Genomic DNA, 119,175 nt, shown 5'->3' on the forward strand with positions numbered 1-119,175 from the left:
ATCCGTATACAGTCATAGAGATGTACAGCATGGAAACAGACCCTTCGGTCCAACCTGTCCATGCCGACCAGATATACCAATCCAATCTAGTCCCACTTGCCAGCACCCGGCTCATATCCCTCCAAACCCTTCCTATTCATATACCCATCCAAATGCCACTTAAATGTTGCAATTGTACCAGCCTCCACCACTTCCTCTGGCAGCTTATTCCATATCACCCTCTGCATGAAATGTTGCCCCTTAGGTCTCTTTTGTATCTTTCCCCTCTCACCCTAAACCTATGCCCTCTAGTTCTGGACTCCCCGACCCCAGGGAAAAGACTTTGTCTATTTATCCTATCCATGCCCCTCATAATTTTGTAAACCTCTATAAGGTCACCCCCTCAGCCTCCGACGCTCCAGGGAAAACAGCCCCAGCCTGTTCAGCCTCTACCTATAGCTCAAATCCCCCAATCCTGGCAACATCCTTGTAAATCTTTTCTGAACCCTTTCAAGTTTCACAACATCTTTCCGATAGGATGTAGATCAGAACTGCATGCAATATTCCAACAGTGGCCTAACCAATGTCCCGTACAGCCGCAACATGACCTCCCAACTCCTGTACTCAATACTCTGACCGATAAAGGAAAGCATACCAAAAGCCTTCTTCACTATCCTATCTACCTGTGACTCCACTTTCAAGGAGCTATGAACCTGCACTCCAAGGTCTCTTTGTTCAGCAACACTCCCTCGGACATTACCATTCAGTGTATATGTCCTGCTGAGATTTGCTTTCCCAAAATGCAACACCTCGCATTTATCTGAATTAGCTTCTCAGCCCATTGGTCCATCTGGTCCAGATCCTGTTGTAATCTGAGGTAACCCTCCTCGCTGTCCACTACACTTCCAATTTTGGTGTCATCTGCAAACTTACTAACATGTACCTGCTTATCCAATCGCCATTTAAATATCCTTAAAGTTGGTGGAATGCAATGCAGGCATTGCATTCCACACCCCTACTACTCTCTGAGTAAAGAAACTATCTCTGATATCTGTCCTATATCTATCACCCTTCAATTTAAAGCCATGTCCCCTCATGCTAGCCATCACCATCTGAGGAAAAAGGCTGTCACGGTCCACCCTATATAACCCTCTGATTATCTTGTATGTCTCAGTTAAGTCATGTCTCAATCTTCTCTTTAATGAAAACAGCCTCAAATCCCTCAGCCTTTTCTCATAAGACCTTCCATCCATACCAGGCAACATCCTAGTAAATCGCCTCTGAACTCTTTCCAAAGTTTCCACATCCTTCCTATAACACGGTGACCAGAACTGTATGCAATATTCCAAGTGCAGCCAAACCAGAGTTTTGTACAGCTGCAGCATGACCTCATGGCTCCGAAACTCAACCCCTCTACCAAAAAAAGCTAACACACCAAATGCCTTCTTAACAAACCTATCAACCTGGGCAGCAACTTTCAGGGATCTATGTACATGGACACCGAGATCTCTCTGCTCTTCTACACCTCCAAAATTCTTACCATTAGCCCAGTACCCTTTATTCCTGTTTATCCTTCCAAAGTGACTCACCTCACACGTTTCCTCATTAAACTCCATTTGCTACCTCTCAGCCCAACTCTGCAGCTTATCCATGTCCCTCTGTAACCTGCAGCATCCTTCAGAACCATCCATAACTCCATTGACCTAAGTGTCACATGCAAATTTACAAACCCATCCTTCTACTCCCATATCCAGGTCATTTATAAAAATGACAAGCAGCAGTGGCCCCAAAACACATCCTTGCACACCACTAGTAACTGAACTCCAGAATGAACATTTCCCATCAACCACCACCCTCTGTTTTCTTTCAGCTAGTCAACTTCTGACACTATTCCTGAAGACAATGACGACATAAAGATCAAAAACAAAGGCTCTGCAATCTCTTTCCTGGCTTCCCAGAGAATCTTAGGATAAATCCCATCTGGCCCAGGATACTTATCTATTTTCACACTTTCCAGAATTGACATCACCTTGTCCTTGCAAACGTCAATCCTGTCCAGTCTAGTAGCCTGTATCTTAGTATTCTCCTTGACAACTGTTACCACCTGATGCCTAGAGGAAGAACGCCTCATATTCTGCCTTGGGACCCTGCAACCACATGGGATAAATGTGGATTTCAACAGCTTCCTTATTTCCCCTCCCCCACATTATCCCAGTTCCAAGCCTCCAACTCAGCACTGCCCTCCTGACCTGTCCATCACCTATCACCTTCTCCCTCACCTTCATCAACCTATCCCTATTCTCAGCTACCTTCCCCTCAACCCCACCCCTCTCCCATTTATCTCTCAGCCCCCGGCCCTGATGAAGGGCTTATGCCCAAAAGTCAACTCTTCTCAGATGCTGTCTGACCTGCTGTCCTTTCCCAGCAACACACTCTTGACTCTGATCTCCAGCATCTGCAGTCCTCACTTTCTCCTCCTTGACAACCTTGTCTTTTTCTCGTGTGAATAGCAACGAAAACATTTGGCGCTTCCCCTATTTCCTTGGATTCCACGCATAACTTCCCACTATTATCCTTGATTGGTCCTAATCTATCTCTAGCCATTCTTTTATTTCTGAGGTACCGATAGAAAGCTTTAGGGTTTTCCTTGATACGACTTGCCAATGACTTCTCATATCCCCTCTTGGCTCGCCTTAGCTCTCTCTTCAGGTCTTTCCTGGCTAACCTGTAACTCTCAAACACCCTAACTGAGCCTTCACATCTCATCCCAACATAAGCCTTCTTCTTTCTCTTGTCAAGAGATTCAGCTTCTTTAGTAAGCCACTGCTCCCTCACTCAACCACTTCCTTCCTGTCTGACAGGTACACACTTATCATACTTGTTAGATTTATGAGAGGTACTCTCATTAATTCCTCCCTGGATCAGAAGGATCTGTACCCATAGATGAGCCCAGGTTTCCCACTAACCCAGTAAATTGTAACTTCTACTTTTTGATTTCTGCTCTGTTCTATTGTTCTTGAATAGTTCAAAATAGTTGAGGGTTGAGCAGATTTTGAAAATGTGAGTTCATAGTTGAAGATGGTGTATTTTTTCCAGTTGATTTAAAACATTAATGCTTTGGATCTGATTTTGATTCTTATGCACGATGTTGCAAAATCTGATAAGGCTGTAACTATAGCAAATGCACAAAGGTGTGATGTTTATGAGCAATAAATTCAGCTAAAAATTGTAGGTGTACTGTTGAATTATTTATCACATTGAAATGTGCTTTGGTACTGAAAAGTTTGGCATCTCTAAGATGCATAGAACATACACAAAGTTATGTTCAGACAATGAAGACATTAAAGATTATCCTGGTAATGACCTACTCTTTAACAACACACATGATACCAACACACATCAATCAAGAACAACCAAGTGTGAAGACGAGATCTCTGGAAATTTTTCCCATCACACAAATCGGAAGGACTGTATACGTTATACAGGTACATAGACTATTAAACTCATAAGTTTTGCAATTTCTTTTGTGCAAATCATTCTACAACTGCCTAGTGTATCAGTTTTTTCACTCAAAGTGCATGTAACTTTATTCTGGAAAGACAGAAGCTGCTGGTTCTTCCTTGAAGAATTGAGTACGGCAGTAACTGACTGTATTAGGTATGTGTGTGTAAGTTGTTCTGTATAATCACAAACTATCAGTTTGTCCATCAAGTAAATATTTGTGATTTTCAAGTAAACTGATCCTATACTACTTACCAATCCCGTATAAGAGTGACAATTCTGCATTAAAGGAAAAGAACACAAGGATATGACAGATGTACGAGACAGAGTGACAAAACTAAGCTCAGCATATAACATGTACCGGAGAAACTTAAAATTCAACCAATTCCCTAGACCTGATGGCCTCCATCCTAGGATTTGAAAAAAAAAGATAGCTTGAGAAACAGTGATGTGTTGGCTACAATTTTCCAAAATGCCACAAATTCTGGAATAGACTAGGACTCAAAAAATATGATACTGCTATTCAAAAAAATAACAATAGGCCAATTAGTCTGATATTAGACATTTGGAAAATCTTGGAATCTATTACGAAGGACGTCATAACAATGCATTTAGAAAATGTTATAGTGAGGCTAGGTCAACTTGGCTTTAGCAATAGGAAAATTGTGTTCTCAAGTTTTTAGAGTTGTTTTGGAGTAGTGTGTTTAAAGATGAACGAGTGGACATCATTTTCCTAAGTTTCTAAATGATACTGAATAAATCACCAAACAAAATGTTAGCAGGCATTATAAAGCTCATGGAATTGGAAATGATATATTAGCATCAATCAAGAATTGGTTAACAGACAGCAATCAAAATAGTAGGTAGAGAAAAGGAATGTTAAATTTGGCTGTCTATGATTACTAGAGATACAAAGATCAGAACTGGGGCCTTAGCTTTATTGCATTTTATATAACGAACAGATAGCATAATTTAAGTCAAGGAGGACCAAAAGCAATGTGCCTAAGTCGGCTGAAAACCTAAACTGGGGGTGAAAATGTAAGTTGTGAAGAAGACATTGAAAGAAGAGTGGAGAACAAGATGGCAGATGGAGCATCATATGGTAAATGTGAAGTCATTTCATGTAAGACGAAAAAGTAGGTTTTATTTTCAAAGGTTTGGAACTTATGAATGTTGATGAGCAGAGAGATATGCAGGTACAGCAAACAATTAGGAATGTAAACGGCATATTGACCTTTATTATAAGGGTATTATAGTGCAAGTATAAACAGCTCTTGCTACAATTGTACAGGATGTTGGTGAAACCACACCTGGAATACTGCATGAAGTTCTGGTCTCCATATTTATATTTGCATTGAAGGCAATACAGAGAAGGTTCACTGGATTGGTCCCTGTGATGACAGGGATGCCCTATGATGAGAGGCTGGGTTAATTAGGTTGACATTTTCTTGAGTTTTTGAGAGGTGTTCGATTAAACCATTTAAGATTATGAAGGGGCCTGTCAGGAGCTTGACACCATCAGGTTGGTTCCCCTGGGTACAGAAACTAACCAAGGGGAGACAGATTTAGGATTACAGACAAATCATTTGGAACTGAGATGAAGAGAAATAGTTTCACTGAAAGGAATATGAATCTATGGAATTCTCTCCTCCAGCTGGTTGTATTTGCCCCAATATTAAATGTCTTTAAGGCTAAGATAGTCAAATGCTTGACATCTAAAGGAATCAAAGAACATGGAGAGCAAGAGTGAAACAGAAATCAAGGTTACCCATCATTGTACTGATTGGTGGAGCAAGCTCAAAGGGTCATATGATTTACGTTTGTCCTTACATATTCTCCAAACCTCTCTGTGCTCTATCCCTTAACTAATGTTGAAACTGGTCTGTTACTGGCCAACCCTCACTATCAGGGCAGCCTACAGGTAACATTGATGTGAAGCACTAGAATTAGAAAAAAAAGGCAAATGGAGGCACACTGAAAACATTTCAAGAGTGGATGTTATTTCTAGAGAGGGTTGTGATGATTGCACCCTGTGTCTTAGAGATATTAGTCATCCTGTAAAACTGAATGACCTGTTCTGATTTTGCCAGCTCTCCTAAAATGTGTGCTTGTCACCCAATACACTGAATTGTAATATTGCAGAGGTCCCAGTGTCTACCTGAAACAAATTTATCATGAAAGGTTAAAAGAAGTCTATATCTTGATAGCCAGAAATTGGACTAATAAGAGAGATAAAGTGGATAAAAACCGATAAACTGTTTGGAATGGGATGTAGGATGGTTTAGCACAGATAGCGCGTGATTACAGAGATCACATACTGTGTAGCAGATAACTGAAAGAGAAATTTTGTAGACAAAGTATTTTGTAGAGAGAGATGTCGCAGACAAAGAGAGCTTTTGCAGAGAGAGTTATTTTGTGGGCAGAGGAATTTTAGAGGGAGTGGGAAAGAAAAATAAAGAGAGGGATTTTGCAAAGCCAGCAAATCTACAAAATGAGGGGTTTTTTTTGGAGAGGGTGTTTACAGAGCTGTGTATTTTTCTGAGATCAGAATTTTGCTGAGAGTAATCTTTAGTATCATTATTGCTTTAACCTTTCATCAGCAAGCTGACTTTACAATTCTGCAGTTTACAAACTGGACATTGCCCAATGGTTTACTGATGTTGAAAATAGACTTCACAACCTGAAATTGACCAGATTATTTGTTTAAAAAAATCAAAGATTAACATTATGGAAATGGAGATGACTTTGCACTCCTGGTGTTTAACAATCCTCCAATGTGAAGCAACAATGTAATATCAAAGGAAATTCACAACAAGTTGTGATAAGACACTTCAATATGATAATGCTTAGAGTTTTACAGCTGTACAGTGTGGAAACAGACCCTTTGGTCAAACTCGACCATGCCAATCCAATATCCAAAATTAATGTAGTCCCATTTGCCAGGATTTGGCCCATATCCCTCTAAACCCTTCCTATTCATATACCTGTCTAGATGCCTTTTAAATGTTGTAATTGTACCAGCCTCCACCACTTCCTCTGGCAGATCTTTCCCCACATGCAACACCCTCTGCGTGAAAACGTTGCCCTTTTGGTCCATTTTAAACCTTTCTCCTCTCATCTTAAACCTATGCCTAGATAATGTATTTGACATTCTTGATGATTGCTTCCTCGAAATATTAATGAGGAGGAATATCTCCTTCATTCACAGTGAAATTTCATTAACAGCAAAACTCGATGCAACGTCTGGTAGTAAAAGCACCAACTTAATGTGAACCCAAGAACATGTATCAAACCCTTATCTGACCAACTGACAATGCAGAACTAGAACAGCTTACCCATTGAGCGTCAATGTATCAGTATGTGTTTCTTTACCTTGATTTAATATCAAGCTGACATCTGTCCATTTAGAACAGACATAATTGTGTTTTTCTTACTATATATCTTCCCAAATGTTTGCTCTTTACAGCTGCTTGAGAAGCATAGGTACTTTTCTCTCCATGGAACTGATTCATCATGCCTGATGTAGGTGCTTTGCAGGTCACTTATTTGAAACCTTATTTTGAATTTTGTTTATTAGCATGCAAAAAGTCTCTCTACCTTTATATCAACATAAAATATTGTCTATCTGAGCAATTTTATTTCAAATCAATAAGCTCTGTGAAAACAATTTCACATGTTAAATCTAGAATTTCTCTGCAAAAGCTAGCAGTAGTTCAAGTATATTAGTGTTACTTTGCAATCATGAGGACACAGACTTCAAAATGTTCAAGGATCAATAATAATCTTAAAATCTCCTTTTCTACTGCAGAGTACCTCTTCTAATATTGGTTTACTTTCTCAGCAAAATACCCCATTGATTCTCTATTCCTGATTTATCATCTTGGCAGTAAGACTGTAGCTGCCGGGTACCTACCAGGGGGCAATGTGATGTTATCACTCGACTGTTATCCAGAAACCCAGGTAATGTTCTGTGTACAAGGATTTGAACCCTGCCACTTACTGACGGTGGAATTTGAATTCAATGAAAAAATGATCTTGAATTAAGAATGGAATACTAATTGTCAGGGCAAGATCCATTTGGTTCACAGATGTCCTTTAAAGAAGGACATCTGCTGTCCTTACCTGCTCTGGCCCACATTTGACTCCAGACTCTCGGCAATATGCTGTGAGCTGCCAGAGGGATGGTGGAAGCTTGGTACAATTACAACATTTGAAAGGCATCTGGATGGAGGATACATGAATAGGAATGTTTTACAGGGACATGGGCAAGCGCTGGCAAATGGGAGTAGATTAATTTAGGATATCTGGTCAGTATGGACAAGTTGGACCGAAAGGTCTGTTTCTAAGCTGTATAGCTCTGTGACTCTATGACCTGATGTAGTTGGTTCTCAATTGTCCTCTGAAATGGCTACCTAATGAAAAAAGTCCAAGCTCAGTCAACTTCTCTTCATAAGATAAGCCCTCCAGTCCAGGCAACATCCTGGTAAACCTCCTCTGAACCCTCTCCAAAGCATCCACATCTTTCCTATAATAGGGTGACCAGAACTGGACGCAGTATTCCAAATGCGGTCTAACCAAAGTTTTATAGAGCTGCAACAAGATCTCACGACTTTTAAACTCAATCCCCCTGTTAATGAAAGCCAACACACCATATGCTTTCTTAACAACCCTGTCCACTTGGGTAACCATTTTAAGGATTCTATGTACCTGCAAACCAAGATCCCTCTGCTCCTCCACGCTGCCAAGAATCCTATCCTTAATCCTGTACTCAGCTTTCAAATTCGACCTTCCAAAATGCATCACCTCACATTTATCCAGGTTGAACTCCATCTGCCACCTCTCAGCCCATCTCTGCATCCTGTCGATGTCCCGCTGCAGCCTACAACAGCCCTCTATACTGTCAACGACACCTCCAACCTTTGTGTCGTCTGCAAACTTGCTGACCCATCCTTCAATCCCATCATACAAGTCATTAATAAAAATTACAAACAGTAGAGGCCCAAGGACAGAGCCCTGTGGAACACCACTCACCACTGATCTCCAGGCAGAATATTTTCCTTCTACTACCACTCGCTGTCTTCTGTTGGCCAGCCAATTCTGTATCCAGAAAGCTATGTTCCCCTGAATCCCATTCCTCCTGACCTTCTGAAAAAGCCTACCGTGGGGAACCTTATCAAATGCCTTGCTGAAGTCCATATACACCACATCCACAGCTCGACCCTCATCAACCTTTCTAGTCACATCCTCAAAGAACTCGTTAAGGTTTGTGAGGCATGACCTGCCCCTCACAAAGCCGTGTTGACTGCATTTAATCAAGCCATGCTCTTCCGGATGGTCATAAATCCTATCCCTCAGAATCCTTTCCAACACCTTGCAGACGACAGACGTGAGACTTACTGGTCTGTAATTGCTGGGGATTTCCCTATTCCCTTTCTTGAAGAGAGGAATTACATTTGCCTCGCTCCAGTCCTCAGGTACGACTCCAGTGGAGAGCGAGGATGCAAAGATCTTCGCAAGTGGCGAAGCAATCGCATTTCTCGTTTCCCAAAGCAGCCGAGGACAAATCTGGCCCGGGCCTGGCGACTTGTCAATCTTAATGTTTGACAAAATTTTCAGCACATCAGCTTCCTCTATCTCTATCCATTCCAGTATGCACACCTGCTCTTCAAAGGTTTCATTCACTACAAAGTTTGTTTCTTTCGTAAAGACAGAAGCAAAAAACTCATTTAGGGCTTCCCCTACCTCCTCAGACTCCACACACAAGTTCCCTATGCTATCCCTGATCGGCCCTACCCTTTCTTTGACCATTCTCTTATTCCTCACAGAAGTGTAAAATGCCTTTGTGTTCTTCCTAATCCGTTCTGCCAAGCCTTTCTCATGTCCCCTCCTGGCTCTCCTCAGACCATTTGTGAGCTCCTTCCTCGCCTGCCTGTAATCCTCTAGAGCTGAGCTTGACCCTGGCTTCCTCCACCTTATGTAAGCTACCTTCTTCCTTTTGACCAGAAGCTCCACTGCTCTCATCATCCAAGGTTCCTTTATCTTACCACTTCTTGCCTGTCTCAGAGGGACATATTTATTCATCACTCGCAACAACTGTTCCTTAAACAGTCTCCACATGTCTATAGTGCCTTTACCATGGAACAATTGCTCCCAGTCCATGCTTCCTAACTCATGTCTAATCGCATCACAGTTTCCTCGCCCCCAATTAAATATCCTCCCATCTTGCCTAATTCTCTCCTTCTCCATAGCTATGTAGAATGTGAGGCAGTTGTGGTCACTATCACTAAAATGCTCTCCCACCACAAGATCTGATACCTGCCCCGGCTCGTTTCTGAGCACCAAGTCTAGAATGGCCTCTCCCCTCGTCAGCCTGTCAACGTACTGAGTTAGGAAACCCTCCCGAACGCACCTTACAAAAACAGCTCCATTCAAATCTTCTGCTCGAAGGAGGTTCCAATCAATATTGGGAAAGTTAAAGTCACCCATTACAACAACCCTACTACGTCCACACTTTTCCAAAATCTGCAGACCTATGCTTTCTTCAATCTCCCTGCTGCTATTGGGGGGCCTGTAGTAAACCCCTAACGAGGTGACTGCTCCCTTGCTGTTCCTAATTTCCACCCATACTGACTCGGTAGGCAGATCTTCCTCGACAATGGAAGCTTCTGTAGCTGTGATACCCTCTCTGATTAGTATATGGATAAACATTTGAAGTGTCATAACTTTAAAGGGTGTGGGCCTAGTGCTGGAAAGTGGGACTGATACAGGTAGTAGCACATTTTTGGTGGGACAGACTTGATAGGCCAATAGACCTCTTCTATACTGTATGATTCCATGGTGCTCTCATCATTCAAAGGTGGGATTTCCAACACTCCCACGTTTTTCTAGGGGTCTCTGGAAATGGCTGCAGAAGTGAGAAACTCAGACTAAGGAAGGATGAAGAGAGAGTAAAATACAAACTCCAAGTGAGAAACATAAACAGTGGAAAGGGAGAAAAACAGGTGAGCAGAATGAGAGCAAGGGAGAGACTAATTGTGTGCAATGTGCAGAGTGAGAAAACCAAAAACCGATGACTGAGAGATAAGTCACAAAATATCATACAGGGGACTATGTCCTAAACAGGGGCCAAATATTTTCAGAAAATGTTTTCACTAATTAAAGCCAGTTTGTATTGTTTAAAATAGAGGGATTTCACTGGAGCTCCTGGTAAATGTCATTCCTCAGTTTATTTTGAGCTGAAAAACAGAAATGAATGGCAGGACACAGCAAAAAAGATTTGGAATAAAAGATTTTCCAAAATCGCCCCTGCGTGGGATTCTATGATGCTAATGACATGAAATGCAATGTTATTAGGGATGTCCCCTGCTTGATACCAAGTTTAATATCATCATTTATTCCATCTAATATATCTCTAACTTGAGAAGTTACTGATTTAATTGAAAAATATTGCACTGATGTCGAAGTCATTATCTGTAAAAACTCCTGCACTGTAAATGCCTGCAGCATCTCCTATCAAAATTCTGAGCTTCTTACTTTTTCTCCTGATTTTGTAACCTTCTTGATTAAACAACACATTTACCAATCACTAATGAATGTTAGGAAAAGATTTTGGACAGGAAATTCCCATCAGCCTGTCCTCTTTAGGTGTACGCTTTTCCAAAAGATTTCTTAACTGACTATGACAAATGATTCAGAGCACCAACAACATCACAAATTTCACAACACTGCATCCACCTTGGCAGTTTATCAAATGTTCCTTAACAAAGACTCCCCCATTCAGATTGACCCTGCCATGATATCACAGCAAAGTTTCAATGTCAAATTCAATAATGCAAAAATGTAAATTGCCCAATTAAATCTGGATTTGATTTGATTTGATTTTTATTGTCACATGTACTCAAGTATTAACCTGCCTATATGAGAAAAGTATCTTACTGAGTAACTTTGCATTTCTTGAAGTGGTATTAATATATCCCGAAAGCTACCTGTTAAACATACTGTACTGAGACAAGTCGGAACGTTTGGTAGAATTATCATTAGACAATATGTAAATATCATCCTCTGTCAAATCTTTAAGTTTCCACATTTCTTTCCAGAATCTTTCCCATAACTGTGGGAATTTCTGTCTGCAGGGACTGTCTGCAATTTTGTGGCACCTTTGTGAGCCTGCAGGCACAAGCTTTTCACAATTCTGACAGCTTCTGTACACTCAGCTGACTTGGTAGTTTTAGAAAACAGGTATGATTTCTTCTGAAGTGACTGGTTCCCCTGAAGTGAACGAGAAAATAACTTCAAAAATCAAAAGAACTGTGGATGTTGGAAACAAGAAACAAAAACAGAAATTACTAGAAATACTCAGCAGCTGTGGAGAGAAACCAGAGTTAACATTTTGGATCCACTGACCCTTCTTCAGAATTCAATGAGTTCAATGAGTTCTTAAATACAGCGAGAAGCAAGAACATTCACACTGCACCTGTGGTCATAGAACAGTAACACACCAGGCGAAAAGCGTACTGATGAGATCAAAGGACGAAGCCACCTCAAAACAGCGCATTTGAAATAAATCAGCTGAGGCTGAGGAAATGTTAACAGCTAAATTACAACACTGCTCCAAAGGTGGACCCAACTAAAGTAAAGTTTCAGGTAGATGGCCACTCCTGGATATGGGGGTAGATACAGGTGCCATGTATTCTGGTCAGCATGGATGAGTTGGATCGAAGGGTCTGTATCCATGCTGAATGACTTCATGAATGAACGTTTAGGAAACTCTAATGGGGCATCTTGCCTTTAAGCCTGCAAGACATCAAAGCTAGACTGGCCACTTACATTGGGGAATCCAGGAACTGTGTCACCACAAGGAGGTGCTGGAAGTATTAAAAAAACAGAAAGGTGGGAAAAGTCCAGAAGACAGAGTAGCAGAAATTCAGCCCATCAAGTCTGCTCCACCATTCAATCATGTTACAACATGGGGTAAACTCCCCTGCTTAATTTAAAACCAGCAACACAGAAAAGATTTATCCCATGCAGTAATCTGTAAAAATTCGAGTGGTTGTGGAACATATAAAGTAAAATTAACAACTTTATTTCTTAAAGTATAACAGAGAATAATTAACGAATGACTATTTACAATTACTTTATCTAACCTATATTTTACTTTCCCTTATATAATACTATAAGGGAATACTATAAGTCTGATAAAACTCCCAACTAAGGTTTACAAAACAACACTTCTTATTTAAGGTGAAGGGTGATGTCAGGGGTGGGTTCTTTACCCAGAGAGTGGTGGGGGGCATGGAATGCGCTGCCTGTGGGAGTGGTAGAGTCAGAATCTTTGGTGACCTTTAAGCGGCAATTGGATAGGTACATGGATGGGTGCTTAAGCTAGGACAAATGTTCGGCACAACATCGTGGGCCGAAGGGCCTGTTCTGTGCTGTATTGTTCTATGTTCTATGTTCGATCTCAGAATCAGGCAGCTGTAGCTTCTTGTCTTCGGATCTTCGTGTGTCTTCTTTTCTCTTTGTTAGGAATTTCTGTGTTACAGTTTACTGGTTGAAAAGGGACTTTTAAGAGAGATATTTTTTCAAGCAGTCTACATGTTAGGACGTGGCAGTTCTCCTACCAACTGTTCAATTTTCCTCCAGTCCTGTACGCCAGAGCTTTGAATTGTGTCATTGGCTTTTAAGATTGTCAATATTATCAATTCAAACTTGATTGGAAATTGGTATTTTTATTGGGGTATAATTTAAACTGATTGGCCAAATTCAAATTTGCTCTTGTCTCCAGGCAACGAACTACTCGAGTTGTTTATAACGCAGTATTACATACATTGTTGCCTTATTGAGAACACTAGGTGCTGTGTCCGGTAGTTCTGCTGTTTTTAACTCTTTTAAATGTACACCCACATCTTCATAACACCTCCCCCCTTAAGAAAAAATGAACCATCATAATGAAAAGATGGCTTAATTTCTTTTAAACACATTATCCTAACATACTGATAACTTTCATATAAGTCCACCATAACTTTTTCCCATATACCTATATATATATATAATACATTAAATAAAGACAAATCTCATCTAAATTCTATCAGTTAAATCCTCAATAATGTGTCTGCGATTACATTCTTCTGACCCACAACATGTATGATTTTTAAATTAAAAGTCTGCAACATAAGAGTCCAACGAAATAGTTTCCTATTCTTATCTTTAAAATGTTCTAAGAATGTAAGTGGATTGTGGTCGGTGTACACAATTGTCTCTGACACATTGTTTGTGACATACACATTAAAATGCTGTAGGGCCAGTGCCAAACTCAATAGTTTCTTTTTGATTGTGGACTATTTCCTCTGGTCGATGTTGATCTTTTTTGAAAATTAACCAACTGCCAGTTCAGTCCTATCCTCATTTTCCTGTCGGAGTACAGCTCCAACTCCAATATTATTAGCATCGATGGCGACTTTAAAAGGTTTTGAAATGTTTGGTGTAGCTAAGACTGGTTTGGTGATTAATATCGATTTCAAATGGTCGAATCTCTCCTGACATGGTTCTGTCCACCAAAACTTTGTGTTCTTCTTGCAAATCGGTTAACAGTGCCACTACACTGCTGAAGTTTGGAACAAACTTCTGATAGAATCCACTGAGTCCTAAGAATCGAAGTACCTCTTTTTTCAAGGCTGGTCGTGGAAATTCCTCAATTGCCTTTGTCTTTGCATTCGGTGGGGTCAACCTTCCATGACCGATGTTATGTCCCAAGAACATCACCTCTGCTTTCACAAATTCCGTTTTATTTAAGTTTATCACCAGTTTTGCTTCTCGTAGTTGTTCAAAGAGCTTTTCCAACTGTACAATGTGATTTTTCCAGGACTCAGTAAAGATCACTACAGCATCCAAATAGACTGCACAGTTTGTTAACCCATCCACAAATCTGTTCATGAGTCTTTGGAATGTGGCGGGCGCATTCTTCATTCCAAAGGGCATCACTTTAATCTGATATAGCCCATCTGGGGTTACAAATGCAGAAAATTCTTTTGCCGTCTCTGGTAAAGGTACCTGCCAGTAACCATGCATTAAATCCAACTTGGTGATGTAACTGGCTTGTTCAACTTTCTTGATACAGTCCTCCAATCTAGGAATTGGATATGAGTCCAAATTTGTAATGGTGTTGACCTTCTGATAATCCACGCAGAATCATTGAGTACTGTCTGGTTGGGAACTAAGACAATCGGTGAATTCCATTCTTTTGGCTTGGTTCGATGATATCCTCCATGAACATGGCCCCCACCTCCATTTGGAACTGCCTGGCTTTGAGAGGATTGAGCCGATGGAGGTGTTGTTTTACTGGAGCAGTATTCCCTACATCTACTTCATGTACAATAGCATTCAACCTCTCCATCTGATTCCCACATATGTCCTTATATTGCAATACCAAATCTTTCAACTCCATTCTATGCTCCTGAGACAGATAGCTTACTAATCTATCCCACTCCTCAAGGACTTCTTCATTTTTTAATCTATTTTGAGGCACCTCAAAATCTATATCATCTGGATGTGATTCCTCACGCTGCAGGGCAGTAACTAACACCTGTTTCTCTTGTTCTTTCTCTCCAGTTTAATATGGTTTCAACATATTCACATGGCATACTCGATACCTTTTTTTCCTATCTAGAATACTTACTAAATACCTATCTGGCATCTTTAACTGACTCAATTTTTTCTCAATTTGATAGGGAACACTAACTTGGCTTTGAAGGGATCTCCTATCACTGGTAACAGTACTAATATGTTATCCCCTCGGGAAAACTCAGAGTCTCAGAGCTTTTATCTACCACCTGCTTCATTCAATAATGTGCCCTTATTAGGTGCTGGTTAGCTAACTCACCTACTTGATTCAGTCTCTCCCTCATCTCCGTTACGTAATCGAAGTGTGAGATCACCGACTTTGGTCTGTCAATTTCTCTTTAATTAATTCCAAAGGACCTCTCACTTCATGACCAAATAGTAACTCAAAGGGAGTAAACTGAATAGGTTTGTTTGGGACATCTCTAATGGCAAACAATATGAATGGGATACCTTTATCCAAATCGTTCAGGTAATCCTGACAGTATGCTCTCAACACGGTCTTCAAGGTCTGATGCCACGTTTCTAAAGCTCCCTGGATTCAGGATGATACAGACTGGATTTAAAGTGCTGTATATCTAAACTATCCATAACCTCCTTAAACAGCCTAGCAGTAAAATGTGATCTTTGGTCTGACTGAGTCTCTCTGGGTAACCCATACTGTGTGGAGAAAGCTAGTACCACCCTTTTTGCCTTGATATTCCGTAATGGAATTGCCTCTGGAAATCTGGTGGACACATGCATTATGGCTAACAGGTACTGGTTCCCACTTTTAGTTCTCAGGAGGGGACCGACATAATCAATTAAAAGGTTCTTCAAATGTGGGAATTGGCAACAAAGGTGCTGGTTTTATTACCGCCTGTGTCTTACCTACCATTTCACATGTATAACATGTATGGCAAAAGTTAACCACATCCTTGTGCATTCTAGGCCAATAAAAATGTTTTGTTCCTTAGCCTGAGTCTTTCGTACCCCTAGGTGACCTCCGACAGGTAGTTCACTTCCTCTCTGTATGCTACCGGCAACACAATCTGGTGCACTTCAGCCATTCCTCCTCTGCACTAACCTGTCGTGGTCTCCATGTCTGTCTCAGGATTCTATCCTTTAGATAATGACCCTATGGAATATTCTCTGCCTCCTTTTCTGAGTACGCATCTTTGTCATCTTGTCTTGCTGTTGCAAGTCTCTTAGCCTTTCAGGACTAAACACTTCTGTCTGAGCCTCTGCTTGTTCAGGTTTTTCTTGCACCATTACATCAAACAGGTTATCTGTTAACTGAACCTCAATTCCTTCATCTTTCTCTTTGCTTTTCACTTCGTGCTGTGACTTATGATAGTGGGAACTGGTTACCACACAGTCTGGGAAATACCAGGATATTTCTGTTTTAACTCCTCGGTTTCTTGGGTTTCCTTGGCTTCTCCACAGCAAGGGGTGTCACTCCCACCTTCCATCCTGCCAAATCATTCCCAAGAACAAACTGAATTCCTGGAACTGACACTCTGTCAATCACTCCCACTGTAACTTTTTCAATCTTAAGTTGGCACTCCAACTTGATCTTATGTGGGGAACGCTAAGTTTCTGTCCATCTATCCCACAAATTACTACACTCTTGGGTAACAGATTAGAAAGAGTGCAAGTTTACTCATCTTTTACTATCAGCAACTGGTTAGATCCTGTATCTCTTAAAATTCTAACTTCTTGTCCTTCTCCCCCTGTTCTTTCTGAGTAAACTTTACCCAGAGAGGCAAATTCTTTGCAGAGATCAGGTATTAACTTCATATCCAACTCCTGCATAGGTTGTGCACTCTCCTGCAGCTCCTTGGCTCTTTGTGGGGTCTCCTTTACTATCTTCGCTAATGCAACTGGCTTAATTTATTTTACCACATCTTTTCCCACAATGCCTTTCTTTAACAACTAGCACTGTGTCTTTACGTGTCCCACTTTACCACAGTGGAATCAGCTGAGGCCTTTCGCCTCCTTTCCATCCTCTTGGGCTTCTTTTTTTATCCTGTGGTAAAATCTTACCCGTGCTCTCTACTCTTGGTTTCGTATGTAGGATCTCCCCTTCTCCCAACTTCCATCCCTCACTAAACAAAATTCTGGTCAGAAACTTGTCTTATGCACCAGCATGTACTCATTTGCTAATTCTCACTTCTTGAACTTTCTGTGATACTTACCATATAGAACATAGAACATAGAACATAGAAGAATACAGCGCAGTACAGGCCCTTTGGCCCTCGATGTTGCGCCGATCCAAGCCCACCTAACCTATACTAACCCACTATCCTCCATATACCTATCCAATGCCCGCTTAAATGCCCATAAAGAGGGAGAGTCCACCACTGCTACTGGCAGGGCATTCCATGAACTTACGACTGGCTGAGTGAAGAACCTACCCCTAACTTCAGTCCTATATCTACCCCCCCTTAATTTAAAGCTATGCCCCCTTGTAATACCCGACTCCATACGCAGGAAAAGGTTCACACTGTCAACCCTATCTAACCCCCTAATCATCTTGTACACCTCAATCAAGTCACCCCTAAACCTTCTTTTCTCTAATGAAAACAGCCCCAAGTGTCTCAGTCTTTCCTCATACGATCTTCCTTCCATACCAGGCAACATCCTGGTAAACCTCCTCTGCACCCGTTCCAGTGCCTCCACATCCTTCCTATAGTATGGCGACCAAAACTGCACACAATATTCCAAATGCGGCCGCACCAGAGTCTTATACAACTGCATCATGACCTCAGGACTCCGGAACTCAATTCCTCTACCAATAAAAGCCAGTACGCCATATGCCTTCCTCACCGCACTATTTACCTGGGTGGCAACTTTCAGAGATCTGTGTACATGGACACCAAGATCCCTCTGCTCATCCACACTACCAAGTATCCGACCATTAGCCCAGTACCCCATCTTTTTGTTATTCTTCCCAAAGTGAATCACCTCACACTTAGCTACATTGAATTCCATTTGCCACCTTTCTGCCCAGCTCTGCAGCTTCTCTATATCCTGCTGTAACCTGCCACATCCTTCCTCACTGTCAACAACTCCTCCGACTTTCGTATCATCCGCAAACTTGCTCACCCAACCTCCTAACCCCTCTTCCAGGTCATTTATAAAAATGACAAACAGCAATGGTCCCAAAACAGATCCTTGCGGAACACCGCTAGTGACGGCACTCCATGAAGAAACTTTGCTATCAACTACTACCCTCTGTCTTCTTCCATCCAGCCAATTCCTAATCCAAACCTCCAACTCACCCTCAATGCCATATCTCCGTATTTTCTGCAGTAGCCTACCATGGGGAACCTTATCAAACGCCTTACTAAAATCCATATATACCACATCTACCGCTTTCCCCTCATCAACCTCCTTCGTCACCTTTTCAAAGAATTCAATAAGGTTTGTGAGGCACGACCTGCCCTTCACAAAACCATGCTGACTATCCTTGATCACATTATTCCTATCCAGATGTGCATAAATCCTATCCCTTACAATTCTCTCTAAGACTTTGCCCACAACAGAAGTGAGACTCACCGGCCTATAGTTACTAGGGTTATCCCTACTCCCCTTTTTGAACAAGGGAACCACATTTGCTATCCTCCAGTCTTCTGGCACTACTCCTGTAGACAAAGAGGACATAAAAATCAAGGCCAATGGCTCTGCAATCTCCTCCCTTGCTTCCCAGAGAATCCTAGGATAAATGCCATCAGGCCCAGGGGACTTATCTATTTTCACCTTTTCCAGGATTTCCAACACCTCTTCTCTACATACCTCAAAGCCATCCATTCTACTTATTTGTGACTCAGTATTCACATCGACGACAATGCCCTGTTCCTGAGTAAATACTGAAGAAAAGTATTCATTCAGTGTCTCCCCAATTTCTTCCGCCTCCACACGCAACTTCCCACTACTATCCTTGACTGGACCTATTCCTACCCTAGTCATTCTTTTATTCCTAACATACCTATAGAAAGCCTTAGGGTTTTCCCTAATCCTACCGACTAAGGACCTTTCATGTCCCCTCCTTGCTGCTCTTAGCTCTCTCTTCAGGTCCTTCCTGGCTACCCTATAACTCTCAATCGCCCCAATTGAACCTTCACGTCTCATCTTGAGATAGGCCGCCCTCTTCCATTTAACAAGGGATTCCAATTCCTTATTAAGCCACGGCTCCCTCGCATGACCCTTTCCTCCCTGCCTGACAGGTACATAATTATCAAGGACACTCAATAGTTGCTCCTTGAACAAGCTCCACATATCATTTACACTCTAGCCTTGGAGTCTACTTTTCCAAGCCACACATCCTAAGTCATGCCTCACCGCATCATAATTTCCCTGACCCCAGCTATAACTCTTGCCCTGTAGTACACACTTATCCCTCTCCATCATGAGAGTAAAAATCACCGAATTATGGTCACTATTCCCAAAGTGCTCACCTACCTCTAATTCTAACACCTGGCCTGGTTCGTTACCCAGAACCAAATCCAGTATGGCCTCACCTCTTGTTGGCCTGTCTACATATTGTGTCAGGAAACTCTCCTGCACACATTGAACAAACACTGACCCATCTAACGAACTTGAGCTATAGCTTTCCCAATCAATATCAGGAAAGTTAAAGTCCCTCATAACAACCACCCTATTACTGTCACTCATCTCCTGAATCACCTTCCCTATCCTTTCTTCAATGATTCTAGGACTATTAGGAGGCCTGTAAAAGACTCCTAACAGGGTGACCTCACCTTTCCTATTCCTAACCTCAGCCCAAACTACCTCAGATGGCAAGTCCTCATCCATCGTCCTTTCCACCACTGTAATATTATCTTTGACAAGCAATGCCACACCTCCCCCTCTTTTACCCCCACCTCTGACCCTACTAAAACATTTAAATCCTGGAACCTGCAACAGCCAATCCTGTCCCTGTTCTAGCCATGTCTCCGTAATAGCCACAACATCGAAGTCCCAGGTACCAACCCACGCTGCAAGTTCACCTACCTTATTTCGTATACTTCTTGCATTGAAGTATACACACTTCAAGCCACTTTCCTGTTTACAGGCACCCTCCTTGGAAATTGATGCCATGTTCCTAACCTCCCTACACTCCAGGCCCTGCACCCTGAAGCTACAATCTGGGTTCCCATGCCCCTGCAGAGTTAGTTTAAACCCCCCCCAAGAGCACTAGCAAACCTCCTCCCAAGGATACTGGTGCCCCTCAGGTTCAGGTGTAGACCATCCTGTTTATAGAGGTCCCACCGTCCCCAGAAAGAACCCCAGTTATCCAAATACCGGAATCCCTCCCTCCTGCACCATCCCTGTAGCCACGCATTTAAGTGTTCTCTTTCCCTATTCCTCGAATCTCTATCACGTGGCACGGATAACAAACCAGAGACAACAACTCTGTTCGTTCTAACTCTGAGCTTCCAACCTAGCTCCCTGAAAGCCTGTCTAACATCCTCGGCACTCCTCCTACCTATGTCGTTGGTGCCAATATGGACCACGACTTCAGGCTGCTCCCCCTCCCCCTCCAGGACCCGGAAAACACGATCAGAGACATCACGTACACTTGCACCTGGGAGGCAACATACCAAACGTGAGTCTCTCTCGTTCCCACAAAACCGCCTATCTGTGCCCCGAACTATCGAGTCCCCAATTACTACTGCTCTGCTCTTCTTCACCCTTCCCTTCTGAGTAACGGGGACAGGCTCCGTGCCAGAGACCTGAGCCCCGTTACTTACCCCTGGTAAGTCATCCCCCCCACAAGTATCCAAAACGGTATACTTGTTCTTGAGGGGAACGGCCGCAGGGGGTCCCTGCACTGGCTGCTTCCTCCCAGTCCCCCTCACTGTCACCCATCTATCTGCCATCTTTGGAGTTACTACTTCCCTATAACTCTGATCTATGACCCCCTCTGCCTCCCGAATGATCCGAAGTTCATCCAACTCCAGCTCCAGTTCCCTAACACGGTCTTGGAGGAGCTGGAGATGGGTGCACTTCCTGCAAGTGTAATCGGCAGGGACGTCGATGGCATCCCTCACCTCATACATGTTGCAGGAGGAACATTGCACTGCCTTCACTGCCATCTCTCTAAAGCTAACTTTTATTTTAAAAAAAAACTGGGTCTAAAGAATACAACAAGCAAAATTCAGCACTTACCTACTTACCACAACAGGTGTTATTGTTAGGTTAGAGGAGGAGGGCGGGTGGGAGGCACTACCCGTGTAGTGCCTCGGGTTCCTCTCCTTCGCGCTTTTAAAGGGGGAAAAAACCTACCCAGGTAAGCTTACACTAACTGCTTCCGGGTCTCGGCTGCCCCTCTGGTCGTCGTCACTTCCCCCTGGTGCTCCTGCTCTTTCTGTGAAGAGAGAGTGAAAGAGAAAAAAAAAACACCGCTGTCCGCTACCAGTAAGTACTTTTAAAACCAAACGGTCTTACCTTCGCTGCTGCTCGCACTGGAACTGAGTTTTTAATCTCTCTGAGAGCGTCAAATGTCCTATCCATTTTCAAAGCACGCATCCATCGATTAAAATGACTATGTTTAATTCTTTCAAACTCAACATAAGTCTGACCTGGTTCCTTCTTTGTGTTTCTGAACTGCTGTCAATATACGTCTGGTACCAATTCATAAGCACTTAACATTGCCTATTTAACCTCTTCATAATCTCTTGACACCTCATCTGACAATGCGGCAAATACCTCACTAGCCCTGCCTACCAATTTAGTCTAAACTAGTATTACCCATAAATCCTCGAACCACTCCATCTGCCGAGCCAATTTTTCAAATGAAATAAAGAAAGCTTCAACATCTTTCTCATCAAAATGTGGCAGATTTTTGGCATATTTATACATATCAAACCTTCTCTTTTAATCTCCATCCTGTTAACTTGACTTTGCTGACTAAGTCGCAACTTCTCAAGTTCAAATTCTCTCTCTCTTTGCTCAGCCAAGAACCTTCTCTGTCTCTTTTTCCTCTCTCTCCCTCTCTTTTCTCTCTCCTTCTCTTTCTACTCTCTCTCTTTCCCTTTCTCTCTCCCTCTTTCTCTTTGTTTATCTTCTAACTCCATTTTCCTCAATTCTAATTTAAGTTTTTCTACATCTACTGCACTTGTCTGTTTCTCTGACACACCTAAGTGTTTGAGTAACCCCTTTACAATTTCAGCTTTACTTTTGTCCTTGGTTAAACCCAAATCTAACTTCTTTGCTAATTCTAAACGTATGGTCTTTTTCTTTCCTTTTAAACTTTCTTGGCAAATGTGAGAATCATCTTCAAATCCCAGAACCTCTTCTGCAATTTTAAGAGCCATTTCTCTCACTTTTAATTTAATCAATCACAAGTCACCAAAATTAAACGAATTGTCTTACCTACATTTTATTTAAAGATCTAGGACACTGACCTGCAAGTGTTTAAATCTGCTGGGATTTTTCGTATCCCCAAATTTATTCAAATCTATATAAAGCAGTTCAAATCATGGATCCAAGCCCCCAAATTGTTAAAACACGGGGTAAACTCTCCTGCTTAATTTAAAACCAGGAACAAAGAAAAGATTTATCCCATGCAGTAATCTATAAACGTTCGAGTGGCCATGAACTATGTAAAAAAATTAACAGCTCTATTTCTAAAAATATAACAGAGAATAATTAAATAACCACTATTTACAATTTCTTTCTCAAACTTATCTTTTATCTTCCTTTTTATAATACTAGTCTGCATGATAAGACTTGGCAGTTCTCCTCCCAACAGTTCAATTTTCCCCTGGTCTTATACCCCAGAGCATTTGTTTGTGTCATTAGTTTTTAAGATTGTCCAAATAATCAATTCAAACTTGAATGGAAAATGGTAGTTTTTTCAGGGTATAATTTAAACTGATTGGCCAAATTCGAATTTGTTTTTGTCTCCAGTCAACAAACTACTCGAGTTGTTCAACACAGTGTTACATACATTGTTGCCTTATTGAGAACACTTGGTGCTATGTCACAATGCCACACCTCCCCATCTTTTACCACCTTCCCAGTTCTTACTGAAACATCTAAATCCCAGAATCTGCAACAACTGTTCCTGTCCCTGCTCTATCCATGTCTCCGATAGTAGACACAGTCCAAACCACCTTCCTGCCTGCCGGTACACCCCTGCGACCTTGAAACCTTATTCATCACCTCACTACTCTCAACCTCCTGTACACTGGAGCTACAATTCAGATTACCATCCCCCTGCTCAATTAGGTTAAACCCTCCCGAAGATAAATCCTATTAAAAATATAGGCAGGTGGGCAGAGGGTTGCCTTATTAGTAAGAGATTAAATTAAATCAATAGTAAGAAATGAAGTTGGGTCAAATGGTGTAGAATCTGTGTGGGTAGAATTGAGGAACCGCAAAGGTAAAAAGAAACCATAGTTGGAGTTATGTACAGGCCTCCAAATAGTAGTCAAGAGGTGGGGTAGGAAAGGCAAAGTTACACTGATCATGGGGGATTTCAATATGCAGATGGACTGGGAAATCAGGTTGGTAGTAGATTGCAAGAAAAGGGATTTGTGGAATGTCTACAAGATGACTTTTTGGAGCAGCTTGTGGTGGAGCCCACTGGGGAGCAGGCAATACTAGATTTAGTGTTCTGCAATGAGGCAGACTTAATAAGGGAACTTAAGGTGAAGAAACCCTTAAGAGGCAGTTATCATAATATGATTCATATTTGATGAGGACTCATCTACTGAAGTAGTATGAGTTGAGGTTAGAGATAGGAAAAGAGAGTTCACACTTTTAGGAGTTTCTGAAAAGTTCCAGATATGTAGAGGAAAGGATTGCAAATATAATTCTGGATAAGAGCGAAAGTAACAGGTTAGTTGTTATGGGGGACTTTAACTTTCCAAATACTGACCGGAAACTCGATAGTTTGAGTACTTTACTTCATAGAATCCTGACAGTGTGGAAACAGGCCCTTCAGCCCAACACGTCCACACCAACTCTCCAAAGAGTAACCCACCCAGACCCATTCCCTGACCCTATTACTCTACATTTACCCTGAACTAGTGCACCTAACCTACACATTCCTGACTACTGTGGGCCAGTTTTTGTCCAATGTGTGTAGGAGGGTTTCCTGACACGGTATGTAGATAGGCCAACAAGAGACAAAGCCACATTGGATGTGGTACTGGGTAATGAACCAGGCCAAGTGTCAGATTTGGAGGTAGATGAGCACTTTGGTGTTAGTGACCACAATTCGGTTACGTTAACTTTACAATGGAAAGGGATAGGTATATACCACAGGGCAAGAGTTATACTGGGGGAAAGGCAATTATGAGGTGATTTAGCAAGATTTAGGATGCATAGGATGGGGAAGGAAACTGCAGGAAATGGGCACAATTGAAATGTGGAGCTTGTTCAAGGAACAGCTACTGCATGTCCTTGATACGTATGTACCTGTCAGGCAGGGAGGAAATAGTCAAGCAAGGGAACCGTAGTTTACTAAAGAAGTTGAATCTCTTGTCAAAAGGAAAAGGGAGGCTTATGTAAAGTAGAGGTGTGAAGGCTCAGCTAGCGTGCTAGAGAGATACAAGTTAGCCAGGAAGGACCGAAAGAGAGAGCTAAGAAGAGCCAGGAGGTAACATAAAAAGTCTTTGACAGGTAAGATCAAGAAAAAACTCCAAACCTTTCTACAGGTATGTCAGGAATAAAAGAATGACAAGACTAAAATTAGGGGCTGTCAAGGACAGTAGTGGGAAGTTGTTTGTGGAGTCTGAAGAGATAGGAGAAGCGCTAAATGAATATTTTTCATCAGTATTCACATAGGAAAAAGACAATGTTGTCAAGGAGAATACTGAGATACAGGCTATTAGGCTAGATGGGTTTGAGATTCATAAGGAGGAGGTGTTAGCAATTCTGGAAGGTGCAAAAATAGATGACTGCCCTGGGTCAGATGGGATTTATCCTAGGATTCTCTGGGAACCGAGGGAGGAGATTGTAGAGACTTTGGCTTTGATCTTTATGTCACATTGTCTACAAAAATAGTGCCAGAAGACTGTTGTCCCCTTGTTCAAGAAGGGGAGTAGAGACAACCCTGGTAATTATAGAGCAGTGAGCCCTACTTTGGTTGTGGGTAAAGTGTTGGAAAGCATTATAAGAGATAGGATTTATAATCATCTAATAATTTGGTTAGGGATAGTCCAAATGGTTTTGTGAAGGGTAGGTCGTGCCTCACAAACTTATTGAGTTCTTTGAGAAGGTGACCAAACAGGCGGATGAGGGTGAAGTGGTTGATGTGATGTATATGGATTTCAGTAAAGATTTTGATAAGGTTCCCCATGGTAGACTATTGCAGAAAATACAGAGGAATGGGATTGAGGGTCATTTATTGGTTTGGATAAGAAATTGGCTAGCTGTAAGACAGAGGCTGGGGGTTAATGGAAAATGTTCATCCTGGAGTTCAGTTACTAGTGGTGTACCGCAAGGATCTGTTTTGGGGGCTCTGCTGTTTGTCATTTTTATAAATGACCTGAATGAGGGCATAGAAGCATGGGTTAGCAAATTTGCAAATGACACTAAAGTCAGTGGAGTTGTGGATAGTGTTGAAGAATGTTGCAGGTTACAGAAAGACATAGATAAGCTGCAGAGCTAAGCTAAGGGACGGCAAATGGAGTGTGAGGTGATTCACTTTGGAAGGAGTAACAGGAATACAGAATACTGGTCTAATGGAAAGATTCTTGGTAGCGTGAATGAACAGAGAGACCTCAGTGTCCATGTGCATAGATCCCTGAAAGTTGCCGCCCAAGTTGATCGTGCTGTTAAGAAGGAGTACGGTGTGTTAGGTTTTATTGGTAGAGGGATTGGGTTTCGGAGTCATGAGATCATGTCGCAGCTGTACAAAACTCTGGTGAAGCCACACTTGGAGTATTGTGTACAGGCCTGGTTACTGCATTATAGGAAGGATATGGAAGCATTGGAAAGGGTGCAAAAGGTGACTTAATAGAGACATACAAGGTTATCAGAGGATTCGATAGGGTGGACAGTGAGAGCCTTTTTCCTCAGATGGGGATGGCTAGCATGAGGGGACATAGCTTGAAATTGAAAGGTGATAGATATAGGATAGATGTCAGAGATAGGTTCTTTACTCAGAGAGTAGTAGGGGTATGGAATTCCCTGCCTGCAACAATAGTTGACTCACCAACTTTAAAGGTATTTAAAGATCATTAAATAAACATATGGATGATAATAGAAGAGTGTAGATTAGATGGGCTTCAGATTGGTTTCACAGGTCGGCACAATATCGAGGGCTGAATGGCCTGCACTGTAATGTTTATGTCTATATCCCTGAATATTCAGCTCCCAACCCTGATCCCCTTGCAGCCACATGTCCGTTTTCTAATTTCCTCTCCAACTGAACTCCAACACCCATGCCATTTTTAATTTAGCTCCTGACTGTTCATACTCCCTTAGCAACACCTCTGCCTTACCTGTGCTGTTTGTACCTATGTGGATCATGACCACCGGATCTTTACCCTCCCACCTCAAGTTCCTTTGTAGCCCAGATGAGATATTCGGACCCAAGCATCAGGCAGGCAACACAACCTTTGGGACTCTTGATCCTGGTCACAGAGAACATACCACAACTATACTATCCCCAATTATAACAATATTTCTCTTCTCTCCCCCCACTTAAATGGCTCCCTGCACTATGGTGCTGCAGTCAGTTGGCTTATCGTCCCTGCAGTCTCCATTCCCGTCCACAGGGGGAGCAAAACTCTTGAACCTATTGGACAAGGACAGGGGCTGAGGCTTCTGCAACTCTACCTGCCTCACTCACATGCCACACCTACTTGTGCCTGACCACTGACTGAATTTGAGTTATTAGTCTAAGGGTTGTGACTGTCTCCTGAAACACACTGTCCGTAACTCTGCCCTCCCTAATGTGTCACAATGTTTGAAGCTCAGATTCCAGCTCATCGACTCTGAGGCAGAGTTCTTCCAGCAACCAATATTTACTACAGACATGGTCACTGGGAACCACAATGGGGTCCACCAGCTCCCACATTACGCAGGATAAACACACCACCTGATCCTCCATCCTCATTTTAATTGATTAGTTTTGAATTTTTTTTATTTTAATTGTTTTTATATCTCTGCTTATTTTATCAATTATTTTCTAAATCACCTAGACCAGATCAGCTGTAGCCTAGAACTCTGTGGGAAGCTAGGTAAGCAATTGGTGGGCCTCTTGCTGAGGTATTTGTATCATCAATAGCCACAGCTGAGGTGCTAGCAGACTGGAGGTTGGCTAATGTGGTGCCACTACTTAAGAAAGTTGGGAAAGAAAAGCCAGGAAATTATTGGCCGGTGACCCTGACATCAATGGTGGGCAAGTTGTTGGAGGGGATCTTGAGGGACAGGAGTTACATGTGTTTGGAAAGGCAAGGACTGATTAGAGATGGTCAACATGGCTTTATGCTGGGAAATCATGTCTCACCAACTTGATTGAGCTTTTTGAAGACGTAAAGAAGAAGGTGGGCGGCACGGCGGCACAGTGGTTAGCACTGCTACCTCACAGCGCCAGAGACCCGGGTGGAGTTTGCACATTCTCTCCGTGTCTGCGTGGGTTTGCTCCGGTTTCCTCCCACAACCCAAAACTGTGCAGGTTAGGTGAATTGACCATGCTAAATTGCCCGTAGTGTTAGGTGAAGGGGTAAATGTAGGGGAATGGGTCTGGGTGGGTTGCGGGTCGGTGTGGACTTGTTGGGCCGAAGGGCCTGTTTCCACACTGTAAGTAATCTAAGAGGACTGATGAAGGCAGAGCAGTGGATATGATCTATTTGGAATTCAGTAGGACATTTGACAAGGGTTCTCATGGTATAATGGTTAGCATGTTGGGTCACAGAGAATACAAGGAGAACTAGCTATTTGGATACAGAACTGGATTGAAGATAGAAGAATAGTGGTGGAGGATTGTTTTTCAGATTGGAGGCCTTTGACCAGCAGTGTGCCACAAGGATTGGTGCTGGGTGCACTGCTTTTTGTCATTTATACAAATGATTTGGATGTTAACATAGGAGGTATGGTTAGTATGTTTGCAGATGTCAATAAAATTGGAGGTGTGGAGGACAGCGAAGAAGGTTGCATCAGAGTACAATGGGATCTTGATCAGATAGGCCAATGGGCTGAGGAGTGGCAGATGGAATTTAATTTAAGGGACCCAATGGGCAACATTTTCATGCAAAGGGTGGTGTATGTATGGAAGCTGCCAGATGAAATAGAGGAGGCTGGTACAATTGCAATATTTAAAAGATATTTTGATGGGTACATGAATAGGAAGGGTTTACACGGATATGGGCCAAGTGCTAGCAAACGGGACTAGATTAGTTTAGGATATGTGGTCGGCATGGATGAGATGAACCGAAGGGTCTGCTTCTGTGCAGTACTTCTCTATGAGCCTCATTTGGATAAATGTGAGGTGATGGACGTATACACTTAATGATAAGATCCTGGGGAGTGTTACTAAATAAAGAGACCTTGGAGTTGCAGGTAGACAAGATAGTGAAAAAGGCATTTATTGGTCGAAGCATTGATTATAGGAGTTGGGAGGTCATGTTGCGGCTATACGGGACATTGGTTAGGTCACTTTTGGAATATTGTGGTTTCTCTGCTCTAGGAAGAATGTTGTGAAACTTGAAAGGGTTCAGAAAAGATTTATAAGGATGATGCCAGAGTTGGAGGGTTTGAACTATTCGCAGAGGCTCAATAGGCTGAGGCTATTTTCCCTGGAGCGTCAGAGGCTGAAGAGTGACCTTATAGAGGTTTATATAATCATGAGGGGCATGGTTAAGGTGAATAGCCAAGATCTTTTTCCTGGGGTGTAGAAGTTTAAGATGAGGGGGGAAACATTTACAAGAAACCTAAGGGGCAACTTTTTCACACAGAGGGTGGTGTGTGTCTGGAGTGAGCTGATGGAGGAAGTGGTGGAGGCTGGTACAATTGCAACATTTAAAAGACATCTGGATGGTATATGACTAGAAGGATTTATGGGTCAAATGCTGGCAAATGGGATATCTGGTTGGAATGGATGAGTTGGACTGAAGGGCGTGTTTTCATGCTGTACAGCTCTGCAACTCTAAATACTCACAAAGGAGTGTATCAATACATTTGCTCGCCTTATGGGGTGTCTTCAGCTTGCACCATCTTTTAAATGTCGATGGAGAACATCCTCCAAGGGGGTGCAGAATGGCAGTCTATCTGAATGATCCTCAGGAGCTACTGCAAAGGAACATTTGGAGAGGCTAGAAGAGGTTTTGTAATGTTTTTCTGTGGCTAATGTCTGGCTAAAAAGGGAAAAATGTTCCAGGTAAATGAGTTGGTGTACCTTGGGGACAGGATTGACAAGGATGAAATGCATACCATTGAAGAGAAAGTAAAGGCCATAAAAAGGACTGTGACTTTAAGGAATATAATAGAGCTGAAGTCTTTTCGAGGTCACATAAGTTACTGTGGGAAATTCATACCCAACCTGGTGACCTCGCTGGAACCCTCCATGTCCCACTGAAAAAAAGCAGAAATGGTTGTTGCAAATGCCACAAGAAAAAGCCTTTACAAGTGTCAAACAACAACTATTATTAACAAACATATCAGTCCATGACAATATCCTGAGACCACTCATTGTAACCTGCAATGCCTCCCCCTAAGGGATAGAGGCAGTATTACCACATTGTTGGGACGACAGGGCAGAATGTCCAATCATGGTGGAGGCAGATAGAATGTGTCCAGATCGAGAAAGCGGTTTCAGCCATGGTATTCATGGTGAAAAACCAGCATGCCTACATTCATCATTGCACAATAGTAACTCATTACAAACCTCTAATGGGCCTCTTCAAGGAAACAAGATGATTCCTCCTATTACATCATCTCAGATCCAGTCCTGGGCACTGCTATTAGGTGTTTATGAAAATATCTTGAAATGCATAGAGTCATACATCCAAAGTGGATGCCTTGAGCTGCCACTACCCAGCAGGCTACCTTTAGCTCCAATGATGGATTAAATTATCATGAAGTTCATGTACACTTCTCCCAGGATCTGCCAAGCAAAAAACAGGCTTAGACCCTAAAGGACCCTATTCGCAAAGCTATGTCATATCATCCTAAATGGTAGATCACAAGGATGTCTGAGGGAAGAGTTGAAACCCAAAATCTCAAAATATCAGGAGTGGAGCAGAGAAGAGACATTATCTTATGGAGAGCCTGGGTGGTTTTCCCACATCCAAGCCAGTGACCAAAACGTCAATAATTGCACAATGACCGTGCAGGAATTTCTAAAATGAAAATGGTCTTGAGGAGCCATGAAAATCTAGTCAACCAGTGCAAACTTTGCCAGGGGAACCAGAAAGCCACACCAGCTGGCTCATTGCTCACATGAGAATGACCAGGAAGACCCTGAGTGTGATCGCGTGCTAATTTTCCAGGCCATTTATATTCTTATTGATGCCACATTCAAAATGGACATACATGTACTGAAGTGGCCTCTGCTACAAATTACAACAGTAATTTGAAAAGCTCTGACAATCCTTTCATACCTGAGGTCTTTGTAACAGACAATGGCATCCCACTACCCTACCATCCATTCTTAAATTGTCTGGCTAGGTGGATATTCAAAAGTACCCTGAGAAAGTTCTTTCAAGATTCTTTGGAAACAAAGCTTGCATGTCTCCTCTTCACCTATAGATCAATGCCACATATGATGATGGGAGTAACTTGGTCAGCAAGAATGAGAATAAAGAGCCCAGAAAACGGTCCCTGATAGAGAATTGCTCGACAGATATATTAAACTGGGAGAAATGGTCGACATAAAGTTCTTTGGTGACAGCTCTTCATGGATTCTGGGAGTTATCCTTAAAAAAGATCAGTATCATACATGGGTAAAACTGGGGAAGAGACTGCAAAAAAATGAATCGATCTCATGAGTCAGCTGGAACTCTCCATAGAAGTGTTTGTTTCGATGGACATGCCACCATCAGCATCATCTGCACCAACCTACGGGTAGGACATTTCACTCACTATATGTTCAAGAGCCAGTCCGGAAGATGATAAAAGGACTCAGGCTGGGAGATGGAGACAGAGGAAGCAAAAACTCATTGGGAGGTTGCCATCGAGGATGAGACTTCTGCAGCGGAAGACACAGCAAAAACATTCACCTCCTTATTGTATGCCTCTCAACCACACCCAAACAGTTTGTTAGTGCTGTAAGGGAGGGTTTGAACTAGATTGGCAGGGGTGTGGGATCCTCAACAGCAGGGAGGCAATTGCGAGACTTTAATGGGATACAGTAATCAGAAACAGTAAGTTGAAGAGACAGGTCAAACTGGAGTACAACAAGAAGTGAGGAATGCTTGTTGGATTAGATTGCATCTATTTACATGAAATAGACCTGACATGATTAGTAAATTTGCAGATGAACTAAAATAGGCGGTACCATGGACAATGAGGAAGGTTATCAGAAGTTGCAGCAGGACCTTGACCAGCTGGCGAAGTGGGCTGAAAAATGACAAATGGAGTTTAATATAGATAAATGTGAGGACTTGCATTTTGGAAGGTCAGATCGAGGCAGGCATTTCATGGTGAATAGTAGGGCCTTAAGGAGTGCAGTGGATCAGAGGAACCTTGGGGTTCAAGTACGCAGTTCTCTGAAAGTGGAGTCAAAGGGATACAGGGCAGTGAAGAAATGTTTTGGCACACTGGCCTTTGTCAGTCAGGGCACTGCATATAGAAGTTATGTTGCAGTCGTACAGGACATTGGTGAGGCCGCACTTGGAGTACAGTGTTCAGTTTTGGTTACCTTGCTATAGGAAGGATATTATTAAACTGGAAAGAGTGCAAAAGAAATTTACAAAGATGTTCCCAGGACTCAGCAGTCTGTGTTATAGGGAAAGGTTGGACAAGCTACAACTCTTTTGCTGAGAGTGTAGGAGACTGAGCAAGAATCTTATACAAGTGTATAAGATCATGAGAGCCATTGATCGGTTGAATGCACTCAGTCTTCTTCCAGGGTTGAGGAATCGAGGACTAGGGGGCATCCGTTTAAGGTCAGAGGGGAAAGAATAAAAGGGCACCTGAGGGGCAACTTTTTTACAGAGGGTGGTACGCATATGGAATGATCTGCCAGCGGAAGTGGTTGATGTGGGTACATTAACAACACTTAAAAGGCATTTAGTCGAATAAATGCATGGGAAAAGTTTAGAACGATATGGGCCAAGTGTAGGGAAATGGGGTTAGAATGGATGGACATTTTGATCGGCGTGGACCAGTTTAGGCTAAAGGGCCTGTCTCCGTGCTGTAGGACTCTATGACTCCTTCTATGACAGTCATGATTTGGAGATGCTGGTGTTGCACTGGGGTGTAAAATCACACAACACCAGGTTATAGTCCAACAGGTTTATTTGGAGGCACCAGCTTTAGAAGCATAGAGTCATAGAGATGTACAACATAGAAACAGACCCTTCGGTCCAACCTGTCCATGCCGATCAGATATCCCAACCCAATCTAGTCCCATCTGCCAGCACCCGGACCATACCCCTCCAAACCATTCCTATACATAAACCCATCCAAATGCCTCTTAAATGTTGCAATTGTACCAGCCTCCACCACATCCTCTGGCAGCTCATTCCATACACATACCACCCTCTATGTGAAAATGTTGCCCCTTAGGTCTCTTTTATATCTTTCCCCTCTCACCCTAAAGCTATGCCCTCTAGTTCTGGACTCCCTGACCCCAGGGAAAAGACGTTGCCTATTTACCCAATCCATGCCCCTCATAATTTTGTAAACCTCTATAATGTCACCCCTCAGCCTCCGATGCTCCAGGGAAACAGCCCCAGCCTGTTCAGCCTCTCCCTATAGCTCAAATCCTCCAACCTTGGCAACATGCTTGTAAATCTTTTCTGAACCCTTTCAAGTTTCACAACATTTTTCCGATAGGAAGGAGACCAGAATTGCACGCAATATTCCAACAATGGCCTAACCAATGTCCTGTACAGCTGCAACATGACCTTCCAACCCCTGTACTCAATACTCTGACCAATGCGACACCACTTTCAAGGAGCTATGAACCTGCACTCCAAGGTCCCTTTGTTCAGCAACACTCCCTAGGACCTTACCATTAAGTGTATAAGTCCTGCTAAGATTTGTTTTCCCAAAATGCAGCGCCTTGCATTTATCTGAATTAAACTCCATCTGCCACTTCTCAGCCCAATGGCCCATCTGGTCCAGATCCTGTTGTAATCTGAGGTAACCCTCCTCGCTGTCCACTACATTTCCAATTTTGGTGTCATCTGCAAACTTGGTAACTATACCTCCTATGTTCATATCCAAATCATTTACAATAAATGACAAAAAGTAGAGGATCCAGCACCGATCCATGCGGCATTCCACATGGCCTCTAGTCTAAAAACTCCTCCGCGACACCCTTCTGTCTTCTACCTTTGAGCCAGTTCTGTATCCAAATAGCTAGTTCTCCCTGCATTCCATGAGATCTAACCTTGCTAACCAGTCTCCCATGGGGAACCTCATCAAACGCCTTACTGAAGTCCATATAGATCACGTACACCGCTCTGCCCTCATCAATCCTCTGTGCTTCTTTTTCAAAAAAACTCAAGTTTGTGAGACATGATTTCCCACGCACAAAGTCATGTTGACTATCCTTAGTCAGCCCTTGCCTATCCAAATATATGTACATCCTGTCCCTCAGGATTCCCTCCAACAACTTGCCCACTACCGACGTCAGGCTCACCGATCTATAGTGCCCTGGCTTGTTCTTACCACCCTTCTTAAACAGTGGCACCACATTAGCCAACCTCCAGTCTTCCGGCACCTCACCTGTGACTATTGATACAAATATCTCAGCAAGGGTCCCAGCAATCAGGTTCCTAGCTTTCAATAGATTTCTCGGGTAACCCTGATCAGGTCCTGGGGATTTATCCACTTTTATGTGTTTCAAGACATCCAGCACTTCCTCCTCTATAATATGGACATTTTTCAAAACATCACCATCTATTTCCCTACAGTCTATATTTTCCATGTCCTTTTCCACAGTAAACACTGATGTAAAATACTCGTTTAGTATCTCCCCCATCTCCTGCAGCTCCACACAAAGGCCGCCTTGCTGAACTTTGAGAGGCCTTATTCGCTCCCTAGTTACCCTTTTGCCCTTAATGTATTTGTAAAAACCCTTTGGATTCTCCTTAACCCTATTTGCCAAAGCTATTTCATGTCCGCTTTTTGTCCTCCTAATTTCCCTCTTAAGGATACTCCCTAGTTCCTTTACACTCTAATGATTAGTTCGATCTATCCTATCTAGACCTGACATATGCTTCCTTCTTTTTCTTAACCACACCCTCAATTTCTCTAGTCATCCAGCATTCCCTACATTTACCAGCCTTTCCTTTCACCCTAACAGTCTCTGGACTCTGGTTATCTCATGTCTGAAGGCTTCCCATTTTCCAGCAGTCCCTTTACCTGCGAAGATCTTTCCCCAATCAGCTTTTGAAAGTTCTTGCCTAATATCATCAAAATTAGCCTTCCTCTAATTTCGAACTTCAACTGTTAGATTTTGTCTATCCTTTACCATCACTACTTTAAAACTAATGGAATTATGGTTGTTGGCCCCAAAGTGCTCCCCCACTGACACCTCAGTCACCTGCCTGCCTTATTTCTCAAGAATACGTCAAGTTTTGCACCTTCTCTATTGGTACATCCACATACTGAATCAGAAAATTGTCTTCTATGCACTTAACAAATTCCTCTCCATCTAAATTCTTAACACTATGGCAGTCCCAGTTGATGTTTGGAAAGTTAAAATCCCCTACCATAATTACCCTATTATTCTTAAAGATAGCTGAGTTCTCCTTACAAGTTTGTTTCTCAATTTTCCTCTGACTATTAGGGGGTCTATAATACAATCCCAATAAGGTGATCATCCCTTTCTTATTTTTCAGTTCCACCCAAATAACTTCCCTGGGTGTATTTCCAGGAATATCCTCCCTCAGCACAGCACATCAAAAATGCCGCTCCCCTTCCTATCTTGCCTCCCTTTCTATCCTTCCTGTAGCATTTGTATCCTGGAACATTAAGCTGCCAGTCCTACTCATCCCTGAGCCATGTTTCTGTAATTGCTATGATATCCTAGTCCCATGTTCCTAACCGTGCCCTGAGTTCATCTGCCTTCCCTGTTAGGCCTCTTGCATTGAAATAAATGCAGTTTAATTTATTAGTCCTACCTTGTCCCCGCCTGCCCTGATTGATTGACTCACTTCTGTTCTCAACTGTACCAATCTCAGATTGATCTCTTTCCTCACTATCTCCCTGGGTCCCACCCCCCCACCTTACTAGTTTAAATTCTCCCGAGCAGTTCTAGCAAATTTCCCTGCCAGTCCCCTTCCAATTTAGGTGCAATCCGGCCTTCTTGTACAGCTCACTTCTACCCCAAAAGAGATTGCAATGATCCAAAAATGTGAATCCTTCTCCCATACACCAGCTCCTCAGCCATGGAGTCATCTGCTCTATCCTCCTATTCCTGCCCTCACTAGCTCGTAGCACTGGGAGTATTCCAGATATTACTATCCTTGAGGACCTCCTTTTAGCGGGCAGCATGGTAGCACAGTGGTTAGCACTGCTGCCTCACAGTGCCAAAGACCTGGGTTCAATTCCCGCCTCAAGCGACTGACTGTGTGGAGTTTGCACATTCTCCCTGTGTCTGTGTGGGTTTCCACCGGGTGCTCTGGTTTCCTCCCACAGTCCAAAAATGTGCAGGTTAGTTGAATTGCCCGTAGTGCTAGGTGCAGGGGTAAATGTAGGGGGGTGGGTGTGGACTTGTTGGGCCGAAGGGCCTGCTTCCACACTGTAAGTAATCTAATCTAAATTTCTGCCTAACTCTCTGTAATCTCACTTCAGAATCTCAACCTTTTCCCTTCCTATATCGTTGGTTCCAATGTGGACAATGACCTCTTGCTGGCCCCTCTCCCCCGTGAGAACATTCTGCACCCTCTCTGAGACATCATTGATCCTGGCACCAGGGAAATAACACTCCATTCTGCTTTTTCTCTGCTGGCCACAGGAACGTCTGTCTTTACATCGGACTACAGAATCCTCTAACACAATTGATCTCTGGAAGCTGACGTACCCCTCGTTGCATTAGAGCCAGTCTCAATACCAGAAACTTGGCTTTTCGTGCTACGTTCCCCTGAGAATCCATAACCCCCCCTACATTTTCCAAAACAGCATACCTGTTTGAAATGGGTATATCCACAAAAGACTCCTGCCCTTGGTGCCTACCTTTCTTACCCTTCCTGGAGTTAACCCATCTATGTGACTGTATCTGAGACTTTCCCCCCTTCCTATAATTGCCATCCATCACATACTAGGTAAAAACAATGACTGCAGATGCTGGAAACCAGATTCTGGATTAGTGGTGCTGGAAGAGCACAGCAGTTCAGGCAGCATCCGAGGAGCAGTAAAATCGACGTTTCGGGCAAAAGCCCTTCATATCCTGATGAAGGGCTTTTGCCCAAAACGTTTATTTTACTGCTCCTTGATGCTGCCTGAACTGCTGTGCTCTTCCAGTACCACTAATCCAGAATCCATCACATACTGTTGCTGTTGCAAATTCCTCATCGCTTCTATCTGTCTCTGCAACCACTCGATCTGATATCCTGATGAAGGAGCAGCTCTCTGAAAGCTAGTGGTTTCAAATAAACCTGTTGGACTATAACCTGGTGTAGCGTGATTCTTAACGTTGTACATCCTTCTATGACACACCCCAAGCCAAGTGCAAACCTGCCACCTGCTTGGAGTGAAAACACCCCGCCCATAAGAATCAACCACACGCCCCATCCCCAACTACTGCTCACAGTCAAGAAAGGCCAGTCCCTTTCACCAGCGCCACTCTAATCTAGACTGTGGTTTCCAGCATCTGCAGTCCTTGTCTTTACCCAGTCCCCTCACCCAGCTCAGAGTCAAGGTCCAGCCCGTCCCAGCTAACAGTCTAGGATGGAAATGTATTGCTGGAAAAGCGCAGCAGGTCAGGCAGCATCTAGGGAACAGGAGAATCGACGTTTCGGGCATTAGCCCTTCTTCAGGAATGAGGAAAGTTGGTCCAGCAGGCTAAGATAAAAGATAGGGAGGAGGGACTTGGGGGAGGGGCGTCGGAAATGTGATAGGTGGAACGAGGTCAAGGTGAGGGTGATAGGTCAGACTGGGGTGGGGGCGGAGAGGTCGGGAAGAAGATTGCAGGTTAGGAAGGCGGTGCTGAATTTGATGGATTTGACTGAGACAGGCTGGGGGGAGGGGAAATGAGGAAACTGGTGAAATCCGAGTTCATCCCTTGTGGTTGGAGGGTTCCTAGCCGGAAGATGAGGCGTTCTTCCTCCAACCGTCGTTTCGCTGTGGTCTGACGATGGAGGAGTCCAAAGACCTGCATATCCTTGGTGGAGTGGGAGGGGAAATTGAAATGTTGAGCTACAGGGTGGTTGGGTTGGTTGGTCCGGGTGTCCCAGAGGTGTTCTCTGAAACGCTCCGCAAGTAGGCGGCCTGTCTCCCCAATATAGAGGAGGCCACATCGGGTGCAAAGGATGCAATAGATGATATGTGTGGAGGTACAGGTGAATCTGTGGCGGATATGGAAGTTTCCTTTGGGGCCTTGGAGGGAGGTGAGGGGGGAGGTGTGGGCGCAAGTCTTGCACCTCCTGCGGTTGCAGGGGAAGGTGCCGGGAGTGGAGGTTGGGTTGGTGGGGGGTGTGGATCTGACGAGGGAGTCACGGAGGGAGTGGTCTTTACGGAATGCTGATAGGGGAGGGGAGGGAAATATATCCTTGGTGGTGGGGTCCGTTTGGAGGTGGCGGAAATGGCGGCGGATGATGCGCTGTACATGGAGGTTAGTGGGGTGGTAGGTGAGGACCAGTGGGGTTCTGTCCTGGTGGCGGTTGGAGGGGCGGGGTTCAAGGGCGGAGGATCGGGAAGTGGAAGAGATGCGGTGGAGGGCATCGTCGACCACGTCGGGGGGGAAATTGCGGTCCTTGAAGAAGGAGGCCATCTGGGATGTGCGTTTTTGGAACTGGTCCTCCTGGGAGCAGATGAGGCGGAGTCGAAGGAATTGGGAGAATGGGATGGCGTTTTTACAGGGGGCAGGATGGGAGGAGGTGTAGTCCAGGTAGCTGTGGGAGTCGGTTGGTTTGTAGTAGATGTCCGTGTTGATTCGGTCGCTTGAGATAGAAATAGAAAGGTCGAGGAAGGGGAGGGAGGAATCTGAGACTGTCCAGGTGAATTTGAGGTCGGGGTGGAAGGTGTTGGTGAAGTGGATGAACTGTTCAACCTCCTCGTGGGAGCACGAGGCGGCGCCGATACAGTCATCGATGTAGCGGAGGAAAAGGTGGGGGGTGGGGCCAGTGTAGTTGCGGAAGATGGATTGTTCCACATATCCTACGAAGAGGCAGGCATAGCCTGGGCCCATGCGGGTGCCCATGGCTACTCCTTTCGTTTGGAAAAAGTGGGAGGATTGGAAAGAGAACAAACCAACCGACTCCCACACATCTACTACAAACCAACCGACTCCCACATCTACTACAAACCAACCGACTCCCACATCTACTACAAACCAACCGACTCCCACAGCTACCTGGACTACACCTCCTCCCATCCTGCCCCCTGTAAAAACGCCATCCCATTCTCCCAATTCCTTCGACTCCGCCGCATCTGCTCCCAGGAGGACCAGTTCCAAAAACGCACATCCCAGATGGCCTCCTTCTTCAAGGACCGCAATTTCCCCCCCGACGTGGTCGACGATGCCCTCCACCGTATCTCTTCCACTTCCCGATCCTCCGCCCTTGAACCCCGCCCCTCCAACCGCCACCAGGACAGAACCCCACTGGTCCTCACCTACTACCCCACTAACCTCCATGTACAGCGCATCATCCGCCGCCATTTCCGCCACCTCCAAACGGACCCCACCACCAAGGATATATTTCCCTCCCCTCCCCTATCAGCATTCCGTAAAGACCACTCCCTCCGTGACTCCCTCGTCAGATCCACACCCCCCACCAACCCAACCTCCACTCCCGGCACCTTCCCCTGCAACCGCAGGAGGTGCAAGACTTGCGCCCACACCTCCCCCCTCACCTCCCTCCAAGGCCCCAAAGGAAACTTCCATATCCGCCACAGATTCACCTGTACCTCCACACATATCATCTATTGCATCCTTTGCACCCGATGTGGCCTCCTCTATATTGGGGAGACAGGCCGGCTACTTGCGGAGCGTTTCAGAGAACACCTCTGGGACACCCGGACCAACCAACCCAACCACCCTATAGCTCAACATTTCAATTCCCCCTCCCACTCCACCAAGGATATGCAGGTCTTTGGACTCCTCCATCGTCAGACCACAGCGAAACGACGGTTGGAGGAAGAACGCCTCATCTTCCGGCTAGGAACCCTCCAACCACAAGGGATGAACTCGGATTTCACCAGTTTCCTCATTTCCCCTCCCCCCACCCTGTCTCAGTCAAATCCATCAAATTCAGCACCACCTCCCTAACCTGCAATCTTCTTCCCGACCTCTCCGCCCCCACCCCCGTCTGACCTATCACCCTCACCTTGACCTCTTTCCACCTATCACATTTCCGACGCCCCTCCCCCAAGTCCCTCCTCCCTATCTTTTATCTTAGCCTGCTGGACAAACCTTCCTCATTCCTGAAGAAGGGCTAATGCCTGAAACGTCGATTCTCCTGCTCCTTGGATGCTGCCTGACCTGCTGCGCTTTTCCAGCAACACATTTCCATCTCTGATCTCCAGCATCTGCAGTCCTCACTTTCTCCTCCAGCTAACAGTCCACACTCACCCGATCACAATGAAGACCCACGGCCGGGAGAAATGGGGCGGGGCTACCGCCAGGGGTGTGATTGACAGTGACTTCTGACCAATCAGGCGCGGCTCCGGGCTGCAGTCCCCGCCCACGAAGCGGCTCGAGCTTTCAGCGCTTTGAAAACAGCAACGGGCGGCTCGCGCGGAGCCGTTGTTGGAAATTTCAGACGGTTTTGTTTTGTCTGAAGGACAATGTCGCTTCGCCTGAATAGTGAAGTTTGTATCCCTATGATCGGCCTGGGCACTTGGCAGGTGAGGGAGGGGGCGTTAGGGTCTTTACCAAAGTTGTATGACGGGGTTGGGGACGTTGTCAAATGCCAAATCTTACCGAGGATGTTTGTAATTACTCTCTAAATACAGGATTGTGTGTGATGTGATTTTGTTTGAAGCTTCCAGAAGTAAATGGATTCACCTTCGCCAAGATTTCGAGATGATTGAATTGAATTAGCTATATTGTTTAATGTGCTCATAGAGTCATAGAGTCTGACAGTGTAGAGACAGGCCCTTTGGCCTTAACTGGTCCATGCTGACCAAAATGTCCATCCATGTTAACCCCATTTCCCTGCACCTAGTCCATATCCTTCTAAACATTTCCTATCCGTGTTTTTGTCCAAATGCCTTTTAAATGTTGTTAACTTACCCACCTCAACCACTTCTGCAGGCAGCTCATTCCATATGTGTGCCACCCTCGATGGAAAAAAAGTTGCCCCTCAGGTGCCCTTTTAATCTTTCCCCTTGAACCATTTATTCTGACCCCTCTTATATTAAACTGATGTCCTCAATTCCACAGACCTGGGAAAAAGACTGAATACGTTCCTCCTATCCACACCGCTCATGACCTGATGCACTTTTATAAGGCCCTCCCCCCGAAGAGTAACCCACCTAGAACCATTTCCCTCTAACTAATACACCTAACACTATGGGCAATTTAGCATAGCCAATTCACCTGGCTGGCACATCTTTGGACTGTGGGAGGAAAGCCACGCAGACACGGGGAGAATGTGCAAACTCCGCACAGTCACCCAATGCTGGAATCGGACCTGGGACGCTGGTGCTGTGAGGCAGCAGTGCTAACCACTGTGTCGCCCCATCCCTATGCTGTAGGGAAAAGAGTTGTAGCCTGTACAACCTCTCCCTATAACCCCGATTGTTGAGTCCTGGCTACATCCTTGTAAATTTCTTCTGCACTCTTTCCAGTTTAATTACATCCTTCCAATAGCAAGGTGACCAAAACTGAACACAATACTCCAAGTGTGGCCTCACCAACATCTGTACAAATACAACATAATTTCTATATGGTAAAAACAAGGACTGCAGATGCTGGAAACCAGAGTCTAGATTAGAGTGATGCTGGAAAACAACAGCAGGTCAGGCAGCATCCGAGGAGCAGGAAAATTGACGTTTCAGGAATAGAGGCAGGGTGCCTGCAGAGTGGAGAGATAAATGAGAGGGGGTGGGGGTAGGGAGAAAGCAGCATAGAGTACAATAGGTGAATGGGGGTGGGGATGGAGGTGATAGATCAGAGAGGAGGGTGGAGTGGATAGGTGGAAAGGAAGATAGGCAGATAGGACAGGTCATGAGGGCAGTGCTGACCTGGAAGGATGGAGCTGGGGTGAGGTGGGGAAGGAGAAATGAGGAAACTGGTGAAATCCACATTGGTGCCATGGGGTTGGAGTGTTCCGAGGCGGAAGATGAGGTGTTCTTCCTCCAGGCATTGGGTGTTGAGGGAGCGGCAGTGGAGGAGGCCCAGGACCTGAATGTCCTCGCAGAATGGGAGGGGGAGTTGAAATGTTGGGCCACATGGTGGTGGGTTGATTGGTGCGGGTGTCCCGGAGATGTTCCCTAAAGCGGTCAGCTAGGAGGCATCCAGTCTCCCCAATGTAGAGGAGACCGCATCGGGAGCAACGGATACAATAAATCATAATGGTGGATGTGCAGGTAAAACTTTGGATGTGGAAGACTCCTTTGGGGCCTTGGATGGAGGTGAGGGAGGAGGTGTGGGTGCAGGTTTTGCAATTCCTGTGGTGGCAGGGGAGGGTGCCAGGGAGGGAGAGTGGGTTGTTGGGGGGCATGGACCTGACCAGGTGATCACGGAGGGAACGGTCTTTGCGGAAATGGGTGGGGAGGGAAATATATCCCTGGTGGTGGGGTCCGTTTGGAGGTTGCGGAAATGTCATCGCATTATGTGGTTTATGCAAAGGTTGGTGGGGTGGAAAGTGAGGACCAGGGCGGTTCTGTCTTTGTTACGGTTGGAGGGAGTGGGGTTTGAGGGCGGTGGTGCGGGATGTGGATGAGATGCGTTGGAGTGCATCTTTAACCATGTGGGAAGGGAAATTGCTGTCTCTAAAGAAGGAGGACATCTGGTGTGTTCTGTGGTGGAACTGGTCCTCCTAGGAGCAGATACGGCAGAGGCGGAGGAATTGGGAATACGGGATGGCATTTTTGCAGGAGGTAGGGTGGGAAGAGTTGTAATCCAAGTAGCTGTGGGATCGGTGGGTTTGTAAAACATGTCAGTGTCAAGTCGATTGTCATTAATGGAGACGGAGAGGGCCAGAAAGGGGAGGGAGGTGTCAGAGATGGTCCAGGTGAATTTAAGGTCGGGGTGGAAGGTGTAGGTGAAGTTGATGAATTGCTCAACCTCCTCACGGGAGCACGAGGTAGCGCCAATGCAGTCATCAATGTAGCGGAGGAAGAGGTGGGGAGTGGTGCTGGTGTTACTACAGACGATGGACAGTTCTGCATAGCCGACAAAGAGACAGGCATACCTGGGGCCCTTACGAGTGCCCATGGCTACCCCTTTGGTCTGGAGGAAGTGGGAGGATTCGAAGGAGAAGTTGTTAAGGGTGAGGACCAGTTCAGCTAAACGAACGATAGTGTCGGTGGAAGGGTACGGTTGGGGACATCGGGAGAGGAAGAAACGGAGGGCTTGGAGGCTCTGGTCATGGCGGATGGAGGTGTAGAGGGATTGGATATCCATGGTGAAGATGAGGCATTGGGGGCCGGGGAAACGGAAGTCTTGGAGGAGGTGGAGGGCATTGGTGGTGTCTCAAACATATGTGGGGAGTTCCTGGACGAGGGGGGATAGGACAGTGTCAAGGTAGGTGGAGATGAGTTCGGTGGGACAGGAGTAGGCTGAGACAATGGGTCGGTCGGGGTGGTCAGGCTTGTGGATCTTGGGAAGGAGGTAGAATTGGGCGGTGCGGGGTTCCCGGACTATGAGGTTGGAAGCTGTGGGTGGGAGATCTCCTGAGGTGATGAGGTTCTGAATGGTCTAGCTGATGACGGTTTGGGGATGGGGGGGTGGGGTCATTGTCGAGGGGGCGGTAGGAGGAGGTGTCTTTGAGTTGGCGTCTGGCTTCTGCGGTGTAGAGGTCAGTGCGCCAAACTACCACTGCACCCCATTTATCTGCTGGTTTAATGGTGAGGTTGGGATTGGAGCAGTGGGAGTGGAGGGCTGCATGTTGTGAGGGTGAGAGGTTGGAGTGGGGGAGGGGGGTAGACAGGTTGAGGCGGTTAATGTCTCGGCGGCAATTGGAAATGAAGAGATCGAGGGCAGGCAACAGGCCAGCACGGGGTGCCCAGGTAGATGGAGTGTGTTGGAGGCAGGCAACGGGGTCCTTGGAATGTTGACAGGAGTCCTGATTGTAAAAGTAAGCCCAGAGGTGGTGGAAGAAGTGTTCGAAGTCACGGCGTGTATTAAATTCATTGATGTGTGGACGGAGGGGGATAAAGGTGAGGCCTCTGCTGAGGACTGATCATTCGTCCTCAGTGAGGGAAAGGTCTGGGGGGGGTTGGTGAAAACTCGGCAGGGCTGGGAGCTAGGACCTAGGACCTGATGGAGGTGTGGAGCTGGGAGTGGGGGGAGGAGCCTGTAACTGGAGTGGGTGTTGTGGTCGGGGGAATGGGGGTGGAGTCATGAGCAGGGTGATGTTCCCCTCAGGGTTCTGGGGGGCGGGGATGGTGACAGTGGGATCTGTGGGGGGTGTGTCAGCAGAATGCAGGTGAGTGGCATTGGTGGGGGTGGAAGTGGTGGCGACCACGGCAGTGGGGGGCGCGTGGAAGTCACTGAGCGTGTGACTTCAGCGATGATGTGGAGGCGGAAGTGATGTCACGTGTGGTGCATGAGGAATTGTGAGGGGCGGTAGTGGCTGTGGAAATGGCCATGATGGGGGCGGAAGTGACGTCATCAATCACCGTGGGGGTGGTAGCTGCAGCAGCCGCATGACTAATGGCGTCCGAGCAGTTCCAGAGGCCGGGGGAATATAATTTCTATACGCAGTGCTCTGACTGGTTTTGGCACACTGGCCTGCATCATTCTCAACTGTCTGCCTGTGACACCACCTTCAGTGAACCATGCATCTGAACTCCAAAGTCCCTCTGTTCCACTACACTCCTTAGGCCCTACAATCCACTATGAAACCCCTGCTTTGATTTGACTTTCCAAAATGCAAGACCTCACATTTATCTATATTAAACTCCATTTGCCATTTCTCAGCCCACTGCCCCAGCTGTTCAAGGTCATACTGATAAAGTACAGATTTAGGGGGATCCAAGATTAGATTAGATTACCTACAGTGTGGAAACAGGCCCTTCGGCCCAACAAGTCCACACCGACCCGCCTAAGCGCAACCCACCCATACCCCTACACTTACGCCTTCACCTAACACTACGGGCAATTTAGCATGGCCAATTCACCTGACCTGCACATCTTTGGACTGTGGGAGGAAACCGGAGCACCCGGAGGAAACCCACGCAGACACAGGAAGAATGTGCAAACTCCACACAGTCAGTCGCCTGAGGCGGGATTTGAACCCAGGACTCTGGTGCTGTGAGGCAGCAGTGCTAACCACTGTGCCACCGTGCTGCCCCTTTGGCGGCGATCCAGCAAGTCTGAGTGTACAGTGCTCCTCCAAGACTTGGGCAAAGTGGGCCACCCACCCCCACCACACTCACCAAATCATTTAAAATAGTTGTTTAATTTAATTAGTTGCTTAGTATTAAATTTAAACAATCTAATCTTTAGTAAAAATGACTAAAGGGAAGGGAGCCCGCAGCTCTCAGCAAGCAGGAACCCTTCCCCCACTCTCTCCAGCTGCGGCAGAGGCGTCCACAGCCGCCCCGGGGGACTTACCTATGGTGGCGAGCCTCGTGGAAATCATCTCTAAACTAGATGTGAAGATGGACGCTTTTATTGAAGAATCCAGAAATCGATGGGACTCACTCTCGGCCGCGCTGCAAAAGCACGACCGCGACATCAAGGAAATCGAGCACTGAGTCGGAGGAGCGGAGCTAAAGGCTGTGATCTCCGAAACTACAGCGTAATCGGCCGTAGATCAGGTCCGGACTCTCGAACAGGGAGTCCGGACATTAGAGAATCATATTGATGACCTCGATAATCGAGGTCATCGAAAAAACATTGGTTTGCTGGGCATTCCTGAACGGGAAGAGGAAGGCCAGCTTACAGCGTTTCTCGAGCAGTGACTGCCACAGCTTTTAAATCTGGAAGCTGGATCAGGCCAGGTAAGGGTAGAATGGGCCAACCGGGTCGCAATACGTGGGCCCAGCTTGAACCAGCATCCCCACCCGGTCCTGTTCCGGCTGCAGAGCTATAGGGAGAGGCAGATACTCCTAGAAGCCTTAGAAATCTTGAAAAAGATTCCCAAGCCATGATCTACAAAGGATCCAAGATCATGTTATTCCAGGACTTTTCCCCAGCTCTGGTCCGAAATATAAATAAAAATAAGTTAATGTTGGTGGGGGGAGGTGGTTGCCTTATTCTATTTTACCTCTGTCTCTAGGAGCAGGGTATGTTTTCCCTTGTTATTTTGTATTATTATATTTAATTATTATTTGTTGAGGTTGTAATTTTATAGTTATATATGTTTATACATGGTATTAACATTACCAAATATATCCAGGCGTTGGTGTGGGTGGGGGTAGGGTGCTCACTGTTAACTCTAGCTTTGTATTATATCTGAATTCTCCTCATCCTATTGAGGAGCGCCTGGGTCAAGGGTGGGGCATTGATTGGGAGAGGATACGATGGACCTTTGGAAAGGAAGTGACACCCCCGGGAACAAGGGGGAAAATCTCCATTTAAATACGTTTTTTTATTATTTAGAAATAGTTTTTTATTATACTGTTGCGAGTGTATTAGAGAGGCTTTATTTTTGTGAATTTTATATGCTCTATGCTCGGGATGTTTTGGATAGGGTTTCCCCTCCCGAGGGGTCTCGGTTTGCCCGGATGATTAGGGTTGATCCGTTGGTTAAATGGTGCACCTGGAATGTCAAGGGGAGTAATTCACCAGTCAAAAGGAAGAAAATATTATCAAATCTCAAGAAAGAAAGAGTTGTTATAGCTCTCCTACAGGAGACACACCTGTTGGATAAAGAACACTTGAAATTATGACAGGGTGGATTTGATCAGGCCTTTTTTTCTTCTTTTAGCTCAAAATGTAGGGGAGTTGTTATTCTTATTCGGAAGAATTTCCCTTTCAAAATTCTAAATCAGATAAAAGACGAATCTGGACGTTATATTCTGATTAAAGCCCTTATAAATGGAGAGGAATGTGGGATTTTAAATTTGTACTGCTCCCCGGCACACCCCTTTAAATTTATAACGGAAGCCTTCTCAAAATTGATGGCTCTTGGTGCCCGTCATACAATTATAGGGGGAGACTTTAATTGTATTATGGATCTGGAAATAGATAGGATTCCCAAGAGTACTGCAGGAGTATCTCCCAGATCTAGACAATTGGTGGATCTGAACAAAGAATTAAGATTAGTAGATGTATGGAGATGTCTTCATCCACAGGGCAGAGACTTTTCTTTTTACTCCAATCCACATAAATGTCATACCAGAATTGATATGTTTTTTGCCCCCTCGATGGAATGTATTCTCCTTGACTTCCTTACAAATATGGTGCACTGAAAGACCGAATTATTTTCTAAAATATGGCAGCCCTTCTTGAATTATATGAATACAGATATTTCGGCTATCCTAACAAGGGCTTTTATTTAATTGAGATTACGAACCTGGCTGCTCCGGGGCCCCTTGGGAGAGGAATCCCACACGAATATGGGTTTTGTAACATTTGATGTTAACACATTCCAAGCATGTATCTCACTACCCAATTTCTATGTTATCCGCTGTTTTTTTTTCTCTTTCTCTTATTTCAATAATGTAAGTGACTTAAATATACACTCTGGTTAGTTGTAGGTTAGATTAGTAGTTAGTTGAGTTTTGTTTTTTTTTCTTTCTCAGTATTTTTCTTTTGTTAAATTTTGGTTATTATATATTTAAGATTTAATTGTATATCAATGTTTGTATTTGAGAGTTTTGTTTATTTTTTTAAACTTGTAAAAATGTTAAATTTCTAATAAAAATATCTATAAATAAAAAAAAGTACAGATTTGAAATGGCCCAAGGAATTCCTTGTGAACTCAACCTGTAAGCCTCTCTTGGTTCATCCTGGAGATTGTACTTTTTGGTCTTTTGGAATAAAAACTCTTACAGATAGTTTAGTTTAATTTTAATCATTCCCTTTATTTATTAATAGCATCACTGTTATAACATAACACTACCTATATACCAGGCTAACTGGATTCTAATATCCAAAAACAGTAAGACATTGTTCTTCCTTCAAGAACCCTGGCAAGCTATTCTGTTGTACCATCACAAACAGACTACCTTTATACATAAGTTTACAAAAGCTGTACTGTCACAAGCACAAAAAGTTAACGAAAGCACTGCATATTCTGAACTAGACAGAAAATAGAGAAAGATGATAATTCGGGAGAGAAGTTAATCGATACTGAATTTCGTTTCGAGGTCAGAATCAAACATGTTATTAACTTCACAAAGAAACAGTCGTGAATGTTATCACTCAGTGTCCTGTTTACCCAGATTCACTGATGTTAAGGCAAGTGTTCTTAATTTTCTTACCCTTCCTGCCTGTCTATTTTTCTAGTGTGCAGCAAATGTGTTCTATAATTCAAAGTTACATTTTAGTCTAAATGTTTAAGGGCAAGTTTTAAGGCTATAAACTTTCTCAATACTGCAATTTCTGATAATCATCTTCACTGTCCACGAGACTGCCTTTTAGTGTAATTTGCAAACTTAATAAGCATATCTTTGTGCATTCTCATCCAAATCATTGATACAGATAACAGACACTGACTGGCTCAGCACCAACCCCTGAGGCACCCAACTCGTCACAAGCCTCCAGTCCGACAAATATCCTTCCACTGTTACCCTCTGCTTTCTCCATCAAGTCAATTGTGTATCCCATTTGCCAGCTTCCCTCGGATTCCATGTGATCTAACCTTCCAGAGCAGCTTACCATGTGGAAGTTTATCAAAGGCCTTACTAAAATCCATAAAGACTACGTCCACCACTTTGCCCTCTTCAACCTTCCAGGTCACTTGATCAAAGAGCTCCAGGATAAAGTGAGGACTGAAGATGCTGGACATCAGAGTCGAAGAGTGTGGTGCTGGAAAAGCACAGCAGGTCAGGCAGCGTCCAGGGGGCAGGAGAGTCGACGGTTCGGGCATAAGTTCTTCATTGAGAATCCTGATGAAGGGCTGTTATCTTAATCATTGACACTCCTGCTCCTCCATGCTGCCTGACCATCAAATAACTCTAACAAATTTGTGAGGGATGATCTCTTCCGCACAAAGCCATTCTGAGTATTCCTAATCAAACCCTACCTTTCTAAATTCATGTAAATCTTATCTCAGAATCTTCTCAAGTAACTTGCCTAACACAGATGTTTGGCTAACTTGGTCTGTAGTTCCCAGGTTTTTCTTTGCAGCCCTTATTGAATAGTTGCACAACATTCACTCCCCTTCATTCTTCCAAAAACTCACCCGTGGTTAACAATGATGCAAAAATGTCAGCCAGGGCCCCTACAATTTCTTCTCTAGACTCTTGCCATATCCTTGGAAATATCTGATCAAAACAAAGAGATTTATCCACCTTTGTACATTCTAATACGTCCAACGACCTTCCCTACACAAAACCATGCTCCCATTACTGATAAGCCCATTTTCGTCCAAATGGGAATAGATCCTATCCCTCAGTATCTTCTCCAGCAGCTTCCCTACCACTGACATCAGGCTTACCGGTCTATAATTACCTGGAGTATCCCTGCTACCCTTCTTAAACAAAGGAACAACATGAGCAATTCTCCAGTCCTCCAGGACCTCACCATGTTCAAGGATGCTGCAAAGGTATCTGTTAAAGTCCCAGCTATTTCCCCTCGCTTCTATCAGTAACCTGGGGTAGATCCCATCAAGACCTGGGAGCTTGTCTACCTTAATGTCTTTTCGAATACCCTAAATTTCTCTGTCCTTATGCCGACTTGACCGAGAGTACTCAAAGATCTATCCTTTAACCTCAACATCCGTCATGTCCCTCTTCTCAGTGAATATCGATGTAAAGTACTCGATAAGAATCTCACACATTTTCTCTGACTCCATGCTTAACTTTCCTCCTTTGTCCTTGAGTGGGCCAACCCTTTCTGTAGTTACCCTCTTGCTCCTTTGTCATGGAAATTAAATAGACTTGACTCAACTGTTAGCAAGAGCAAAGAAAGGAGCTTTATTTAAATTCTGCAGAATTGACAGTACGTTCAGCTAGATGTCTCAATGTCAGGGGTACCTGAGCATTATTCAGATACTTGCCTTATATTGTTTCTTATCATGCTCTCAGGGGCAAAGACCGGGAAAACTCAAGTTGTTATTCTCTCATCCCCTGGTCTTGGACATAACAATTGTTCAGCTTTCGCTGAGTTGACTGTTGCAAGGTCCAATTGAATGTTAACAAAATTCAAACAGAGACAAGCTGGCTGCAAACCTCATCAAAGTATTGTTTACAAAGCTCAGCACAGCACTAAATTTTCGAAACATATTCTCTTTCAAATTTGACAGTAAATGTAAAATTTGTTAATTTTCCATTACATTATGAAAAAAATCTTTTTCCTTTAATATACTTTAATAACCTCTTTGGATTCGCCCTCATTGAGGGTTATATTCCCTGTAGTGTCGGAGACTGAGGGGTGACCTTAGCCATTTATAAATTCATGAGGGGCTTGGATCAGGTGAATCACTGCAGCAATATCATTGCTGAATGCAGATGACAAAATCCTGTCTAAGGTCATCGCCAACAGGACCAAGTCCGCTGTGGGATTGGTGATTCACCTGAGCCAAACCTGTGCTGTACCAGACAGGACAATGTCTGAGAACCTTGCGCTCCTCAGGTTGTGATTGCATACATGCAGGACAGAGGGGGCTGGATGCCAGCATCAACAGTCTGGATCAGGCTGATGACAGGATTTCACAAACGGACATATGAGACATGCTGTCTGAAATTGACTTTGTGGAGGGAATCTACAATTGAATCTGATTGCTCTACACAAACATTGTTTGCACAGTCTCAATCAACCAATGGGAATCAGAAAGCTTCATGATCAGATCTGGAGTCAGGCAGAGCTGCCCACTGTCTCTTGCCTTGTTTATGTTTGTATAGAATCCTTTGCTGAGTCCATTAGGAAGGATGTAAGCCTGAGAGGGGTGACTGTTTCAAGCAGTGGAGAAAAGCAGGTGAAAGCCTCTCTGTACATGGATGACAGCATTTTCTGCTCAGATCTGCTGTCAGTACACAGACTCATGAGCATCTGTGACCAGTTTGAGCTAGTCTCAGGTACTAAGGTAAATCGGGGCAAGAGCGAGGTCAGTTTACTTTGGGAACTGGGCTGACCAATCCGTCATTTCCTTCACCATCAGGACAGATTACATGAAGGTACTTGGAATATGGTTCAGAGGGGCCAGGGAGCACACCGCCAAAATGAAGCAGAAACTGGTCCTTTGGGAGCACTACTCTCTCTGCGAGTTAAAAACCTGATTATCAGGTGTGAAGCGCTCTATCTGTTGTTGGACATAGCACAGGTCTGGCCCATCCCCAAAACCTGCTGTTTCAATCACCTGAGTCATCTTCCATTTCATCTGGAAGCCTCAGATAGACTGGGTCTGCGGGAGCTCTGTATACAAAATCTCTGGATAAACAGGGGGAAGAACATAAGAAATAGGAGGGCAACACTGGGTATATTCAATAAGATCATGGCTGATCTTTTCATGGCCTCAGCTTCACTTACCTGCCCTCTCACTATTACCCTTAATTCCTTTTACTATTCAAAATAATTATCTATTTTAGATTTAAAAATATTCAATGAGGAAGCCTCAACTACTCCTCTGGGCATGGAATTCCACAGATTCACAACCCTCTGGGTGAAGAAGTTCCTTCTCAATTCCATCCTAAATCTGCTCCCCCTTATTTTGACACTATGCCCTCTTGTCCTAGTTTCACTCGCCAGTGGAAACAATCTCTCTACTTCTATCTTATCTATTCCCTTCATAATTTTATGTTTCTATAAGGTTCCCCCCTCACTCTTCTAAATTCCAATGAATATAATCCCAGTTTACTCAGTCTCTCCTCACATGCCAACCCCCTCAACTCCGGAATCAACCTACTGAACCTCCTCTGCACCCCTTCTCATGCCTGTATACCTTTTCTCAAGTAAGGAGACCAAAACTCCACATAGTACTCCAGATGTGATCTCATTCACAACCTATGCAGCTGCAACATAACCTCCCTGCTTTTAAACTCAATGCTTTTAGCAATGAAGGACAAAATTCCTTTTGCCTTCTTAATTACCTGTGCCGACTGCAGACCAACCTTCTATGCTTTATGCACAAGGATATCTAGGTTGTCCCTCTGTACAACAGCATGCTGCAATTGTTTACGGTTCAAATAATAGTCCTTTTTACGGTCTTTCCTACCAAAATGGATGACTTTACATTGATAAACATTGTACACCATCTGCCACAACTTTGTTCACTCGCTTAACTATTTGTGTCCCTTTGCTAAATTCCATAGTCCTCTGTATACTTTGCTGTAGCAATCATCTTTGTGTCATCCACAAACTTTGGTACTCTACACGTGGTCCCCAGTTCCAAATCTTCTATGTAAATTTGAGATTAATTGCAGTCCCAAAATTGATCCCTGAGGCACCTCACTAGCCACTGATCACCAACCATAATAGCACGTCTTTATCTCCACTCATTGTTTCCTGTTATTAAACCAATCCATGCTAATACATTAGCCGTAAAGTCATACATCTTTATCTTATGCAGCAGTCTTTTGTATGGCACCTTGTCGAATGTCTTTTGGAAATCTCGATACAACACATCTACTGGGTCCCTATTGTTCATTGTGCTTGTAATGTCTTCATAGAATTCCAGTAGATTAGTTAAGCGTGACCTGCCTTTCATGAACCCATGCTGCCTCTGCCCAACGGAGCAATTTCTATCTTGATATCTTGCTATTTATTCCCTGATAATAGATTCAAGCATTTTCCCCACTACAGAAGTTAAGCTAACCAGTCTGTAATTCCCCATCTTTTGTCTACTTAAACAGTGGCATCGCATTTATTGTTTTCCAATCTGCTGGAACTACCCCGGGGTCCAGCAAATTTTGAAAAATTACCACAAGTGCATTTGCTATTTCTCCCGCCATCTCTTTTAGTACCCTGAAATGCATTCCATCAGGACCAGGAGACTTTTCTACCTTTAGAATACCCAATGTTGCCCTGACCCTGAAGGCCATCTTGGTATGCGGCTGTATCAAGCTGTGTGAAGACCCTCTGTATGCAAACACTGAAGTTCTACCTCTCCCTGGTGTCACAAAAGGTTGGACTGGCCTCTCTTTCATGGAAGTAGTTGGACTTTTCTGTATTACTTGTCCTTTGCAAAGAGATATTTGCAAAGAGAAACATCTTTGACCACAAGTCCATCAGGAAATGGTCAGCACATAGCATCCTCAAGACCCTGAGGGAAAAAGAAGGGGTGAATCCTGTTACATGCTTCTGTGAGCAGACTGTCAAAGTCATTTGGCATAATGCCTCATCACCAGAACTTAGTACAAGCATCAAGACATCGCTTGGCAAGTGGTCAGAAGGGTACCTGTGAGATCTTTTATGTACTCCCGGTCAGCTTGCGCCAGCACACACTGTCCTTGAAGTGGCTATGGGGACATTGAGACTGTCACACATCTCCACTGGAATGTGCCTTTGCAAAGGAAGTCCGGAGGAAGATGCAGTAGTTTTTGTCAAGGTTCATCTCAAGCATCTCCGTGATGTGGGACTATGCACTTTGGTCTGCTTGAACATTGCTGGTCTTCTAGAACAAGGAGTTGACCCCGACCGAGTGTTGCAGTCTGGCACATTTCAAAAATAAAGTGAGGACTGCAGATGCTGGAGATCAGGGACGAAGAGTGTGGTGCTGGAAAAGCACAGCCGGTCAGGCAGCATCTGAGGAGCAGGGGAGTTGACATTTCGAGCCCTTCATCAGGATTGAGGCTGGCACATTTCAAGGTCCACGATTATGGGCTGAGGGATGCACTAAAACTTGGGGCAGCTGCTGCCAAGGCACATTGGGGGAAGACCACTGTCTGCGATCTTTTCTGCTGAAGGTAAATGGGGGTCCATTCAGTTATTGGACCCTCCTAATGACTCAGATGTATGTAAATATTAGTTTTGTGTAAGAGAGGTCTTTGGCTTTTTTGGGATACAAGTTACAGGTTCATAGAAAAATAATTAGAAAAATAAAGCAATAAATTATCCAGCATTACAGATCATAGGAATAAAAGAGAAAATAAAGAAATAAGTTCAGAATAAAAGTCTTTCCCAAACCAGTCCACACCGGCAGTGTCCTCCAGTCTGCAGCAGACCTTGACTCTAGACTATTGGGCTTCACCTCAAGGCTTTTGATGCTGCAGGACAGCTTTTCAATCACCTTGGGAGACCACGCTGGGCTGAAAGACAGCCATGCTAGGTCTGTGTTGAGGATGGGAGTCTGAGGCTGGGAGTTTGGGATGTCACAGAGAAGGAAGAAGAGAGAAACATAATGCAAAATAGAAGGAACCAGATGGAGTGGCTGAACTCCAGCTGCGGTGCACTAGCTTGCCATCAGCTTGGAGCAGGCAGCTGAAAGATGCTGTGTTTGGGTATGAATTTACCCCTCTTCTTCCATACTGAAATGTGCCCAAGGCACTTCACATGCAATAGATCAGTAGTTGTGCTTATTTTCAGCATTTGGTATTGATTTTATTTGAGCGTTAATTTGTTTGCTCCCACTGCTCTTCCAGAGAAGTCCAATTTAAAGTTCTTGTCTTCTCTCTGATGGGATTCCATTTTAATTCTACAGCTTGTTTGTTTTCATTCACTGTTTTCTATTTCTCTTGTAATGTTAGATAAAGTGTTTATAAAAGTAGTTTTCACCACTGCATCTTTCCCTTATTGATTGCCTCTGTCTTTGGTTCTGCTTTACGCCACTTGGATTCCAATTGACGATTCATCTATGTTCTCCCAATCCAATCCACCCAGCAAGATTTACAGGGATTTCTGAAACAGGCAGCACTCCTGGGACACCACATCCTGAGGTCATACTCTGTGCCAATTCTCCAATATATGCACACTGTTGACTTCTCCATCAGCACTGCCTTACTGTCTCAAAGCTATCCTAGTTCCCTGTTCCATTTCTTTATCTCACCTGTGCCTTACAGAAACTTTTTTCTTTTGGGTGTTAAAAAACACTGGTTCTGAAATCCTTCAGAACCCTCTGGATTCTTTCGTCCTTCTCTCCTCACCCCCACCTCTAACTCCCTCTCTTCTTGCAGTTCTACCTCTCGTCCTGTCTTCATGATACCTTCTGACCCTCCCTTTCTGATTTGATTGATCTGTGGTCAGCAAAAGATTTTACCCCTTCGTGCACCTACCTAAATGTCACTGAAGTCTTCTTCCTTTGCATCTATTTGGATAAGAGTAATTGTCTTACTCCACAGAGCCTTCACCTGTCTCTAATACTCTCCCTGAACATGGATGCCTCCCTCTGGCATCTAACGTGCACGTGACCTTCCCATTGTGGACTGTGACATCAGCCACCTTAATATTAGATTAGATTACTTACAGTGTGGAAACAGGCCCTTCAGCACAACAAGTCCACACCGACCCGCCGAAGCGCAAACCACCCATACCCCTACATTTACCCCTTTAACCTAACGCTATGGGCAATTTAGCATGGCCAGTTCACCTGACCCGCACAGCTTTGGACTGTGGGAGGAAACCGGAGCATCCGGAGGAAACCCACGCAGACACAGGGAGAATGTGCAAACTCCACAGTCAGTCACCTAAGTCGGGAATTGAACCCGGGTCTCTGGCGCTGTGAGGCAGCAGTGCTAACCACCGTGCCACACCGTATCTCTGCTGCTTTCACCCAGTCTAACCTGTCACTCTCTGACTTTGCCAGATTTTGTTCTGTCCAGTCAACCCTGACTTTGTTATCAAGCCTGCTGATGAGGAAGATACCATTGATTTCTGGTATGCAGGTTTCTGTCTTGCAGAGGCTGAGCGCCAACCTTGTCTTGTTCTGTCTTCTCTTATCTCTTCCTTCTAGATAGTATTTCCTCTCCCCCAGGCAGTGCGCACCATAGATTGTCAATATTTTGTTTCCAAGACTGTCATTGACATCATCTGGATAACTCCCCTCCATAGCTTTCTGCCTCATAACCCCAAACCTGCCACAGCATACATCGATAAAAACCATGCAACACCAGGTACCCTAGACCCAAACTTTTTCTTATTTTAAAATCAGTGGTGAAGTGGCTATTTCAGGTGTGATGCAGCTAATCAAGCCACTCAGCTTTAAGCAAAACAGAGTTTATTTAAACACTACAGTTGAAACATGAACAAAAGAAAACAGAATTTAGAATAAGTTAATTATTGGAAAAGTTAGGAGAAAGTGAGGACTGGGGATCAGAGTTGAGAGTGTGGTGCTGGAGAAGCACAGCAGGTCAGGCAGATCTGAGGAGCTGGAGAAACGATGTTTCGGGCAAGAGCACTTCATAAAAACTTAAATGACCCAACACAACGACTTAAATAAAGTGTTGTTCCAATTCCCGTAACATCACATTAACAGCTCCTCTCTCTTCACCCCACCCCAGCAAAAGGTGAATTCAAACACAGGTTCTTCCAGGCAGGAGAAATTTCAGAGAGAAAAGTCAATCAAGAATCATCTGCTGAAGCTTGGAACCTTTCACTCGACTGCAGCAGCTTCTCTGCTACAGCTGAACCATCAGCTTCTCTCTGTTACAACTGAATCAAACTAGAAGAAAACCTCAACTGGGAGAACTAGCCATTCCTCTGCCACAGTTAAAGTAGACATTTTGGCATCTCTACCTTTATGACCACTCTTGGTTTAAAAAAAAGGACGAAGGGGTAAAATCTTTTGCTGCCCACAGGTCAATCAAATCAGAAAGGAAGGGTCAGAGGGTATCATGAGGAGTGGACAAGAGGTAGAACTGCAAGAAGAGATGGAGTTAGAGGTGGGGGTGAGGAGTGAAGGAAGCAAATGGCATCTTCATCAAGCACAATGAATCTAACCTACCCAATTACCAGCCCATCAGTCTGATCTCATCAGTAAAGTGATGGAAGGTGTCATCAACAGTGCTATCAAGCAGCATCTACTCAGCATTAACTTGCACAGTGGCACCCAGTTTGGTTTCTACCAGGGCAACTCCATTCCTGACCTCATTACACCCTTGGTTCAAACATGGACATAAGAGCTAAATTCTAGAAATAAGATGACATTGACAGCTCTTGACATCAAGGCTGCATTTGATTGAGCATAGTATCATGGAGCCCTGGTAAAATTGAAATCAGTGGTATGAGGGACAAACTCTTTAATGGTTAGAGTCATAACTCACAGGTAGGAAGATGGTTGTGTTGTTGGCTGTCAGTCATCTCAGCTCAAGGACATCTGTGCAGGGGTTCCTCAGGACAGTGTCCTAGGCCCAACTACCTTCAGCTGCTTCATCATCAGGTCAGAAATGGGGGTGTTTAAACAATGTTCAGCACCATTTGTGATGTCTCAGATATTGGAGCATTCCATGTTCACATGCAACAATGTCTGGACAATATCTAGGCTTGAGCTGACAAGGGCAAGTAACTCTCACAGCATACAAAAATGCCAGGCAGTGGCCATCATCAATAACAGACAATCTAACAATTCCCCCCTTAACATTCTATGGTATTACCATCACTGAATATCCCCACTATCAATATCCTTGAAATTACTATTAACCAGAAATTCAACTGGACTCGCCACTTAAACACAGTGGCTGTAAGAGCAGATCAGAGGCGGAGAGTACTCAGCATCTGACTCCCCAAAACCTGTCCACCAGGCACAAGTTAGGAGTGTGATGGACTGCTCCCCAGTTGCCTTGATGGATTCAGCTCCAACAACACAAGAAGCTTGGCACCAAATCCCTTAGTACATATACTCCCTTCAATATCAATGCTCAGTAGCAGCTGTGTGTACTGTCTACAAGATGCACAGTAGAAATTTAGCAAAGATCCTCAGACAGCACCTTCTAAACTCATGACTGCTTCCATCTATAAGTGCAAGGATAACAGATATCTGGGAACACCATCACTTGCGAGTTCCTCTCCAAGCCACTCACCAACCAACGTGGACATATGTTTCTGTTTCTTCACTGCCACTGGGTCAAACTCCTGGAATTCCCTCCCTAATGGCATTGTGGGTCAACCCACAACAGGTGGACTGCAGCAGTTCTAAAAGGCAGCTCACCACCACCACCTCAGGGAACTATGGGCAGACAAGAAATGCTGCCAGTTAGTGATGCTCACATAGAGTCATAGAGATGTACAGCACGGAAACAGACCCTTCGATCCAACCCATCCACACCGACCAGACATCCCAACCCAATCTAGTCCCACCTGCCAGCACCCAGCCCATATCCCTCCAAACCGTTCCTATTCATATAGCCATCCAAATGCCTCTTAAATGTTGCAATTATACCAGCCTCCACCACATCCTCTGGTAGCTCATTCCATACACGTACCACCCTCTGCATGAAAAGTATGCCCCTTAGGTCTCTTTTATATCTTTCCCCTCTCACCCTAAACCTATGCCCTCTAGTTCTGGACTCCCTGACCCCAGGGAAAAGGCTTTGGCTATTTATCCTATCCATGCCCCTCATAATTTTGTAAACCTCTATAAGGTCACCCCTCAGCCTCCGATGCTCCAGAGAAAACAGCCCCAACCTGTTCAGCCTCTACCTATAGCTCAAATCCTCCAACCCTGGCAACATCCTTGTAAATCTTTTCTGAACCCTTTTAAGTTTCACAACATCTTTCCGATAGGAAGGAGACCAGAACTGCACGCAATATTCCAACAGTGGCCTAACCAATGTCCTGTACAGCCGCAACATGACCTCCCAAATTCTGTACTCAATACTCTGACCAATAAAGGAAAGCATACCAAATGCCTTCTCCCAAGAATTAATTTTAAAAATGATATTGTTGGTAGACTATTAATCCAGAAACTCAGGTAATGTAAGTTTGAATTCTGCCATGGCAGATGATGGAATTTTAATTCCATTCCAGATATTCATTGAATTTATGATGATCACGAAATCACAGTTGGTTGTTGGAAAAGCCTATTTGATTCACTACTGTCCTTCGCAGAAGGAAATCTGCTGTCTTTACCTGTTCTGGCCTATATGTGACTGCAGTGTGGTTAACTTTCAACTGCCTTCGGAGATGACCTAGCAAGCCACTCAGTTGTATCAATTGCTACGCAGTTTCAAAAGCACATAGACTGCAGCAGTTCAAGAAGTCAGCTTGTCACCACCTTCTCAAGGGCAACAACAGACAGCAGTGCTGACATCTGCAAATGACTTTTTTTAAAAAAAGTGTTCCAAGAAATTAACTATGCCTCACCATTTAAATGGAAGAGATTAAAAATAACAATAGCTACTACAGATGTCATCTCCACAATGACGGGATTCCAGATTTAGTGCACTGAAAGAGGCAGCCAGGAATGATGTAACTGGGGAGCAGACGTTTTTGATGACCAAAATTGACCTGTGTTATTCTGATATAAGTATAAAATGCTGCAGTATAAAATTTGATGTAAATCAACATGCAGGAAATACTCAGCAGGTCAGGAAGCATCTTTAGGAGGTAGAAAAAGAAAAGATCATTGTTAAGTTATGCTAATTATGTTCCTTTCTCCACAGGATCTGCCTGATCTGAATATTACTAATCTTTTCTTTTTTTCATTTTACCCTTTTGGATTAGTTGGACAAAATTTCAATTTTGTTCGCATCTCAGTGTTAGATATGCAGCCAACATGTAGGTGGGCAAAAGTTGAAGGTAGCATGTAAATAATAATAAGTTGGTACTGGAGATATATGTTATTAAGCAAAGGATCAAAAATAGATTTTCAGGAAACTCAAGTTGTATCCTGTTTCATGAAGGCAGGACTAAACATGTCAACACTTTCTTAATCTTTCTAACTGAGGTTGTTGAGTATCAGGAAACAAGGGAAAACACACTTTCAGAAAGATGCATTCAAACATAGACATTTTTTTCTTTAGTCATGGGATCTGGCATTACTGGATAAGTTAGCATTTATTGGCCCTCCCTAATTGACCAAAACTGAATTACTTATTTAGTCATTTCATACAGCTGTTAATAGTCAACCAAGATGCTGTGGGATGTGAGAAAATTACAGGGGCTCTGACCCAAATTTGTAATTCCCCTTTGGCCTCAAGGGAGGTGCCAGCAGATTGGAGGACAGTTAATGTGGTTCCTCATTTCAAGAAGGGTGGTAGTTTATACGAAGGTTTTCAGAAGACAAAAATTGGCTGGATGGTTAATAATGATGAAGAAGGTTAATCCGATGAGCAGATCAGTTGCAGATGGATTTTACCCTGATAAATTTGAGGTGATGTTACTCTTCCAACTACATAATGAGGGACTAGTCTATGAATGGCAGGACAGTAGAAAGCTCAGAGGAACGAAGGAATCTTAAGGTGCATGTCCACAGATCCCTAAAGGTAGTGGGACAGGTGAACATTAGGAAGACATTTGGGATGTTTGCCTTTTTCAGTTGTGGCACAGGTTCTAAGAGCAAGGAGGTTATGTTTGAGCTGAATAGAACTTCTGTTAGGCTTTGTATTGGTATTTATCAAAAGCGAAGGAAATGGTGGAGGATGATCTCTGGGAAGGCACTTTCGAATTTCTAAGCCAAGTTGCTATTAAAAAGAACAAGATGTGCATCTTGAAAAGTATTAAGTAAATGAATCCCTGAGTCTTGATGGGATCTATCCCAGAATAATGTGGGAGGCAAAAGGACAAATTGTTGGAGCACTGACAGGCATACACTTAATGGTAAGGTCATAAGGAGTGTGGCTGAACAAAGAGACCTTGGAACGCAGGTTCATAACTCCTTGAAAGTGGAGTCGCAGGTAGATAGGATAGTGAAGAAGGCATTTGATATGCTTTCCTTTATTGGTCAGAGTATTGAGTACAGGAGTTGGGAGGTCAAGTTACGGTTGTACAGGACATTGGTTAGGCCACTGTTGGATTATTGCATGCAATTCTGGTCTCCTTCCTGTCGGAAAGATGTTGTGAAACTTGAAAGGGTTCAGAAAAGATTTACAAAGATGTTGCCAGGATTGGGGGATTTGAGCTATAGGTAGAGGCTGAACAGGCTGGGGCTGTTTTCCCTGGAGTGTCGGAGGCTGAGGGGTGACCTTATAGAGGTTTACAAACTTATGAGGGGCATGGAGAGGGTAAATAGGCAAAGTCTTTTCCCTGGGGTCAGGGAGTCCTGAACTAGAGGGCATAGGTTTAGGGTGAGAGGGGAAAGATATAAAAGAGACCTGAGGGGCAACATTTTCACACAGAGGGTGGTACGTGTATGGAATGAGCTGCCAGAGGAAGTGGTGGAGACTGGTACAATTGCAACATTTAAGAGGCACTTGGATGGGGATATGAATAGGAACGGTTTGGAGGGATATGGGCCGGGTGCTGGCAGATGGGACTAGATTGGGTTGGGATAGCTGGTCAGCATGGACGGGTTGGACCAAAGGGTCTGTTTCCATGCTGTACGTCTCTGATTCTGTGATTCTACCTTTGTATCCTTTGGCCACGGGTTAGGTTGCAGAGGACTGGAGAATAGCTAATGTTGTTTAAAAAGGGTAACAGGGATAATCCAGGAAATTACAGGCCTGTGAGCGTCATGTCAGTGTTAGGAAAATTATTGGCAAAGCTTGTCAGGGACAAGATCCAGCATTTAGAAGGAAATGGACTTTTTAGTGATAAACAGCACACTTTTGTGCTGGGGAGGTTGTACCTCACTAACTTGATTCAGGGTTTTGAGGAGGGGATGAAGATGATTGAGGGAAAAACAGTTGATATTACCTACATTGACTTCAGTAAAGCCTTTGACAATGTCCCTCATGGCAGACTGGTACAAATGGTAAAGTCATATGGTATCAGGGTGAGCTGACAAGATGGATACAGAACTGGCTTACTCAGAGGAGAGAGAAGATAGCATTTCAGAATGGAGGATTGTAACAAGTGGTGTTCCACAGGGATCAGTGCTGGGACTTCTGTGTGTGATCTACATAAATGATTTATAGAAAAGCGTAGCTGGTATAATCAATAAGTTTACGGATGATACAAAGATTGGTTGAGTTGTAGGTAGTGAGTTGGATTGTCAGAGGATACAGCAGGATATAGATCAGTTGGATGCATGGTTTGAAAAATGGCAATGGAGTTTAATCCAGACAAATATGAGGTGATGCATTTTGAAAGGTCAAGTACAGGTGGAAATCATTCAGTGAATGGCAGAATCCTTCGAAGTATTGATATGCAGAGAGATCTGGCTGTGAAGGTCCACAGATCACTGAAGGTGGCAGCATAGGTAGATAAGGTAGTAAAAATGGCTTCTGGCATACTTGCCTTCATTGGAATGGGCATTGAATATAGAAATAGACAAGTTATGGTTCAGCTTTAAAGAACTTTGGTTAGGCTACTCTTGGAATATTGCATACATTTCAGGTCACCAAAAGGACATAGATAATTTGGAGAGAGTACAGAAAAGGTTTATCAGGATGTTGCCAATTATGGGGGATTTTATCTATGAAAAAAGTAGAATAGACTGGGTTTGTTTTCACTGGAACACAGGAGGCTGAGGGGCGATCTGATAGAAGTTTATAAGATTGTGAATGGAATGAAGAGTGTGGAAGGTATGAGCCTTTTTCCAGGCTGGAGGAGTCAATTACTAGGGGACACAGGTTCAAAATGCAAGGGGAGAAGTTTAAAAGAGATGTACGAGGCACATTTTACACGCAAAGGGTGGTGAGTGCCCGGAACGTGCTGCCAGAGTTGGTGGTGGAAGCATACACAATAGTAGCATACAAGAAGCACCAGATGAATACATGAATGAGAAGGGAATAGGGGGATACAGTTCCTGTAAGTGAAGACAGTTTTAATATAGAAGGGCAAAACGTAGTGGTGCAGGCTTGGTGGGTTGAAAGTACTGTTCCTGTGTTGTGTTCTTTGTTCAGCAGGAGTACGGCACGGTGGCACAGTGGTTAGCACTGCTGCCTCACAGCGCCAGAGACCCGGGTTCAATTCCCGCCTCAGGCGACTGACTGTGTGGAGTTTGCACGTTCTCCCCGTGTCTGCGTGGGTTTCCTCCGGGTGCTCCGGTTTCCTCCCACAGTCCAAAGATGTGCAGGTCAGGTGAATTGGCCATGCTAAATTGCCCGTAGTGTTAGGAATAGGGGTAAGTGTAGGGGTATGGGTGGGTTTGTGGGGCGGTGTGGACTTGTTGGGCCGAAGGGCCTGTTTCCACACTGTAAAGTAATCTAATCTAATCTAGTACGGAGTGCAGAGCTAGGCCAGACCAAATGGGAATGGTCTATTTTCTTCCCTAAAGAGTTATTGAACCAGGTGAGATTTTACAACAATTGACAGTAGTTACATGGATGTTCTTTGGCCAACTTTTCATTTCCAAATATTTTAATTGATATCAAATTTTGCCATCTATCATAGTGATATTGAAGCCTGGGTTCACAGAATGTTAGCCTGGTGCTTTGGATTACTAATTCAGTCAACATAGCACTATTGCCTGTGGCAGGGAGGTGTTGAATGTGCAGTGGTTGGGAATTATGTGTTCAAATAGTGTTTGCAATCAGAGGCTGGGATAGATGTACGAGATGGTACAGAGATGAGGAATGTGTTCATTGTGAGGCTACTGGCAGGAGAGATGGGAGTGTGTAAGAAATTATGAATGTTTTCCCCATGGAGTTATGAATTTTGAATGAGAATGGTGTTTGGGCTAGAAGAGATGGATAAGTTTAAAGTGGGGCTAAGAGAAGGAGACAATGAATGTGTAAAGGTTTGAAGTCACAGGTGAAATATGTTAGGCATGTGTATACAGGGCAGATTGCATGTTTGCAGAGATTGGTGAAGTATGCTGAGTGTGAACAGGCATTATCTTGAGAAAAAGAGACAGTTGAAAAGTGATGGGGGGGGGGGGAAGATTCCTTGCAATTGTTCACCTGTGTTCCAGACATTCTTTGCTTTTAGTTTGATTTTGATTCTGATGAATATTTTGTTCAGTCCCTTAAAGATCAAGCGGTTGAAGCAGTGAAGGAAGCAATTTCCATAGGATATCGTTACATTGATTGTGCATACTTTTATCAGAATGAGAAAGAAGTGGGTGAAGCTATAAACCAGAAGATTAAGGAAGGAGCAGTAAAGCGTGAAGACCTCTTTATTGTCAGTAAGGTAAAATGGAGAGTTTTGAAAGTCATTAACAAACTTAAGCATTCATTCCTTCCACCACAATTCAGCAGCATGTACTATATACAACCAAAGGAGAACTTCTCCAACAGCAACTTCTCAATCTGTGACCAACCTCCACTGCATAGGAGAACAAGTGTAGCTGATGTATGGAACCATTGCAATCTGCAAGTTCCCCTACAAGCCACATACCACCTTAACACAGCCATGTTACCAACCCTCCACTGTCTCTGGGTCAAAGTCCTGGAACGTGATCTTGTTAGCACTCTGGATGTATCTACACCACACCTACTACCCAAAGGCAATTGGAGATGGACAGTGAATGTTGAATTTTTTAGTGACAACAAAAGGACTTCTAAAAATATTGTTTTGACAAAAAAAATTCATTTCCTCTCATTAAATTTTAGGCCCTTTTATCTTTCTCCAAAATATTAATATCTGTTATAGAGGAATTCCACACTTTAGAGAAGGAAATGAGTTGTCTGAGAGAATGTTGGGAGAAGGTTAAAAGAGCAATTTATTTTTGATGCATTGATCTTGACATTGTGCTAATACTACTTTCTGTTGTCCTATTAGCTCTGGTCCACTTTTCATGCAAAAGATAAAGTGAAAGAGGCCTGTTGTAAAACACTGTCTGACCTGAATCTGGAATATGTGGACCTCTACCTTATTCACTTGCCAATGGGATTCAAGGTATAGTTTCCAACTCTGATATTTTGTTACATTTTTCACTTAATTTAGATTTGTTACCTCCTGAGTAAAGTTCCTATTGCATGTAAAATTGATTGATTTTAAAGGCTTGGGATGTGGGAGCAGTTTCATTTCAGCCAAGAGAGACTCCGTTTTCCTGATGTAGGGCTTTTGCCCGAAACGTCGATTTCGCTGCTTGTTGGATGCTGCCTGAACTGCTGTGCTCTTCCAGCACCACTGATCCAGGATCCAGGTATTTATTACTATCCCATTCTTCTCATGTCAAGAGAGAGCCTAATATCTCATTTTAACCAACAGAATTATGCAATGAGATTTTTTTAGGCAAAACTCAACTCCATTGTATGTAAATAACTTAAACTTAACAAGCACTGTTAACTTGTCAATGTGGTTGCTAACTATGTATGCTGTGCAGTCAGTTTTTCTGCTTGCTGCCTCCATGAGTTCTCTTTGGAGTTCATATCTTAAAAACTATTTATCTTAGTCATAACCAGGCAAAGGTAGGCTACAACCTGATGGTAAGTCTTTAATTCTCTTCAATTCCAGCTATTTTCAGAGATATAACTTTCATTCATTGTCTCTTGACTGTGGATGCAACAGGGTGATTTACAGTTGGTACCCTGAGCATGTTACCCAAGTTGCACAATGATCAAGATATGAAGTTGATTATGAAGTTGAAGACCTTCTCCAAGTTACACTTGGCAAGAGCCAGTGTGAGCAACTGCTAATTGATGCCAACTACAAGAATTGCAAAAGATATTATAAAGGAGTGACTGAGGTACCTGAGAAGATTTGTTCATTTTAGTCATACAGAGCTGAGCTTTGGTGTGTATTTTCAAAAGGCAAATCGGTCCTAATACAAGAAGCATTATGTAGAAAAAGACAATGTGGTCCAGGAAAATACTGAGATACAGGCTACTAGACTAGATGGGATTGAGGTTCACAGGAGGAGGTGTTAGCAAGTGTAAAAACATAAGTCCCCTGGGCCGGATGGGATTTATCCTAAGATTCTCTGGGATGCCAGGGAGGAGAGTGCCAAGCCGTTGGTTTTGATCTTTATGTCGTCATTGTCTAGAGGAATAGTGCCAGAAGACTGGAGGAGAGCAGATCTAGTAGCCTGTATCTCAGTATTTTCCTTGACCAAGTTTCTTTTTCTACTGTGAATACTGACAAAAAAAAGTATTCATTTAGCGCTTCCCCTATCTCCTCTGACTCCAAGCACAATTTCCCACTATGATCCTTGATTGGCCATAATTCCTGATGAAGGTATCCGGCCGGAAATGTCAATTTTCCTGCTCTTCGGATGCTGCCTGATCTGATCTCCAACATCTGCAGACCTCACTGTCTCCTGGCCCTAATCTTACTCTAGTCATTCTTTTATTCATGAAAGTAGAAAGCCTTAGGGTTTTCCTTGATCCTATCCACCAAAGACTCCTGGCTCTTCTGAGCTCTCTCTTTCGGTCTGTCCTGGCTAACTTGTAACTCTGAATGCCTCAACTGAGCCATCACATCTCATCCTAACATAAGCAGCCTTCTTCCTCTGGACGAGAGATTCAACTTCCTTAGTAAACCACGCGTCTCCTGCGCGCAACAACTTCCTCCCTGCCTGATCACTGCATATTTATCAAGAATCCACAGTAGCTGTTCCTTGAATAAGTTCCACATTTCAATTGTGCCCACCCCCTGCAGCTTCCTTCCCCATCCTATGCATCCTAAATCACATCATAATTGTCTTTCCCCTCACTATAACTCTTGCCCTACGTTATATACCTATCCCTTTCCATCACTAAAGTAAACATAATCGAAATGTGGTCACTATCACCAAAGTGCTCATCGGCCTACAAATCTAACATCTGGCCGGGTTCATTACCCAGTGCCAAATCTAATGTGGACTCACCCTTGTTGGCCTGTCTGCCTATTGTGTCAGGAAACCCTCCAGCACGCATTTGACAAAAACTGACCCATCTGAAGTACTTGAACTACAGTATTCCCAGTCAATATTTGGAAAGTTAAAGTCCCCCATAATAACTACCCTGTCACATTTGCTCCTATCAAGGATCATCCCTGTTATCCTATCCTCTACATCGCTGGAACTATTCAGAGGCTTATAGAAAACTCCCAACAGTGTGACCTCTCCTTTCCCGTTTCTAATCTCAGTAGAGGAGTCCTCGAATGTCCTTTGTGCAATCATAATACTGTCCTTGACTAACAATGCTGTAATCTTATGTCATTATGTATTACCAAATGGTGGTACATTGTGAAGGAAGTGAAGCCAGCCCAAACCAAAGCACACCCATCCTGCATGAGGTGAGGTCAGGAAGAGCACGCTGTGTGGGTTTGTGACAACAATGAGCAGCAAGGCAAGCTGTCAGGCAAATGCAACAAAGAACCTCTTCCAGACACTTATGAGCATCAAGTCAGAATGTGAGAATTCCAAATAAAGCAAATGGTTAGTTAATACATTGCCTCATTTGAACCTGCTTTCATCACACTGTAATCAGAGCATTAGATTCCTGTGATTCTATTGAATGTCCTTCTACCTTGCTATTTGATTCCTTGCTACCATAGCTTTGCAAATGTTTCTTTTTTTTTAAGCATTAATCTATTTTTCCCTTTCGGAAGTAACTCTTGGATCTGCTTTGTCCCTCTCTCGGGCAGCTTGTTCCTAATCACAACCCATGAACAAATTTTGAAATACTTGTACCAACTGTCCTGAATATTTTAATCAATATGATCCTCAGGAATTTATATCACTGTTCTATAAACTCTCACGTGACGTGAAATATGAACTCTGCTTTTTCTCCACAGATGCTACCAGACCTGCTGAGTTTTTCCAGCAATTTGGTTTTGTTTCTGATTTCCAGCATCCACAATTTTTGAACACAAAATCTCCTGTAGAAAATTACCTATATCTCTCCTGTCCATAAAAAACCTCATCAGTCTACTCTCCATTATCAATACTTTCTCAACCATACTCTGTTCACTTGTCAGTTTGGGTTCTGCTATGCTCATGGGCTCCTTACAAACATGAACAAAAGAGCTGAATTTCAGAAGGAAAATGGTGGGGTCAACAATTGGCTATTTGTGAGATTTCGGAAGCCAAAGCAAAACTGCAGTTATTCCTCAATTCCCATCAACTCTTATCTTGTTAGAGTCATACCCAACACAAAGAAAGATAGTTGTGGTGATTGGAAATCAAACATCTCAGCCACAGGACATGTTCCAGGAGATCCTCAGTGTAGTGTCCTTGGCCCAACCATCTTTCAGCTGCTGAATCAATGACATTTCCTCCATTGTGAGATCAATGTGAGGGATATTCCTGAACGATTACACAATGTTTAGTATTTTAGTGATTCCTCAGCTACTGGAGCATTTCATCTCCAATTGCAAGAAGAGCAGATTAGATTAGATTAGATTAGATTAGATTACAGTGTGGAAACAGGCCCTTCAGCCCAACAAGTCCACACCGACCCGCCGAAGCGAAATCCACCCATACCCCTACATTTACCCCTAACCTAACACTACGGGCAATTTTAGTATGGCCAATTCACCTGACCCTGCACATCTTTGGACTGTGGGAGGAAACCGGAGCACCCGGAGGAAACCCACGCAGACACGGGGAGAACGTGCAAACTCCACACAGTCAGTCGCCTGAGGCGGGAATTGAACCCAGGTCTCTGGCGCTGTGAGGCAGCAGTGCTAACCACTGTGCCACCGTGCCGCCCTAGCAGGACAACTTCTAGGCTTGGATGATGAGTGGCAAGCAGCATTTGTGCAAGATAAGTGCCATTCAATGACCATCTCCGAGAGAATCCAACCATTGTCCTCTGATTGCATCACCATCTCTGAACATCCCATTGTCAACATCTCTGAGATTAACACTGATCAGAAACTGATCTGACCCAACATAAAACACTGGATTAGAATCGTATGGTGAGTAACCCATCTCCTGACTTCACAGAACAAACTCCACCAAGGACAAGGCACAAATCAGACGTGTGATTGAGTTCTGCTCATTTGCTTGGATAAGTGCAGCTCCAGCAATACTGTAACCCTCAACCCTATCAATGACAAAACAGCTTACTTCATTGGTATTTATCTATCACCTGCAATATCCATCCCCTTCATCGCCTATACTCAGTAGCTGCAATGTATTCAATGTACAAAACGCACAGCAAAATCTAACCAATACTGCTGTTGAAAGCATCTTGACAATCAATGACCATTACCAAAGTTTGTGAGAAGATTTGTAGCTCGGGTGCTCGTTGCTGTGGTTCTGTTCGCCGAGCTGGAAGTTTTTGTTGCAAACGTTTCGTCCCCTGTCTAGGTGACATCCTCAGTGCTTGGGAGCCTCCTGTGAAGCGCTTCGGTGGTGTTTCCTCCGGCATTTATAGTGGCCTGTCCCTCCGCTTCCGGTTGTCAGTTTCAGCTGTCTGCTGTAGTGGCCGGTATATTGGGTCCAGGTCGATGTGTTTGTTGATGGAGTTTGTGGATGAGTGCCATGCTTCTAGGAATTCCCTGGCTGTTCTTTGTTTCGCTTGCCCTCCAGTCAAATTCATGTTGCTTGTCGTCTACGTGTGTGGCTACTAGGGATAGCTGGTCGTGTCGTTTCGTGGCTAGTTGATGTTCGTGGATGCGGATCGTTAGCTGTCTTCCTGTTTGTCCCTAGTATCCCTAGTAGCCACACACGCAGACGACAAGCAACATGAATTTGACTGGGACAACACTACCATTAAGGGCGGCACTGTTGCCTCACAGCGCCAGAGACCCGGGTTCAATTCCCGCCTCAGGCGACTGACTGTGTGGAGTTTGCACATTCTCCCCGTGTCTGCGTGGGTTTCCTCCGGATGCTCCGGTTTCCTCCCACAGTCCAAAGATGTGCAGGTCAGGTGAATTGGCCATGCTAAATTGCCCGTAGTGTTAGGTAAGGGGTAAATGTAGGGGTATGGGTGGTTTGCGCTTCGGCGGGGTCGGTGTGGACTTGTTGGGCCGAAGGGCCTGTTTCCACACTGTAAAGTTATCTAATCTAAAAGATTATAGGGCAAGCGAAACAAAGAACAGCCAGGGAATTCCTAGAAGCATGGCACTCATCCACAAACTCCATCAACAAACACATAGACTTGGACCCAATATACCGGCCACTACAGCGGACAGCTGAAACTGACAACCGGAAGCGGCAGGGACAGGCCACTATAAATGCCGGAGGAAACACCACAGAAGCGCTTCACAAGAGGCTCCCAAGCACTGAGGATGTCACCTAGACAGGGGACGAAACGTTTGCAACAAAAACTTCCAGCTCGGCGAACAGAACCACAGCAATGACCATTACCTTTAGAAAAACAAGAGCAGCAAATGTATAGAAAACACAATCTGCAAGTTCCCCTCCAAGCCACTCTCCACCCTGCCATGGAATTGTATCACCATTCTTTCACTGTCACTTTAACCTACACCATGATTCAAGAAATACCTGGCTGAATGAGGATGCATCATGGATTACTGTCATTGTATTTTACTAATATAAGATCTTTATTCATCTTGTTTCATTAGCATTCAAAAAAACCGAAAAAAAAATCAAAGTTAAAAATCACACAACACCCGGTTATAATGCAACAGGTTTAATTGGAAGCACACTAGCTTTCGGAGCATCGGTCCTTCATCAGGTGGTAGTGGAGGGCTCAATCCTAACAGACAGAATTTATAGCAAAAATTTACAGTGTGATGTAACTGAAATTATACATTGAAAATTTGATTGTCTGTTAAAATACCGTGATAGTTTCACTTCTTTCATATATAAATCACAAAACCTTTTTTTAAAAAGTTGCATTCTCAGATTAGCTGTTAACAATGGTGTTAGCTAGACAATATGTTGAAGGTGTTAGCCTCCTGTCTTCTCTGCCTATGCCATGATGTTTAGACTGATTCTAATCTAAAAAGTGAGATAACGGAATCTTACATGAGTGCATGCAGTTTTTGAGCAAAGTACAATGTAACCCTGCAGTACAAATACACGGACACGTATACACAGACGCACACACAGACACCCACACACACCCTTACAGACACGCACACTCCCACACTCACACATGCACCCCCTCACCGACGTAAGACACTCTGTATTCACTACACACACACACACTTTCTCACACTCACAACCCCCAACCCAGACAGACACACACACGCAGACAGACAAAGACCCACATACACACATATATTTTGTGGGGTGAATTTGTACTTGCGGGGTTACATTGTACTTTGCTCAAAAACTGCATGCATTCATGTCAAAAACTGCATGAATTCATGTAAAACTCCGTTATCTCACTTTTTAGATTAGAATCAATCTAAACATCATGGCATAGACAGAGAACACAGGGGGCTAACACCTTCAACATATTGTCTAGCTATCACCACTGTTAACAGCTAACCCGAGAATGCAACTTTTTTTTAAAAAGTTTTGTGATTTACACAGAAAGAAGTGAAACTATCACGGTATTTTAACAGATGAAAGGCTTAACAGACAATCAAATTTTTAATGTATAATTTCAGTTACATCACACTGTAAATTTTTGCTATAAATTCTGTGTGTTACAATTGAGCCCTCCACTACTACCTGATGAAAGAGCGATGCTCCGAAAGCTAGTGTGCTTCCAATTAAACCTGTTGGACTATAACCTGGTGTTGTGTGATTTTTAACTTTATACACCCCAGTCCAACATCGGCATCTCCAAATCATGAAAAATAAATCATAATTGTTTTAAATGTGAAGAGTAGGAGGTGGAGTGGCAACCTGATAGAAATTTATAAAATAGTGCGAGGTATGTAGATAGAATTAATAGTAGTTGTCTTTTCCCTAGATAGGTGATTTGAAGACTAGGTGGCACATTTCTAAGGTGAGAGGAGTGAGATTTAAAAAAGAGAATGGGGGCATAATTTTTACATAGAGAGTGATTCATGTCTGGAATGAACTTCCTAAGAAAACAAGTACAATTACAATGTTTAAAAGATATTTTGATGCTTTGGAGAGGGTGCAGATAAGGTTTACGAGGATGTTGCCTGGTATAGAAGGTGCTAGCTATGAAGAGAGGTTGAGTAGGTCAGGTTTGTTTTCATGAGAGAAAAGGAGATTGACGGGGGAGGTCTACAAAATCATGAAGGGTATAGAGAGGGTAGATCGAGATAAGCTTTTTTCCCAAGCTGCAGGATTCAACAACGAGAGGTCACGCTTTCAAGGTGAGAGATGAAAAGTTTAAGGGGGATACATGAGACAAGTACTTTACACAGAGGGTGGTAGGTGCCTGAAATGCGTTACCAGCAGAGATAGTAGAGGCAGGCATGGTAGATTCATTTAAGATGTGACTGGACAGATGCATGAGTAGGTGGGGAGCAGAGGGATTCAGATGCTTAGGAATTGGGCGACAGGTTTAGACAGTAGATTTGCATCGGCCGAAGGGCCTGTTCCTGGCCTGTAAATTTTCTTTGTTTTCTTTGTTCTTTAAAATATACATGAATAGGAAAGGTTTGTAGTGATATGGACAAGGAGCAGGCAAGTGGGACTAGTTTAGTTTGAGATTATGTTTGGCATGGACTAGTTGCTTTCTTTCAGGAGAGGCAAAACACAATAGCAAAGAAATTATACTGTTAAGCAGTGTGTATAGGATCTGGAATTCACTGTCAAGTACTGTAGTGGAAATGGATTCAATTGTGGGTTTCAAAAGGCAATTGGATAAGCACCTGAATAGAGAGAAAATAGAGAGAATGACCCCTTATCCCGTAACCAGTTAAATGTTCTTTGATCAGGTGCTGTTGTATTATGGTCAATTTGGATGAAGCATGTTCAGGTCTTGGAGAGGGTGCAGGCAAATTACTATCAACAAAAGATTTCAGTTTCTGCGGAGGTTGAAGAAACTGTGTTGTTATTGATGATTGCCAAGAATGCCAAGGGGAGATTTAAGAGATGATGATGGTTTTGTAAGTGTGAATAAGGAAACACCATCAATAGGAGCAGAACATGTACACAATGGTCAGAAAGGTTGTATGAGATTTGAATTCCTGACATTTAGATTGCTAGGCTACTGATTTGTGGTTAGACTACCCTATGAAGGTCTAATTTAATACAACTAACAGTATTTAGATAAATGACACATTCTGTGTGCACGTTCTGGCTTTATTGCAGTTGTTCCATTTTGGGCTTATTGAATTATTTTCTGGGTGTCATTTGTTCAGGCCAAATTTATTTAGATAGTTTTGTTCAATTTGTGTTACTTGGCTTGAAAATATATCGCCATTCTTGAGAGCTTTAGTTATCTCTCAGGATCCTTTGAAGTCCAACTGAAAGCACAATGCTGTTTTTGCAGACAACACTGTAACTTGACGTTTGGTGATTGTTTAATTCAGAACCAAGTATCTAATTTGGTGATAGAAGAAGGAGAAGGACCTATGCAGGAGTGGTTGTGAGAGCAGGAAGATCTTTGCCAGGAGTATGCTCTATTCATAAAAGTACATTACAAACCAGATAGGGAGGTAATGGCCCAGTGGTCATAGAGTCGTACAAATGAAAAGCACGGAAACAGACCCTTTGGACCAACTCTTCCATGTCGACCAGATATCCTAAATTAATCTACTCCCATTTGCCAGAACTTGGCCCATATCCCTCTCAGCCCTTCCTATTCATATACCCATCCAGATGCCTTTTAAATGTTGTAATTGTACCAGCCTCCACTATTTCCTCCGGCAGCTCACTCACCACCCTTTGTGTGAAAACGTTGCTCCTTAGATCCCTTTTCAAATTTCTCCCCTTTCACCCTAAACCTATGCTCTCTAGTTCTGGCCCAGGGAAAAGATCCTATTTACGATATCCATGCCCCTCATGATTTTATAAATCTTTATAAACCCCTTTATAAACCTCAGCCTTCAACACTCCAGGGAAAATAGCCCCAGCCTATTCAACCTCTCCCTATAGTTCAAACCTTCCAACTCTGGCAACATCCTTGTAAATCTATTCTGAACCGTTTCAAGTTTCACAACATCCATCCTGTAGGAGGGAGACCAGAATTGCGCATAACATTCCAAAAGTGGCCTAACCGATGTCCTGTACAGCTGCAACATGACCTCCCAACTCCTGTACTCTATGCTGTGACCAATAAAAGAAAGCATACTAAACGCCTTCTGTTATTATCACTGGACTGTTAATCTAGAGTCAACCCATGTAATGTGCTGGGGACCAAGAATCAAATCTTACCATGACAGATGATGGAATTTGAATTCAATAACAAAATTTGGAATCAAGACTCTCATGATGATTATGAATCCATTGTCGATTCGTTGGGGAAAAAAACCCACTTGGTTCACTGATGTCCTTTTAAGGAAGGAGACTGCCATTCTTACCTAATCTGGCCTGCATGTGACTCCAGACTCCACACCCATGTTATGCTTGGACAATAAATGCTAGTTCATTCCACATTCAAAGCTCTCGCTCTGTGGAAAAGCTTGCTCTTCAGGTTTCTTTTTAAATCTTTCTCCTCTCACCTTAAAAAATATGTCACCTAGTTTCAAATACCCCCACCCTAGGGAAAAGACCTTTGCTGTTTAGCCTGTCTATGCCCATAACATTTTATAAACCTCTATATCGTCAGCCTATACCATGACATGGTCTGTTTAGGACTTGAGTAACTGTGTCCAATCTCTCCTCATGATTGCTATTCCTCCTTAAAACAGTCCACGTCATACAGACATGTTTCTTTTGTTATTACGTACCCTATGAGGGGTATGCAATTTTCAGTACTTATTGTGTAGTGGACAGACAATCATCAATCATAGTTTAGAGATACTCTCTAGATAATAGTTAACTTTTATGGGTTTGCCCAAGATAGCACAAAGGAATATAGTTGTGGTCATTAGAGGTCACTTACCTTAGCTCCAGGATATCAGTTCCCAGGCCCAACCATCTTCAGCTACTTCATCAATGACCTTCTCTCCATCATAAAGTCATAAGTGGAAATGTTCGGCAATGATTGTGCAATGTTCAGCACAATTCACGATTCCTCAGATGCTGAAGCAGTCCATATTCAAATGCAACAAGACCTAGAAGATATCCAGGTTTGGATCGAGAAGTGGCAAGTAACATCCGTACCACACACATGGCTGGCAATGACCATCTCCAACAAAACAAAATCTAATCATCATCCCTTTGGCATTCAACGGCATTACTATTACTGAATCCCCACTATCACTATTCTGGGGGTTACTTTTAACCGGAAATTGAACTGGACTCACTATACGGAGAAAGTGAGGACTGCAGATGCTGGGGATCAGAGCTTAAAAATGTGTTGCTGGAAAAGCGCAGCAGGTCAAGCAGCATCAAAGGAGAAGGATTCCTGAAGAAGGGTTTATGCCCGAAACGTCGATTCTCCTTCTCCTTTGATGCTGCCTGACCTGCTGTGCTTTTCCAGCAGCACATTTTAAAGTCACTATATAAATACGGTGATGCTGGAGATCAGAGTCAAAAGTATAGTGCTGTAAAAGCACAGCGGGCCAGGCAGCTGGAGAATCGACGTTTCAGGCATAAGCCCTACCTGGTGAAGGGCTTGTGCCCGAAACATCAATTCGCCTGCTACTCAGGTGCTGTCTGACCTCAATAGTCCCTACATTTCTAATGTGTGCAATTCCAACAATACTTAAGAAGCCTGACCCTATCCAGCTCACTACCCTGTTCCTCCTTTTGCTAACAGATTGACTGCTTTGCTAGCAAGAAGCAGAGAGTAGGCATAGATGGGTCATGCTGTATCATCCATCTCTTGTGGAGAAGTTTTGCAAAAGAACACCTCTGACCATGAGTTGATCAGGCAGTGTTCAGCACATAACATCCTGAAGACTCAGTGGGGAGAAAGAAGAAAGTAGATGCTCTTGGCTGCTTCCCTGAGCAGACCATCAGAGTCATTTTGGCAGAACGGATCATCACTAGAACAGTTCAACTAAAACTAAAACATAGTTTGACTGGCGATGTAAACAGCAAAGGTTATCAAGGGAGTTTGTCGGTCAAGCTATGTTTAATGCCACTTGGTCTGTTCTAGTGATGATCCATTCTGCCAACATGACTCTGATGGTCTGCTCAGGGAACAAGCCAACAGCATCTACCTTCTTTTTTCTCCCCATTGAGTCTTCACGGTTTTATGTGCTGAATACTGCCCGATCAACTCATGGTCAGAGGTGTTCTTTTGTAAAACTTCTCCAAAAGAGATGGATGATCCAGCACGTGGAATCCAATTATGTGGAATATTGCAAGTGTGACAGCATGACCTGACTGATCCTTTGCATCACCAGAGAGAGGTAGAATCTCAGCATGTGGTGGTACTTGGCGGTTGCATACTGAGGCAATGTGATACAGCTGCACTCAGAGGTGGCCATGAGGTTGAGGGTAATGTATGTCTTTAACTCCACCTAGAGTAGGATGATGATGGGATATTGATTGTGACAGAAGGAAAACTGAACCAATGTATGTTATGGATAGCAGTGAAGTACCATAAATGTGTCTTACCATGGGGGAAGATCAGATGAGGCATGATAAACCTGTGCCTCAACAAGCCACAGTGTGCTATATATCTAAAGTTACTGAGACCCATCTTGCTGATTTGAAACATGTTGCAAGACATAAAACATTTGGACTGGTGTTTCTTAGGTGTAAAGTAGATGAAAGCTTACCAATAAATATGTCCTTTCTTCCAATCACCAACATTTGCCATTATTTCACAGCAATTTTTCTTTGGTTTTAATCCTTCTTTGTGCCTCTATTCTCTTTTACAGGTTTCAGGAACATATATTTAAACAAAATTTTCAAAATTTTTTAAATTCTAGGCTGGTGATGAGAAGATTCCTTTGGATGAGAATGATTTGATAATACCAAGTGACACCGATTTTCTTGACACTTGGGAGGTAAGTATTTGATTTGATCATATGGTTTTGTTACTGGTGCTTATTTTCTGAATTCATTGTTAATTAGAAGAATAACTAATGGTAAATATTTTTACCCCCCACCCCCACTTTTGATCGGCTGATCCATCGACTTAAGCTTCACTAAGTGTAACTGTGTACTGACGATTCTTTGTCTTAATCTCGTATTATCATTTTCGTCAATTAAAGTAGGAATTAAGAGCAAGATGATACTCATTCACAGGCAATGGAAGATTTAGTTGATGAAAAATTGGTTAAAGCTATAGGAGTATCCAACTTTAATCAAGATCAGATTGACCGGATCTTGAAGAAACCAACTTTGAAATACAAACCTGCACTTCACCAGGTAGCTTTTTTTAAAAATCATTGGATTACAGATTTTCACTACCATTTTCCAATTGCATTCATGGGTCTGCAATGCTTCATTCTGTAAAACTAATCCATGACCTTGTTCTGGTTGCTTTAATAGATTGAATGCCACCCTTACCTGACTCAAGAAGATCTGATCTCCTATTGCCATTCAAACGACATTGTTGTGACTGCCTATAGCCCACTGGGATCTCCAGCTAGACCATGGTATCTAAGATATAAACTCATTAATCATCACATAATGTAGATTAGATTACTAACAGTGTGGAAACAGGCCCTTCGGCCCAACAAGTCCAAACCGACCTGCAACCCATCCCCCTACATTTACCCCTTCACCTAACACTACGGGCAATTTAGCATGGCCAATTCACCTAACCTGCACATTTTTTTTGGATTGTGTGAGGGAACCAGAGCACCCAGAGGAAACCCTCGCAGACACAGGGAGAATGTGCAAACTCCACATAGAGAGTCGCTTGAGACGGGAATTGAACCCAGGTCTCTGGCGCTGTGAGGCAGCAGTGCTAACCACTGTGCCACCGTGCCGCCCCATGGTAGTTCAGAAAAATCTGCTCCTCAGTTGTTTATATGAAAATATTTTGCATTTGTCTGTACTTTTTTGTAGTTCTGGTATTTTGTGTCAAGGAGGGTAGCCTAGTGATTGAGGAGAGCAGACCTATGTTGTACTTAATAGTTATGGCTTTTTTGGAGTGGAGTAGCAGATCGGGTGTATTTGTCATTTCCAAATTCTTTGGCTTGGTGTATACCATCCAGGCCCTTAAATATGGTTTTGCTTTGTTAGAACAAACACAATATTTGGCAACTCTCCTCAGGAGCGACCAAGTTTGAAAAGTACTCTTTTGGTACATAAATCATGAACTCCACCTCCAAGGATACATATGTTTTTTGGCCTGAAATTAACCCCTCCTATCGTTGAATTTCCTAATGGCTACACAGTTATCATTAGGCTATTATTTTACTCCAGATTTGTATTGAGTTCAAATTACATCATCTGTCATGGTGGGATTTAACCCATTTTCCTGAAATGTTTACCAGTGTAGAAAATTACTGCTATGCCTCTTACTCTTTATTTGTAAAACAAATACTTTTATTTCTACTCTCTGCTTTGGATGCCCTTTGCTTTATGTCTCTGGGGAATTTGTCTAGTCCCTACCTGAACTATTTCTTCTTTGAAGGTTTCTCATAATTGGCGCATAGTAGGTGACTTTTTATTGTTTCAAACAATGGCTCACTTCCTATAAGGTTTTTTTAAAAATTCAAAAGTTTTTTTCTGGACCACTTCAAAGTGAAAGGTCATCACAATATTAAAGAATATTTGTTATTGTCACATGTGGTCCAGTACGGAAGCACAGGAGTACAGTGAAATGTTTATACAATGGCTGCATTTAATGGCACCATCTTAGGTGCAAGTACCTAGATACAAACCTTAAAGAGTAAAAAAGAAGTGTAGTTATTGAGTTTAAGTGACCATAAGTATTTAAGTTTCAGTCCGTGCCTGCAGATCCCAGACCATGAGACTGTGCTGCCTCCAATATCATAGTGTATCACATTAGTTTGAGGCAATTCATATTGTAGGGTAAAATGAAACATCTCCATCCCCTGCAGCAAATTTTCATTCATGCTAAATGTTTGAACTCTGATCATGCTGCACTGAAATCCATGATCACTGTCCCATTCGCATTCTGCTGTAGGTGCAAATCAGACAATTGTTACAGCGGAGGAGGGGGCCTTTTGACCTGTTGTATCTGTGTAACTCACTGGAAGATCAATTAACCTTGTGACCCTGTCTCATTCTTTTCACAGAGCCCTGCAAGTTTTGGTAAGACACCCTGGAAGGAATAATGTCATTAGTTCCCCCAGAATCAGTTGTTCTCATTTGTAGAAAGAAATGTTTCCTTATTAAGACCATAAGACATAGGAGTGGAAGTAAGGCCATTCGGCCCATCGAGTCCACTCCGCCATTCAATCATGGCTGATGGGCATTTCAACTCCACTTACCCGCATTCTCCCCGTAGCCCTTAATTCCTTGTGACATCAAGAATTTATCAATCTCTGCCTTGAAGACATTTAGCGTCCCAGCCTCCACTGCACTCCGCGGCAATGAATTCCGCTGGCCCACCACTCTCTGGCTGAAGAAATGTCTCCGCATTTCCGTTCTGAATTTACAGAACAGAATTCTAAGGCTATGTCCTCGGCTCCTAGTCTCCTCGCCTAACGGAAACAATTTCCTAGCGTCCACCCTTCTCAAGCCGTGTATTATCTTGTAAGTTTTTATTAGCTCTCCCCTTAATTTTCTAAACTCCAATGAATTTAATCCCAGGATCCTCAGCTGTTCTTCGTATGTTAGACCTACCATTCCAAGGATCATCCGTGTGAATCTCCGCTGGACACGCTCCAGTGCCAGTATGTCCTTCCTGAGGTGTGGGGACCAAAACTGGACACAGTACTCCAAATGGGGCCTAACCAGAGCTTTATAAAGTTTCAGTAGCACAATGGTGCTTTTATATTCCAACCCTCTTAAGATAAATGACAACATTGCATTCGCTTTCTTTTACCTTTAGAGAATCCTCGACTAGCACTCCCAGATCCCTTTGTACTTTGAAGTAAGATGTATGACTCTAAATGGTATTTTTGGAACAGTATTAAAGTTGCCAATTACTCATTGCCAGTTTTGAAAAGTGTGGTGCTAGAAAAGCACACTCAGTCAGGCAGCATCTAAGGAGCAAGAGTCGACATCTCAAGCATGAGCTCTTTATCATGCTCGAAACATCAACTCTCCTGCTCTTCGGATGCTGCCTGACCAGCTGTGCTTTTCGAGCACCACACTTTTCTTCCTTGATCTCCAGCGTCTGCAGTCCTCACTTTCTCCTAGTTACTCATTGCCAGTCAGCAACTAATTTGTATCATGGATTTCCAATTGTGAATCACATTCTTCAGGTTTTACTTCCTGGAAACTTGCAAACTTGAGTAATCTGGTTTACTTTCATTGTTTTAGGATAAAAAAAGATGACCCTATACTTCTCCAGGATCCTAAACTCAAGCGTATAGCATGTCAGCATGGTAAATCAACAGCACAAGTATGTGAATATTTGTTAAGTTTGCAGCAATGAGACCCTGGTTTGAGTACAATAGCAATAGTTGTTGTTTAGCATTAATGTTTAGCATTATATAATGTAATTGCTGTTTGTTTAATTAATTTTCTTAGAATAATGTTTTAAGTACTAGTATTTATGATGGGTTAATTCATGGCAATAACCCAAAATGGAATGGGATGAGGGATGAACTTGTGAAGATTGATTCACATAAATCAAGGCGCTCACAAGAATTAAACATGCAAATTGGAACACACAATCTAGGCGTGGGTGGATATTTCCCCCATTGGTCATGTCTAAGATATTGGGGGCCGCAATCACAATAAAATTCCAGCTATTTAGGTTTAAGATGAGATGTTCTTTGTTTAAAGGGTTGTGCTTTGGAATTCTTTACTCCAGGGAATTCTGGGTGATCAGCTAATTAATATTTTCAAAGTTAAAAATCACACAACCAGCTTATAGTCCAACAGGTTTATTTGGAAGTACAAACTTTCAGAGTGCTGCTCCTTCGACAGAGACCAGTGAATTTCTGAGTGTTAACGGAATTTAGGAATATGAAGATAAAGGAAAAGTGAAACGAACATCAGATCAGCTATGATTTCATTGAATAGCAGAGGAAGCTCGAAAGACCATATAGCCTGTTCCTGCTCCTATTTCTTATGTTGTTATGACCGTAGTTTTATTTTATTATTAATTGTAATTTTTCAGCAACTCAAGTTTCAGTGCTTCTATAGAAATGAAAGTTGCCTCCACTTAGATTCTAGCTACCATGAAACTTCACTTTTGACCACTTAAGCTCAAGTCCTCCAGCATATAGGACAATGTTAGAATCAATTTCTCATCATAAGTGTGTAAGCTCCCATCTTGAGATGTTCATCTTTTCAGAAACTTCTTCAATTAATTTGTAACTTATACATTATGTATTGATAAAGGCTAAATCTGTTTTGTAGTTCTGCAATGTTACAAATTCCTGTTGTTTAAGTTAGGGTCTTTTGTCAGACATAATCACTTCTGATGTGATAGAATCATAGAATTTTATGGCACAGGAGAAGGGCATTTGGCCAATCATATCTTACCAGCTCCCAAAACAACTATCCAACTAGGCCCATTCAACAGCCCTTTCTGCGGAGCCCTCTATATTCATCACTATCAAATATACATCCAGCTCCATTTTGAAACCTTTTGTGGAATTAGCCTCCATCTCTGTCCTTGGCAGCACATTGCAAATTCTGACAACTGAGTAAAATTTCTCCTCATCTCACTTCATGCATAAAATTATAATATGTTTTGTGGAGAAGTGTTAAAGGATTGAGAATGAGCGTATGATTGAAACACTAAGTGGATGTGTACCTGATCTATTATTTGTATGATTCCTGCTACTTTGTGCTTTGGCTCATTTGCATTCTAAGTCAAAGGGAAAGCATATTTTACAAATATGTTAGAAATCTTTTGAAGAAATAATTTGTGTTGGGAACAAAAGGGAGTCAGGGTAGAGGTATTATACTTAGAAGATACCATATCAAAGGTTATTTTTGACAACAAACACCCATGATGTAATGGGTAAAACATTGACAGAAGATAGCTGGAGGCAGAGGCCGGGGTAGATAGCTCCTTGGTTACCAAGAGGGATGAAAGATAATCGGAGATGTGGAATGTGGAGTCGATGTTAAAAGCAAATCAACCACAATCATACTGAATGGCAGGGTAGGCTTGAAGGTCTGAATGGAGGAGAAAGTGAGGACTGCAGATGCTGGAGATCAGAGTTGAAAATGTGTTGCTGGAAAAGCGCAGCAGGTCAGGCAGCATCCAAGGAGCAGGAGAATCGACGTTTTGGGCATGAGCCCTTCTTCAGAAATGAGGAAAGTGTGTCCAGCAGGCTAAGGTAAAAGATAGGGAGGAGGGACTTGGGGGAGGGGACTTGGAAATGCGATAGGTGAAGGAGGTTAAGGTGAGGGTGATAAACCGGAGTGGGGGTGGGGGCGGAGAGGTCAGGAAGAAGATTGCAGGTTAGGAAGGCGGTGCTGAGTTCGAGGGATTTGACTGAGACAAGGTGAGGGGAGGGGAAATGAGGAAACTGGAGAAATCTGAGTTCATCCCTTGTGGTTGGAAGATTCCGAGACGGAAGATGAGGCGCTCTTCCTCCAACTGTCGTGTTGCTATGGTCTGGCGATAGAGGAGTCCAAGGACCTGCATGTCCTTGGTGGAGTGGGAGGGGGAGTTGAAGTGTTGAGCCACGGGGTGGTTGGGTTGGTTGGTCCGGGTGTCCCAGAGGTGTTCTCTGAAACATTCCGGAAGTAGGCGGCCTGTCTCCCCAATATGGAGGAGGCCGCAGGGAAGGTCTGAATGGCCTACACTAGTTCTTTGTTTGCATCTTTGTAGGACAGCTTGTTTTGATATTTGTAACAACTGATTTATTGCTGCCTTTTTTTGACAGTCTGTATGGATGAATGCTATTGTTTATCCTTGCAAGCAGGCATTCCTCTAGAAAGGAGTGTATATCTGTTTGTCATAATTTGCTATTTGACTATCAACTCTTTGAATATATTAGGCTTTGGATTTCTAGCTGTACGGCACTTCCTTTGGGTGTTCCTTGAGTGCCATGCAAACGACAGAGGCTTTCTGATTTTGTTCCCTTGATTCCTGACATTCAACATTATACTCAGGAATATGATTTTAAGTTCTCCTTTTCCAGAGAGAAGTTCTGGCTGAAAACAGTTCTCTATCATATGGGCATATTGATATATATTGTGGAAAGGAAGAAACATTGGCTTTATTGTTTTCTGCTACTTTTCTGATTTTGCCACTGGTTCTTTTTTTGATTCCAGCATTCAAATTTAAATGGAAGGGAATCCTAGAGTGTAGTGATTATAGAGTCAGCCATGGTTCTCTGGGACTGTTAACCTGGTCCTATCATGGAGCCCTGGCTGACATATAAACAGGAGTGTCAGAAGTTGTGTTCACTCTGAGAACTGGCTCTGTTGAAGCTGGAGTAGTGTCAAGTACTATGCATGTGTAACTAAAGCGTGACTTGGTGATGGGATACCAGCCTCTGTGGAGTTATTTCAATGACGACGAGAGAATAAATACGCTCCTAAAGACAATAGCTCACAACAGTCGTCTTTGAGTTGGGGTAAGCATTTCTGGCATCATGCCATTGTTTGGGAAGCTTTACCCATTTGTTCCTGCTCTCAAAGACTGGGCCCAGTGTGGGAAAAAATGCATCATTTTTTTTCTGGGCAAATGACATTGGGGCAAATGAAAAGCAACAAAGCAATCTCCTGGCAGCTTGTGGTCCAGCAGCTATTTTGGTTATTAGGAGCCTAACATTTCCTGAGGTACTGATACTAAAACCTTTTCAAGAGTTGGTGGATTTAGTTATGAGTATTATGACCCCAAGCCTCCACTAATTCTGAGATGTTATCGGTTTTACTCAGCTGTTTGAGAACCAGGGAAATCTGTTTCAGGATTTTTGACAAGGCTAAGACGACTGGCAGAGACACGTCATTTGGTTTAACCCTAAATAAGAGGCTGAGACACCAATTTGGTATGTGGGATTAATGATGTCACTGTGCAAAAGTGCCTGTTAGCTGAAGCCCAACTAGACTTCAAATTGGCTCTGTGACTGGCTTTGTCATTAGCAAGTTCGGGAAATAGAGCTCGTGATTAACAGGGATGGACTTACTGGTAATGGAAGAGGATGCCATCACCAGGCCGACTGAGCTTGGGGGACACCACTTGAATAGAGGCAATTGCATAATCTCGTTCAGGACTTATCGGGAACAGCCCATTGCAAAAACCCAAAACAAAGCCAAGCCTCAGCCATACAGTTAACATTTTTTCAGGAAAATATTGTTTGCAGCTGGATAAATAACCAATTATCTCACATACAGGACTCGTGCGCAAAGCTGGCGGAGGGAGGGGAGGGTGGAGAGGTGATGACTGTTCTTCACAAAGCTCATCATGAGCCATACTCTTGTGATTAGATGAGGATTGTATGCTACAATTAATACCTAAGGATTTGTACCAATAAACAAGACAGCCATTTAGATATAGCCAACCTGTGCCATTTCTCAGTGGACAGTGGAGTACATTTTACGAAGTCTATCTCACGTCGCTATTTATCTGATATGCTAATGACAGGGAAGACCAACAAAAAGTACTTGGAGAACTTAGACATTCTTAGACATTTTGCTGAGACAGGTGTATGCCTTAGAAGTGACAAATGTGTGTTGCAGGCACCCAAAATGACCTACTTGGACTACAGAGCTGACAAGACTGGGTTACACCCATTAGAAATATAAAGTAAGGGTGATCAAAGGTACTCTGGCTCCCATGTCTGTATTGGAGCTTATTTCTTTCCTTAGATTGGTGAATTATTTAGAAAATTCATGTGTAACCTGTCCTCCATCCTGGTATCCTTACAAATGCTGTTGAAAAAGGGTCAGCTTTGGAAGGGGTCGTAGTCAAGATGTAGCCTTTAGGGAAGGAAAGATGCAGCTGTCGACATCTAAGGTGTTGGCACACTGTGATTCCAAGTGAGATTTTATGCTGATATGCAACGCCTCCCTGTATGGCATCAGGTAGTGTTGCCTCACAGATGGCCCAATGGAGAGGAACACCCAATAGCGCTGACTGATGCAGAGAGCAAATAGGCCCAGATAGAGAAGGAAGAGGGTGGCCAGAGTGAGGGTGGGGTCGATCAGGGATAGTGGAGGGAAATGGTGCCGGGAATTGAAGGAGGTAGGGGAGGTTCTTAATGAATTCTTTGCTTCAGTATTCACAAGTGAGAGGGACCTTGTCATTTGTGAGGATGGCATGAAAAAGGCTGAAACGCTTGAACAGGTGATGTTAAGGAGGATGTGCTGGAATTTTTGAAAAACATGAGGACAGATAAGTCCCCTGGGCCATATGGGAAACACACAAGGTTTCTAGGGGAAGCAAGGGAAGAGATTGCTGCGCCTTTGGCTGTGATGTTTGCATCCTCACTGTCCACTGGAGTAGTACCAGATGATTAGAGGATAGCAAATGTTATTCCCTTGTTCAAGAAAGGAAATAGGGATAATCCTGGGAATTACAGACTAGTCAGTCTTACGTCGGTGGTAGGCAAGTTATTGGACACGAAGGTTAATGGCGTTGTGGATAGTGTAGAGAGCTGTTGTAGGTTGCAACAGGACATTGACAGGGTGCAGAGCTGGGCTGATAAGTGTCAGGTGGAGTTCAACCTGGAAAAATGTGAAGTGATTCATTTTGGAAGGTTGAATTTGAATGCAGCTTACAAGATTAAGGGTAGGATTCTTGGCAGTGTGAAGGAACAGAGGGATCTTTGGGTCCATGTCCATAGATTTCTCAAAGTTGCCACCCAGGTTGATAGAGTTGTTAAGAAGGCATATTGTCTGTTGTCTTTCCTGAGCAAAGGGTTTGAGTTTAAGAGCCATGAGGCTATAATAGTGCAGCTCTATAATGCCCTGGTTCGGCCACACTTGGAATGTTGTATTCAGTTCTGGCCATCTCATTACAAAAAGGATGTGAAAGCTTTTAGTGACGATGCAGAAAAGATTTACCAGGATGTTGCCTGGATTGGAGAGCAGGTCTTAGAAAGAAAGGTTGAGGGAGCTATGGCTTTTCTCATTGGAGCAAAGAAGGATGAGAGGTGACTTGATAGATGTGTACAAGATGATGAGAGGCACAGATAGAGTGATAGCCAGAGACTTTTCCCAGGTGGAAATGGATATCGTGAGGGGGCATTATTTTAAGGTGATTGGAGGAACGTTTAGGGGAGATGTCAGAGGTTGGTTCTTTACACAGAGAATGGCGGGTGCGTGGAATGCACTGCCAGCAGTGGTAGTAGAATCAGATACATTAGGGACATTTAAGCAACTCTTAGGCATATGGATGATAGTAAAATGTAGGGTCTGTCAGTTAGTTTGATCTCAGGAGTAGGATAAAAGGTTGGCACATCATCGAGTGTTCTATGTTCCATGTTCTGAAAGGTCTGGTGGTCGTCTTTGGTGTGAGAAAATGCCACCTATACCTCTTACAGACGTAAATTTGTAATAGTAACAGACCATACACACTTGTTAGCTGTACTTAGAGGACAAGGCCATGCTGACTGTATGGTCAGGTTGAATTCAGCAGTGGGCTCTCATTCTAAATGCATACAGTTACAAGGCAGAACACCACCTGGGAGCCCATGAAACAAATGCTGATGTCTTGACTCACCCCTGGCTGGTAGATACACCACCGGTGGTGCCACCATGGGGAGAGTCCATTTTGGTTTCAAACTTTCTGGTCACACTTGCAGTCACCACTGACAATATCAGCCTATGGACATGACAAGATCCCATCCTGCCAAAGCTAACACAGCTGGTAGTGATGGGGGAAACAAAAGAGTAATTACAACCAGAAGTGAAACCTTTCTGGACTTGATGAGACCAAATCACTGTAGAGAATGGCATTTTATTATGGGAAGCAAGAGCAATTGGCCTGAGCAAAGCTTGCTGCCAGATACTAGCTGAGCTCCACCAGGATCATCCAGGGATGTCCTAATGAAGATGTTGTCGAGAAGTTATGTCTAGTGACCAAGATTGATGCGGACGTAACCGCATTGGTGGGACAGTATCCAGAGTACCAACAAGGACAGAAATGATTCCAGCAGCTTCTCCTACACTTGTGAGAATGAAGTAAGGTCTGCAGATGCTGGAGATCAAAGTTGAAACTTTATTGCTGGAACAGCACAACAGGTCAGGCAGCATCCAGGGAACAGGAGATTCGACGTTTCGGGCACAGGCCCTTCTTCCTGAAGAAGGGCCTGTGCCCGAAACGTCGAATCTCCTGTTCCCTGGATGCTGCCTGACCTGCTGTGCTGTTCCAGCAATAAAGTTTCAACTTGTGAGAATGGCCATGTGAACTCTGGGCATGGTCACACGCTGACTATGCCAGCTTTTTCATGGGCTCAATGTTCTTATTCATTGTGGACATCCACTCTGTGGTTGAGCGTGCACAGAATTCATTTGCCAAACATGGGGATGATGATAGAAAAACTGAGCATCTTTTGAAATACATAGACACCTGGAAGTGTTGGTCACAGACAATGAGCCATAATTTCCCAGGAAGAAATTTGAATATTTCATAAAGTCGAATGGCATTCGGCATATAGGGATAGTTCCGTACGATTCACCAAACTGTCTTGCTTCTTGTTTGATTATTGAGCCACCTCTCATGCACTACAGGGACAACTCCAGCAGATTTGCTAATGGGGAGAAGCCTCTGCACCAGATTAAATCGGATTTTTCTGGACCTGGGGGGGTGGGAAGGAAAAACAGCATCAGGAATGTTGGACACAAGATTCCTCTAATCAAGAGAGACAGATTATTCCAGGGGATGAAGTTTGGTGCTAAAACCATGAAATGGCCCTGCATGGGTAAGAGACATGGTCGACACAAGGTCAAGTCCCTTGATGTACAAAGTTCGAGTAGGTGAAATGGTCCTGAACAAGCAGTTGGATTACTTGAAAGCTGCAAACACAAAAGTGGGGTAGGAGCAAAACATTCCTGCCCCCTCAACAGCGAAAAAGGCTGTCAGAACCCATATGTTCTCTTCCCTCTGTCTAGCATTAAAGAAACTTTGGAGTCTTGGATGGACATGACATGTGCCACAGTCTTGACACCTTTTTGGCCTGAAGCATTCCAGAAGAAACTCATCCTCTCCTTCAGGTGGTAGAGGCGGGCTACGGTCTGATATACGCCGCCGTAACCAAACCTGAGTCGGAGAAATCAGATCCTGTGGCGTGCATAATAGCTTCAGGAAAGGCTGTGAAAACAAACAGGCCCACATCCCTGAACTTGGAGGGGAAAGGATGAAGTAATTGTAACAAGGTCGGCCATGTGAGCTTCGTAGAATGAGTTTCATGATTGAGCCAGGTTAACAGCCCCAATCAATGAGCCCCAGCTGACAGATATAGACAGTCGTGAGTATTGAATAAAATTATTTGCACAATGGTGTCTTCACTGAGTCCCTGCACTTACACACACAGAATACAGGAGAACAAAAGAAAATTAACAGGGGAGTTAAAATCTTCTCAGTTTAGGGGACTGACCACAGCCAGTGTACAAAACGAAATAAAAGGGAAAAAGAACAGGAGAGGCTAAGCATTGCCTTTATTGTGCTTTGCTTGTTACTGGTTCACCGGTCACATGGGTGTTTTCCTGGTGGTGGAAATATTGAACAAAATTATTTGCATAAGGTGTCTTTACTGAGTCACCACGGGTGATATCGGGTAAAATAAGCACAAGATTCAGAGATTCTTCTCATTGTATGGACTGGCTCTGAGCTGGCTGCTCAGTGCCCATGGACAGTAGGAGAGAGAAAAGGTGAAAAACAATAAACAGGTGTGGCAGAGATTCTGTTCACTCTGAGAGCTGGCTGTGATGAAGCTGGACCAATGTCAAGTATCGTAGGATCTCTACTGTGTGGAAGGAGCATTCAGCCCATAAGGTCTACACTGACCCTCTGAAGAGCGTCCCATCCAGACCCCCATGTCACTCCTGTAACCCGGAACTGCCATGGCTGATTCACCTAACCTTCACATCTTTGGATGATGAGGGGAAACCAGAGCAGACACGGGGAGATTATACAAACTCCACACAGATAGTCGCCTGAGGGTGGAATCGAACAGGAGGCCCTGGTGCTGTGAAGCAGCAGTACTAGCCACTGTGCCTCCCAAGTACTATGCCCATGTAAATAAAAGGTGACTTGGTGACAGGATATTGGTCTCTGTGGAGTTAGTTCATAGAGTTCTTTCCAAAATACCATACATGGCTCCCTCAGCAGATGAAAACTCCTTGTACAGATAGTTTGAAAGCTGCCACTTGCTGCAGCAAATCCTCTTATTCTGCCATTTCTTCAGGCAGGCAGATATTTCATTCCAGACTAGATGCTTCCTGGCAGCCGGATTACAATGTAGACCTCCAAGAGTCAGTGTAATTGTCCTTCACTCTTTGCAGTTTGAAGTGTACTTAACCTAATTGCGTGTGACTTTTCTTTTCAGGTCTTGATCCGTTTTCAGATTCAGAGAGGTTTGGTTGTAATTCCAAAGTCTGTTACCAAAAAACGCATTCGGGAAAACTTTAAGGTATGTGAGGGGAATCCTTAATTCTAAGGCATAGTGGATGAGGAGAACTGAAATTTGTTGGTAGAATACCCGCTTGAAATTTCTTCATTCTGTACCAGAGATATTAAATTGAATTAAATGAGAGAAATTTGGGATTTAGGGGTGGCACGATGGCTCAGTTAGCACTGCTGCCTCACAGCACCAGGGTCCCCAGGTTCAATTCCAGCCTTGGATGACTGTCTGTGTGGAGTTTGCACATTCTCCCTGTGTCTGCGTGGATTTCCTCTGGCAGCTCCGGTTTGCTCCCACAGTCCAAAGATGTGCAGGTCGGGTGAATTGGCCATGCTAAGTTGCCCATTGCATTAGGTGCATTAATCAGAGGGAAATGGGTCTGGGTGGGTTACTCTTCGGAGGATCGGTGTGGACTGGTTGGGCCAAAGGGCCTGTTTCCGCACTGTAGGAAATCTAATCTAATCTAAAAACATAGGAAACTGGCCATCCTGGGATCCCTGTTTTGAAGCCTGAAGTGCCATGATTACCGAATAGCTTTGCTGGTATGCCTGAATTTTTAAAAATGGGCTATCAGTTAAAATATTCTTTGTTTGCTCTTAGTGGTAGTGTGGTGCTTTACCTTGTTTTTGTAGGCCTTGTGTCTATTGTAAAGATAGTTTTGTGCTTTTATGCAGGTTTTTGATTTTAAGTTGAGTGATGAGGAAATGAAGACTATCCTTTTGTTAAACAGGAATTGGAGATGCTGCCCATTTCATTGGTGAGCCATTATTAACAAAGTGACTATTCTCATTTAATTTTTGATGCAAATATTTGAATAGTTGTGTGTGTAACACAATGATCAGGGAATGACTCCTTTGTAAATAGAGTTAAAGGCAGAGGTTTGATGTAGAAGAGAAGGAAGCATTGCTTTCTTTTTAACTTGCAAATTATCACAATACCTTTGTCACTGTGTATTGCTGAAAAAAAAAGTCATGCTGCTGAAACTATTGATTCGGCACTTATTATGGCAAAATTGCAAGAATACAAACCTCCAAGTAGAACAACAAATAATATTTACATGAGAAGGGTGTGCTTGATTAGTTGGCAGGTTGAATTTGATTGGTAGAGGCATTACCTTGGAGAATGCACAGCAAATGCCTATTCCAGAAACGCAAATATGCCAAGCATGGATGTGTTTTTTTCTGTTTGAAAAGCACAGGACTCTGCTTTTGAATGTGTATGACTTCTAGCTTGCATGACAGAGCCACACTGCTACTCTGATTGATGATCTTAAATTAATTGTTGGTGTAGTTCTGAGCACATTCGAGATCATTTTGCAAGTCTGTCCAACAACAGATATGAGTTTACAATTGGTAATTTGTTCTAAGTTTTGTAAATAGGATCTGGTTGAGTACATCAGTACTCTGCCTGTTGTCTATAGGCAGAGCAATATATCATTTGATATTTACACCTTACGCACTTGGCATCATATTGGCACCGAAATTTATAAATTGTATTGCTTCTCTATATGATACACAGAACTTCATTTTTGAATTGATTACAGCATCCTGGTAATATTTGTGTTATTACTGACCATGCCTTGTGGCTTTTTCAGCTTGGAGGCATTCTCTGTTCATTCCCTATGGCCATGACCCAGAGTCAACTTTCCTGGTATGATTTGAATAAAAGCTAAACATTTAAACTATTTCCCATGGTCCATTCTACATGGCATTAACTCTACTGATCTGAATCCATTTGCCAACCAATCAGAATGGTTCTTCTGAAGAAATAAATTGTTGTTTTCCTTTGTTAAATGCTGGAGAAACTCATCAGGCCTGACAGCATCAGTGCAGACACAAACTCTCCACATGAATGTTCCTCAGTTGTTGAATTTGGAGGCACTTATGAAAAGAAACCAATTGCCATTTTAATCAGATATCAAAAAAAGTCCTTTTTAGGACCAGGATTGAACACAATTTTTCTAATTAAATGATACTGAAGGTAAATAGTTAATTTGGTGTAGTCTTTGCCTTACTTGGGCTGAAACAATAAATTGTCATGCAATATTAAAGTAGCGGCACTGAGAGAAGGTGAAAATGATAAAAGAAAACTTTTCATTGGAGCAAAGAAGGATGAGAGGTGACTTGATAGAGGTGTACAAGATGTTGAGAGGCATAAACAGAGTGGATAGTCAGAGACTTTCCCATGGCGGAAAAGTCTATCACAAGAGGGCTAATAATTTTAACATAATTTGGAGGAAGGCTGAGGGGAGATGTCAGAGATTCTTTACACAGAGAGTGGCAGGTGCTTGGAATGCACAGCTGGCAGTGGGAATAGAGACAGATACATTAGGGACATTTAGCACCTCTTGGATGAGAGGCGCATCGATGATAGGGAATATAGATTAGTCTGATCTTGGAATCGGATAAAAGACTGGCACAACATTGATGGCCAAAGGGCCTGTACTGTGCTGTACTGTTCTTTTGTTACTTGAGGATATTGTCATGCCATGTATCAGTTCAAGGTTAGTTCAAATGGTCAATTAATGTGTCAGTGTTCATCTTATGAAAACTCTATTGTTCTCTTTGAACTACAACTTAATTCTGCAAATCAGCAGTATGGTTCACAGGCCAGTTTATAGTATTCTTTCAAATCGAGAAACCATTTTGTTATAATAAAAATCTACATATTTTTGTTGCCTAAATTCAAATTTTAGATCCTCATTCTCCCCTTTGGTCACTCTATGACCACACTATAAAGGCATGGATCAAATTAATCCAAATCAATGGCAGCAAAAGACTGCCATAATTCCTCTTCCTCCGAAGGGGAATCAAGGGCAGCCAATAATGTTTCCTCATCATGATTTAAGTAAAGAAGAAGCATTTTCTGGATGGAACTAATATTGTCAATAGAAGTTAATATTTTAGCAATAATAAGCAATATAATTGCTATAGCAATTACCAACAAAAAGACCAATTAAAACAATAGCACCATACAAAGACATATTAATTAATCAGTTGTACCATGAGCCAAAACCCCAATCCTCCCATCCTGCACCTTCGTTCATTTGGTTGACAAAAGTGTGCATATTATCAATATGTCTAATAATGTTTTCGAAAAGATCAATGACCCTCCATAATGCATTTGCAAGTATGTAAACGGTTTTGTTGGGCAAATAGGCGCATTTCTGAAAGCATGTCCCTAATTTCTATTAAGGCAGCAGTTGTCTCATTTCCCAAAATTGTGAGTCCACAAATGAGATAATTATGGTTTTGATGACTAATAATTCTTAAGGACTCTCCTATTGAAAGAATAATCACAGCTGCATATGCCAATAAGTGTGTTTTACTTCTTGATATGGCCTTTGGATTCTTCCATTCTGCACAAGTGTCAGGAGAAACTGTATGTTTTAAAGGGGAATTATGATTTCAGTGCCATGTAATTGGACAGGGAACAGGAGTTGGAAATAGTGTTCCTACAGCTACGGCATGAGGACTACTTGCTCTATTCAGGACAAGGTAGTTAGCTGCCTTACTTTAACTGAAAAAAATATATTCAGGTTTAGCATAGGCAATATAGGGACCTTCCCAATAAGAAGCAGACTATCTTTGTGACTTCCTGGGGTATGTGGATAATCCTTGATCACATAATTTGGCCCTGGGTGCTGAGGGTGAAAATCATCCATTACTAATGAGGTGAGTTTCTTGATAAGAAACATGGTCAACATCCCAAAATGGTTCTTCCCCTCCAATAACTGGGAAAATATTAGTGCCGTTAGGGGTATCCTAATGAAGGTGGGTATTGTTACCCATTCCACATAGAGTTTGAATTCCAGTGATAACAAGAATGCATTTTTCGTTAAGGCATACAAATGAGATGCAAGGTCCTTCAGAAAAGCAGTGGCGACTAATACATTTAATCATAGCACAGGAAAAAAATGGAAGCACTCTTACGTAAGCGCACTGCCATTCCTTACCCTTGTAGTAATTTGGATAGGATATTGCGGATTTATTGGAGGAAGTCCACAAACAAGGAGCAGGTGCGGATAGGTAATAACTAAAAGATATTACGTCCTGTAAATACTTTAGTACTATTCCATACCCCCCATGTTAGGATTTGGAAGGATAAAAGGGGTCAGTGAGTCTCTTATTGAAGTAAGGGCATAACAAATTACTTCATCCTCTCCAAACATTTTATTATGGGTCTCTAAAAACATCCCCCCTTTGTCTCTTTTACTCCGTGATCTATCTGAAAGGGGATAAGGCTTATCAGGGATGCCCATAGTACAAATGTAATCAAACTGCACACAACGCCTTTACATGGTAAAGACCATTTAGACTTGTTCTGTAAATGAACAGTTAATTTCTATGCAGTTGACCATGGTAAAAGTCATTCTTGGCAACATTCAGTCTTTTGGCACACACAAGGACATCTTCCTGGCATAGTTGGTACACAGTCTCTGTTTGCTCAGGATTGCACAGGTAAACTGTCCCTTCTTGTGCACCAATGCTGGCAATGGCAAGTCCACACAACAAGGTCAAGTTCGATCTTAATCATCTCCCACCTTGCAAGGTTGGAGACCACGAAGTGTCCATTGTAATAAAGTATAAACCATTTCCTTCTTGTATATAAGTATATACAATATACATATATTCAATTAAAATACGCAGCAGCAAAGAAATAACACAAACTAATTTGGTAGAGGTCACCCATATTCTGGTTTGAGTATTGCAGGAGTACCTTATTTGAGGCCATAATTTGTGCTGTTCAGCAGGCTAGAAGCCCTAAGAGCAATTTTAAAACAAATAATTCTCAAATTAATCAAACTCAAATAGCCCACTGGAGTAAATATATTGCCCATACTGGCAAAAAGCTCGTTCATTTTAAATGATGCACTAGAGATTCCCTTCCTCCCCATTATTTTCTTGTTTTATATGGAAAAGCCCAGGCATGGGTGAATTAAGCAAACCTATTTTTATAAATCCAGCTTTGCTGGGATGTAATACTCTTTGAAGTTTTGCTCCTAAGAAAAACTATATTATCTAAAATTAAGATTAGTTCTGCAATATATTGTATTCTCTTTTTTAACAAAAAACATTAACATCGTGCCCAATTAAATGGCCCAATCTACAGCTTTAGTTAACAGTATTTAGAATTAAATGTAGAAACCTGATGGTGATTTTGAGCAGAAAAGTTGGTGATGAATATTGGCTGGAGGGCAATGCTGTTCCCAAATTATGGTAACGTAACACAAAGTTTTCAAACCACACTGATTTTTTTCTAATATTGAGCTAACCCTAGAATTTAGATATTGGTACAATCTTAAAATTATAAACCATCACTGTTCAGTATTAAATATCCACGTGAAGATAATAGCTCAGCCAGACACTCTTTCTTAAGTCTCTCAGCCCAAACCAAAAATAAATCAAATCAACTAGTGTGCATTCTTACAAGCTCCATACACAAAGCAAAGATATTTAGGCTTAGCGTCCATGTATGAAATCAAATCACTTGATAATTCAGTCAGTAGTATATTATAGTATAAAGTGCCAGTAACTATTTCAGAAATGGAAATTTACAAATTACTTCCAAATTTCAAAACAATATTGAAAACAATCCAAACACTAAACCCAAATGATTACAGTCAGTAAGCAATAGAGAAATCAACCTTTACATTGTGAATTGGCACTGAACAGACAGTATCATTCCCCCACGATTTTTGCATCTTACCCAGGTCTGGCATACCAATCCATATACTGTGTCTAAACGGGTTTTGCTGGCAACCCAATGGGATCAGAAGTTTGGGGCGTATGGCTGCCTGTTTGGCAACTGCATATACTTGCCCATTACTTTAGAAACAGTATCAGTTTCATCAGCATGAGCCAGATATCTTGATAACTGTCAGATTGATTGGACAAAATAGCATTACGATAATGCTGCCCCCCCCCCTTGAGAGTTAAAAATCTTCAATGTTCCCACAAGGCTCCAAAATTGTGGATCATATTAAAAGCACAATGAAGAGTCAGTGTATATTAGTAGATTTTCCTTTTGATAGGATGAAAGCCTGTTGATTCCCAATGTCAGCTCTGAGGTAACATTAAAGACACGTTACTTCCCATTGGCCACATTTCAACAGTTAAAGCAAGGGCCAGGCATTTGCCCCTGGGTTTTATTTTGATGTCTTGTTGCCAGTCTCAAAGGTGAAATGCTGGGGCCTGCCTGTCCCCATCTTCAGGATCCCCTCGGGAAAAGGTTGTCCAGCAGTGGTCATCGGGTAGGTACATGAGGTGGGTTCCGCCCCCAGTGAGTATCCTGGTTCCAATCAACCCTATCAGGGCTGGCATACGGCATTTGGGCTCGCGAGGATGCTGAATATAACTTGTTTTACCGGTAACTTGCATCATGGTTCAGTCCGGTTCTGGCCATCCCAATAGAAAACCACTGCTCACCTCATTTGCGACTGGAAATTCCTGAACTGGTTTGTACTGTTGGTCTGGATCATGTCAGTGACACCAGCCAGAAAACATTGCAAAAGCAAAGGGTTAAATAAGGGTAATTGAGTTTCTTGATTATTGTTCAATTGTTTGTCACTTCCATCAGACAGATAGGCACATCTTTCAGTCTTGAAACACAAGCCATTCGTATTCAGGCTACTCCTAGAATTTTAATAATAATAGATGAAAAGTATAGATGGCATGTCTCTTTTCATTTGTCATCAATAGGCAAGTTCTTCACTACCAAATGACTAAATGTAATCATTATAAAGTATTTAAATCTTCCCGTAGGCTGATCATGAAAGGTAGTCTGGATGATGATGTAGAGCACTGTCAAGATAGATCCAGGAACAATCAGCTGTGGAATGAGCTAGAGAAGAAGCTGATTTAGACCTTGTGTTTCTTTTAATTTATAAAGACAGTAATTGTAATTTGGTTAAATGTGATTTAAGCTTGAAACTAACATCCACAAATTGAAAAGAAACTTACATAGAAACAATAATAATCGCACAGAATGAGGAAAGAGTTGCCGAAAACTGGGATAACTGGGAAGTGGAAAGCCTTCAAAAATGAGGTAACGAGAGGCCAGAGACTGTATGTTCATGTTGGGAGGAAAGGCAAGGCTGGTAGTTATAGGGAATGCCGGATGGCTAAAGAGACTGAGGTTGAGCTTTTGGTCAAGAAAAGGAAAGAAGCAAATGTCAGGTATTGACGCCGGGGATCGACTGAATCCCTTGAAGATTAGAAAGGCAATAGGAGTATACTTAAGAGGAAAATCAGGAGGGCGAAAAGGTAACATGAGATAGCTTTGGCAAATAGGGTTAAGGAGATTCCAATGGAATTATACAAATATGTGAAGACAAAAGGGTAACCAGGGTGAAAATAAAGCCCTTTAAAGATCAACAAGGCCGTCTGTGTGTTGAGCTACTGTAAATGGGGAGAAACTGAATGAGTATTTTGTATCAGTGATTACTTTGGAGAAGGATTTGGAAACTAGAGAACTTAGGAAATAAATAACGACATCTTGAATGATGTTGCTATTACAGAGGAGGTGGTGCTGGACATCTTAAAGAGCATAAAGGAGGATAAATCTCTGTGACCTGATCAGGTTTACCCTAGAACTTTTCAGGAAGCAACAGAAGTGATTACTGGGCCCCTTATTGAGATATTTGTATTACGAATAGCCACAGGTGAAGTGCTGGAAGACTGGATGTTGACTAATTTGGTGTGACTATTTAAGAAAGGTGGTAAGGAAAAGCCAGGGAACTATGGACTGGTGAGCCTGACACCAGAGGTGGGCAAGTTGTTGGAGGGGACCTTGAGGGTCATGATTTACAAGTAATTGGAAAGGCAAGGAGTGATTAGGGATAATCAACATGGCTTTCTGCATGCAAAATCATGTCTCACTGACTTGGTGGAATCTTTTGAAGAAGTAACAAAGAGGATCGATGAATGCGGAACGATGGATGTGATCTGTACGGACTTCAGTGAGTCATTTGACAAGGTTCCACCTGGTAGATTGATTAGCAAGGTTAGCTCATATGGAATACAGCGAGAATTAGCAATTTGGGTGCAGAACTGACTCGAAGTAGGAGATGGAGGGTGGTGGTTGAGAGTTGCTTTTCAGACTGGAGGCCTCTGCCCAGCAGCATGCCACAAGGATTAGTGCTGGGTCCTCTCCTTTTTGTCATTTATATCCAGGAATCCCCTACTTTTTTGAATGTTCACTTTACGCCACTTCACTTTTATAAAATACCTACATTAGGAACTGTTTTCGCGAATCTGAAGAGGATTTTCTCTTTTACAAAAAATGGCAAAATTTTTCCCATATAAATGATACACCTACGCTTTACGTCACTTTTGGTTTACGAAAACTTTCCTGGGAATGCTTTACTTTTGGATAGCGGGGGATACTTGTAAATGATTTGTATGTGAACATAGGAGATATTGTTAGTAAGTTTGCAGTTGACACCAAGATTAGTGGTGTAGTAGACAGTCAAGAACGTTACCACGTATAACGGGATCGTGTTCAAATGGGTTAGTGGGCCAAGGAGTGGCAGATGGACTTTAATTTATATCAATGTGAGGTGCAACATTTTGGAAAGGCAAATCAGGGTAGGATTTATACACTTAATGATAATGTCCTGGTGAGTGTTCCTGAACAGAGACCTTGGAGTGCAGATTCATAGTTCCTTGAAAGTGGAGTCACAGGTAGATGGGATACTGAAGAAGGCATTGCTTGTCTTTATTGGTCAGTGCAATGAGTAAAGAAGTTGGTAGGTCAAGTTGTGGCTGTACAGGTCATTGATTAGGCTACTTTTGGAATTCAGTGTTCAGTTCTGGTGTCTCTGATATAGGAAGGATGTTGTGAAACTTGAAAGGGTTTTGAAAAGATTTACAAGGATGTTGCCAGAGTTGGAGGGTTTAACCTATTTGGAGGTGCTGAAATGGCTGGGACTGTTTTCCTTGAAGCATTTGAGACTAAGGGGTCAGCTTATAGACATGTATAAAATCATGAGGGAAATATATAGGATGAAGAACAAAGGTCTTTTCCCCAGTGTAGTGGAATCCAAAACTAGAGGGCATAGTTTTAAGGTGAGAGGAGAAAGATTTAAAAGGGATATGAGGCAACTTTTTCACGCAGAGGGTGGTGGCAAGTACGGACTGATCTACCAGTGGAAGTGGTGGAGGCTAGTACAATTACATTTAAAAGGCATCTGGATGGGTGAATAGGAAGGGTTTAGAGGGATACGGGTCAAATGCTGGCCAATGGGACTAGACTAATTTAGCATATCTGGTTGGCTTGGACGACTTGGACCAAAGGGTCTGTTTCTATGACTCTGCAATAGGTTAAATACATAAACAACAGGAAGCCTTTAAAAAAATACTTCAAGATGTTCAATAACAAAATCTCAGTGAGAATGACCCATCCTTGGCTTACCAAGGAAAGCTCATGAATACATTTGAGGAACAGAAGTTTGCCTCATCGCGATGCATGACTTTTGCCCCATCTCATCTCATCTAATGTGATCTTGCCCACCTCTGAGCCTTCAGGGCAGATTGCAAATATAATAGGCAATCTCCGTAGATCTGGCACAAGACAACTAGTGAGTGAGTTGCGAGCTTTTGTCTGTAACACTGGCAGCTTGAAGCAGGTGAATGTACATCAAAGGCTGAAACTGACCTAATGGATGCAATATAAAAGGTGAAACTGCAAGCCTGACCTCAGCCGCATGAAAAGTAGCTCAGTGGTTAGCACTGCTGCCTCACAGCACCAGGGTCCCAAGTTCGATTCCTGTCTGTGTGGAGTTTGTACATTCTCCCCGTGTCTGTGTGGGTTTCCTCCCACAGACCAAAGATGTGCAGGTCAGGTGAATTGGCCATGCCAAATTGCCCCATAGTGTTAGGTCAATTAGTCAGAGAGAAATGGGTCTGGGTGGGTTACTCTTCGGAGGGTCAGTGTGGGCTGGTTGGGCTGCTGGGCCTGTTTCCACACTGTCGGGAATCTAATCTTAAAAAATAGACTTGCACTGATCTAAACTTAATGACTTTATGTAAGGGTTGCAACTTGGTACTTTTTGGTTTCAAAAGCACTTGAAATAATCAGGCTTGCAGTCAGTCAACCAGAAATAATTTCATGCCTTTAGTATATGACCAACATGAGAGGATCATTAAAGTGTGTGCCAAATTCCCATGGAACTACCATAATGTGCTCTTTGGTAATCTCAGGTTCCCCAGCTGTTCTTTCCAACAGATAGCTCCAGCACCTGTGACTTGACTGGCTGCTGAGCCCAGTGATTTACCCTACCACAGTAGCACAGGAAAGCTACAAGCTGAATCATCTTTACATCTATGGCAGAATTGAGCAAGCATTTACAAATGGATTTTTTTGCTTCAGTAAGGTCTGGCAGCATCTGTGGATAGAAACCAGAATTTGCCATTCAGGTCAGGTGGCCTGTCCTCAGAACTGACCGTTGCAGCAGAGACAAGATTAGAATGGTGCTGGAAAAGCACAGCAGGTTAGGCAGCATCTGAGGAACAGGAAAATCGACATTTCGGGCAGGAGCCCTTCATCAGGATCTGCAGTCCTCACTTTCTCCTGATCATTGCAGCAGTCCACTGATGGCATCTGGCCAACTTAAAAATGTTCCAACTATCTCTACTCTTCCTATGTTAAGCAGTCCTCTATCTATGATCTAGCACCTATAGCTCTGAGCCCTTACATATTAATTAACCATGATGTAATTTAATGGCAGAAGTTTGAAGAACAGAATGGTCTTTCTTCCCCAATTTTGAATCAGTTCTTATTTTTTGAAAAAAATGTTAATGTCTGTTGCTGTTGCAATTGAAGTCAGTAAACTAAATATAACAAAAGGTATTCTGGGATGACCATATGTGCATGGTTCAGTCAACACTTCTCTTTGATGTAGAGGAAGTATAATTGTATCTATCAATTTAAAGAGGGGAAGTGGAGCTATTATTCTAACAATGGACTGGATATTAGAGTAAACATAATGGTGATCAGAAACAAAAACAGAAATAGCTGGAAAAGCTCAACAGTTCTGGCAGCATCTGATTCTGAGAACTATACGTGCACACAGATTTTGACAGGAAACTTAATTGTTCAAAGACATTGTGTGAAGTTGCTGCACTTGCGTATACGCACTAATATTACCAGAAATTGTTAGATGTGTCTATTTTTGTATAAATACCCTTGTGTGATAAATCTTAGTTTAGATTAGAGTGGTGCTGGAAAAGCACAGCAGTTCAGGCAGCATCCAAGGAGCAGTAAATTCGACGTTTCGAGCAAAAGCCCTTCGTCAATCTTAGCTATTGTTAAGCAATCTCTCTATAGGACTAAAACTTAACATATACAGAGAGTTTCATCCCTTCAGATTATTCATTGTTGAAGATCATAAGGAATGCATTTGTTTTTCCATTTTTCTTTCTGCTGTTCTCTATTTACCTTTATTTCACTTAGTAAATTGTTATTGTCAATAACTGCCACCTCCTGGTTCAGTGCTACCCTTAAAGAAACTTCATTGTTAGCGAGTTTTGATAAGATTTGTAGCTCAGGGTAAGGTTCTGGATGTAGGTTTGCTCGCTGAGCTGGAAGGTTCGTTCTCAGATGTTTCATCACCCTACTAGGTAACGTCTTCAATGAGCCTCCGAATGAAGCACCGGTGGTATAGCCCACTTTCTATTTATATGTCTGAGTTTCCTTGGGTTGACAATGTCATTTCCTATGGTGATGTCATTTCCCATTCTTTTTCTCAGGGGGTGGTAAATGGGATCCAAATCAATGTATTGTTGATAGAGTTCCAATTGGAATGCCATGCTTCTAGGAATTCTCATGCGTATCTCTATTTGGTTTGTCCTAGGATGGATGTGTTGTCCCAGTCGAAGTGGTGTCCTTCCTCATCCGTATGTAAGGATACTAGTGAGAGTGGGTCATGTCGTTCTATGGCTAGTTGATGTTCCTTTATCCTGATGGCAAGTTTACTGTCTGTTTGTCCAATGTAGTCATCCTAGGACAAGCCAAACAGAGACATGCACGAGAATTCCTAGAAGTATGGCATTCCAACTGGAACACTATCAACAAACACATTGACTTGGATCCCATTTATCACGACCTGAGAAAAAAAATGGGAAATGACATCACCATAGAAAATGATGTCAGCCCAGGAAATGACATCATCAAACCAAGGAAACTCAAACATATAAATAGAAAGCAGGCTACACCACCAATGCTTCATTCAGTGGCTCACCTAGTATGGTGACGAAATGTCTGAAATTGAGCCTTCCAGCTCAGTGAGCAAACCTACATCCAAAACTTCATTGTGATTGTGAGGACAAATAGTTGATTGCTGTAGTCACATCAGTCCTAAATGCTATGTGGACATGCCATACTCTTTGGATGGTTTTGCACTCAGGGCAATCATAGAATCATACAGTAAATAAGAGGTCCTTAAGACCATCCAGCCTGTATTGGCAAAATATACTTCTACCTGTACTAGTCTCACTTCCTGCACTAAGCCCATTGCTTTGAATGTTATGACACTTAAAGTGTTCATCCAAGTATTTTTTAAAGGTTGTGAGAGTTCTTGCTTCAACTACCCTCTCAGGCATTGTGGTCTCGGCCCCCCACAAATTCTGGATGAAAGCATTTTTCTAGATCCCATCTAAACCTGTTGCCTTTCACTTTAAATTTATGCCCCCTTGTTAATGACTCTTCAACTAAGGGGCACAGCTGCTTTCTATTCACCCTCTATATGCCCCTCAAAATATTATACACCTTTATAAGGTCCCCAGGCAATGCACTCTACTCCAAAGAACACAATCCAGGCTTATCCATCTTCTCGTCAAAATTGAAATGCTCAATCCCAGACAAAATCCTGTTGAATGTCAGTTGCACTCTGATACCTGTGTTCTTCTGAGCTTCCTTGTGTCTTGCCATTCATTGATTACTTGATTGTCTTGTTCCCTTTTCCAAATTGCATCTCCTCACATTTATCAGGGTTAAATTCCAATTGACACTGTTCTGCCCATCTCACCAATCCATTTATATACTTCTGCAACGTAACACCTTCCTCACCGTCAACCACCTGGCCAATCTTTGTGTCAGTTGTAAACTGTTACCCGTCCCACATTCTCATCTACATTTATGCATATTACAAACAAAAAGGGGTCATCACTGATCCCTATGGTATGCCACTCCACGCCAGCCTCCAGTAATGTAAACGGCCTTCTAGATTCAATCTGTCTCCTATCACTAAGCCAATTAATTCTGGTATCCATCAAAAATTTTGAGAAGCAGTTCAAATGTATTGTTCATTCACTGCAAGTAAAATCGATTCGGTATGAGGAATTCTTATAATGTCTCTTGAATTATTAGAAATATCTCTAACTTTATTCTCTTTATTTTTTAGGTGTATTAATCACAAGGACTACCCGTTCAAATAAACTTTTAAACGTGTACTTCAAGTGGAACATCCTGGTCACGTGTTTGAAAATTTGTGGCTTCTCTATTTATAGACGTAAACAGTAGAATTAATTACTAGGGATCTGAAATTCTCCATTTTTAAAAAACTGTATACTAGCATGATTTACATCCATGGTGAACAACTGAAGTATTACATCTCTGTAACTGTACTTTGATATATTTTAGAAGTTACTTGTTCTTATTATGTTCATAATGCAGACAAACATTTTAGAATGTAATGTTGCAATTCTGCTTGGGTGCCTCATTGTGTTGCTCTGCAAATCTGGGAATTGCAGTCACATTGCTCACAATTTCCTGGTGTGAATGGTTGGAGGGTGAAACTCATGCTGGTGACATCAGCTTGGAGCATTGACCTTCTGTTCTAATTTGTGAAGCACAGCAATCTTCTTGATTTGTGTTATATGTCTTTGTTTATCACTTATAAGCCCAATAATAAATATAAAGGACAAAGATTGAAATAAACTTATTATTGGCCCAAAGACAGCATTACATTGAGCAGAGCTTTGTCATTGTGTCAAGGCAGAAACCAATTCCATATTGCACCTTAGTGGACAGAATAATTAATTTAAAAATTAGTTAGAATAAGTCAGGATTCTTCTAATCTTTGAATATTGGATAACTAAATAGTCATAATATAGAAATAGGAACTGCTGGAAAGACTCAGCTGGTCAGGCAGCATTTGTGGAAAGAAATACAGTTTATGCCTGAGTCTAATATAACTCCTTTTTGGAACTTGAATAAGAGACTGATTCAGTTTCAAAGTGATGGAGATGTAGCTGGAGAGCAGGGTTTTGATAAGGACTGAAGGCTGTGGGCTTAATTTTGCTGGCCCAGATGGTGTAGGTGGCACCAGGCTGAAAATTAGGGCAGGGTCACATTTTAAAGAGATACCTGATCCATTCCCACCTTTGAGGGAAATTCCCAGGGACAGACATAGGGATTAAAATCACAGATCACTCCAATGACACAGTCAGTAGCCCCAAATAAGCACTTCTGTCCAATGTTTACAGGATGTTCCTGACATTAGATCGGCAGAACCTGACTGTTCTTGATATGATTTTCTACTCTGGAGTTGTGGGTGCTGAGATGACCTAAAGTGCAATGTAGGATCTACACATCCTAACACATGTGGGGTTTGAAGAGGAGTTGGGTAGGATGTTTGGATTTCCTCATGTTCCTTCTGTTGTTTGCATTTGACCTCCACCTGGACTTTTCGTGGATGCTTGAGATAGCTGACAGCTTCATGAAAGTTTCTGAATTCAAGCAGTCCAGGGTTCCTTGATGTGCTCCATTCAACAATACTGACTGCTTCTGTATCCTTGATGAGAGCCATTTAGTTCTTAGCTCTCAATGGGATAGGTCATTGCTTGTGTACGTTTTGAACTATAATTTAACTCAAGTCCCATTGTCTGTTGCCTGAATGGTTAAAGTGCAATGTGGTGAGTATCTCTCTTTACAGAGGCAGCTACTTTACTGGCATATACTGATGCTTGTTTCCAGGTTTGACTTGGGGCATGCAATCTACACTCCGTCTCTGAGTCTCTCCAACATCTCTGGTGTCTTCTCAATCAAGTCTGACTCAATTGCAGACTTTATGACCTTCTATTTCAAATTTGCCATGGGTTTTGGCCACTGAAAACTATTACTTATTAATTCAAATGTGCTGAGGATTGTGGCTTGGAAAATGATATTATTCTGATTGACTTAGGTGGAGCTAAATTCTATTGGCTCAAGGTGTAGTAGGTAAGGCATCTGAACTTAGGGCTTGGATTAGTACCTGGGAGAATGATGTTATTGATATCACTGAGACTTGGTCGAGGGAAGGGCATGCTGGGTAACTAAATATCACAGGATATTGATGCTGCAGGTGGGATAGAGAGGAAGGTAAATGGGGTGGAGGAGTTGTTGGTCAGAGAGGATATCCACAGCTGTGCTGAAGGAGGGTATTATGGAGCACTTGATCAGTGAGGCAATATTGGCAGAGTTCAGAAATAGCCCCAAGTGCTGGGGCTGTACTACAGGTAATCCCAACAGCGAGCTTGAGATCGAGGTACAGATTATGGAAACAGATTATGGAAAGATATAGGAGCAACAGGATGGTGGTGATAGGAGATTTTAATTTTCCCAACATTGATTGGGATTCACTAAGTGTTAGAGGTCTAATTGGAGCATGGTTTGTCAGGAGCATCTTGGAGGGGTTTCTAGAGCAGCATGTAAATAGTCCAACCCAGGAAGGGGCCATACTGGACCTGGTGTTGGAGAATGAACCTGGCAGATGGTAAAACCTTTAGTAGGGGATTCCTTTGGGAATAGTGATCACAATTCCGAACATTTTAGAATACTCATGGACAAAAACGAGAGTGATTCTAAAGGAAGAGTGAGTGAGGATTACAGATGCTGGAGATCAGAATCAAGAGTCTGGTGCTGGAGAAACATCAGGATTAAAGGCTTATGCCCAAAACATCAATTCTCCTGCTTCTCGGATGTTGTCTGACCTTCTGTGCTTTTCTAGCACCACATCTAAAGGAAGATGGGGGAAAGGCCAGCTATACCAAAATTCGGCAGAAGCTGGGGCATGTAGATTGGGAGCAGCTGTTTGAAGGTAAATCCACATTCGAGGTCGATTAGAGTGTAGGAGAGACATGCTTTTGTGAAAATGAGGGATAGAATTGGCAAGATTAGGGAACCATGAATGACAGGTGAAATTGAAAGACTAGCTAAGAAGAAAAAGGAAGCATACATAAGGTCGAGGCAACTGAAGACAGAAAGGCTTTGATACTACATTCCCGATATTCTTCCAATCTGAAACGAAGAATTTAGAGGGCTAAAAGCGGTTCTGAGATATCTTTAGCAAATGGGGTTAAGGAAAATCCCAAAGCCTTTTATTCATATATAAGGAGCAAGAGGGTAACTAGAGGAAGGATTGGCCCACTCAGTGTTAAAGGAGGAAAGTTATACATGGACTCATAGAAAATGGGTGAGATTCTTAATGAGTATTTTGCTTCAGTACTCACCAAGGGGATGGACATGATGGATGTTGAGCTATTTGATTAGAGTCTAGATTAGAGTGGTGCTGGAAAAGCACAGCAGGTCAGGCATCCGAGGAGCAGGAAAATCAATGTTTCAGGCAAAGGATGAAGGGCTTTTGCCCAAAACATTGATTTTCCTGCTCCTCGGATGCTACCTGACCTGCTGTGCTTTTCCAGCACCACTCTAATCTAGACTCTGATCTCCAGCATCTGCAGTCCTCACTTTCGCAAAGCTATTTGATTATTCTAGGTCAAGTTGACATAAGGAGAGAGGAAGTTTAGGGTATTCTAAAAGGCATTAAGGTGGACAAGTCCCAGGTCCAGATGGATCTATCCAAGATTACTGAGGGAAGCGAGAGAGGAAATCACTGGATTCTTTGCAACATCTTTGAATACGGGTGAGGTCCCAGAAGACTAGAGAGTTGCTAATGTCGGCCCCTTGTTTAAGAAGGGTAGCAGAGATAATCTAGGTAATTATAGAGCAGTGAGCCTGACATTAGTGGTAGGGAAGCTGAAGTAGAATATATTTAGGGATAGGATCTCTTTCCATTTGGAAGAAAATGGGCTTATCAGTGACAGGCAAAGTGGTTTTGTGCAGGGAAGGTCATGTCTTATCAACTTAATAAAATTTTTTGAAGACTTTGGTTCGGCCATGTTTGGAATACTGCGTGCAGTTCTGGTCGCCACATTACCAAAAGGATGTGGATGCTTTGGAGAGGGTATAGAGGAGGTTCACTAGGACATTCCTGGTATGGTGGGCATTCTCTATGAAGAGAGGTTGAGTAGATAAAGATTGTTTTCATTAGAAAGACAGAGATCAAGGAGTGATCTGATTGAGGTCTACAAAATAATGAGAGGTATAGACAAAGTGGATAGCAAGAAGCTTCTTCCCAGAGTGGGAGACTCAATTACTAAGGGTGACGAGTTCTAAGTGAGAGGGGAAAAGTTTAGGGGAGATATGTGTGGAAAGTTCTTTGTGCAAAGGGTGGTGATGCATGGAACTCCTTGCCAGTGGAGGTGGTAGAGACAGACATGCTCGTGTCATTTAGTTAAAAATCACACACCAGGTTATAGTCCAACCGGTTTAATTGGAAGCACACTAGCTTTTGGAGCACTGCTCCTTCATCAGGTGTTGTGGAGGACACCTGACACCACAACTACCTGATGAAGGAGCGTCGCTCCAAAAGCTAGTATGCTTCAAATTAAACTGGTTGGACTATAACCTGGTGTTGTGTGATTTTTAACATTGTGCACCCCAGTCCAACACCGGCATCTCCAAATAGTGTCATTTAAGTTGCGTCTAAACAGATGCATGAATGAGCAGGGACCAAAGGAATACAGAGCCATAGAAAATAGATGGCAGATTTGGATAAGGATCTGGTTAGGCGCAGGCTTGGAAGGTCGAAGGGCCTGTTCCTGCATTGTAATTTTCTTTATGTGTGAGATCAATCTAAGATTGACTGTAAAGATATGGTTAAATTATGTCACTTCCTATTATTGCCTGATTGGATCCTTACAGTGTCAATTGTCCATTACTTTATTGATCCATCAACATTATCGTTTATTTTTTGTTACTTTTACAATCCTTTGCTGAGATAAGAATGTATTTTATGATATTTCCTTTGCTCATTTGTTGAAGATGGGAAGTTGGATGCTGCAATATTCTTGCAATTGAAACAATGTGCACAAGAGAATCAGTTTTTGCTTAATTGGTGTTTACTTATTTAAGCAAAACTCACAAATTTGCTTAAATCAGCTTAACTATATAAAGCTAATATAGATCATAAATTAATATTGAAGATAAATGAAAAGATGGGGAAATATTTTACAAAGCATGTATATTTTCTAATCAATTTATTCATGGGAAATGCAGGGTTAGGGGAGAAGGATGTATCTGGGTGGGATCCTCTACAGTGTGTTGGTGTGGACCTGTTGGAGAATGGCCTGTTTCCAACTCAGGTGGGACTTGACCGCAGATGTCCTGGTCTAGAGGTAGGGACACTACTACAGCACCAAATGAACCTTTTACAAATGTCTAATGTTCATACATATATAATTAAAGTGTATAAATGGTGAGGCCATTCATACCATGCAGAGTGTCAGCACAAAAGGGCAAGTCAAATTGCAATACTGAGAGCCTTTTGGCTTTGGTTGAAGTGCCAGTGCACTAAAAGGCATGGCATGGCTAAGTAAGGCAGCAATAATGCAAGCATGTAGGTAGATCTACATGCAGCAAACTGATTGAATGCTAAAAAAGCAAGTGAGCATCCCTGAGTTATAGGAGAAAGTGAGGTCTGCAGATGCTGGAGATCAGAGCTGAAAATGTGCTGCTGGAACAGCGCAGCAGGTCAGGCAGCATCCAGGGAACAGGAGAATCGACGTTTCGGGCATAAGCCCTTCTTCATTATGCCTGAAGAAGGGCTTATGCCCGAAACGTCGATTCTCCTGTTCCCTGGATGCTGCCTGACCTGCTGCGCTGTTCCAGCAACACACTTTCATCCCTGAGTTATAGCCTTACCCAATGTGTAATTTGGTTGGCTGCCTCTGTGCACAAAATATCCTTGCCACAGCTTTGTAATACTAGTGTAGGTTTAAAATGCATAAATGTGCTGCAAGTAGATTGCAGAAGTGCTGTGAGATTGCAAAGCTGGCAATTGTCTGATGTCAGTGTCATCCTTGATGTGTGCGTGTAGCTGGAGCCTGGAATTTACCAGCCTGGAAATGCAAGCATTGAGCAGGCATTCTTATTGAGTAATGTCACCTTCTTGTTCACTGTCAGCAAATGGTCAGATGTATATTATTGAGGCAATTAATAAGGATGATGAGCAAATGGGGCAGCACGGGTGCTCAGTGGTTAGCACTGCTGCCTCACAGTGCCAGGGACCTGGGTTCGATTCTAGCCTGGGATGACCGCCTGTGTGGAGTTTGCACATTCTCCCCGTGTCTGGATGGGTTTCCTCTGGGGTCCGGTTTCCTCCCAAGGTCCAAAGATGTGCAGAACAGGTGAATTGGCCATGCCAAGTTGTCCATCATGTTCAGGGAAGTCTAGGTGAGATGCATTAATCTGGGGAAATGTAGGGTAATGGATCTGGATGGGATATTCTTCGGAGGATCGGTGTGGACTTGTTAGGCCAAAGGGCCTATTCCCACACTGTAGGAATTCAAATTCTCATTCACATTAATAGCCATTTTGCCAATGAAAAGCGAGAATCTTGTGTCAATGCCTGAAACATAGCTGTTAAATGCTAGTTGCTGTCAACACTGAAAATGGTCTTGTTGGACATCTTCAGTTATTTTCCCAGATTTCTCTCAAAGTCCACATCCTTCAGGCCATTTAAAATTTTGTCCAATAAATAAAAACAAAGTTAATCTACACATGGCTGCGATATATTTTCCCTCTGTTCCCACAGTGAAAAAAAGGAGCCTACCTTTACTAGTAATACCAGAACTTTCTGATGAGGTGAGGTGAGAGAGTGAGTTCATCAATATTGAAAGTGTCAAGTTCTTGCAATCTGACTGAGATGGAAATAAATGAAATAGGGCCCTCTCAACATTAATCATTTGAGCGTCACCTTCATTTTGTTTGCAATCCCTTCTCTTCATCATGTGAACCTAATTAAAGAAGCACTAAAGTCTGCATAGACAAAATAATTGTGAACTCAATGAATGTACTTTGCATAATTACAACTAGAGTAAGTTGATCATAAATCACAAGTCTCCTTCCTAACACTTGAGAGAGAGGTTGTTTTGATTATGCTATAGAGCTTACATGTGTCATGGCTACTGGCAAATTGTTGGTGCACTTTTCTCTGTCCTTTTTATTTTGTTGTCTATGACCTACTTTCTTTCTTGGAGTTTTGGTTGTTCTTCCAGTTCAGGAATGCCTTGTACTTTTGATTTAGTAGCTCCTGGATCTCATGGTCATTTCTCATCAAACCGATATTGATATTTCCTGATTGAGAAATCTTGAGTCTCCTGCTGTTTATAATGGACCAAATGCATGTTCTATAGTTCCTGCTCGTTGAGCACTGCCAGGCATGAACTAAGTAGGTGTTTTATGTTTTGCAGAGTCCCTGAATCCATTAATATTAAATGTTCTGCAAGAGTATTTGTTGTACCACTGCTGTTTTGGGGCAGGCTGATGGAGATAATAGCTGGAAATGTGTTGCTGGAAAAGCGCAGCAGGTCAGGCAGCATCCAGGGAACAGGAGAATCGACGTTTCGGGCATAAGCCCTTCTTCAGGATGGAGATAATAGACCATGTTAAGTGATGGTTGGTCACAGCAAAGGTGACATTTTGTAAAACATTTATTCAAGGAAAGGGGGTGCTGTTGGCTGAACCAGCATTTATTGCTCATCCCTTATTGTCCTCGAACTAACTAGGCCATTTCTAGGGTAGTTAAGAGTCAACCATATTGCTGTAGGTCTGGAGTTGCATATAGGTCAGACCAGGAATTGATGGTAGATTTTCTGCGTAAAGGGCATTAGTGAACCAGAAGGCTTTTATAACTGTTGAAAGTGGTGAAATTATTGCATTAGCCAAATTTATTCATTGATTTCAGAGTTAACTATCTGCAATGGTGCAATTTCAAATCCAGAGCATTAGTTTGGGACTTGAGATTACTCGTCCAGTGTCATTATTTCCAAACCATGACCAGCATTCCTTGTGCAACTAACTCCAAGTTACTCCTAGGTTCCACAAACTGATCAGCACAATCGGAGTGTTGCTACTTTGACTTCTAATTTCAGAAGCAGATTCTCTGCGCACAGACCTTCGTCCATGCACCAAAATAAATTGAGGGCATATTGTCCAGACAGTCTCTTGCTCAGATGATGACATACTCAAGCATTTGCTAATGTCGAGAGCAAAGGTGTTGTTGTGAGATCATGCATTTTCCTTTGAAGAAATATGGTGTCTGTTATGATCAGGCCACGTTCTAAATATTTCAGCAGGAGGAGAACACCATCAGTGTTTATCTTCCATATGCCTTCCTTGCCAGTCAAACCTTTCCAGCAGTTCATGTCATTTCCAGCTCTGGCAATGAAATCACAAAGGAGAGTCAACTTGCCTCCTTTTGGATCATAGGACAATAAGTTATTGAGGCAGAAGTAGGATTCCTCCTTGATCTCATCTGTTGCCTCTAGGGTTAAGAATATATGCACTGATGATTGTGCAACAATGCTTCTGGATTAGAGTCCTATAGTGATTGGAACCACGTTGACCTTGTTGTGACTGTGAGAAACAAAACTCACATATTAATAAATTTCAGTCCGAGTCAAATTCTGAAGCAGCGAATTTTATTGATACGTACTTGCAAGAACAGGTGCCTAACAAGTAAGCACCCCGATCTGAGGGTTACATTCTGATTTATGCTTTTCAGCTGCGCCTCTCAATCCTCCCCTTTCACCCCATTGGTTACTTTTGCTGTAGCATGTAGCCTATCACAAGCTCTAGCTTCACTCCACCTTTGTCTAGCTTCTCTCTGCCTCTGTTTACTTCTCCCATTACTCTAAGCCTGTCGCCCCTTACTCTTATTTATCTCATTCCTTATATGTGACTATCCTGGCATAGTTTGCTGTCTTCATGCGATCATCCTGCCAAACTAATTTCCATCCGTTGGCCACCTTCCTCCTGAGACTGGCACACTATTCTCCTGTTACTAGTACATCCCGCTACACGGTGACTCTGCCCTATTAGTCATAGATAATTCTACCTGTTTTTGCTTCTCACTGTTTAGTATTTGCATGCGCAGCCTAATTTTATAATGTGAACTTTTGCAGAAGCAACACCTGTTCCCTTATTCTGCACAATTTTAACCCTATACCTTACATGACAACAAAGTCATTGATTGGAGTTGTTAATCTGGGCCAATTTTGGAAGTCCTGGCTGAACAGTACACCCAGGAGATTAGCTCTACTGCTGTTTGGCAGTAGTGTGGGGATGGGATTATAAAAAAAAATACCAGGGCATTAGAATCTCAACAAAAAAAAGGAAACTAGAAAACAGCAACAAAAACACGAGATTAGACTCTCCTCAGTTCAGGCAACTGAGTTGGCTGGCCACAACCAGTATAATGCGCAGAAGTAAATAAAAGATAACTTGGTGACGGGAAACCTCTGTGCAGTTATTTCAGGTCCACAAGTTCATGAGGTTTTTTCTAATTACAAAGGAACATTGAGATTATTAACTAGTTTGATTTTTATGGCGAAGCCAATACCATGTAGTTAACATTCTTCCTCAGATTTACCACTCCAGAAGAACGTATAACTTTCTCATTCTTTTGAGATTACCTTCTGCTCACTGTCTCAAGGTTGAGATGTCAAAGTCATGTGCTAGAGGTCCTGGGCTATGATTGTGCTATGACATTAAGATCTCTGCTGGAATGATCCATGAAGGTCCTGATGCTCCATGTCACAAACTTCATTTTGAGATAATGGCTGCTCCACAAAGATTTTGGCAGAGCAAACATTTTGTGCAATGGCAAGATAATGGAAAACCACGCTTAATTATATAGTTGGGTGCTAATGTGCACAAATGTTCAACTCAATTCTAGGAGCTCACAGTTCTGTTTGCTTCTGAATCGGTGATTAACTGGAGTGGGTGCTCCATATTGACCGGCCCTTGTAATATTAGCAAAGGCTCATTGTAGCAGCAGACTGCCAGGTTGTTCCTCCTATGCTCTATGAATTTATGATAATTTCAAAGAGTCCTAGTCATGGAGATCTACAGCACAGAGTCAGGTCCTTTAACCCAAACTGGTCCATGCAGACCAAAATGTCCATTCACGTAAACTCCATTTTCCTGCACTTGGCCCATATCCTTGGCCCATATCCTATTCATGTATTTATCCAAATACCTTCCAAATGTTCTTAATGTACACGGCACAAACACTTCTGCTGAGAGCTCATTCCATATGTGTATCACCCTCGGTTTAAAAATGTTGCCCCTCAGATTCCCTTTATTCTATCCCTCCAATATCAAACTGATGCCCTCTAGTACACGATTCCCCAAACCTGGAATATATTATTCCATCTAATATATCTCTAACTTGAGAAGTTACTGATTTAATTGAAAAATATTGCACTGATGTCGAAGTCATTATCTGTAAAAACTCCTGCACTGTAAATGCCTGCAGCATCTCCTATCAAAATTCTGAGCTTCTTACTTTTTCTCCTGATTTTGTAACCTTCTTGATTAAACAACACATTTACCAATCACTAATGAATGTTAGGAAAAGATTTTGGACAGGAAATTCCCATCAGCCTGTCCTCTTTAGGTGTACGCTTTTCCAAAAGATTTCTTAACTGACTATGACAAATGATTCAGAGCACCAACAACATCACAAATTTCACAACACTGCATCCACCTTGGCAGTTTATCAAATGTTCCTTAACAAAGACTCCCCCATTCAGATTGACCCTGCCATGATATCACAGCAAAGTTTCAATGTCAAATTCAATAATGCAAAAATGTAAATTGCCAAATTAAATCTGGATTTGATTTGATTTGATTTGATTTTTATTGTCACATGTACTCAAGTATTAACCTGCCTATATGAGAAAAGTATCTTACTGAGTAACTTTGCATTTCTTGAAGTGGTATTAATATATCCCGAAAGCTACTTGTAAACATACCGTACTGAGACAAGTCGGAACATTTGGTAGAATTATCATTAGACAATATGTAAATATCATCCTCTGTCAAATCTTTAAGTTTCCACATTTCTTTCCAGAATCTTTCCCATAACTGTGGGAATTTCTGTCTGCAGGGACTGTCTGCAATTTTGTGGCACCTTTGTGAGCCTGCAAGCACAAGCTTTTCACAATTCTGACAGCTTCTGTACACTCAGCTGACTTGGTAGTTTTAGAAAACAGGTATGATTTCTTCTGAAGTGACTGGTTCCCCTGAAGTGAACGAGAAAATAACTTCAAAAATCAAAAGAACTGTGGATGTTGGAAACAAGAAACAAAAACAGAAATTACTAGAAATACTCAGCAGCTGTGGAGAGAAACCAGAGTTAACATTTTGGATCCACTGACCCTTCTTCAGAATTCAATGAGTTCAATGAGTTCTTAAATACAGCGAGAAGCAAGAACATTCACACTGCACCTATGGTCATAGAACAGTAACAGTGAAGAAGGGCTAATGCCCGAAACGTCGATTCTCCTGTTCCCTAGATGCCGCCTGACCTGCTGCGCTTTTCCAGCAACACATTTCCATCATAGAACAGTAACACACCAGGCGAAAAGCGTAGGATGAGATCAAAGGACGAAGCCACCTCAAAACAGCGCATTTGAAATAAATCAGCTGAGGCTGAGGAAATGTTAACAGCTAAATTACAACACTGCTCCAAAGGTGGACCCAACTAAAGTAAAGTTTCAGGTAGATGGCCACTCCTGGATATGGGGTAGATACAGGTGCCATGTATTCTGGTCAGCATGGATGAGTTGGATCGAAGGGTCTGTATCCATGCTGAATGACTTCATGAATGAACGTTTAGGAAACTCTAATGGGGCATCTTGCCTTTAAGCCTGCAAGACATCAAAGCTAGACTGGCCACTTACATTGGGGAATCCAGGAACTGTGTCACCACAAGGAGGTGCTGGAAGTATTAAAAAAACAGAAAGGTGGGAAAAGTCCAGAAGACAGAGTAGCAGAAATTCAGCCCATCAAGTCTGCTCCACCATTCAATCATGTTACAACATGGGGTAAACTCCCCTGCTTAATTTAAAACCAGCAACACAGAAAAGATTTATCCCGTGCAGTAATCTGTAAAAATTCGAGTGGTTGTGGAACATGTAAAGTAAAATTAACAACTTTCTTAAAGTATAACAGAGAATAATTAACGAATGACTATTTACAATTACTTTATCTAACCTATATTTTACTTTCCCTTATATAATACTAGTCTGATAAAACTCCCAACTAAGGTTTACAAAACAACACTTCTTATCTCAGAATCAGGCAGCTGTAGGTTCTTGTCTTCGGATCGTCATGTGTCTTCTTTTCTCTTTGTTAGGAATTTCTGTGTTACAGTTTACTGGTTGAAAAGGGACTTTTAAGAGAGATTTTTTTTCAAGCAGTCTACATGTTAGGACTTGGCAGTTCTCCTCCCAACTGTTCAATTTTCCCCTGGTCTTAAACCCCCCAGAGCATCGGATTGTGTCATTGGCTTTTAAGATTGTCAATATTATCAATTCAAACTTGATTGGAAATTGGTATTTTTATTGGAGTATAATTTAAACTGATTGGCCAAATTCAAATTTGTTTCTGTCTCCAGGCAATGAACTACTCGAGTTGTTTTACACAGTATTACATACATTGTTGCCTTATTGAGAACACTTGGTGCTGTGTCCGGTAGTTCTGCTGTTTTTAACTCTCTTAAATGTACACCCACATCTTCATAACACCTCCCCCCCTTAAGAAAAAATGAACCACCATAATGGTTCTTTTCTTTTAAACACATTATCCTAACATACTGATAACTTTCATATAAGTTCACCATAACTTTTTCCCATATACCTCTATATATAAAAAAAATTAAATAAAGACAAATCTCATCTAAATTCTATCAGTTAAATCCTCAATAATGTGTCTGCGATTACATTCTTTTGACCCACAATATGTATGATTTTAAAATTAAAAGTCTGTATCATAAGAGTCCAACAAAATAGTCTCCTATTCTTATCTTTAAAATGTTCTAAGAATGTAAGTGGATTGTGGTCGGTGTACACAATTGTCTCTGACACATTGTTTGTGACATACACATTAAAATGCTGTAGGGCCAGTGCCAAACTCAATAGTTTCTTTTTGATTGTGGACTATTTCGATATTGATCTTTTTCGAAAATTAACCAACTGCCAGTTCAGTCCTATCCTCATTTTCCTGTCGGAGTACAGCTCCAACTCCAATATTATTAGCATCGATGGCGACTTTAAAAGGTTTTGAAATGTTTGGTGTAGCTAAGACTGGTTTGGTGGTTAATATTGATTTCACATGGTCAAATCTCTCCTGACATAGTCCTGTCCACCAAAACTTTGTGTTCTTCTTGCAAATCGGTTAACAGTGCCACTACACTGCTGAAGTTTGGAACAAACTTCTGATAGAATCCACTGAGTCCTAAGAATCGAAGTACCTCTTTCTTCAAGGCTGGTCGTGGAAATTCCTCAATTGCCTTTGTCTTTGCATTCGGTGGGGTCAACCTTCCATGACCGATGTTATGTCCCAAGAACGTCACCTCTGCTTTCACGAATTCCATTTTATTTAAGTTTATCACCAGTTTTGCTTCTCGTAGTTGCTCAAAGAGCTCTTCCAACTGTACAATGTGATTTTTCCAGGACTCAGTAAAGATCACTACAGCATCCAAATAGACTGCACAGTTTGTTAACCCATCCACAAATCTGTTCATGAGTCTTTGGAATGTGGCGGGCGCATTCTTCATTCCAAAGGGCATCACTTTAATCTGATATAGCCCATCTGGGGTTACAAATGCAGAAAATTCTTTTGCCGTCTCTGGTAAATGTAACCATGCATTAAGTCCAACTTGTTGATGTAACTGGCTTGTTTGACTTTCTTGATACAGTCCTCCAATCTAGGAATTGGATATGAGTCCAAATTTGTAATGGTGTTGACCTTCCGATAATCCACGCAGAATCATTGAGTCCTGTCTGATTTGGGAACTAAGACAATCGGCAAATTCCATTCATTTTGGCTTGGTTCGATGATATCCTCCTTGAGCATGGCCTCCACCTCCATTTGGACCTGCCTGGCTTTGAGAGGATTGAGCCAATAGGGGTGTTGTTTTATCGGAGCAGTATTCTCTACATCTACTTCATGTGCAATAGCATTAGTCCTCCCCATCTGATTCTTACATATATCCTTATATTGTAATAACAAATCTTTCAACTCTGTTCTATGCTCCTGAGACAGATAGCTTACTAATCTATCCCATTCCTCAAGGACCTCTTCATTTTTTAATCTATTTGGAGTCACCTCAAAATCCATATCATCTGGATGTGATTCCTCACTCTGCAGGGCAATAACTAACACCTGTTTCTCTTGTTCTTTCTCTCCAGTTTAATATGGTTTCAACATATTCACATGAGTTACTCAATACCTTTTTTTCCTATCTAGAATACTTACTAAATACCTATCTGGCATCTTTAACTGACTCAAGTTTTTCTCAATTTGATAGGGAACACTAACTTGGCTTCGAAGGGATCTCCTATCACTGGTAACAGTACTAACATGTTATCCCCTCGGGAAAACATCAGAGTCTCAGAGCTTTTATCTGCCACCTGCTTCATTCAATAATGTGCCCTTATTAGGTGCTGGTTAGCTAACTCACCTACTTGATTCAGTCTCTCCCTCACCTCCATTACGTAATCTAAGTGTGAGATCGCCGACTTTGGTCTGTCAATTTTTCTTTAATTAATTCCAAAGGACCTCACACTTCATGACCAAATAGTAACTCAAAGGGAGTAAACTGAGTAGGTTTGTTTGGGGCATCTCTCATGGCAAACAATATGATTGGGATAACTTTATCCCAATCGTTCAGGTAATCCTGACAATATGCTCTCAACATGGTCTCCAAGGTCTGATGCCACGTTTCTAAAGCTCCCTGGATTCAGGATGATACAGACTGGATTTAAAGTGCTGTATATCTAAACTATCCATAACCTCCTTAAACAGCCTAGCAGTAAAATGTGATCTTTGGTCTGACTGAGTCTCTCTAGGTAACCCATACCATGTGGAGAAAGCTACTTCTACCCTTTTTGCCTTGATATTCCGTAATGGAATTGCCTCTGGAAATCTAGTAGACACATGCATTATGGCTAACAGATATTGGTTCCCACTTTTAGTTCTCAGGAGGGGACCTACACAATCAATTAAAAGGTTCTTCAAATGTGGGAATTGGCAACAAAGGTGCTGGTTTTATTACCACGTATGTCTTACCTACCATTTCGCATGTATAACATGTATGGCAAAAGGTAACCACATCCTTGTGCATTCTAGGCCAATAAAAATGTTTTGTTCCTTAGCCTGAGTCTTTCGTACCCTTAGGTGACCTCCGACAGGTAGTTCACTTCCTGTCTGTATGCTACCGGCAACACAATCTGGTGCACTTCAGCCATTCCTCCTCTGCACTAACCTGCCGTGGTCTCCATTTCTGTCTTAGGATTCTATCCTTTACATAATAACCCTCTGGAATATTCTCTGCCTCCTTTTCTGAGTAAGCATCCATGTGTAAATCTTTGTCATCTTGTCTTGCTGTTGCAAGTCTCTTAGCCTTTCAGGACTAAACACTTCTGTCTGCGCCTCTGCTTGTTCAGGTTTTTCTTGCACCATTACATCAAACAGGTTATCTGTTAACTGAACCTCAATTCCTTCATCTTTCTCTTTGCTTTTCACTTCGTGCTGTGACTTATGATAGTGGGATCTGGTTACCACACAGTCTGGGAAAATACCAGGCTATTTCTGTTTTAACTCCTCAGTTTCTTGGGTTTCCTTGGCTTCTCCACAGCAAGGGGTGTCACTCCCACCTTCCATCCTGCCAAATCATTCCCAAGAACAAACTGAATTCCTGGAACTGACACTCTGTCAATCACTCCCACTGTAACTTCTTCAATCTTAAGTTGGCACTCCAACTTGATCTTATGTGGGGAACGCTAAGTTTCTGTCCATCTATCCCACAAATTACCACACTCTTGGGTAACAGATTAGAAAGAGTGCAAGTTCACTCATCTTTTACTATCAGCAACTGGTTAAATCCTGTATCTCTCAAAATTCTAACTTCTTGTCCTTCTCCCCCTGTTCTTTCTGAGTAAACTTTACCCAGAGAGGCAAATTCTTTGCAGAGATCAGGTATTAACTTCATATCCAACTCCTGCATAGGTTGTGCACTCTCCTGCAGCTCCTTGGGGTCTCCTTTATTACCTTCGCTAATGCAAATGGCTTAATTTATTTTACCACATCTTTTCCCATGGTGCCTTTCTTTAACAACTAGCACTGTGTCTTTACATGTCCCACTTTACCACAGTGGAATCAGCTGAGGCCTTTCGCCTCCTTTCCATCCTCTTGGGCTTCTTTTTTTATCCTGTGGTAAAATCTTACCCGTGCTCTCTACTCTTGGTTTTGTAGTGTAGGCTCTCTCCTTCTCCCAACTTCTATCCCTCACAAAATGAATTTCTGGCTGGAAACTTGTCTTATGCACCAGCATGTACTCATCTGCTAATTCTGCTGCCCTTCTCACTTCCTGAACTTTCTGTGAATACTTAACATCTCTGGAAGTGAGTTTTTAATCTCTCTGAGAGCGTCAAATGTCCTATCTATTTTCAAAGCACGTACCCATCGATCAAAATAACTATGTTTAATTCTTTCAAACTCAACATAAGTCTGACCTGGTTCCTTCTTTGTGTTTCTGAACTGCTGTCAATATACGTCTGATACCAATTCATAAGCACTTAACATTTCCTATTTAACCTCTTCATAATCTCTTGACACCTCATCTGACAATGCGGCAAATACCTCACTAGCCCTGCCTACCAATTTAGTCTGAATTAGTATTACCCATAAATCCTCGAACCACTCCATCTGCCGAGCCAATTTTTCAAATGAAATAAAGAAAGCTTCAACATCTTTCTCATCAAAATGTGGCAGATTTTTGGCATATTTATACATATCAAACCTTCTCTTTTAATCTCCATCCT

The 119,175-nt window shown here is 42.7% G+C and overlaps 1 protein-coding gene across 3 annotated transcripts; it reads left to right on the forward strand.

Moving 5' to 3' along the window:
- The first annotated feature begins 39,848 nt into the window (after positions 1-39,848).
- Positions 39,849-102,915, forward strand: LOC122546348 (aldo-keto reductase family 1 member B1-like). Of its 3 annotated transcripts, XM_087997525.1 has the most exons (10): positions 39,849-40,218; positions 63,527-63,694; positions 64,286-64,402; positions 76,265-76,342; positions 76,584-76,706; positions 76,830-76,936; positions 79,743-79,824; positions 88,886-88,969; positions 89,635-89,717; positions 102,363-102,915. In XM_087997525.1, exons 1-10 carry the CDS (start codon positions 40,159-40,161, stop codon positions 102,394-102,396), a joined length of 936 nt encoding a protein of 311 aa, XP_087853651.1. In that variant the 5' UTR covers positions 39,849-40,158; the 3' UTR covers positions 102,397-102,915. The 3 variants fall into 3 exon arrangements, with proteins under 3 accessions (XP_087853651.1, XP_087853652.1, XP_087853653.1); XM_087997526.1 differs by lacking the exon at positions 63,527-63,694; XM_087997527.1 differs by lacking the exons at positions 88,886-88,969; positions 89,635-89,717.
- The last annotated feature ends 16,260 nt before the right edge of the window (positions 102,916-119,175 follow it).

The sequence above is a fragment of the Chiloscyllium plagiosum genome, unplaced genomic scaffold, assembly GCF_037043375.1.
Source record: "Chiloscyllium plagiosum isolate Xiang-an unplaced genomic scaffold, Cpla_swu_hap1 HiC_scaffold_19, whole genome shotgun sequence".
Taxonomy (NCBI): Eukaryota; Metazoa; Chordata; class Chondrichthyes; order Orectolobiformes; family Hemiscylliidae; genus Chiloscyllium; species Chiloscyllium plagiosum.

Coding starts and splice junctions, on each gene's coding strand:
- LOC122546348 (XM_087997525.1), top strand. CDS start 40,159: ATGTCGCTTCGCCTGAATAGTGAAGTTTGTATCCCTATGATCGGCCTG. Junction 76,707..76,829: donor ACAAACCTGCACTTCACCAG/GTAGCTTTTTTT, acceptor TTGCTTTAATAG/ATTGAATGCCACCCTTACCT. Junction 89,718..102,362: donor AGATGCTGCCCATTTCATTG/GTGAGCCATTAT, acceptor TTTATTTTTTAG/GTGTATTAATCACAAGGACT.